Source organism: Lissotriton vulgaris, chromosome 12 (genome assembly GCF_964263255.1).
Source record: "Lissotriton vulgaris chromosome 12, aLisVul1.2, whole genome shotgun sequence".
Classification (NCBI taxonomy): domain Eukaryota; kingdom Metazoa; phylum Chordata; class Amphibia; order Caudata; family Salamandridae; genus Lissotriton; species Lissotriton vulgaris.
In genome coordinates, this window is record NC_141700.1 from 177,257,820 (window position 1) to 177,401,998 (window position 144,179).

Sequence of the window (144,179 nt, forward strand, 5' to 3'; positions counted from 1 at the left end):
ACTGTGACGGCCAGAGTCCATGAGCCAGCTGGTTCTAATGATTTTATGGTATAGGCCTGAGGCAATTGAGATTTGTGTTAGGGCCTCTCACACCCTGTTAAAGTCTGGGAACAGGTCCCAGGTGGGACAGAGAGAGCAGCATGGAGTTTAGCGATTCTGTTTTTAAAAACTCTCTTGGTGGAAAGGTTTTCTGTTGTATGTTTGCTTTGATTGGCAATGGTGTTTACAACCATCTGTTTTGCCTATAAAAGGTATCCCATTCTAATTGTTTTTCCTAAAGGATGCTTTAAACTGTTTACACCTGTGCTGGGCACATCCACTACAACATGTCCATTTAACTTGAAAATGTAGAAATTGAATGCAGATGTGGCTGTCCAGCCAACCTGTGCGCTTTCATCCCATATGCCTTTGTTCCATGCTGCACCCCAATCTTGGGGAAGAAAAGGTGGTATGATTGGAAATATTTAGATAGAAGAAAACATTGTACTAACACAATGGATCCAGGAGAGCATCAACAGTCGCTTTTCAGCAAAAATCTAGAATGCTCACTCGGCCACATGCATGAGCATATTATGTCAAGAAGAGGGCCAGCAGTCATCAGTCTAGATTTTGGAAGGGCCTCCTGAAATTATAACCTCCGAACTTCAGTTGAAAGTGATGAAGGTTTTCTGAGGGTCAATAAGTGCCAATGCCACAGTGTGGCATAGCTATAAAAAGAAAAACGTTTACCCGTGAAATGTATTTTTTGGGTGTCTATTGATTTAGAAAAAAATAGTACCTTCTGAACTTGAAGTGCCAGCGACCATTCAGTTATACGCAAAGTGTAGGTGATATGATATGCGCAATACATCTTTCCACCATGCTTAAGCGTAAGAAGATAGCTATTCAGAATTGTGACATATTTGCACATTTTCACAAGGCAGGGCAATGATTTCTGCTCCTCTACGTAGTTACTTTTTGCTGCTTCCTCCATAGTTGGCCCTGTATGGGCAGTGGTGCACACCCTGTGTTCTGATCAGGCACTGGTCTAGCATGGACTTATTCTGCCTTGTTCTAGAGTTGGCCCGCCTGTCGCCACCCTGCATTTTGAAATCTGTTTCCCCATGTCTCGTAATAAAGAAGGTAGATGAATGAAAGTAATGGCCAAAAAACAGATAGTCAGGCCGGAGGCGGTATTACTTTAAAAGTGAAAGACAATGTACTGAGCAGTAATATAAATAATTAATATCAATCAGCACACTGATTCCGGTGTTGTCCAGCTTGCGATGCCGCCCTCTATTAACAAGGAGTGTGCAGGGCTCGACTCCAAGCAATGTAAATATGGTTTAGCATCATGGCAAAAGTGCTTTAATAAAAATGACCACTGCTCACTTACTTTGTACTTTACTTAATGTGGGAGGCGTCGTGGCCCTGTGGGCTGGGAAGATGGCGGTTCGGCGGGAGCTCAGCTGCGGGCGGGTTGCTGCTGCCTCGGCTTCTTTCTCATTGTTCCCCCATCAGCTCTCACCTCGGTAGTACAATTACAGCTAGCGGCTAGTGACACATGCACAGCGGGCAGATGGGGGCAGAATGGCGCCCTTGTGAATGCCATTTCAGCGGCAGCGTGAGGGCTGGCTAAACATTCCCAGGGCCGTCATTGGTAGCGCTTTTGCACACTACCAGATTGACGGCCCTGGGAGGGGACCCACAGCCACAAAAGCGGTACGTCGTGAACCACTAAGCTAGATGGTGGTGCGCGCACACTGCAGGCAGCCTTCACAAGTAGGTGCGCTTGCGCGTCACATGGGAGCCACGCGGCACAGTGGCGGCCCGTTGTGAAGGCAGTTATAATTTAATTGGGGCACATGACACTACAGTAATGACTTACAGTAGTGAGCGTCCCCAATTAAATTATAAATACCTCCGCGGGCCACCCCCAAAATAGTGCCGCCTGGGGCGGACCGCCCCCCCTAGCTACGCCATTGACTTACCTGCTGCTGACAGCTGCCGCCTCTGGGTTCTTCTGCTCCGGCCCTGACTTCAACTCCCAATGGGCTGGTACAAACTGCGCAGGCTCCTAGATGCCAATCAAGAAGCTGCTCTCATACTGGTAATACAGCATGAGAGCAGTGCCATGATTGGCCAGAGCAAACTGGTTTTAGGCTCACTCTGACCCTAGGAGCCTGTGTCTCTTCTCCAACCGACTGTGCAGCACAGCTCGGGTGAAGTGTGATCTATGTGCACATGATGGTTTGACTGGCCTTAGAGAGCCGACCAAACCATCATGCGAACTTACAGTGGTCACTACTCCTCCCCTATCATTGTGGACCTGCCCCACCCAGACTTGGTTGGCTGTAGCGAGCACAGAAAAATAAAATGGTTTTATTATCATTTTAATTTTCCTGTTTCACTCTGCTGGCTCTCAGCGGGGGAAACACTCCTCTGCCAAGAGCAGAGGGGCACCGCTATGTTAGTTCCTACAGGAGATCAATATTTGTCACTATGCTGAAACCTTTCCCCTTACATCATCTTACTGTATGTGATACTCCTGCATCATTCCTATGCCAAAAACACATACATGAATGATCTTAGGAGGAGTCTTTTTTCAGGGTTGGAGACACCCACACACTTGCACGATTGTGGATGTGCATTCCATTTTGAAGGATTGCCCCTGTTGATTAATCTTATCCCTGCCACAAACCATAAAGTTGCGAATTCACTATTGTACCTCAGTGGAATAAATGCTGCTTTCCTAAGTTCCATTTACAGATGAAAAATTGCATCATTCTTGGTTATGCGAAATCATAATTTATCAATGAAATATTGCAGTAAATAAATTTCAGTTTTTGCACACCTTCATTTATCGTAGGTGGACAAAAATTGTGAACCATGTTAATTAAGCTCTTTGGAACTCAGGGGAATGTTTACCAGAATAATTGTGCAGGGCAGCACAGCAACTTACCTTGCTCTGGTGCCCTGCATCACAAGGACAGTGCAGGAACACACCCTATTTATCGGATGATGACATTACAACGCATGCTTTTACAACGCATGCCTTTACAACACGGTTTTTACAACGCATGCCTTTACAACGCATAGTGCTTTGGGGCGCTGGATAGTGAATAGTTTAATTCACTATTCCAACTCCAGTCCCCGTGGATAGTAGGGAAGGTGTTGGATAGTACATTAAACCTATTCCCTATCCTAGAGCGCCCCCCAGCTCAATGCGTTGTAATGGTTTGTGTTGTAAAAGTTGCGTCGTACTGGTAGTACGTTGTAAAAGTTTTGTCGTAAAGGCTGTTTACCGTATTTATCTAATGCGGTGCATCCTTGTCCTTTCCCCCTGTTCTGGCGCCGCTTCAACAGCCCAGTGCCAATGCATGCACTCTTGCACCATGATGTAAGGGTGCTTGTTTCACAGGCTGGCTTGTTTTTCGTGCAGGAAGGGGCAACTTCCTCCACAAAAACAATCCAAAGTTGAGAAATTAGGATATTTCTCCTTGTTATGCCTTAATTGGGGAGGTGGACGATTGTGACACATTCCCTGGTTTACAAGTCATTGTAAACCTTGGAATGACTCAAACATCATGGGAGTTGCACCCACCTCAATGCACATGGAATGCCCCCCTTGCGCAGAGTAAGGCATTACTTACTTGCAGAGTTGCATTACTCCATATTTGTGAAGCCATTCAAAGCCCCGCAACATGGGTTTGTGTGGCTTCATAAATATGATGTTTGTGTTGTGCATGTACCACGTTGCGTAGTGCAATGATGATGCAAAGCCCTCACAAATATGCCCCTCAGTGTAAGTGTGGATGTGTCTTCTTAGCTCTAGGACATGGTTCTGTGGCAACCAGAATTGGTGCAGAAATGTTATATATCTGTTAAACTTTGTAATTCTATTGGCACGTTGTTTGTCAATTGTTTGTCTGTGTGCAGTTATGCTAAATGGCTTACCAAATGCTCTGATGCTGCAGGCTACAAATTCCACAAAAGTTATAGCTTTTCAACTTGCTTCAGCCACAAGAAGTGCATCTTATAGCCAGCATAGGAAATGCAGCCACTGCTTGCCCCGTTAGCTTCCTCACAGTAATGGCAATCTTCAGCTACGAGGGCTGGCATTTCCTAATGTTTTTATAGGACCAATTGATGGATACCCACTTCCTCTAGTTGGTTGACCAATGTGTCATCAGAGAGTCCAGACCATACCTAAAATGACCTGGGGCCACTAGTTTAGCAAACATAAGTGAAGGATATGCTGGTAACTAAATAAGAGTTTCAGCAAAAGATATCACCCTGAGAATAGGCTGTCTAAATATCATAAGGGAAAATCATTTAGTTAAATCTCCTCCACTCAGCCCACACATAGGTAGATCAATGCAGCATAACTCTAGGGCGTTCATATTGATACTAAGGCGGGTTCTACATTGCCTAGGGTGTGGTGTGCGTGACATGCACCAGTCCCCTGCCCATTGCGGGATCAGCTCACTCTCACTGCTGAGCCAACATTATTGACACTTGCGGTGCAAATTGGCAGCTTCACCCTGTCACTAGCTTCTTGATCACATCATCCTCAAAAACTACTAACTTTGCAATTATAAATGATCATTTTCATGATAATGAACACCAATTCTCAGTTGGGATACATTTTTACTAGCTCTTTGTTGCAGGTAATGTTTGTGATACCATAGGACAACACAGATTTAAGGAATCAAAGAAAATTACTGAAAACCTGGAGCTTAAATAGTAAAGTTTTGTTTTATCCATTTATAAAAATAAAATCAATCCTAATGAAAATGCTAAATTCCTGGGTATGTGAATGCAAGGCTCGGTAAATTTTTCACGTTTAACAGTGAACGAGTGTTATGGTGGTTCATGTTAGCATTGTTTACATGTTTTTTAAGTGATACATTACGGCTTATTGGAAAACATACAGAATACTTTGCTGTCTCATTAAATAACAGCATTACAGCCAATGAAAGCAAACACATATATTCACATCCTGTCGCTTCCCAAACTGTAAGTGATGGGGAAAAAAGCCAGCATCCTCCACCGCTCCCCCTCACTGACTGGAGAGAGCATAAACATTAGAAAACAAATCCACTTTTAAGCAAAATGAAGCAAACTCTCCACACGGCCAGGAGGAAATGCTAATTGAAAATACCTTGCTAATGTCGGGCAGTCACAGGAAGGAAACATTAAGTTATTATTTTTCATAATGTTTACAAGTATATCCAGCCATTTCCAGGCGGTGAAAAATGCTCCTCTTGGTGGAAAGTGTCAGTGCTACTTTTCACTGGGGCGACTGCTCGTCTTCCCTCTGAGAGCCATCATTAGTTTGATTTTTTTTAACCAAGTCTTCAAATGAAGACGGATGAGCAGGGGCATTTGAAATGTAAGCTGCTTATGTCCTGAAAAATGGCTGCTCCATTACAGATCGAGGGCCTGATCTAAGTCCGGTTACTGCTTACAAATAATAATAATAAAAGTAATAAGCAAAAATATTAAAAAAAAAAACCTCACACTGCAAATGAAAGGCAAGGGGCTCGTAAACACACTGAGCCAAATAGGACATATGCATAATACCAGAATTAAGTGAGTCACTGTCTAATTGCTGCAGTCTCTTCTAGATACAATTATTGTTAATTGCGCTTGATAATTTCAGCATTACTTTTAAACATTTATTTCTCATTAACAATCCGCTTAATGTTAGAGATCAAAATGCCTATTAGGCGTCACATCTCTGGCAACATTGTGCGGCAGCTTTAAAAATATTTTCCCCTTGCTTTGAATGCAATGTGAGCTGTATTTCTAGTCAAATGTCAATTAGCATGATTTAATTGTAAGCACTTCCAACATCTCTTCCTGATTTTTTTCTTGTATTTTGCAACTTTACTTTGTCAGTATTAGATGAAGGAGGCCTTTGCCTCCCTGGAGCTATGCAAATGCTCTCAGATCGTCTCATTTTGTAGCTAATTGTTGGTAATTAGTTGAAAATGAAAAACCGCAAGGTATATTATAAATCTATTCAGGAAAAGGAGTTAAAAGGGGATAGTTGCTAATGGTCTTAGGACACAGCAGAATTGCTGTGCAATGCTATAGACGTTGCCTTTTTCTACTTATATATTTAAGGAAGTCAAAATACATTTTCACCTTCAGGAAAGATCCTTTAAAAGTAGAAGCTGCTTCTCAAGTGGCACCTACCTTTTCTTTAAGGAGCATTTCTGATGTCCAAGAAAAATGAGCACATCACCCCAATCATGATGGAATTCCATTGGCTCTTCAAAGCCAGCAGCATCATTTACAACCCCATCACCACCAGGCCTCCCTCTTTTGTTACTGACAAGCTCACTGGTGATTCTCAGCACACCAGCAGTCAAAACACCATCATTCCAGAGACTGTGGGGACATATTTACCACTTTTTCATGCAATGTAGCGCAGCAAGCAAAGTTTCTGCACTGCGTTGCATAAAATGGAGCGAGTAGAAATGCTCCATATCCACTACGATATGGTGCATTTTCGCTCCCTTCTAGTGCTAGTGCACAGTGTGCTGCCTACCACGAATGCAGGCACCTTTGCACCGTGCTGCAAGGGTGCCTGCCATAGAGGCAGGATTGTTTTTATTGGAGGAAGGGACACCTTCCTGCATAGAAACAATCCAAAGAGGCATTTTTCTCTTTCTATTTGTGATGCACAAATTGTTGTTACGCAGTCCTCTGGCAGGCGTACCGATTCGACACAGACTCAAGTTTACAAGCATTTGTAAATCTGGATTTGCGGTAAGTGCATGAGTGGATGCATGGGAACCCCCATGGTCCACTCATGGAATGTCTACCAGCTCGAAATGTGATGTAATGCTGCACAAGTCGCGTCTTGTGCTACATTTCTTTACAAAGATATGCACAGCGGCACAAACCGCCCCTTGATTGGCTTTGTAAATCTTATTGAAGCCTTTGCATTGCCCTTGCACCACCTTACGCAATGCAAGGACAGCGCAAAGGTTTAACACCTTGCCTGCGGCACCGATTCTCCCCCGGTGCTGAACATTCCATTCGCGGGTGTGGTCATGACGGAACGGTTCCGTCATGAGCATCGAAGGGGTTAATAGATCTGGAGATAAGAAGTGTAAAAAATGTAAAATAAGGCAGCAAAACTTTTCCATCTATGCACGCAGGATCTGGAACAACATCCCTGTACGCATGAGGACTGCTCCAACTTTGCTCCAATTTAGGAAAGAGTGGAAGGTGCATCTCTTTAAAGAACACTACATCACAATGCATTAACGATCCACAAACCAGACTCCTCTCCTGTAACTCATTAACTTTCTTCTTGTCTTTTATCGTGTACAGCCTTCCACTGCATTTTGACTAGGCTTTTTTTTATGTGGCTAGTTTTGCTGCTATTCGTGCAAAGAAGTTAAGATGTATAAATAATGTTGTGGGTATGGATATTCTGTGCTCATGATCTCTTCAACTGCATTTTCACCTACTTCATGTTTTTAAAGTATGCCTTTTGCTAAATTTTTAAATATACTGTTAATGACGGTTTTTAAAAACTTTTTATGATGTTTTTACAGAGTATAATGAATGGAATTTTTGTATGTTTGTGTGTACTTTGTATGATTTTAAATAATCAAATAAAGTGGTATTGACTTGACTTGACTAGGCTTTCTCCTTAGAAATACCATATACATACAAACATACATACATATAGATCCGCTGTATTACTTTGATTTACTAACCTGTACACACAAGAGAGCTGAATGATAAATTGCAGTGCTGGGTTGTGCAAAGGATAGAAAATGCACAGTTCTTGAATTACAGTGAGTTCCTGCAGATAATGTCATTAGAGGTGCTGCCACTATAAAATGCTGTTTTGAGCCTCTAGAGACTTGTGCCACAGAACAAAGATGACCAAGTGGTGGCTGGCGTAAGATACATACTTGAGGCACACACCCTGGTACAAATTCTCACACTAAAACATCAACGGAAATGTAAGCCATGTAAATATGTGCTTATACATACAGCGCATGCCACACATACATACATATAGGTTTCATATTTGAAATACTGCTTTAAACCTAGCTTGCACTTTATTCCACTTGATGGTAAGTTTTGACACAAAGCTAGTGAGCCCTTTACAGGTGATCGGCTCTGCATTAAAACCTAGGTCTTCTTCAGATATGCCCCCTTTGTCTCTATTAAGAGGGAATCAGTCCTTCATGCAACAAAGCAGTCTTGGCAGGGAGCAAGTGTCAGGCTTTGGTGCTGAGACAACTTTAGTATTTGAAAGTTGATGGACGATCTGGGCCTTTAGGTCTATTCTATTTTCTTTTGCCTTGTACCCTCTCATCATAATGACATGTAGCTCCTTAGAGAGAATATCTAGGTGAGGATCAACTACCAGTCAAGACCTCCAACTGTATTGAAGTCATGGCAGGCGCAGTGAGCCTTCGAAATACTTCAGTCATGGGAAGCAGCCAGTGCTTAATTTGTGAATGAAAGAGTACAGATGCCAAAAGCTCTCTTTAGAAGCCGACGGCTGCTGCAATTAAATGTTGGCATGCCGAATACCAAGGCTGGTAGTTTTTAATCCACTCCCAGTCACACCCTGGCTCTTTTTTCACCCCTGCAGATTCCTGTGTTCTCCTTTTGTAGCAGTTTTGCCATTTTTCTCTACCTCCATCTCTCCGACCTGCATGTTTTTTTCCTTTTGCACTCGATAAACATCTGCTGTGGGAATTAAGAGCCGGTCCCGAAAAAAAAATGTCAGTGGCCCCCACTAGCAACCACTGGCTCAAATTAAGCACTAGAAGCAGCCTGTCACCATCTCATCCAGAGCTAGCCAGAACCACAAACAGTGCCATATGTATCTTAGGTACCTTTGTCTTTAGATTCTCATTAAGATCACTATGTTGTTTGTCCTGGAGTAAAACCAGAAAATACTTGACTAGCCAGCCCAGTACCTTTTATTTTTAAAGAGCACTGGTCCTCAGCACACATTGCCACAAAATAATGCTCTGTAATCAAGCCCCCTCTCAAAACACAGACCAGAGGCTTATATAGTCAATTATAATGTATTATACTCAAGATCATCAAAACCGATATTTGTAATTTTGTAATTTGTAGTGGTATTTGTAAAGCGCAACGTTCGCTCCGAAAGGAGCATCTTGGCGCTGTATGAGGGTAAGCTTTCAGTTACAAAAAAAACAGGTTAGATGGCAGCCATGGTATATTCGTCTGGGAGATTAAAAATCCAGGTTTTTAGTAATTTTCGAAACTTAGATTCCAGGGCTTGGGACCTAAGACTTTTGGGCATAAAGTTCCAGGCTTTGGAAGACAGATAGGCCAAGGTTTTGCCACCTTTGGTTTTGAGATTGAACTTAGCTAGCTGTATTAAGTTGTCATTGGAGGACCGTAGATTTCTAGTAGGGTTGTAGTGGGGGTAGCGCCTGATGAGATATTTAGGGCCTGTGTTATTGAATGCCCGGAATGCGACAATTAGAATCTTGAAGAGTATTCTTTTGTGCAAAGGGAGCCAATGCGGAGTTTTTAGGGCAGCTGATATTGAAGATTTTCTGGGTAGTTTTAGAACTAATCTGGCTGCCGAATGTAATACACTTTGTAGTTTTTTAAGTGTGGATTTTTTTACACCGGCCATGAGCCCATTGCAGTAGTCTAGGCGGGCGAGGATTATAGCCACTGTTACAGCCTTTCTTGAATCGGTGGGTAGGAAGTTGAAAATTTTTTTGAGAGCTTTTATGATGCCAAAGCAGCGGCCAGCCACATTCCTGACGTGTTGGTCGAAGGATAAGTCTGTGTCGAACAAGACTCCGAGATTCCTTGCTGTAGGTACGGTCTGGGGGGGGAGCTGTGGAATCCTCTGGCCACCATAGGCTGGGACAGAAGTTAGCAGTTTTTCCCATGGGGAGGATTTCTGTTTTGCTAGTGTTGCATTTTAGGTGGTTTATGTTCATCCAATGGAAGACGGCCTTCAGACAGTTTTTAAGATTTTGTTTGGCCTTGGTGGAGTGTTCGTCTAATGGCACAATGAGTTGAGTGTCATCGGCATACGAGGTAACAAGAATGCCGAATGATTCAATCAGGGAGATGAGCGGGATCAAGTATACATTAAAAAGTAGAGGACTTAAGATGGAACCTTGAGGAACTCCAGACCGAACCTTCTTCACTTCAGAGAGGAAAGGGCCCAAAGCGATGGTTTGGGATCTGTCAGTTAAGAAGGAAGTTATCAATGTAAGGACCACATCTGAGATGCCGATATCTTTCAGTCTGCTCAACAATATGGAATGAGAAATGGTATCGAATGCTGCTGTGAGGTCCAGTAGAATCAGCACAGCGTTCTTTCTCTGATCTTGCAGCAGCTTTATAGAATCTGTCAGTTCAATTAATGCAGTTTCTGTAGAGTGATGGGGACGGAAGCCCGACTGTTGGGGGTGGAGTACGTTATGAACTTCTAAATGATTTTTTAGTTCTCTATAGACCATTTGTTCAGTTATTTTCCCTAAGACTGGAAGAAGTGATATAGGACATAGATTTGTGAGGTCTGAGGGGGATTTATTAAGTTTTTTCATCAGGGGTTTAACTATACCCGGTTTCCATTCATGAGGGACAATCCCTGTACTGAGTGAAGAGTTGACAATTTTGTTAATGATAGGATTGACCACGTCAATTAATTGATGAAGAATTCTAGGGGGGCAAGGGTCTGAGGGTGCTCCTGATTTACATGTTAGAATTAGTTTTGAGACTTCCGACAATGTTTGCTCCCTGATCAGGGAGAGGGGTGGTCGGGGCGATTTGGGTCGTAGGAAAGTTTTTTTGGATTGCGTCAATCTTCTCCTCAAAAAAGTCGGCAATTTGGTTGCAGAACTCTTGTTATGGGGGTATTTCCGGTTGTAGTACTCTGGGATGGGTGAAGGTTTTGACTATACTAAAAAGTGTTTTTTGTTTCTGTTTGGCATCATTGATGGCATTAGTATAAAAATCTTTCTTGGCATTTTTATACTGGCGTGATATATTTTTCTCAGTTGGATATAGGAGTGCCTGTCAGGCGTGTCGTAGGTTCTACGCCACTTGGGTTCGGCTTTCCTACATAGTAGATGGGCTTCGGCTAATTCTGTCGTAAACCAAGGAGCATTAGTCTTGGTTTTTTTTCTGTTTTTCGGGAATGTTTGGGAGGTTCACGTGCTGTAATTTCCTTCTGTATCCAGCTCTGGAAGTGTCTTGAGTCATGTTCTGCGTCGCCGGTAAGATTAGGGATTTGAGTTTGGGTGATAGGTTTCATCTTAAAATTTTCTTCTACCCTTTTCCAGTTGACATAGTTCTCAGGATGTGGATTGGATTTGATTGCGTTCAGGGGGCGCGAGGTTTTAATGCAGAACGGAATCAGACTATGATCAGTCCATATTTGTGGAACTGAAGATTGAGTGGTTAGGAAGGGAAAGTTCGTACATACCCCATCTAGTATGTGTCCAGCATGGTGTGTGGGCTGTTTAACCCTTTGATGGAGGTTAAAGATTTCTAAGGTTTGGTGAAAGTTAAGAGCCTGTAGGTCGGTTCTGGATTCGAGGTGCAGGTTAAAATCACCTAAGAGAGTGAAGTGAGGGTATCTAATGAGGAGGTGAGCCAATGAGTCACTGAGAGTATCTAGGAATCTGGTTGCGTTACCAGGAGGGCGGTAAATAAGTCCACCAGAGAAGGAGGAGGTTTCATTAAGTTTGATAGAAAAGCCAAGACCTTCTATCCCTTTGAGGGGAACTAAGTGTGACATTTAAAATGTTTTTTTACACCATGGCTACTCCTCCGCCTCTCCCCTTCGGCCTGTCTTGCCTAAGAATGGAATAGCCGTGAGGGAGGGGGGTGGCTAGGTCAGAGTTACTATTGTCAGTTAGCCAGGTTTCTGTAATGAGGAGGCAGTCTAGGTCTAACTCCCGGTAAGATCATGAATATCTTGGCTGTGGCTGCACATGGAGCGGGCGTTGATCATCCCTCCCTTAAAGTGAGCCATATTATCTGCTAGGTCAGCTAAAGGAGTTAATGTGGCAGTGTATATGGATTATATGACTCATATAACCACTCAGCGACACAACCTACCTATTACCTTACAATAATTCACCAGACTCATCAGTGTTGGTATAAGATAATGCAGAGATAAAAGCAAGAATAGAATATATGTAACTTCTCACTTCTTCTACTGACACATAATTGCCTATAAAATACCATGAGGATTAAATGCCACCCTCCTGTTTGTTGCAGTGTATTCTCATTGCAATGCCAAGCTACAATCTATTTCATACACTGGGATGTAAAGAAGCATATACGTATATCTTCTGTAACCACAGATATGAGGAAAATAAAGCAGGGCCATTCATTACCTCATTAAGGCTCAGAATCAAAGTAAAGGTTTTTCTATGAGCTAAATCCGCCATCACATACTAGGCGTCATCCCATGGTTTATATTTGGTGCTGGCACATGGTTTCTTGATTAATTGGAGATGTGCACTTGATCTTGTCAACTCATTCCATTTTTCGTATGTATGTATGTATGTTTGCATGTATATATGTTTGCATGTATGTATGTATCCTGTATGTATGTATGTGGTGTGATGTATTTCTCTCCGGTCAGGATGGCTTTGTGCATGATTCAGATGGTTTTGGAAAGTGTGCTGGCTAGCAAGGGGAGAAAATGGAGCTCCATCGAGGTGGGGGTGATTTAGTCATACGTCTTCAGTCCCCCCGTGTGGCATGTTGAGGCATGTAGGGTGCCCCTTGGGGGTACAGTATGGAATTTGAGTTTGTGAGACCAGGGACCATGGCATTACCACCATCAACATTTAAGGGTAGGAGGGCTTGGGCAGAACTTCATTGAATACTTCTGCAAGGGATGGATTCACTTTCTTCAGTCTTCAGTAAAAAGAATTGCTACAAGGTTATCTTGGAGGTGGGTTCCTTGTGGGTGTGGTTGGTGTCCAGGCGTAATCAATGTGACTTGAAACATGGATAATGACTAGGGTTGTAATTTTCTACTTTCATGTCTTTGATGAAGGTTTAATGGCTTTTGCTTGCTCTGCTTGGTAAATAATAGGATTCTGTCTTGGTAGGGTAGCTCTTCAAGCACATGCTGGATATCCAGGACAAGATGATGTGCAAGTAGCTTTAGACATGTAGTTTATCTGAAGTGGAGGACACCGTCCAGTAGAATTGTGTGTCATTGGTGTATTGGTGAATTTTGAAGCTGTTATTAATGAGAAGATTCCCAAGGGGCTCATTTGAGAGACTGAAAATGATAGGGGCATGACTAGAATTCTTGGGAACTCTGCAATAGAACGAAACGTTCAGCCCATGTAAATTCAAAGTAGTTGGTTGGATAGGTAGAAGGAAAACCAGTAAAATACTTTGTTAGTTTCTCCCTTTTGAGACTTAGGATAGGATAGGATAGGGAGGAGTGTCAACATTCAGCTAAGAAGCAAATAGCCAGGTTTTCAAAAGTTTCCTAAAGACTGGAAGAGAGTCCAACTTGGAGATGGAAGTGGGAAAGGGGTTCCAGAGTTTGGTGGCTGCCACAGAAAAGGAGTGCCCGACCCATCTAGACTTGTGAAATCTAGGAGAAACTAGCATTTTGTGTGAGGAAGATCTCAAGGTCCTCCCCGGTGTGTACCACTGAAACATGGTTTTTAAATGTGATGAGCCTTTGCTATGCATAGCCTTCTATACCATATTCAGGACCTTGAAGGAAAGGTGCTTACTGATGAGCCAGTGCAAGGCTCTAATCCCTTCCCTGGCTGACTCATACTTCAGAATGTTAAGAATCAGCCTTGCCACTGTGTTGTGTACCACCTGAAGCTTGTTCAGGGATATTGCCTTGATGTTAAGGTACAGAGCGCTGAAGTAGTCCAGCCGGCAGATGACCAGTGCAATGATATTGGACCGATGCAGTTCAGATGGAATATGCAGCAGCACCTTTCTTAGGGTTTTTAAAATGTAGAAACAGGTGCTGACGACTTTACAGCTAACCTGGGCATCTAAGGTCAGACCCTCGTCAAAAGTGACCCTTTTCTGTTCTGACCGGGACAGGAAGGGGACCACAGTTTGCAGGCCACCAGGCATTTGACCAGATAGAATTCTGAGGGCCAGAAATTAGCACCTAGTTTTTGTCTGCATTGATCTTTAATGAATTGTCCTTTATCCAGCATATAATGCTGGACAGTCACTAAATAAACGTATGTGCGACAGATTGCAAATCATTTGTTATGGAAACAATGATTTGTGTGTCTTCTGCGAGAGCACCTGGAATCCGACATTTCTCACCAACTCGGCCAGAGGGGTCGTATAGAGGTAAAAAAGAGTGGGGCTAAGCGAGATAGGATAAGGCTGGAATAATCAATGTAGATGGAACTTCTGCCAATGACATTGCACTTGTCTGAGGAGTGTTGAATGGGAGGGTCAGCGAGTGAGGTTATCCAGTAATTAATAAGGATTTTTTTCTATTGGCAGTGATCCAGCGCTCCTACTAAAAGTCTGCATAAATGATGTCACCATCTACCACCAAACTTACCAATCAATACCAGGCCCATAAAATAACATAGCAGCTGAATCATGAGGCAAATGGATCTGATATGTTGTTTAAACTATCTACAATAAACAAGACCAGCTTGTCATTTTAAAAGTTTATTCAAACATATTCAGGAAAACATAGGTTTTGGAACTTTATTAAGCAAGCATTTTTAAAAAAGTCATAAGAAAGGTTTTATTCAGCATTTATAAAGAGAGCTTAATTCAAGAAAATATTATTAATTAGCAGAAATAAGTGAAAAAGAGCATTTCCAAACCCTAACTTACTCTCTGTCTCTACCCTCATCGACTGAAAACAAAGTCTTTTAAAGTCACCTTTCCTTACGTGTATTCATCGGACAGCAGAACACGTCCCTCTGGAATCAAGAAGCGTAAGCCAGAAATCTGCTCCTAGAGCCTATTCTTATACCCTAAAACTATGGCTAAACTAACTAATTTCACATACCATCAGCTGAATTCTGTCTCCCCATTGGCTGAACCTCCTCACACCACAGTAAATTGTGACATCTTCCACCTCAAGTCCAGGCTTTTACACAAAGCCATTGTTCATGCATAGAGTCCTGGCAGCACTTCCTTAGGCTGCTACATTTTGTAGCAAAGATTGTTCATGTAGTGCACAAAAATGCAGCGACTCACATTCCTGGCCTTGAGCCTGTCCGTTTTGAGCTTCTCGTGGCACATTAGCTAACCTCTCCACAGAGTCGCCTTTTGCAGTTCTTTTCAAAAACTCTTCACAATAAAAGTTTATAGGCTTCTCATCCTTTTCAAAATAAGTTTTTCTCATGTGGCTTTTCATCAGCAGGCCTCTTTTCAGAAAGCATCAATTTTCTGCGCCACTTTTGCTTGCGTCACTGCGCCACTTTTAGCTTGCGTCACTTTTTCAGAAAACTATTATTTAAACAAACACAAAACAATAATTAATTCAAGAAATGAAAGTCATTCTGTTTCTAACCTACATAGCTAATGTTAACCCATTAGTATAAGTCACCTAGCAGAAGCACACAGAAAAGCAGCACATGTAAAATCTACCATTCTTCATAGTGTCCAGCAGGATTCTTCATATATCTGAAAAAGATAAACAGACACAACATAGACAAAGGCACATATGAAATGAGCACATGCCATTATTTAGTCAGCTGCATTAATGTTGACAAAGACAATAGGACAGACAAAACAACATTAGTTATGAATTATTAAACAAACTTGCAAATGCCACATAAAGCAAATTAGTCCTGTATAATGATGTGGAATTTTACTCTAAGTTGGTTTAATACAACAAACCATGCAATAACTCATTAATATGTTAATTCAAGTTATGAGAGTTTTATATCACGAGCCAGAATAAAATCATTTCTGAAGCTCGCTCCATCAACTCCCTCATCTGGTGTTTTCAAAATCACCAAACAAAATCCAAAAATTTTACTTAAAAATGTTATCTATTGAACATGTTTCAGGCTTTCTCAGGATTAGTTTTTAAACTCTAATTTCATCTATATTTTTGCAACTCTCATAATGAGTATTGAGTATTACATCCTACTAATTCGATATCCTTTACCCTTTCTTTATTCAGCTAAGTTGGATCCTTTCCACCTTTGAATCCCCAACCCCCAATGAATTCATAGGTAACTAAGTTTTAAATTGCATAACTACATTTTGATATGCACCAACAAAACAAATATCAATCTGAGTATTATGAAACAAAACAAAAACAAAAACGTAAATTTTTGAAAATTTTTGGAAAAATTAGTACATAGTATATAGTACATACCCCCTCTTTTTTTTCAAATTATAAAACATGTTTTCTTCGACCTTGCGTCTTACATAAAAGTGTTTTCAGATAACACAATTTCTTCGACCTTGTGTCACCCTAACATAATTTCTTCAGCCTTATGCCAAAAATAAACCTCAATTTAAAGAAAACTAAACCTAGTCATTGTCACTATTTTCTTCCAAGTCCACCTGACTGCTACTGCGCTCCTCAACTACTGGAGCGATATTTATGTAGGCCCATTCTGGAGACTTGTATTTTTCATTTGCTCTCAATGGTCTTTTGCTTTTCCTGGTAATCATTTCAATTTTTTCTTCAGCTTGCTCTTTTTTGTCTGATCCACTTTTCTGACTAGATATCTCATTCATCTGCTCTTTTGATCTTTTCACCGACGTGAACTTCAAGTCTTCTTTTAGCCAGACATCACCTTTTCTCAGGAGCTTCTTCTTAGGCTTGATTTCAATATATTTAGCTTTCCAAGCCCTTCCTCTGAATTTTCTTATTTCAGACTCTTCATCACTCCCATCTGTATCTTTTTCTGAGACTTTAAATCTGTACCTAGGAACTTCTTTACTAGGCAGCTTCACTCTGTTAGGAACATCATCCTTACTGCTGGTACTTGGTAATTCTTCCTCTTCTTCAGGGATCACCTTCAGCTTCCCAGTTTCAGGTTTCTTGCTCCTGCACACAGAGCTACTTCTTTGCCTTTCAATACTCTCCTGGATCAAATTTCTGTCATGCTCAGAGTCTTCTGCTTCTGAATCTTCTTTTTCTTTTTGAGATTCTTTTTCTAACAGGTCTTCATCAACATCTTGATTTCCAGTCTCGAATTCCAGATCTTCTTCATTCAAGTTCTGATTCGCATCTAGATTCTCCAGATGTTGATTTTCTCCCTGATCATCAGATTCTGGATCTTCAGGATCCCCTTCTAAATCAGAATCAATTGTTGTCTCTCTTTCTTCATCAGGGTTATCAGGTGCAGGTACACAAAGGGCATGATTTGTATGCACCCACCTTTTCAGACCCCTGCACTTTACAGAATTTGTTGTGACTGGTATCACCTGTTTTGCTTTTTGCCTCCTGGGTACTAAACAGTTTCTCCTCCGATGAACCTTGGTTCTGACCCAGTCTCTTGGCAATAGATCATGAGCCTGCTCCTTTTCTTTTGCAAACACATCTGTTCCCAACTGATGGAATACAGAAATTGTATCATTTTTTCTTATTGGAAAAGCTTCTACCCATTTGAAAATAAACAAATGATGACTAGGACATATCTCAATTTGTTATGTTGGGGCATTTCAAAGAAGTCTATTTGAATACTTGTAAATGAACCACCCTCCCAGCCTATGGTTCCCAAACTCTCAATTGGACCATGATACATCCGTGCCATGTCAGCAATCATGCAATCGGGCATAACAGGTCTGTCATCTTTGTAAAACCAAATTTCATCTTCCTCTTGCTGTCTGAAACTTTCTTTGAGCCATGTGTTTTTCTCCTCATCATGTGCCTCATCTTGTAATTGTTTTAATTCTTGCCATGACTGAATTGCAAAGATTAGTATGAGGAAACTTGAAACATGTTCATTACATTTTTCCCAATTGATTGCAACCCTCTCCAGAGCACAGAACTTAGCAATGGTACCTGGGTACTCATTGCCTTTTGAGACATGATCATTTTTCTCTCCATTTGCAACATATTTTATCACTGCTATTTGGTCAGGAAGCTTAATTTCTTTGTTAAAGTCTGGCATGCCCAGCACAGGAGCTTAACACAAACTCTTTTTAAATTGCTCAAAGGCTTCAAGTTTAATTTCTGTCAGGACAATTGGGTCTTTTCCATCTGCTTTTGACAATCTTTGCAATGGCTTCGCAAATACTGAGAAACCACTAATCCATTAGCAATAGTATCCAACCATGCCTAGGAGCATTCTTACCTGTCTTTGTATCTTTGGGAGTTCCATTGCCTGAATCATTTTAATTCTTTCAATAGTTACCTGTCTGGTTTCTTTTGCAATTCTATGTCCAAAGTTTTTAACCCCCTTTTTACAAAACTGCAATTTTGCAGGTGACATTTTGTAACCCTCTTCTGCCAACTGATTCAAAAGAGTTATGGTATCTGTTACACCGATCTTTTTCAGCAATTCATTGAAAATAGAAGGACTCTCAGTGAACTCTTGAGGAAAGCAACACCATGCAAAAATTCTCTCTTGGAACCTGAAAGCAAAAATTGTTTAACTCTCTGGGTGCATTGGGACCCAATACCACTCATCTTCATGTGGTATCTGACAAAGGTTCTCTGCTGGTTTGGGCACAATAGGACAACAAGGAATAACTATCTCGTTAATCATTTTTAGGTCCTGTACTATTCTGCACATTTCATCTGGTGAGTTATAAAGACTGTTTTCAATCTCTTTTAGGACACCCTGCTTAATGAATGTTTCAATAACAGGAATTGTTTCTGGCTTCATCTTGTACTGTGGAACATTAGGAAATGAGTTTCCCTGCTTGTTTGCAATTTTAACTGGATTTGGTCTGTTTTCCTGGTCTCCACTGAATCCTATATCTGTATTGTATTTCTCCTCATTAACATAATTTGGAAATGGCGGCGGAGGTATCTCATCATTCTGCTGAATCACCACCTGTCGCTGAATTTGTAGTTGTTCATTCAGTAGCTGTTGCTGCTGATTTATCTCATTCTGCATCTGTGGATTTTTACACTCTCTTTCGAAAGCTAAATTTGCTTTTTCCTTCTCCTTTTTCTTCGTAGGTTTTGTTTTCCATTTATTCAGTCTACCCCATTTTCTCAAAGTCCAAATTAAATTTTTTATATGGGAAATTTTTCCTGTATTGGTCAAGCTTTCAATGTCCTCATCATCCTGATATGTTTTTAATCTGTCCGTACTGATTGTACCATTTATTAATTCTTCTAAATCAATTTTAAATTTTGCAACATCCAGTAATTTGTACTCATCAGGCTATGTCAGATCAATCAAGTCAACATTAGAGTCCTCACAAGCTGAAGCTAGAGTCATCACTCTCTCTTGCTGAGTTTGAATCATTACTAGCTGACTTTCAGGTTCATTAGAATAAAGTTTTTCAGCAAACTTTTGAATTTCAGAATTCAATGTGACCGTTAAAGCTGTGGGACTAGTTTCATCTTTTCTAAGCACTGGGAGATCAGGTCCAATTGCCACCGGAACTGTCATTGCTTCCATGTCTGAAGTTAACTGCTCAATTAAATCATTTGTAGAATTTACATAATCAGGAATATTAATTCCAGAAGTACTAGGCATTTCATCATACCTTTCTGTTGTGACACCTTGAGAAGGGGTCTGGGCTGGGACTCTATTAATCTGAACTGGGACTCTTGGGGTTACATTAATTTGTTCTGGCGTTCCGCTTGAACTTGAACTTCTGTCTTGGTCTGTAGACACATTACCATTTCTACAGTAAACTAGTATTTCAGGTCTGGTGAGTCTACAATCTGGGTTTACTAATTCAGGAACAAGCATTTCATCAAAAACTATGTCTTTTAAAGGAGCATTTGAAACACTGTTTGAACATGGGTCACTAGAAGGACAATAAGGCGGTGGTCTTACTGTTGGCATTTCGTTTTTATTAATTAATTTACTCTCACATGTATCAACAACCTTTTCTTTATGTCTAAATACTTTTTTTATTTTCTGGTATCAAGTACGATAATCCATGCCTTTAAACAATTACCTCCGTTATCAAATTGAAAAAAAAAATTGTTTACTCTATTGACTCTGCAGCATCAATTATCCAGTGCGCAAAAGTCACCAATCAGTTAACAAAGCCAGCATAAACAGAATTTGACAAGGCGCCTATAACATTTAATCAAGGTGTCAGAGCGCTTTACTTAAGCATCTGCTGAGAAACATAAGGATTTAGGATTATAAGCGCGAGGACAAGCAATGCGATGGCTTTAATTCCTTATCGCTCGCACTTGATGGAAAGTATACTGTGACTAATAGCTTGGCAAAACTCACAATCACAGCTCGGCTGCCGCAACACGAATCACGTCGCTTCAGCCAATCACTGCGCAGCTTCTGTGACGCATATCGGCCAATCACAGCACAGCGGCTGAAACGCTCGGCCAATCACAGCGCGGCGGCGCATCGGCCAATCACAGCACAGCGGCTGAAATGCTCGGCCAATCACAGCGCGGCTGTTGATGTGACGTATGCTGCCGCTGATGAGTCTCTCTCCCCTCGCGCTCAGCCCCTCCTTTACAAAATGCACGCAACGCTCAATTGCTCGCCTCACCATCAGTCTTAATACGCTTCAAATCAAAGCAGGACTTATTTCTATATTCGAGTGTGTGTGTTCTGAATCACTTCATGCAGACAGTCACTTCATGCAAATCTCGGCAGTCCATGGCGACACGCATCGGCCAATCACGCGCAACCACTTCCTAACACTGAAATGACTTTCAGCGAATCACAGCGCTGCTTTACACAACGCCTCAGCCAATCAGAGCGCGGAGGCTCTGACGTATACAGCCGCTGCAGCTTCAGGCTCTCCCCACATGCTCTCGCTCTCGGAAACAGCCCCTCCCTTACAATTTTTCGATCGAACACCTCAGAATGTTTATAAAATAGCGCTGAATACTTTTAAATATATTTAAATAGCGCAGACTTTACCCGAAGGCTCCAAAGTGCAATAAAATTACTTTTGGGACATTTTAGTAACTACACAAAACAAACCATTTGCCTGCTTCCCTAAAAAGGATAGTAACTTTTCAAACACACAGATTTTCACGCATTCACTTGAAATAGACGACGCTACTTCTTCTGAATACTTTCACCACATTTACACATACATTCATACAAAGGAAAACCCTATTCATGCATACTTGTTTCTTCCTCAGGACTTTAACCTCAGAAATAAACCTCTTTCGCCAGTAAGAAAACAACGCTCATCTCTTCCTTAGGACTCTAACCTTAGGAAAGAAACAACGCTTACCTTTCTTGTTTAGGACTCTAACCTTAAAAGAAAATTAACGCTTACCCTTCACACAAGCTTGGATAAATCCTATTACTCTTTTCACAGAGAGTTTTAAAACAGGCTCACCAGGTCCCTATACTCAATGCTACGATTTCATAGACAATCCTCACTATCATACATACAATTTACTCAACACACCTAGAACCCTAAACTTGTGTTGTACGTCCACAACACGTGATATACGGCGATATCACCTTTTGAAGCAGAACAAATGCACTCTGTAACTTTTCTAGTCACACTACTCTTGCCATGGCAAACCAGGAATTTTTCACACTGCTGGAAAAACCCTTACAACTACATATAACAATCTGACAAAATCAAAAACTCAACATATGTTAAACATTAATCCTATGTATATACCAACATATATGTATCATGTATGTAGCATGTATGTCAAAAACAACATATAACCATCCTCTGCTACCAAAAACTGATCCAGTGCTCCTACTAAAATTCTGCATAAATGATGTCACCATCTACCACCAAACTTACCAATCAATACCAGGCCCATAAAATAACAGAGCAGCTGAATCATGAGGCAAATGGATCTGATATGTTGTTTAAACTATCTACAATAAACAAGACCAGCTTGTCATTTTAAAAGTTTATTCAAACATATTCAGGAAAACATAGGTTTTGGAACTTTATTAAGCAAGCATTTTTAAAAAGGTCATAAGAAAGGTTTTATTCAGCATTTATAAAGAGAGCTTAATTCAAGAAAATATTATTCATTAGCAGAAATAAGTGAAAAGGAGCATTTCCAAACCCTAACTAACTCTCTGTCTCTACCCTCATCGCCTGAAAACAAAGTCTTTTAAAGTCACCTTTCCTTACGTGTATTCATCGGACAGCAGAACACGTCGCTCTGGAATCAAGAAGCGTAAGCCACAAATCTGCTCCTAGAGCCTATTCTTATACCCTAAAACTATGGCTAAACTAACTAATTTCACATACCATCAGCTGAATTCTGGCTCCCCATTGGCTGAACCACCTCACGCCACAGTAAATTGTGACATCTTCCACCTCAAGTCCAGGCTTTTACACAAAGCCATTGTTCATGCATAGAGTCCTGGCAGCACTTCCTTAGGCTGCTACATTTTGTAGCAAAGATTGTTCATGTAGTGCACAAAAATGCCGCGACTCACATTCCTGGCCTTGAGTCTGTCCGTTCTGAGTTTCTCGTGGCACATTAGCAAACCTCTCCACAGAGTCGCCTTTTGCAGTTCTTTTCAAAAACTTTTCACAATAAAAGTTTATAGGCTTCTCATCCTTTTCAAAATAAGTTTTCCCATGTGGCTTTTCATCAGCAGGCCTCTTTTCAGAAAGCATCAATTTTCTGCGCCACTTTTGCTTGCGTCACTGCGCCACTTTTACCTTGCGTCACTTTTTCAGAAAACTATTATTTAAACAAACACAAAACAATAATTAATTCAGGAAATGAAAGTCATTCTGTTTCCAACCTACATAGCTAATGTTAACCCATTAGTATAAGTCACCTAGCAGAAGCACACAGAAAAGCAGCACATTTAAAATCTACCATTCTTCATAGTGTCCAGCAGGATTCTTCATGTATCTGAAAAAGATAAACAGACACAACATAGACAAAAGCACATATGAAATGAGCACATGCCATTATTTAGTCAGCTGCATTAATGTTGACAAAGACAATAGGACAGACAAAACAACATTAGTTATGAATTATTAAACAAACTTGCAAATGCAACATAAAGCACATTAGTCCTGTATAATGATGTGGAATTTTACTCTAAATTGGTTTAATACAACAAACCATGCAATAACTCATTCATATGTTAATTCAAGTTATGAGAGTTTTATATCACGAGCCAGAATAAAATTATTTCTGAAGCTCGCTCCATCAGCAGCTTCACTGATGGAGTTGGTAGAGTACTTGGCTTTGGGTAATGTGGTGAGTTGTGGTTAGTTGTATGCATTATGCATGGACTGACTTCAGTAGTGTAAGGTCATCACAGGTACTGCTTTTCATTCATTTTCTTTCTGTCTGAGGTAGAAGCATTTGTTGTTGGAGAAGTTTTTGGAGTGGTCCCATGGGCCACTGCCTGATCTATAATGTTTCTAAACATTTTAGTTTTCAGAAATGGGTTGCATTAAAAAAAATATATATATTCCGTTATTTAAACGAAATCACAGACATGGTGGTCTGCTGATCCCAGCAGGCTTTCAGGTCTGTGACTGTAGCCAACCACAAAGGGACACCATTTACTATGTAACTCATTAATATTTATGAGGTAGGTTGAATTGTGAACCCTTGTGATTCTGTATTGTGCGAACCAACCATACATAGGTCAAATTTCAAAATTACTTGATGCATTCTTCTTACATGAGGCCCTAAATGCTTAATTAATATTTATTGCTATTAACAAAGTTAAGAGTACACAAATTACTAACTTCAGGATCAGTAAGGGATGAGTTGGCCTTGCTAACATATAAACCCATTACTGCAAGACACAGTACATATGACAGGTAAGCCTTTAACTCACTGAGCTGTCTTGCATAAGACACGATAGCATGCTCAAGTTTCACGGACACAACATCGATGTAAAAATATTGATGTTAAAAATATCGACTAAAAAATATAGACAACAAAAATATTGACTCCTATACTTAAATAGGTAAGCACAAAAATATTGACTCAAAAATATAGAGCTAGAAAATAGAGATGCATAAAATATCAATGTGTATATAAATATAAAATAAAATAATACACATTAAATAAATTAAACATTACATATAATATTAACAAAATAAAATAAATGTAATATGCATTTTAATAAAAGATAACAAATACACTCAATAAAAAAATAAACACACAAACATAATAATTTATACATATATATTTACTTGAAACAATTAATAAAATATTATGTTTAATTTATGTTAAACGTTTAAAATAATATAAAAAATAAAAGTATATATTAATGATTTAAAATATAAAAAAAAGAAAATCTATAACGAATTAAAACATTAAACTATTAGAAAAATATCTAAATTTACATTTCACAATACAATCAGTGCAAAAGTAGGGTAAGTGTTGGATACCGGAGGAATTAAACTCACTATCTCAGTGAGTGCAACAGTATGGAAAGTGTTGGATAGCGGAAGGGTAAAAATTACTCCTTCCCACTCCAGTAAGAGTAACAGTTGGGAGAGTATTGAATATCAAAGGGAAAATAATTACTATTCACACTCCATTGAGTGCAACAGTAGGAAAAGTGTTGGATAGAGGAGAGGTAAAAATTACTATTCCCACTCCAGTGAGTGCAACAGTAGGGAAAGCGCTGGATAGCAGAGGGGTAAAAATTACTATTCCAACTCCAGTGAGTGCAACAGTAGGGAAAGTATTGGATAGTGGATGGGTATAATTTAATATTCCCACTCCAGTTAGAGCAACAGCAGGGAAATTGTTGGATAGAGGAGGGGCACAAATTACTATTCCCACTCCAAAGAGTGCAACATTAGGGAAAGTTTAGGATAGCGGAGTGGTAAAAATTGCTATTCCCACTCCCCTGAATGCAACAGTAGGATAAGAATTGGATAGCAGAGGAGTAAAAACGTTGGTCAAACTCCAGTGAGTGCAACAGTAGGGAAAGTTCTGGATAGGGGAGGGGTAAAATTACTATTCCCACACCAGTGAATGACACAGTAGGGAAAGTGCTGGATAGCGGTGAGGTAAAACTTACTATTGCCAATCCAGTGAGTTCAACATTAGGGAAAGTATGGGATAGCGGCGAAACAAAATTTACTATTCACACTCAGACAGTTAAAATTATAAATAAAAAATGTAAAAATAAAAAATAAAAAATAATAAACATATAAAAAGAACACATAATATAATATTAATTACATATAACTAAAACCTACAAATATTATATAAAATAAAATAATAAATACATTAACAAATAATTAATTAATTAAAACCCCATAACACCACACCAATAACAAAACAATTAAACCTTTTTAATTACATGTGTTTCCATAATTAGCATATTAATCAATTCAAGCAAATTATTAATAAACAAAACTAATGAACATTAATTGACTACACACACTTTAACACTTTAATATCCACAACACACACCTAAATAAAACTATAAAATAATAAAACACAATTAAAACTTATTTTTAAATTAAAATCTAATACTAACAACTAATAATTAAATAAGTTAAATGTATTTAATACCCACCCTTTACCCCATTAAATGTAAAAACAACACACACAAAAATAAACAAATACCCGAAATAAATATCAAATAATTAACATTAATTAACCTCTTGGGTGCCCATGACGTTCTCAGCTTATCATTCAGCACAGAGGCGCTGTGCTGTGACGAGCTGAGCTCGTCATGACCATTACGGAACGCCCGCGCGGGGATAATTCCCCCGCTGTGCTGGGCGTTCCATTGGAACGGGCGTGGTCATGATGAGCTCAGCTCGTCATCAGCACAGTGGCACCGTCTTGAATGACGAGCCGAGCCTTCACCCCCGCACCCAAGGAAATTAGCCCTGCGGCGAAAGGGTTAACAACTATGTATTAATTAATTAAACACAAATTGCTTTCCACCCTTTACTCCCTTAAACACCACACACACACCGAAAAGTAACTACAAAATTATCATAATTAATTACCAATGAATTAATTAAAATTAACATCCAATTAATAATTAATCAATTAATGATAAAATACTCTCCACCCTTTACACCTATAAACACCACAACACACACCTAAAATTAGTTACCAAAATGAATTACCTATTAATTATTTAAAATTAATTAACAACCAATTTTTAATTCATCAATTAAAAGTAAATTACTTTTCACCCGCCTCACCCTTTACCCCATTAAAAGTAAAAACAACAAACAAAAAAATAAACAATTACCTAAAATATATAGTAAATATTTAACATTAATTAACAATATATTAATTAATTAAACCCAAATTACTTCCCATGCTTTACTCCTATAAAAACCATGATACACACCTAAAAGTAATCAAATAATGACTATAGTTAACTATCAATTAATTAATTAAAATGAACAATCAATTATTAATTCATCAATTGAAAATAAATTACTTCCCACCCTTCACACCTATAAATGCCCCATCAGACACCTACAAGTAATTACACAACTACCATAATAATTTACCAATTAATTAATTGAAAATAAATAACCAATTATTAATTCATCAATGACAAATAAATTACTTTTCACCCTTTACTCCTATAAGCACTACAACACAAACATAAAATTAGTTACCAAAATGAATTACCTATTAATTAAATAAAATTAATTAACAACCAATTTTAAATTTATCAATTAAAAGTAAATTACTTTTCACCCGCCTCACCCTTTACCCATTTAAAAGTAAAAACAACAAACAAAAAATAAACAATTACCTAAAATATATAGTAATTATTTAACATTAATTAACAATATACTAATTAAACCCAAATTACTTCCCACGCTTTAACCCTATAAGAAACCATGATACACACCTAAAAGTAATCAAATAATTACCATAGTTAACTACCAATTAATTAACAAAAATGAACAATCAATTATTAATTCATCAATTGATAATAAATTACTTCCCACCCTTCACACCTATGCACACCCCAACACACACCTACAAGTAATTACACAACTACCATAATTATTTACCAATTAATTAATTGAAAATAAATAACCAATTATTAATTCATCAATGACAAATTACTTTCCACCCTTTAGTCCTATAAGCACTACAACACACACCTAAAATTAATTACACAACTACCATAATTAATTACCAATTAATTAATTAAAATGAATTAACAACCAATTATTAATTCATAAATTAACAATAAATTACTTCCCACCCTTTACACCTATAAACACCACAACACACACGTAAAATTAATTACACAACTGCTATAATTATTTACAAATAATGAATCAAAATGAATTAACAACCAAATATTGATTAATTAATAATAAATTATTTTACACATTTAACATTATAACATCTCAATTGAACAAATAATAATAAATGAAAAATTATCAATACATTTAATATAATTAAATTACTTTCCACCCTAGTCCCACATAATTCCACAACCCGCTACAGAACCAAAAATGCAAAATTCAAATAACAAAAAATAATAACTACTAAAAACTAACACATATATTAAAAATACAAATAATTACACAATAAAACGTATATCACATTCTTATAAAATATATATTAAAATACATACAATTAATAAAAAAACGATATTTTTAACAACTATATTTTTGCAAATGATATTAAACACTTCGATGTTTTTAAAATCGATATTACTTAAGTCGATATTCTTGACCACGATATTCTTTCTGTCGATATTTCTGACTCACGATATTAATGACTCGATATTTGTGCAACTCAATATTTTTTATTCGATAATCTATCTCTGCACCCTTGCTCGCTCTTTAAATCTGGTTTCATATCCTTTTCTTCTCATTTGCCTAATCATCAACATTGCTCCCCTTCTGATCCATGTTGTTGCACTCGCGAAATTAGCAATATATTGATGTTTTGATTAGAAAGTTTAGCCTATATCATTGATCATTATTTTAATTCTTTAATTAATCTTTTTTGCCCAATTTTGTCATATGTTATGACCAACCAACATTCATAATGTACATGGGAGGTGATGGCTGAGGTGTGCCAAAGGCGAAAAGAAGGAGCAAGATGAATATAATATAGAGACTGTGGAATATCTGTAACTTCTAACTTCTTATCCTGACATACAATTGCCTAGACAATACCATGCTGACTAAATGGCAGCCTACTGTTTGTTGCACATGTTGAGAAACAAAAGAGCAACAGTAAAGAAACATGATGTCAGTGTATTTGGAGAAAATATAGAGTTGTAAATACTATGAGTATCGAAAAAGAAATATTATGAAACAAAAATATTGTGATGAAGAAATATTGCTGTAAACATTTTTTTTTCAGGTAAGTAATATCGGTGTTAGGAATATTGTTGTTCCTAATATTGTTTTCAATAATCTAGTAGTAAAACATAATTTTATGTCCATGCTTTTTTTAAAGTAAAATTGTCTTCTACTAATACATGTTGAGACATTGTTGCATGCTATACATATTATCTACCGAGGTCTCAACTGGGTTTACCGGTACCCTCCTGTGGTTTGTTTCTAAATATAACACAAATGGCAGGGTCCCACCACGCAGTACAATGTAAAGGCCGTATTACAGTTCATGGATTTTGTAAACTTCTTGGGTGCCTTGAGGCCTGGAATATCATGCGTCAACACTTTATTGCTGTAAGAACAGGCCTTACATCCAATGTTAGCATGGTCTATTGATGTATGTTTAGTAGATCGCCCATAAAGGGCATAATATCTATTTTAATTTTGAATTTTGATTATTTTGTAACATATATTACTGATCTGTATTGATTTTACCATGCTCTAAAGATGTGCATTGTTACACTGTAATTAGCCAATATAGGGAGCTAATAATATAAGTGAATTAAATAATAGGCCTACTGAGAGCATGGGTACTATGATAACATCAATATGAATAATATTACCAAAGTACATGGACTGCTATGTATCAGGTTAAATTATCGAGATGATTGAGATTGACAAACTGAGTCATGTTATAATATGGAGGTGCTACAAAGGCACATTGTAGGGCATACCTGTTAGTCCTTCTTTGATGTTAATGAATGTGAGGCAACCAATCATTTAATAATGCATCACACTGTGGCCTGCCAACATTGGGAAAGGCATTTGCCGAAATGCGTCTGTGTGACCCTTTTCTCCAATGAGCCTGGATAATCCTCTCCCGTGAGTGCTGGTCATCTGTACAGCGGACAGTTGGTGTGCTTCTTCTGCCCCCCACATGCCCATTGGTAGTTGGTGCGCAAATGCCGGCAAAGTCCACCAGATGTATTAATTAAAAATCGGCCAAGTAAGCGCTCAGTCAGGGGATCAGTTACCGAGCTTTAGATTTTATTACCAGTAACGAGTTTCGACTGACTCGCAGTCTTGTTCACACACCGGATTGTTTCCAAACCACACATTTATATGCAGGTAATTCAACATAAAAGAAGGACATTCTTTGTTACATTATTGTCAAATGATACAGCTTTGGCATCCATTTTGTAATATACAATTCCTAATGTAAAGCAGTGAGCAAATACATTTGGCCAGCTTCTAAATAAATAAAAAAAACTTTCATTATACAAGATGTAATCGTAAGTTGTCCTAAGATGTGCTAGTGTTTTTAAGACAATCAGTATAGCAAACCCACCATATGGCATAGAGAACAAGGGTTGCTTAGTTACAAACTCTTGTCAGTTTTCTGAATTAAAACGGTGGCCATCTTGGAGGGGGAACTTTCTCTTTACCTGAAATGTCCCTGTGTTTCCCTATATGGCTCAAACCTCAATCTATTCCCGCATAGTACAGGGGTTTGCACCTGGTTTCCTCTTCTCTGGTAGTATGTGTTGGAGTATACCAGGGGATTCCTCTCTCGGACTTGAGTCATAGGGTCGCTATACTTCTATACTTCTTCTGTATTCTAGGGTCTGATTGTGGTAGTATGATCTATTTGCGACTGACTCTAGTCCACCCTGTACGGTGCAGTGGCCAATGTCCAAGTGCTTGGACCATCCAGAGTACTAGATGGTACACAACCAGTGGGTATTGATGCTAACAGCACTCTTGCCGCCAAGTGTATTTCTGTCAGTAATGCCAACAGAATACGTAGCAGTCCATAATATGAATGTTGTCCCAGCCCATGTGGTTTGCAATCAGTGGCCTCTATACCTATAGTTTTTAAGTAAATTGAACAAAGTCGAATAGGAAGCAGAAGTTTAATGACTCAAGTCTGAGAGCTCAACAATCTCGGAGGAATCCCCTTGTATGATTTCCACTTCTTGCATTCACAAGAATAAGAGTAAAGTGCACAGCAAAACTGAAAGACTTGCTTAAAATATCAGAATTTAGGGGCATATTATCAAGGAAGGGCGTTGAAATTATCGCCGCTTTAGCGGGGGGAAACTGCCGCTAAAGCGGCGATAATGGGCTTGATAATATGCCCTTGAGAATCCCAATAGAAGCCCATGTGCTGGTGTTAACATGGGCTTCTATTGGAATTCTCTACGGCATAATATCAAGTCCATTATCATCGTTTTAGCTGCAGTTTTCTGCCGCTAAAACGGTAATAATTTCAGCGCCCTTCCTTCATAATATGCCCCTTGGGGGCATATTAGCAAGGGTGATATCACCGCTTTAGCAGGACTTTTTCCTGCTAAAGCGGCAATATTTTTATTATCCTATTAGCAAGCTGTCACTAACAACAGTTAGCAACAGCTTATAGGCGATAGCTACAGGTTTGGGGCCCGCTTTGCATGTCTGCGATATTTATCACTAATGACATGCAAAGTGGGCGTACCTAACCTGTTAGCGACTGAAAGCATCCGCTGACACAGCTATCGTCTATTAGCAAGGCAGGCGAAGCGATAAAAAAATTTGCACTAAGCGTGAATTTCGCCAGAACCTAACGCCTGCTCATACCAGGACTTAACCTGTATATCCAATGGGAGGTGGATATTCAGGTTAAGTTCCCATTAGCATTAATGCCTGAATATCGCTGGATTTCCAGCGATATTCACGCATTGAGCCGCTATCGCCAAATATTTTTTCGCTTTAGAGATAAACGTTGCTAATAGCACGTTATCTCTGCGATAATATCCGGCGATAGGCGGCGATAAGCTCATTTAGCGATAATTATCGCTATTTGTTGCTAATATGCCCCTAAGTTTTTTAGTTTTACTTTTTTGATTGCACACATATGGTGAGCATCTCTTGGTTGCGGTCTGTTATCTCGTTCTTTCTTTTTGTAGCATGTGCTTGAAATAAAACTTGTGAAAAATAACTTTGCAACAGATCAATCGGCATTGCAGATGCTTGTTTGTACTTGAATATGACCACCTAGAATTGGAAATGTAGTGGACAAGCTGTATTTCATTATGGCTGAAATAAGTAGACACCTGACTGTCGTCTCTTTTCTCCATTGGCATCAATAAAAACTAACATCTTATACAAATGTACTCTAGACAAGGCATACGTTAGTCATTCTACTAAAGGAAAGGCAGTTTATTTCAATATTTAATTAGGTTTCACTGTAATGGCATTTTGCTTCATCAGGGCAGTCTTAGTTGTACTTTTTTAACATAAAATGTTGCACAGCAAACATAGAGTGGCACTGAGTTCAAAATGGTAGACTTCAAGGTAATCATGACACCATTCCACCTCATTTGAGTGCAATAAATGTTTGAAATTAATAGTCCTTGAAAACATTAAAAAAAAGAAGAGCATAAAGCAATCCTACTTTTCCAGCACTCACTGCACCTGACCTTTCTAGCCCACCATTGGTGACTTTATTCTCAATGTGCCAAATGACTTATGCACTGTGATACATACTCAGTGTTATATTTGTTTCAGATGTAGATGATATTTTAACCTTTATGTCGGACCCTTGACAGAGATTATGGAAAAACACAATGTCACCATCATGTCCGATGCGGATGACGTGCAACTTATTGTTACCCTTTCCCAAAACTCGGAGGAAGCAGCCACTTAGTTTTCCTCCTGCCTGAGTGACCTCGCCTCCTGGATGTGGGGTAACTGCCTTAAATTGAACGGCAGCAAAACCAAGGTCCTAATCGTAGGGAGTCCCCCTCCATTTGGTCCTTAGCTTGGTCACCCCAGATTCTGGACCACACGCCTATCCCAAAGAAGGAACAAGAAACCTAGGTGTCTGGCTGGACCCCAAACTCTCTTTTGAGACTCATATTAGAAAGGTCACAGGGAAATTTATCGTAATTCTCAAAATGTTGAGAAAAACCCTGGACATTCTCCTTGTATCGGCCAGTAAAACCCTGGTTCAATCCCTTGTATCTTCCCAGCTTGATTATGGAAACATTCTTTACCTTGGAGCAGCAAACAAATGTCTCTACAAGCTGCAACACATCCAGAATGCGGCGGAACGTCTGGGCCTCAACCTTCCTAGAAGAGCTTCTGCCTCAAAAGCCCTAGACTCTCTGCACTGGCTACCTATTGAAAAAAGAATTCTCTTTAAAACCCTATGTTACTGTCATCGGAGCCTGCAGGGCAAAGGCCCCAGTTATCTCCACCATCTCCTTTATTCCCCATTACCAAGCCTGTCATCTTAGATCAACCGGAGTCCACTTGGTAAGAGTACCCAAAGTCCAAAGAGCCAGAATGGGCACATGCTCGTTCGGCTACTTGGCAGCTAAAAACTGGAATGCAAGAACTCTCTCTCTGGGCTGAAGGCTCGAAAAATATTTTCTCGAAAAAACTTAAAAGCTTGTTTTTTCCAGTTGTGAGATCTGTATATTCTCTAGTCTGCTTAGCATTTCTGGCTCTCTGGCGAGTGGTTTCTCCAGCGCGGGACACACCGGTTGGTGTAACCAGGCACTATATAAGTGGATTAGTATTATTATATGACTTTACTAAGAACTGAATTCAGGGTTTGTTTTATAAATTGTACCTTAAGAATGTTGATGTACTCAGTGCTGCTTTTATCAATACTTATTTTGAGGCGATGTTTGCCGGTGCTGTACCCCAGCACTTAATTGTCAACATTGGCACTTATGACAGTCAAGCCCATGGTGACACTTTTTGTATATTTCAGAGGTGATCTTATAAACAGAGCATTTAACAATTTAATATGAAGTAAAAATTAATAATATCAGCCAGCAGGGCCATTCTTGTAACTTAGGGGTGGCCTAGAATAGTCTGCATTGAAGCACTTGTATGGGTGTGATTGTTGGTAGTTGTGCTGGTACTGGTATTGGCTGAGCTGGCTGTGGAAATGAGTGGTGCAAATTGCAGTAGCTCTTGAAAAAAACCCTAGCACTTTTTACAAGTAATCTCAGATTGTTTTAAAGGTAAATACATAAATTGATATCCTTCCTGTGAAGGGTGGTCCAGGAAAAAAGACAATCATGAAGATATTTAAACCACAGCAAACTTGATTGAAGCATTTAGTTCCACATTAGATGGTTTATGAACCACTTACCTCCAACAGCAATGATTTCTTGAAGACCGCATGATCTGAGCAGGAGCGGCTTCTCCGCTATGGCCGCCCCTGCTCAGATCCAGCAGGTTAAGAAAAAAAGTAAAAGAAAACAATAATAGACTCTAGTTTATTATCATTTTATTTTGTTTCCTGGGGTGGGATCAGGGGGACAACAGGCACCCATGGGAAGTGGTCTGCAGTGTTATTAGTGCGCATGATGGTTTGGCCGACCTTCTCAGGCCAGCTAAAGCATCATGTGCACTAAAGCTCTCTCCAACCCAGCTGCGTTTCTGGATTGGAGACAGCAAGTCAAGTCAAGTCAAGTCAGCACTTATATAGCGCACTACATACCCAGAGGGTCTCAAGGCGTTTGAGGAAGGAATTTTACTTATCGAATATCCAAGTGGAATATCCAAGGGGAATTTTACTTATCGAATATCCAAGTTTTTAGTTGTTTTCTGAAGGATAGGTGGTTTTGTGTAAGGCGGAGGTGGATGGAGAGGGAATTCCAGGTTTTGGCCGCTAAGTAGGAGAAGGATCTTCCCCTCATGGTGGCTTTGTGGATGCGTGGAACAGCGGCAAGAGCTTGATTGGATGATCGCAGCTGGCGGGTGGGGGTGTAAAAGGATAGGCGCGTGTTGAGGCATTCGGGTCCAAGTTCGTAGAGGGCTTTGTGTGCGTGGGTGAGGAGACGGAACGTTATCCTCTTGTTGACGGGGAGCCAGTGAAGGTCTTTCAGGTGACCGGAAATGTGATCTTTGCGGGGAATGTCTAATATGAGTCTGGCTGAGGCGTTTTGGATGCGTTGGAGTTTTTTCTGAAGTTTGGCGGTGGTTCCGGCGTACAGGGTATTTCCATAGTCCAGCCGGCTTGTGACCAGTGCGTGGGTGACCGTTTTTCTTGTTTCGGTGGGGATCCAACGGAATGATTTTTTGAGCATGCGTAGGATGTTGAAGCATGATGATGATACGGCGTTCACTTGTCTGGTCATCGAGAGTGAGGAGTCCAGGATGAAGCCTAGGTTACGTGCGTGGTGCGTGGTCTGTCGGTATGGGTGCGTTTCCTAGGGCCGGTGGCCACCAAGAGTCGTCCCAGGGATGTACCTAGGATGAGGACTTCCGTTTTGTCCGACTTCAATTTTAGACGGCTGTTCTTCATCCATTCGGCTACTTCTTTCATTCCTTCGTGTAGGTTGGTTTTGGCGGTGTTTGGGTCTTTGGTGAGGGAGAGGATCAGCTGTGTGTCATCTGCGTAGGAGATGATGTTGAGGTTGTGTTGTCGCGCGATGGATGCGAGGGGGCTCATGTATATGTTGAAGAGGGTAGGGCTGAGTGAAGATCCTTGTGGTACGCCGCAGATGACTTCGGTGGCCTCTGATCTAAAAGGGGGAAGGCGGACTCTCTGCGTTCTTCCGGCGAGGAACGAGATGATCCAGTCCAATGCTTTTCCTTGAATTCCGATGTTGCTGAGTCGTTGTATAAGGGTGCTATGACAGACTGCGGAGAGGTCAAGTAAAAAAAGCACAGGCTCCCAGTCTCCCTGGAAGTGCAAATCATCGGCGCTCAGTCCAATCCTGAAGCTGCTCTCAAGTATGAGAGCAGCTTCAGGATTGGCTGAAGGGGAGTCTGGGGGCCTTTACCTGCCATGGGGCCACAAGAGGAACAGGAAACAGCGAGGCGGTGGGCTGCAGGCAGCAGGTACGTTCTTTTATTCTCCTTTTTTTGTTTTTCGTCTTCTTCACACCCTGTCCCGCCCCTCTTCTCTGACACCGGCCGTGACTGAATTTGAGTAAAGTGTGGCCTTTGCTCCTACTAACTGTTAGCACTATAAAAATCTTAAAGTCTTCCTTTCAAATTAACTGTATTTTTGACTTGAGTTCAAAAAGAGTATATCACATATCTAGGAGATAAGTAACAGAACATGAATGAAAGTGGTTAAGTGCCGGCAAGGATCTAGCCGTACACTAATGGGGACATTGATTACAATTTCAAAATATTATCTACTATTCCCTGGCACCTTCAGAGTTCAATGCAGTGCAATAGGACCTATGCTTAACAAGTACGTTTTTAACATACATTTTCATATCTACTTTAAACACATGACATAATCACAGTTTATTGAGACTATAACATTATTAGTGACAAAATATAGCGGGGGGGAAGAGCCGTGTGAGCTATACGAATCACTAGTCCAATTCACCACAGTTGCATAAATATTGCAAAAGGAAATAATCCTATTTTAATGCATTAACACACATTTCTTTTAGTAAATTGTTTTGAAATTACCAGCATATGCTTATCTAGCAACTTCCCCAGTGCCATCAATGAAAATAATAGTACAGTGCAGTAAGGACGGTAAAATTGACTCTTCTATGTGGGAAGCTCCCTCTAAACATAGCAGAATGTATATGGATGCTTGCAGGGCCATGATATGTGTTCCAACCTATGACAGTAAGCCCCTCCCCATTGCACATGCCGTAGGTTCTCCACTGGACAACAATCCACAGCTGACAGAGATATTGACAACCCACCAATGACAGCTCTGTCAGACTGTGCCGCTACCACTTAACTCATCATTGAAGATGACAGCACACATCAGCCCTGACAAGTCTTCTTTTCCAACCGGAAGGAGGGTAAGCACTGAGGAAGAAGTGAGATCCTGCTGGGTTGCACCTGGCAGAGGATGTTTCTCGGAGATCTCTCGCAGCAGGAGGGTGTGGACTGATGTGCTGTCATGCAGCAAACAGAGAAGATTGTGGCTGCTGTAGCAGTGAGTCTACAGTGATAAACACATATGTAGCAGTCTGAAGCTAGTTCTGCTACGAGTTAATGTGCATTTCTTCGGAAAGACACCTCCCCAAGGGAGATCAGGCACATCTTACAAGCACCTTTGCCTTTTCTCCATGAAGGCACAAAGTCCTGCGGTTCTTCCAGTGTAAATGTGTTCAGATCAATCACACAGTTGATTTAAGTCACTGAGCTGTGGGTGCTTGTCTGTGTGAGTGGGTGTGCCTGCATGTGTATGTGTGTATACATCTTTGAAAGAGTTTGTAGGTGTTTTTGCTAGCCCCTGTGTGTGTCAACATTCGAGTCTGCATGCATTCATTAGGGGTGCAGGGACCTTGGTCCTCGGAAACAACTTGATTTGAAATTTAAATTCCACACGTTTAATTACAAAGGACTGTTTAGATCGTGTTTTGATACTTCCAAACCTTATTCCAAGGTTTAGTTGTTTTAAGGCAATTTATTGTGGTAGGGACACATTTCCTCATTCATTTCCACCTCCGCCTCATGCATCTTGCCAACTGACCTAAAAATGTCCTTGTACATGCAAACATGCTCAGATTTAGTATACCATACAAAATGATCCAGACCACCTTCACTGTTCCATCACTTCGTCTTACAAATGGCACAAAAGATCAACTAAAATGGCCTCTGCTTTAATGCTAATTATAGTAAACTCATAACCACCCAACTCGTGGTTTTCCGTTACTGTAAACTAGTACTTTTCGAGTTTCAGTGTCTAGTGTATGCAAACCAAGAATCACATTTGATAAGATCTCTCTTGATCAAAATCCTGAAAACGCCCTCTCTAAACTCAACTCAGCGATGCTGTTTCCAGAGATGATATCTTGACTTGCTTACTGCGAAACAGAAAATGGATATTAAGCTTTCCTGGATTGTAGCTGCATGTTTTGTGAGCGGTCTGCCAAGCTGGGCCTGGCCATTGGCTACTTGAGAGGTTTTCTGAACTTTCTGAACTGAACACTCGACACATAAGGAAGTGAATTGCTGGTACACCAAATCTAACAACAATGGAAAGGATCATATTATGTGAGCGGGGAAATATGCTTCTTACAAAAACCCACAACATTTCTCCTCTTTAATAGTGTGAGAAAGCCTACAGGAATTGCGTTCAGAAGGGTGGAGTAACAATGGAAAGCCTGCTCCAGGTTAAAAGCAAAAGATGGGGGGGTTGGGGCGGACCAGGCAGGTACATTCAATACATTTTGTCGGGGAAAGAGAAAACATGGGAGACGTCTTTAAGAATATAGCAAGCAGAAATTCGATTGTCTAGCAATTTAGAATGTTTTTAATTTGCAACAACTAGCTCAAATGTAAAACAGTGTCAACGTTCATATGACCGAGCTAGGAATCAAGACATTTTTTTTTTAAAGAATTTTCATTAAAATAGATGCATAAATAATGCATAGTAGTCTACAATAGGAAATCAAGCAAAATTGAATTTGCCGTTTTTCGAGAGAGGGGCATATTTCACTGGCTGGTCTCATGCTACCGAGATTACAATTAAAAGGACATGTAGGGGTGAGTTGTTCCATAAGAATAGTCAGTGACTAATGGCTTTCTACAGTTCACTGTACTCGTTGAATTGCTGGATGGATTTGCAGGAAGTTCTCCGGGGCATATTTACGATAACTAGCACATCCCTGCAAATCAGCAGGAATGCGCCAGTTATTGTGCGCCACAACTCCGCCATCATGGATGCGCCGCATTTACAATGTGGTACAAAAGGGGGTGGTGATGGACGGAGCATCTGAATCAATCAAACACTTACACCCAGTCAAAAGATCTGGGTTTGATCCATCACCGTTCTTTAGCCCACTCTGCCACCCCAGTTCAGACATGGCTATATGCAAATCAGTCTGACCCTGTCCCTCATGGGAACAGTCCAGCCCGAACTGCCAAGGCATGTCTTCCCTGGAACGGAAACAAGCTTCCGAGGACCGGTTTCTGGCATTCTAGCCGTCTTCAGCCCGGCTTGCTTGAATCCAGTGGCAAAGTGAGCAAGGGACTCACGTCTGAGCATACCCTGCCACACTTATGGCGGCCAAAAGCGGTACAAAAGGGGGTGGTGATGGAGGGAGCATCTGAATCAATCAAACACTCACACCCAGTCAAAAGATCTGGGTTTGATCCATCACCGTTCTTTAGCCCACTCTCCCACCCCAGTTCAGACATGGCTATATGAAAATCAGTCTGACTCTGTGCCTCATGGGAACAGTCCAGCCCGAACTGCGAAGCCATGTCTTCCCTGGACCGGAAACAAGCTTCTGAGGGCCAGTTTCTGGCATTCCAGCCGTCTTCAGCCCGGCTTGCTTGAATCCAGTGGCAAAGTGAGCAAGGGACTCACGTCTGAGCATACCCTGCCACACTTATGGCGGCCAAAAGCGGTACAAAAGGGGGTGGTGATGGACGGAGCATCTGAATCAATCAAACACTCACACCCAGTCAAAAGATCTGGATTTGATCCATCACCGTTCTTTAGCCCACTCTGCCACCCCAGTTCAGACATGGCTATATGCAAATCAGCCTGACCCTGTGACTCATGGGAACAGTCCAGCCCGAACTGCCTAGCCATGTCTTCCCTGGACCGGAAACAAGCTTCCGAGGACCGGTTTCTGGCATTCCACCCGTCTTCAGCCCGGCTTGCTTGAATCCGGGCTGGACTGTTCCCATGAGGCACAGGGTCAAGGCTGATTTGCATATAGCCATTGTCTGACCTAGGGTGGTGTGGAGTGCATAAAAACGATGGATTTAGGCCCAGATCTTTGTACTGGGGTGAAAGTAAGACATTGTTCTGCATTCTGTCCATCAACTGTGTTTTTTGCAATTTTCACCCCGAGTGGGCTGGGTATGCTCAGACGTGAGTCCCAGGCTCTCCACATCACTGGAGTCAAGCTATCCAGGCTGAAGAAGGCTGATAGCCAGAAACTGGTCCTTGGATGCTTGATTCCGGTCTAGGAAAGACATGGCTTGGTAGTTCGGGCTGGACTGTTCCCATGAGGCACAGGGTCAAGGCTGATTTGCATATAGCCATTGTCTGACCTAGGGTGGTGTGGAGTGCAAAAAAACGATGGATTTAGGCCCAGATCTTTGTACTGGGGTGAATGTAAGACATTGTTCTGCATTCTGTCCTTCAACTGTGTTTTTTGCAATTTTCACCCCGAGTGGGCTGGGTATGCTCAGACGTGAGTCCCAGGCTCTCCACATCACTGGAGTCAAGCTATCCAGGCTGAAGAAGGCTGATAGCCAGAAACCGGTCCTTGGATGCTTGATTCCGGTGTAGGAAAGACATGGCTTGGTAGTTCGGGCTAGAATGTTCCCATGAGGCACAGGGTCAAGGCTGATTTGCATATAGCCATTGTCTGACCTAGGGTGGTGTGGAGTGCAAAAATCTATGGATTTAGGCCCAGATCTTTGTACTGGGGTGAATGTAAGACATTGTTCTGCATTCTGTCCATCAACTGTGTTTTTTGCATTTACAATGCCGCGTACCATGGTGCAAAAACAGCACAGATGCGTGACACATCTGTGCCGTAAAAGTGACGCATTGCTGGAGTTGCGTCATAAGCACGACGCAGCTCCAGCAATGCTCTGGGGGCCCTATCTAGTTAATGCTGCGTCAATCCTTATGCCTGCTTCAGGCAGGCACAGGGTTTGACGCAGCATGGGCCTAAAAGTGACTGAGTGAAATCTTGTAGATTTCACTCAGCCACTTTTAGGAGGCGTTCCCGCACCGGAACGCCCCCCCTGCACAAAAACGCCTACATGTGGCGCAGGGCATTACAACGTGACGCATCTCCCAGATGCATCACGTTGTAAGTACCCCCGCACCATGGAGCAGGATTTGCGCCGCCGCTGCGTCACAAGAGTGACGGAACGGCGGCGTAAATGAGGCGCAAGGGGCTTGTAAATCTGCCCCTCCATTTTTAGTCAGGCTTTTGTTTCACCACAAATTCCTTGGGCCCAGATTTACTAACATTTGGTGCAACGCAGCAAGACAACTTGTTGCGCTGCCCTGCATCAAATTGAAAGAGCAGGAATGCACCAAATTTACTAAGATATGGCACATTCCTTCTCTCTTTCTCTCTCAGCTGGTGCACCGAGTGCTGCCTATAGCCAATGCAGGCACCATTTCCCCATAGTGCAAGGGTGCCCACTTTACATGCAGGATTGGACTCCTTCCTGCAAAAAACAATCCTCTGGGGCATTTTCTAATTTCTGTGCGGCTGCAGAATGCAGCACAGATAGGAAGAGGATACAACACATAGAACTAACATACTTTTCTTTGTTACGCCTCTGTTGGGATGGGGTTCCATTTTGACACATTCTTAGGTTTGCTAGTCTTAGTAAATCTAGCAATGATGTGTGGGAAAGTCCACACTCCACCTCTGAAACGCCTACTCAATGCAGAATAATGTAAGGCAGTGACTTGCACTGCCTTATGTTATGCTAGATTTACTAAGCCTCGCACAGCCATGCAAGGAGACTTTGCATGGCTTAGTTAACCTGAATTAAGGGCTTGCATTTCCTTGTGTTACCTTGCGCGATGCAAGGGCAATGGAATCTGTTAATATATCAGGCCCAAGTGTCTGGGTTAAAGCTAATTGGATTATCCTCCAGGGTATATTGCAGAATGTTCATGATGAGGATGGTTGGGTGTTCTCCAAAAAAGACCCATAAATTATTCTCTGTCCTAAATTTGAATGTTTCTTTGCAGCATTCTCATAAAAAACAGCTACTTTAGGTGCGGCCAGCCCCTCCATTAAGCTATGCAAATGTCACATGATGGAAGTCTACATCAAAAATGCATAGTCTAGGCTTCCAATGGAGAAAATATGGCTCAGCCGGATCCGGAAACCACAACATAATCTTCCACAGAGGCCAACTGACCCATCACAATGTCTCTGCTTAGTAAGCAGTATCATTGTGACTGGTCTGCAGTGCCTCTCAACTTCACTGATAGTGAAGGCTGTAACAGGCACCCAGACGTGTTGCTGACTGTAAGACTTTCTGAGTTTCATAGTAACTTAGTGATTGGATGAGTGGCAGTGCAGAGGATGTGGCATTACGGCCAAATATGCCGACTGTGTAAGTGGGGAATTAGGTTTGACTCTTTGTGTCAGCTCAACATCCTATGATTCTGGCCAAATCACACAATCTCCCAGTGCCTATAGAAATGATTGTGGCCTTGTGTAATGTAACTGGTATTCATGTAAATCACTGCAGTACCTTCTGGTGAAGTTTGTGCTCCATAAAACTGTAAAAAATTAATAAATGAATAAATATATCTGGAGTTAAGCATTGCAAACATACACATACGTTGCTGTGCTGATATTTTGGTAGTTGATATTTTTGCTACAGTATTTTTGTAGAAAATAATTTGTTTGACAGTATCCTGTCACAACCTTCAAATCTGCCATAAACGCACACCACCTTCTCCTCAAAACCACAAAGAAAATGGCCTTCAAAGGCAGAATAAGCGTCAATGCACACAAGAACTAAGAACTCTTCGCCATCGTCAAGGAGTTCCCCAGGCCCAACAGCGAGATGGCATGACATCCCACTCTCCCAAGAACTCTGCAACAAACTCTGCACCTTCTTCCACCAGAAGATCAGGCAGAATTACGACAGCTTTGAAACTCAACACCCCACCAGTACGCCCACCACCACCGAATGTAACCAAGCAGCACCCCAACAGAACATGCTCAACTGAATTCCGCTCACTACAGATGACACTCTCAAGACTATGATGAGCATCAACTGATGAGCCCACTTGGATCCTTGCCCTTACTACATCTTCAACAGAGCAGCCACCTACATCTCCCCCAGCTTTCCTGCACCATCATCTGTTCCATCGAAATCTCCATCTTCCCTGATGACTGGAAACATGCCGAGATCAACCCCATGCTGAATAAACCATCCACATACCTGACAGACCTCAAAAACTTTCTCCTCCCCTTCTCAGCCAAGGCACTTGAGAAGGCCATCTATACACAATTCTCTGAGTTCATAGAAGAAAACCCCATCTTGGACACCTCCCAATCTGGGTTCTAAAGCGACCACAGCACGGAGACTGCACTCCTTGCCGCCACCGATGACATCTGCTCCCTCCTCTACCTGGACAAAATCACAGCGCTCATCCTACTAGACCTCTTGGCTACCTTTGACACCGTCTCCCACCTTATCCTAATCACAAGATTCCCCAATGCTGGCGTCCGCGACATGGCACTGGACTGGTTCCACTCCTTTCTGACTACCCCTATTCGTCTCAGAACCTACAGAGATCAGCTGTGGGGTTCCCCAGGGCTCCTTCCTGAACCCCACCCTCTTCAACATCTACATGGCTCCCTCGCAGACATCGTCAGAAGCCACAGACTCAACATTGTCTCCTACACCGACGACACCCAACTGATCATCTCCCTCACCAACGAACCCACAGCTGCCAGAATCAAATTTCACAATGGAATGAAGGCAGTTGCTACCTGGATGCAAGACAGCTGCCTCAAGCTCAACTCAGACAAAACCAAAGTACTCATCCTGAGACCGAACCCTCAGCCTGGGATGACTCTTGGTGGCCTGTCGCACTAGGAGCACCTCCCAACCCTACAGACCATGCATGCAACATTGGCATCATCCTGGACTCCTCGCTCTCAATGAACCATCATGTCAACGCAGTATCCTCATCCGGCTTCCACATGCTCCGCTTGCTTCAAAAGACTTTCAGATGTCTCCCCACAGAGTCCAGAAAGACGGTCACCCATGCACTCATCACCAGCAGACTGGACTATGGAAAGGCACTTTATGCTGGCGTCACTCAGAAACAGAAGCTCCTCACACATGCCTACAAATTCCTCCACGACCCAGGACCTGAATACCTGAACCACTGCCTCGCTTTCCACACACCTGCCAGACATCTCTGTTCCGCCCAACTCACCCTGGCTTCCGTCCCACGGATCCACAAGACCAGAACCAGAAGAAGATCCTTCTCCTACCTCGCTACCAAGACCTGGAACACCCTGCCCCTGCACCTCAAGCAATCCTTGTTGTTGACCCAGTTCAGAAAGGACCTCAAGACCTGGCTCTTCGACTGAACCTCCACACCCAACTGGATCAGCAGCCCCTCCCCACCAGCACCTTGAGACCCTCACGGGTGAGTAGCTGCTCTTTACAACCCCCTGATTGATTGATTGATCCTGGTACTACACTCACATGCCTGTGCATATATTAGTATCGGCTGGCGTGAGAGAAAATCTTTTAGGCTTAGTCGCATTGATTGATAATTGTTTCATACAAGTTAACATTGGCTAGCATATACTTCTAAAGATGCAAAAACCTCTTTTGAAGTATATGTTAGCCAATGTGTGATTAGCTCTCTGTCTAGCACCACTTGCTCAGGCCAAACTATTGTGCATTCACAGAATTTGTTTGATGAACTGTTGAGGAAAAATCCTCACGATCTGTAAGAATCTGGTAGTACTACCTAACAGCGCTCCTTGTACTTCCATAGCGACAGACCCTGATGTAGTGCTGAGTTCCTTTTTAGACACTGAGATGCCAAGGCTCTATACATTTAATCAACTGACTTCATTAGGAGTTTCTGGACCTAGCCAACTCTATCACATTGTGTTCTCCTTTAGATCCCCCTCCTCCAAAGTCCACACAATAGCAGTGCCTTGTTTTGCTACACTCCTTTGGACATATCTAATAAATCTGTCACTCAAGGACTAGTGCTGGATGAGAGGAGAAAAGCCTTGTTTCTTCCTCTGCTGAAAAATACCAATACAGACCCTGGCATTTTGAGCAACTTTCACCTGATATCTCATCTGCCATTTCCAATAAAAACCTTGGAGACATTTGTCAATATGCAGTTGTCTAAGTTTGTAGGGCAGAATAATATATTATATCTGGCACAATCAGGTTTCTTACCTCTTACCTGTTCATGGGACAAACACCACTTTGGTTTCCATCTTGGATGACCTATGATTGTCAGCAGACAAATGTTATCCAGCAGTATTGGGGATGTTAGCTCTATTGGCTGCTTTTGATATGATGCCCCATGATAAGTTGCTCTTATGACTTGCCGGGGTGGGTATTTGAGGTTCTGCCCTTCAGTGAATTAGATCCTCATTGGAAAATAGATTGCAGGCAGTACACTTGCCTTCATGCTGTTCAGGATTTAAGTTGTCACAACTGTCAATTTGTCTGCACTAACTCTTGAGCACCTTGATTTCCTCTGTTCCCACTCCTCTCTGCCAAGAAAACATGTTTTATTAAACTATTTTACAATTTTTAATTTCACACAAGTACGACCCACCATGTTAGATCTGATGATGTTGAGGAATCAGCACCTCTGTGTGTGTTGCTAATTTTTTAAGTTGTGTAATCAAGTTTCGGTAGGCTTGGGGCTAATAGGGTAGTCCTGCCCTTTTGGGGCAATCACATTTGCAATTGCTCTTGACGTTCGGCTAATAATAATGACTGTTTACTTAATACATTGGGTACTTGTACAATTGCAATGTGATCATCAAAAACTTTTTAGTTTATGCCCTTGATACACTCATGATTTTTTCCATTTTCAATGGTTCAGATGGGCAGTTATGATTATTGTATGTTTTATTGTATGCATGGAACTCCTGGACCTGGTCCCGGATACCGAACTAACAGCTGTGTCTCCTCCTCCTCACGATCCACCAAAAGACCCTTCACCTGCCGACACTGCCACTTCTCCTGCGACACAGCCTTCAAAAGATCCAGCACCACTCCTGCATACAAGACCAAGAACTATTGTATCCTGCTTAAAGCACGCTCACACTGCAAACACACCACAGAATTCTGGGACACCATCACCACCCTCTCCACCATCTCCACTAACGTTGCTTTCATCGCGAGACATGGCTGAGCCCCTCCATCAACCCCGACATCACCACGTCACTCCTGAATGCTACAAGATGATACACCAAGACCACACCAACAAATAAGGAGAAGGGATCACCATCATCTTCAACGAAACCAGCAGATGCACCATCATCAACGACGACCCCACGCCTCTTATGGAACACCTCAACTTTCTACTACAAACTGACATGAATACCATGATAAGAGGCATACTTGCCTACAGACCCACGGGACTCCAGCAACATTCTGCAATGCCATCCGCAACCTCATTGTCACCCTAGCAGTTGGTTCTCACCATTATGTCCTACTCAGCGACCCTAACTTCCACATCAATGCCCCCAACAACGCCAACTCCACCACTCTCCTGGAGAACCTGAACAACATCTGCCTAATCCAACTGGTCACCGAGCCCATGCACAAAGCCAGACTCACACTCAACACCATTTTTCACCTCCAGCGACAGAATCAAATTCATCCACACCACAGAACTCACCTGGACTGACCACACCATCGTAAACTTCACCATCACTGATGCCCACCACACCATCACTAGGTGTCAGATTTCCTCCCAACGCAGCTGAAGCAAGGTCACCAAAACTCAGTGTTCACAGGCAATCACTACCTCCCAACCCAAGGCCTCAACAGACCTCGACTTAGGCCTTCCAGAACTTTGCCGCCATGTCTTCCATTCACTCCAGTGCACCCATTGACCCCTGCCCCCACCGCCTCTACAACCTCACAATGAACCCAATCAGCAAGCAATTCACCAGCATCCTCAACTCCCTCCATCTCCACAGCAACCTTCCTGGACAGATAGAAACAAGCAGATGTCAGACACCTTCTAAAAGATTCCAGCGATATGAAAAATTATCGTCCAATCTCCCTGATCCCCTCCCCGGGAGAGTACTCAAGAAAGCCATCAAGCAGCAGCTCACCAAACTCCTGGAACAAAACCACCTACTGGAAGCCTCCCAATCAGGACTCCGTGCCAACCACAGCACCGTGACCGCACTGATTGCTGCCACAGACGACATCAGAACACTCCTCAACCATGGAGAAACCGTGGCCCTGATCCTCCTCGACCTCTCGACGGCATTTAACACCATCTCCCACAACACCCTCATCAACACACTCTACAATATAGGCATACAGCAAGGCCCCCTCAAGTGGATCGCCTACTTCCTTACAGGATGCAGAGCATCCACTGCCTCCCTTCACCTCCTTACCCAAAGACAACATATGCGGCGTACCACAAGGATCATCCCTCAGCCCCAACCTGTTCAAATTCTAAATGACCCCCTCGCAGATGACCTCAGATCCCACAAACTCAGCATAATCTCCTACGCAGACAACACTCAACAGATCTTCTTGCTCACAGAGGACCCTTCCAAAACCAACTTCTGTGATGCCATGACCAACGTAACCAAATAGATGAGAGACAATTGTCTCTAACTCAATTCTGACAAAATTGAAGTGCTGATCTTTGGGAAGAACACCTTTGCATGGGACCACAAATGGTGGCCTACAGAACTCAGACCTACACCCATACCAACTGACCATGCACGCAACCTCTGCATCATCCTTGACTGCCAACTAACTGTGGAACAACAGATCAATGCAGTCTCCTCCTGCTTCTTCCACACAGTTCACATGCTTCACAGAATCTTTAGATAGATCCCAAACAACACCAGATTGATGATCACTCAGGCCCTCGTCACCAGCCCCCTCGACAATGACAATGCCCTCTATGTTGGCATCTCCACCAAGCTCCTCAGATGACTCCAGATCATACAGAACACTGCTGCCAGACACATCCTCGACCTCTCAAGATTACCCCACATCACCCCCACTTAAGAGACCTCCACTGGCTCCCCATCCAGAACAGATGCCAGTTCAAGATCCTCATGCACATCTACAAAGCCCTCCACAACCTAGGACCTGCCTTCATCAACCATCAACGGAACTTCTACCAACCCTCTAGACACCTGCGCTCCTCTTCCCTTGCCCTCGCACAAACCCCTGCATCCATCGCAGCTGCATCAGTGGCCGCTCCCTTTACTGCTTCACTTTCAAGACCTGGAACAACCTTCCCCTCCAGCTCTGTGTTCAGCCCCCTCGCTGGCAGACTTCAGAAAGAGACTAAAGACCTAGCTCTTTGATGGAGACACAGTGCCCAGATACCCTTAGGGGTAACGGTGTTGTGCTTTATAAATACTATTTGATTGATTGTTTGATTGATGATTTTTGTCATATACAATGATTCAGATGGGCAGTTATGATAATTGGACGTTTTATTGGCTGTCTTATATGCTATTTTATAGTAAACGTGTTTTTATGATAAATTTTTAATGTTTATTATGGACTCTGTGTATATTTTTATGTTATGTTTTAACCAAATAAAGAATTATACTACCAAGTTGTCATAGTAGGCCATTTCACATTCCTACTTTTTTCAATCTATGTACCTGCCCTTCACTTAGTTGATATGGTCTCATGGATTGAATTTCATTAACTATAGGGACAATACCCAGCTGTTGATCTCGATTTGTCAAGATAGCGCCTAATCTTTATGCAGGCATCCAAGACTATATGCTAGCTGTTGTTTCTTGGCTAACACTCAGTTCTTTGAAATGTAATGCCAACCAGACAGAGCATGTGATTTATTATAGCAGTTCCCCCTCTACAATCACCCCAAAGGACTTTGGGCAAGCATCACTTGGCTCTCTATCCTCTCCAGCCAATACTGTGTATAGTTTGGGTGTCTATTGTGACTTCCTGGAGCCCAATTACAGATAGGGAGCACTTTTCCTGCTTGTTCCATGGCGCACCTCTAAATAGGTGCGCCGGGCACAAACACGGAAAATGCACCCTATTATGAAGAATGCGCTGTCCTCAGGGCAGCCGCTTACTCATGTTGCGCTTGGTGCAACGCATTTAAGTGAAATCCGGCGCAGCTGCTTCAAAGCCGCTCCATGTTTCACTGTGCAGGTGGTAACCCGCCTGCATTTTTAAGAGGGATTAGAGGTCCCCTTGCAGGTGGGTGTAGTGAGTGACTGCATCCACCTGCATGGGGATGTCTGGGATCTACATAGGACCTTACGCCCCTCTAAAAGTTTGGCATCAGGGGGCACACTGGCAAGGCACCACCTTTTTGTGGGGGACTTTCAGTGCGCCTCCTCACAGATTCTTTGCCTTTGAGCATGTGTCAAAATGCAGCGTGGGCACTGAGGCAAGGAGTTTCCCTCTTGTGCATGAGGCCATGCCCCCATGCAAATGAGGTAACACACTCTTTTGATAGTGCTCATGCTACATGTGCGCCAGAGCTATCGGTATTACAGGAGGGCCCACACAAGTGTCTGTGGCCCCTTTTGTGATACCACAGTGCCCCATGGGTGCACAAATCGGCACACATGCCCGTTGCACACCTCCCCCCCCCACTTTCTGTAATGCAGCCCCAGTTGTCCTTGATCAATCAGGTAAACCATCTTTCACCTACCTGTTTTTTTGTCAATACCTGGAAACACAACACTGACTGGTATATGATGAGGCATTCCTTCTTGGAAATAACTCTTATAAGGGGATACCATAGCACATGAGGTATTTGAATGCCTTTTAATGTAGTGATACCTTAACCGATAACCTTCACTAGTTTTTTCTGGGCAATACCTTGTCACCTATGACATTCCCTGTCATTTATTCATTCACTAAATATGGACTATGTATATTTGGAGACACAATCAATGTTGTTTCATGAAATAAATGTGAGAAGTTAGCCTGGTATATGATGTCCACTAGTTCTAGTGGGCATCTTGCACCAGTCTAATCGACCCTTATTGATGGTGATTGTAAAGTCAACCTTATAGAAAGCTATCCTAGTGGTAGCATGGATCATCAGTCATCAGGCTAAGACTTCAGAGAGCGTATTAAGCAAGTTGTTTTACCAATTATAATCCCTTGAGTACCATTCGAAAGGACACCACACAAGGTATATATCAAGTATATATGTATTTATTCTAAACACAACCCCTCTGCACTCTTTATGAGGTCAGAGGTAAAAGTACAATACAAGTTACTCAATTAGCATCCGATAAGTTGCACAGTATACGTTATGCCCTAGGGGCCTCACAAACCATATACTAAAATAGTGGTATGAGAACCAAGTGAGAATTAGAAAGCAGGCATGGGGCCTGTGGAATAGCTGGGGCTACTCTAAACAACCAAAGTTTAGGAAGTAGGAGGCCCACGGGAGACGCACGCATTGACTAAACACAGCCGTGGGTTACCATTGACTTTCTATGGGAAGCGAACAAGTTACAATTTTACAAATTAAGGATACTTCCGAATGGAATACGATGGAACCCTTTTAGACTTAGACACTAGGAGGGCCAATACCCTCGAGACTACCAGAGTACTCGTGTTACCTCACCCACGGAAGCCGGGTGCATAGGTGTCTTTTGGTGTTGAGTTTCGTCGTCGATTTCAATGGAGATCTGCAAAGAAGTGCTGCAGGCGTCAAAGGAAAAGTGTACGGGTGAATCCAAGGATGGATCGAAGATCTGAAGAACCTGAAAGCAGAAGGGACAGAATCTGGGTCACTTGCCAGTGACGAGGATGGCGATGGAAAGCTGCCAGCCAATGTTGGGTGATTTCAGGTGAAAAGGTGTAGCTGGTCTCTTCAACCACGAAGACCAGGAGGTGTTGACAACAACCAGGAGCTGGATTCAAGCTGTCTACAAAGGATCTAGTTGACTGCGGTGTCAGTATCCGGATTGGACCCAACAAGCCTTGGCAAACGCAACCCACGCGGGATGTCAAGATTGGCTTTGGGGCAGACCAGCAAGGATTGAGGGACTTTTACTTTGCAGGGAAATTGGAGCAAGCCTGGAGCAACCAGAAAAGCAAGTTAGATTCAAAGGAACGTTTTTGTGGGGCACAACAGCCAACAGACTAGGAACCTCAAAGATACATCAAGCTGAAATGCAAAAGCGGGGCCCATGGGTCACTCGAAGAGTGGGGGCCTCTGAGCTTCAGTGCAAATGGTGCTCGGGTCTAGGGCTTCAATCACCCCAATGCACAACTTCGAGTTATCTCGTGGAGTGAGTGCAGCTTGCAAAATGCAGGATATCCAGGAGTTCCAGTCCCACGTCTCTCGTGTCCGCCAAGGGTCTCAACTTTGATGTGAGCTAAGGTCTAGGTCAGCGATTCCTGGAAGTCTATGTACTGTGTCACAGATTCTTCAGGATCTGGTGGGAGCCTCGAAAATACAGACTGGCAAAGTTGCTGTTGGTGCCTTTTTGAACAGGGTGGTCACTCCTTGACCACAAAGGAGATGTCTGCCATCTTCCAGTCGAAATGGAACGTGGAAGGTCCAGCATATATGTTTCAGAGTTTTGTCCAGCATAACCTAACGTCCTAGGGACTGGGTTCCTATACATATACTAAGTTTAGGGGCTGGACTACCTTTAAGGTCCCTCCTATGGGTGGACCTGGGAAGGGGGTGGTTGCACCCCTTTCCCTTTGTCAAGTTTCATGCCAGAGCTGGGGCAGAGTGCCCCAACAACCAGTTTGAACTGTGTAATGCATGGAGTACCTTGTGTGCCCCAGGCAGTGTCCGGAAAGCATTCACTGAATGCAGCCCTCCCTGCCCCAGTACACAAAAGCCTGTCTGGGGAGGTGCCAGCACCTCCTTGGACAGGGAACCTATTGTCCAGGCCTCCCCTGCTGGAGTTTTGTCCAGCAACAGGAGGTCAGACTTGTGTCTGTGGCAGCAGCATCCATTTTGTGATGCTGAGGCTCAATTTAACTTTTAACGGGTAAACCAGTAACTACATGTCTTCTCCCTCTAGAACGGTGGAATGCTACCCCCGCCATCAGAACTTGCGGGGGGGGGGGTAGTATTCCAAAGTGTTTGACACTTTACACGACATGTTTTGATAAAGCCAAACCAAAGTTAGCATTAACTGGGAGGATTATAATGCACTTAAGAGTATATGGTATGGCTATATCATAGAACAGCTATAAGTAGATGGTTCCGAAAGCTGCAGAGGGGCTCAGCTCATGCTAGGGCACCCTATCACATAAAACCAAGCACTCTGCCTACAGGATTGTCAAGGCCCGCCATAGGAGTGACCTATAGGTGTATTGTATATGTGTCTATATGAATATATAGATATAGGTATACTATATCTGAGTAAGGGGTGATTACATCACCTTACCCAGGCTGTGTGAACAGACCTGTGGTGTCAGTTTGGAAGGCAAACCAGGGGTGGCAGAATACATGCTGCAGCACCTGGTAGGCCTAGGGTGCACCTATTCCCTGGGTACCTATGGTACACTATACAGGGGCTCACAAGGGTGACCCAGTAACCAATCTGGTATGTACCTAAAGTACATGGTATAAATTTAAAGAGAGAACAGCTGGACTGTGGGCCTGATTAGCAGGTCCACAGCCACACTAAAGTCGAAAAGGGAGAGAATCACAGCAAAAAGTTGGGGAAACCATAGGAGGCAGACACTACTGTCCAACACAACCCCCTCCCCAACGCAGGGACATTAAACTAACCTTGACCAGTTGAGTCTTCATGTTCTAAGTGGAAATATCTGGAGAGTCCATCTGCATTGGCATGGTTACTCCCAGGTCTATGTTCCACTGTAAAGCCCATCCCCTGCATGGAAATGGACCACCTGAGCAGTTTGGGGTTTTCACTCATTATCTGTTTTAGCCACCAGAGGGGCTTATGGTCTGTCTGAACTTTGAAGTGAGTACCAAACAACTATGGCCTCAGCTTCTTCAGTGCCCAAACCACAGCAAAAGCCTCCCTCTCAATAGCTGACCAACGTTTCTCTCTAGGGGTCAGCCTTCTGCTAATAAAAGCTACTGGCTGGTCTTGGTCTTTTTTCAATTGTGATAGCACAGCCCCTACCCCCAACTCAGAAGCATCTGTTTGAACAATGAATTCTTTGGAGTAGTCTGGACTTTGCAGAATTGGTGCAGTGCACATGGCGGGCTTCAGGTCATCAAATGCCTTTTGACAGCTGACTGTCAACTGAACTTTCTTAGGCATTTGTTTGGAAGTTAAGTCATTAAGGGGGGCCACTATGGAACCATACCCCTTGACAAATTTACTGTAATACCCAGTCAGGCCCTAGAAAGCTCTGACCTGAGTCTGTGTGGTTGGAACAGTCCAGTCCATTATGGTCTGCATTTTGCTCTGCAATGGTTGAACCTGACCTCCACATACAAGGTGGCCAAGTATACAACCTGACTCTGCCCTATCTGGAACTGGGTAGCCTTGATAGTTAGGCCTGCCTTTTGCAGGGCCTCCAAAACATTTTTCAGGTGGATCTGGTGATCTTCCCAGGTGGAGCTAAAGACAGCAGCAATATCATCTAGATAAGCTGCACAGTAGTCATCCAGGCCTGAGAGGACTTGGTTCAACAACCTTTGAAACGTGGCAGGTGCATTTTCCAGACCAAAGGGCATTACCACAAATTGATAATGTCCACCAGGAGTTGAAAATGCTGTCTTTGGCTTTGCATCATCAGCTAGTCTGATCTGCCAGTAGCCAGCTGTCAAGTCAAATGTGCTCAAAAACTTGGCAGATGCCAATCTGCCTATGAGCTCATCTGCCCTGGGTATTGGATATGGCCATGTCTGAACTGGGGTGGCTGAGTGAGCTAATGAATGGTGATGGATTAAACCCAGATCAGTTGACTGGGGGTGAGTGTTTGATTTGCGCAAATGCTCCGTCCATCATCCCCTTTTGTATCGGTGGGTATTGGATGGGCATCTGTCCTAGTGAGAGCATTGAAACCTCTGTAGTCCACACAAAACCTCATCTCTCTCTTACCATCTTGGGTGTGAGGTTTAGGCACAAGGGCTACTGGACTGGCCCAAGGGCTCTCTGAGGGTTCAAGGACTCCCAATTCCAACATCTTCTGGACTTCTGTCCTGATACAGTCACGGACATCAGGTTGCCTGTAAATCTTACTTTTTACAGGCAGACTGTCCCCAGTGTCCACTTCATTAGTGTACCAGGTAGTCTGACTTGGAGTCAGTGAAAACACATGTCTGTAGGCCTGCATAACTTGTCTGCAGTTCTGCTGCTGTTGGTCAGTGAGGCTGCCCGTCAAGGCTACACCATCAACTGAACCATCATCAGGGTTCTGAGAGAACAGGTCTGGGAGAGGGTCACTCTCTTCCTCCTGTCCTTCATCGGTAGCCTTGAGCAAGCCCATGTCTGCCCTGTCAACATATGGTTTCAGTCTGTTGACATGTAGCACCCTGTGGGGGCTCCTGGGAGTTCCAAGGTCAACCAAATAGGTGACTTCTCCCTTTTGCTCAACAATAGTATGGGGTCCACTCCACTGGTCCTGGAGAGCTGCTGGGGCCACAGGCTCCAACACCCAGACTTTCTGTCCTGGCTGGTAAACAGTCAGCAGAGCCTTTTGGTCATGCCAGGCCATTTATAATTCCTGACTTGCCTCAAGGTTTTTGGATGCCTTTTTCATATACTCTGCCATCCGGACGGGGAGGCCAAGTACATAGTCCACAATGTCTTGTTTGGGAAGTTTGAGAGGTAACTCCCATCCTTCCTTTACCAGACAAAGGGGTCCTCCTAGAGGATGCCCAAACAAAAGTTCAAAAGGGATGTAGCCACCCCCTTTTGTGGGACCTCTCTGTAGGCAAATAAAAGGCAGGGCAGCAGGATGTCCCATCTCCACCTGAGCTTTTCAGGGAGACCCTTAATCATGCCCTTTACGGTTTTGTTGAATCTTTCAACTAGACCATTGCATTGTGGGTGATAGGGTGTGGTGAACGTATGGTTCACTCCACACTCCTTCCACAATGCAGTCAGGTAACTAGACATGAAGTTTGCAACTCTGTCCGTTACAACCTCCTTAGGGAAACCCGCTCTTGAGAAAACTCCCAAAAGGGCTCTTGCCTCCACAGGTGCTGTAGTGGTCCTAAGGGGAATAGCTTCTGGGTACCTGGTGGCATGATCCACTACCACCAGAATAAACCTGTGCCCAGAGGCTGTTTGGGGATCCATTGGTCCAACAATGTCAATCCCTACATGTTCAAAGGGAACCCCACCACAGGTAGTGGTATAAGGGGGGCCGTTGCAGTGTGTCAGGACTCCTCCACAGTCTAAACACACAATTTCAGCCATCCTAAGCAAAAAGACTTTGTGCAGTAAAGGAAAATGCCCAAGGAGTAATAAATGGACTCATTTGATAGGTAGACGGAATTCCAAGATGGCAGCCACTATGATTGAGGTGGTCGCGTTCTAGTCTTCCAACAAGCTGCAGGTGCTGGAAATTATGTGAAGTGTGCGAGCGCAATCAACCGCGCACTTCACTGAACAAGATTTCTGAGCCAGTTGAGTTCTTGCGTGTTCATGTTTGCCAAAGAGATTCTGAGGAGAATTCAGTGAAGAAACTTCACCGCGTCCTAGAATAAAGATGCGAGTGAAGTACCGAGATCCAGGCGGTTTAAGAATTGAGCAGCGGTTTCAGTGAACACTTACCCTTCATCGGCAGAGACGCTTCTCGACTTCAAATATTGCCGAGCCCCCTGCAAAGAATGAAGCAGAGAGATAAGTGAACCAGAGACTACAATAAATGACTGAATGTTTTCTTGTAAATAATGAAAAGCAGCACAACGAATTCTATGCGATATACTTACCAGTGGAAGACGAATCCACAGAAGTTGAAGCAGTTGTTTGGGTTTAACACGCTAAAAAAGAAAAGAGAGAAATAAGCGTTAAGTATCAAGTTAGTGTTTCAGGACATAATACTAGTTAAGAGCTCTTTAGGTAGAGTAGTTAGGGATATTTAGGAGTAGGAATAGAAATAGACAAGAGACAATGCAAGAGGAATATTTACAGCGTTTGAAGAAACTAAATAGGTAAGATAACAAAAGGCTAAAATTGATAAGATAAAGAAGGTAATATCTCAGTATTAAAAATAGTTCTGTTTCTAGGGTGTTCTTCAAGTAAAGAAGTAAGACACATTACACTAAATAGAAGAGGAGCAAGTTTACTGGAATGATAGGTAAGAATAATAGATGAAGAGATATTAGAGCGAATAGAGTACACAGGTGATGTGATAATTCTTGTCTTCCTTTTGGAAATTATTAGGTTTCCTTGAAATTGGGTCTGCAGGCAGATTTAACAAGAGGAGCAGTAGAACAGATCCAGTGCAGTCTCTTCTGTGTACCTTTTTTATTTTATCTACTCCCCTTTCCCCCTGCGGGGTTACCTAGAGTCAAGTTTCCTAACGGGCTCTGGAGAATCTTGTGGAGGGAGTTGGGAACTATCATCTTCTGTTCCTGTGCAAGTCTGAAGATAAAAGGTACGTTCTGTAAGAGTGTCACCTGATTTGCCACTGGCTTAGCAGGTGACACAGGAGCGACAAAACTCCTTGATGTCTTCTGACATGTGAGGCCAGTGAAAGTGAGGGACAAGCCTGTCCCAAGTCTTGTCCTGGCCAAGATGTCCTGCAAGGGGAATATCATGTTCTAGAGTTAAAAGGAAGCCCCTGAATGCCAAAGGTATGACCAACCTCCTGGAAGCTCCAGGCTTGGGGTTCTAGCCTCTGAATACAGAAGCTCTTCATCCCAGTAAACCTTATGGGTTCCACTAGCATTCCCAGCAGCCTCAGCAGCAGCTTGTTGTCTGAGGGGTTCGAGAGAAGGGCAGTCCAACTGTGCCTGCCTCAGATCTGCCCTGGAAGGCCCCCCTGTCCCAAGAAACTCAACCTGACCAGGCTCAAGCTCTTCTAGGACAGTTCCTTCTTGAGTCTCACATTCAGCTTCCTCATAAGGCTGATCCTCATCCTGAGGCAAGGGGGAAGGCACTGCCTTAACCCTGCTGCTTCTCCTCCTGGCAGGCAACTGGTCCATTATTCCAGAATCCAGTGCCTGTTCAGGGTTTGGCATTTTTGAGCTGTGACCGAGTCACAGCAAGCACATGTGCTAAGATGCCTAGCATTTTTGTATGTGTCCTATACTCCACTTCAGACCAGGCTGAAGTCTTTAGGTCATTGCCAAGCAAACATTCTACAGGGAGGTCTGAGCTAACAACAACCTTCTTGAGGCCAGTTACCCTTCACCAGGAGAAATTAACAACTGCCATACTGTGTGTGGTAGTGACATTGCTAGCATTGGTCACTAGGTAATTTTCACCCAGTATGATCTGTTCAGGGTTCACAAAGCTGGGTGTCACCATTGTGACACTAACACATGTGTCCCTGTAGGCCTGAGCCACTTTATCATTAATCAAAGGAGTTTGTCTGTACTTGCCCAAGTTATGGGGACTCACAGTAGAGGACATGGCTATGTCCCCATCACAGATCATAACAGCTTGAGTTGGTATTCTGACTAGGCCAGAATCCATCTCAGTTCCCAGGGTTAATCCTACTACACACTTCTGTTGAGAACCACCACTTGGAGCTGGACTAGGGAGAACAGTTGCCTTAGGGGCAATGGTGGCTGGAGCTTTCTCCTTCTTGTTACAATCACTGGTCCAATCAGTATTACTCTTACATACTTTGCACTGGGGTTTCTTTTGGCCTTCTTTCTTTTTGGATTGTTGGGAACCCCCACTGTTAGAAGCTTTTTGGGGACCTTGAGAAGACGTCTGATCTTTTGCTTTCTCCCCACCCTTTTGGTCTGGCTTCTTCTGGTCACCACCTTGGTTCTGACCCATTTGTCGGCCCTCTTACCCAATTCTTGTGGAGAGGTCAAATCAGAGTCAACCATGTGTTGATGCAATAGCTGGTTCTGACAGTTATTAAGAATCTGTTCTCTCATTATAAGGTTATACAATCCTGTATAGTCACTTACTTTACTGCCCAGTAATCAACCTTCCAGAGCCTTAGCAGCACAATCTACAAAATCTATCTAGCCCTGAGTCTGTGTCTTTTGGGCCTCTCTGAATAGCAACCTGTACTGTTCAGTGGTTAGGCCAAACCCATATATCAGGGCACTCTTCAGGATAGTGTAGTTGTCAGCGTCCTCTTCTCTAACAGTGAGGAGATTGTCTCTTCCTTTGTCTGCAAAGGAGAACCACAAGATTGCTGCCTCTGACATTGGGGTACCTGCTGTACTTTGCAGGCCCTCTCCAAAGCAGTTATCCACTTGTAGATGTCATCCCCAATCTGATAGGGAGGGACAATCTTGCTCAGGTTTCTATGGTCATGAGACCTTTCCCTACCACTAGGGATATTGCTGCCACCAGTGGGCTCTATCCCACACAATTTGTTCTCTTTCTCAAGAGCTAGTGTCTCTTTGGCCAGGGCAACTTCTTGCCTTCTGATCCTAAGATTGACTTCTGTCATTCTGTCATTCTTGCTTCATGCTCTCTTCTCTGAGGGGATGTTCCCCCTCCCCTCCTATGAGATGAGGCAGTTGACCCTATTGATGAACCAGAATGGTGAGATTCACCGGAGTTAGATCTCTGTCTTCTGGGTCCACCAGTAGGCCTACCTGGGGGAATGAAGGAGTGACCCTCATGACCATCTCCATCTCCAGTTAGTCCTGTCTCTCCCAGGGCAGGTTCATCAACCTGTTCCTGGTCTACATCCTCATCATCCTCAGAGTCCTGGTGGGGTGCCCCACTTGGATCCTCCTCTGATGATGATAGATGGCCCCCCTCCCCACTACCTAGGGCACCTGGATCTAATGCTTTTGCTAAGTCATCTGCCACCAGTATATCTATGAGGTGCTGGGTGGTTGGACTCTGCCCTTGCCTTAATTTTCTAGTGACCCATAATCCTCTCAAATCTTGGAATGAGAAGGTATCATACTTAGATGTCTGTACTTGGCTGACATCTGTCAGAGCCACTAGCTCCTGCTCTTAAGGACATGACTAGTGAGGTGTGGTGTGTGCACTACCTACACTACTTGTTTTCCTACTAGAATCCCTCTAGAAGTTGTAGTCAGGGTGTGCTAAGCCCTTATCACCTACAACTGCTACGTGCTACGTTCAGTAGAACGTATGTATTATTAGACGATTCATAGGTACCTACAGGTGCCTTGATGTGATTTTTCAAATGATATTCTTAAGATTATTTGGTAAAACAATGCAAGCTCCTATCCTTCCGCTGCTTCCAATGTGAGAAGTTATCCTGGCATATGATGTCCACTAGTTCTAGTGGGCACCTTGCACCAGTCTAATCGACCCTTATTGATGGTGGTTGTAAAGTCAAGCTTATAGAAAGCTATCCTAGTGGTAGCAGGGACCAGCAGACACAAGGTTAAGACTTCAGAGAGCGTATTAAGCAAATTGTTTTACCAATTATAATCCCTTGAGTACCAAATGAAAGGACACCACACAAGGTATATATCAAATGCATATGTATTTATTCTAAACGCAACACCTCTGCTCTTTTTATGAGGTCAGAAGTAAAAGTACAATACAAGTTACTCAATTAGCATATGATAAGTTGCACAGTATACGTTATGCCCTAGGGACCTCAAAAACCATATACTAAAATAGTGGTATAAGAACCACGTAAGAATTAGAAAGCAGGCCTGGGGCCTGTGGAATCACTGGGGCTACTCTAAACAACCAAAGGTTAGGAAGTAGGAGGCCCACGGGAGACGCGTGAAGTGACTAAACACAGCTGCGGGTTGCCTTTGACTTTCTATGGGAAACAAAGAAGTTAAAATTTTACAATTTAAGGATACTTCCGAATGGACTACGATGGAACCCTTTTAGACTTAGACACTAGGAAGGCCAATACCCTCAAGACTACCAGAGTACTCGTGTTACCTCACCCACTATAGCTGGGTGCATAGGTGTCTTTTGGTGTCGAGTTTCGTCGTCGATTTCAATGGAGGTCTGCAAAGAAGTGCTGCAGGCGACCAGAGGAAAAGTGTCCGGGTGGATCCAAGGGTGGATCAAAGATCTGAAGAACCTGAAAGCAGAAGAGACAGAGTCAGGGTCACTTGCCAGTGACCAGGATGGCGATGGAAAGCTGCCAGCCAATGTTGGGTGATTTCAGGTGAAAAGGTGAAGCTTGTCTCTTCAGCCAAGAAGACCAGGAGATGTCAATGACAACCAGGAGCTGTATTCGAGCTGTCCCACAAACGATCTAGTTGACTGCAGTGTTTGTATCCGGATTAGACCCAACAAGCCTTGGCAAACGCAACCCATGCAGGATGTCCAGATTGGCTTTTGGCTTCAGGGCAGACCAGCAAGGTCTGAGGAACTTCTCCTTTATAGAGAAGTTGGAGCAAGTCTGGAGCAACCAGGAAAGCAAGTTAGATTTAAAGGAAAGTCTTCGGGGGGCTCATTAGCCAATGCACTAGGAACTGCAAAGACACGTCAAGCTGAAATGCAAAAGCGGGGCCCACGGGTCACTCATGGAGTGGGGGACTCTGAGCTTCAATGCAAATAGTACTCAGTTCTTGAGCTTCAATCACCCCAATGCATGACTTCGAGTTACCTCGTGAAGTGAGTACAGCTTGCAAAATGCAGGATGTCCAGGAGTTCCAGTCTCATGTCTCTCCTGTCCGCCACGGGTCTCAGCTTTGCTGTGAGCAAAGGTCGGGGCAGAGATGTCTGGAAGTCCATGTCCTGTGTCGCAGATTCTTTGGGATCCGGCGGGCGCCTCAAAAATGCACACCGGCAAAGTAGTTTCATCCAGGGTAATCTAAAGTCCTAGGGACTGGGTTCCTATACTGATACTAAGTTTAGGGGCTGGACTTCCTTTAAGGTCCCTGGGAAGGGGGTGGTTACACCCCTTTCCCTTTGTCCAGTTTCACGCCAGAGCTGGGGCAGAGTGCCCCTGCAACTGGTTTGAACTGGGAAATGCATGGAGCACCTTGTGTGCCTCAGTCAGTGTCTGGAAAGCATTCACTGAATGCTGCCCTCCCTGCCCCAATACACAAAAACCTGTCTGGGGAGGTGCCATCACCTCCTGGACAGGAAACCTATTGTCCAGGCCTCCCCTGCCGGAGTTTCATCCAGCAACAGGGGGTCAGACTCGTGTCTGTGGTAGCAGCATCCATTTTGTGATGCTGAGGCTCTGTTTAACTTTAACCGGGTAAACCAGTAACTACATGTCTTCATCCTCTAGAAGGGCGGAATGCTACCCCGCCGCCAGGGCATGTATGTCTGTCACATGGGACAGGTGTAAATGCAAAGATTTGCATTTACACAGGTATTCGTTATTTACCCCCAACTAATTGTTGGTGGTAAATAACGAATCCTTAAAGCACAAAGCACTCCTTAAAGTGCTTCCTACATCTCATTTACCGATTGGGTAAATACCGAATCGGTAAATGATGATTTTGTAAATACCGGATCGGTATATACCGATTCGTTATGTACCGAATCGGTAAACATACCACCTACATCTGAAAAGGCTATTACCGGTCGGTAACGGCCGATTTCGGCCGTTACCGACCGGTAATAGCCTTCCTACATCTGGCCCAATATTCCTAAGAAACTAGTTAAAAACAATGATTTAACGTGCACTTGAAGGTCTGCAGTGTGAGTGAGATACTTCCCGATAGTGTTTGGAGATGTTCATGCCACAAGAGCATCCTGAAAAACAAATCTATCCGGAGGGTACATGTAAAGCACAGTTTTCCTAGCTATAATTGTCGTTCACGAAATGCCTCCAAAGCCCAAGAAATATCCACTTTGAAAGAAAATAAGTGCCACCTGTCTCCAAGAATATTATCTCATAACTTCAGCAAGAAATGCTCTCCAATCAGCATGGACTGTTTGCTAAATACCAGCCTGGAGTACTTTAAAAGAAGACTCATTACATTATTGAACGTATGACCTGCATCGTACCTCATCATCCACCCATTCTGTATGTACTATCATGCCATCTCTCCAATTTCAATTGACCTTGCATCAGGGTTTAGATCTTTTTGCACTTTTGCTCTTAATGTCCATTGTTAGTGATTCTTTCAATGGCCTCAGGAATAGCTATTTGGGCCTTACCTTTCTTACCTTAAGTACTTTTGAGACAGTTCTAGCCGCGGAAATGTATGTGAACGTGCTGATTCTGTAGACATTTCGCACGTTGCTTGCTTAAACATGGGTACTTTGTTTTTGATAATCAAAATATTTCATTCGAGTTTGCTTGGATCCAGAGATGTTTTAACCACATTGCTGCTTGAGAGATTCCTCTGCTGTGCTGGACAAAAATAAAAATGGGTGTGGTCATGACGAGCTCAGCTCGTCATGAGCACAGAAGCACTGTACTGCATGACGAGCTGAGCTCGTCATGAGCATGGAAGGGGTTAAGGCATGGGCAAAGTGGACAATTGCCCAGTACTCCCACCTTTCAAGGAGTCCCCAGGGGAAAGTGAACTTTCTATCTCACTTCTCTGTACTTTTCCATCTTAATCTTTAAAGTTGAATTCAATATTGTTAAGCAATATAGGGCTTTAATTAGGAAAAATGGGTAACAGCGGTGACCCGTCTGTTAGGGCAGAGGGGCCACCCCCCACCTTATTCCTGACATAAATAGTGTCTGTCAGGCTGAGGAAAGGTCATGTCAGGGTTATGTTCAAGTCAGGCAGCCAGGTGCTATACATGCAGTAAATGCACTGGCACCTTTCTGTCTAAGCTGAACTTTGCTGGGCTGAAATTGTCACAGCTCCTGTGGGCGAGACCTCATCAGCTTAGCAAAGCACTTTAAGGCCCTCCCCTAATGATGAGGGGAAGCACCATTGATAGCCTCAGACCTGGGAGCTTAAGTTTTAAGCCCTGAACAGCCCAGGGTCAAGAGTGTCTATCACTGACACCTAGTCACAGAGTGGGGTGGGATCAGCAACTCTCACTGACCCCATTACGCTATGTGACAAAGTAGGAACTGCTGCTTCCTCCCATTGGCTGTCCTAAAGTCAGCCTATGAGAGACGGTGGAAGTCTCAACGCTCCTGAAGCTCCAAGGCTTTCTTCTAGAAACACTTCAGAAGGTGTTATGTTTTTATTTAATGTTGGGTGTGTTCATGTATATATGAAGGGATGTATATATGTGAGTGTCTGGTGTGAATTGATGTGTGTTTATGTTTGCTTCTGAATGCATGTGTGTCAGCGAGTGTGGACGTGTGCATGTGTGGCTAATCCCCCCCCACCCACCCCCATGCTCTAATTACCAGCCACCACTGATGGGTAATAACATTGAAAGTTGTTCCAAAATATTTCTTCCGTGGGTCCCTCGAAATCCTTAAGATGACACTGCTTGGGCTGGCATTTTGACTGATACCATGGCAGACTGCACTATTTCATCTTATGAAGGCTAGAGTGCACCTCTTATTCTTGTAAGCCGCCCGCGTGTATGGTGTGGTGTCTTAGCGAGTTTAGGCTCTCAGTGGCCATCTACAATAGGTCCCCAATGTGAGTCCTGGCAAGCGAGGCTTTGCCTTCCATCCTTCAAAGAACGGTAAATGAAAACTACATTTAAACAGTGTAATTAATAACACCTATAATTTTTAGACTTGTAATGGTCTGAAGGACTTTATAAATAAGCTATTATTATGACTTACTTTTATTGAGAACCCACACCGGAATGTTGTCCTCAAACAACGGAGAAGGGATGCCATTTCAGACTTCCTCAATATTACACAAATATTCATCTTTAGCTTTTCTTCTGGATTCAGATTCAAAATTGAGTCTCTCGGCACATTTTTCCACAGTAAGCAAAATCAGAGACACAATTAAGTTCATAAATTAAGCACCAACTCTTGTGCCCTGGGAGATGCTGCTAAAACGGGGGTTTTAAGCTCTATTTAAGAACATGAAAGCCGTAGGTAACAAATGGCCTTCGCTAACAATTGATGTTTATGTTTTCTAAGCTTCCTGTTCTACCTGTATTAATACACCCTGACACAGTTGTGTCATCCATGGCTGGTTAGATTAATGCCTGGTACATATATGCCAATACCGCAGCCCTCATATTTATCTCAGGCGGTAGGTCCTGGCTAAAGGCAGACGTATCAGGTACGGAATACCTCAAACGCTTATGGGGGGTACTCAAAAAGGTCGCTTCTGGCCTGCTCGAGGTTCATGCGGCCCACTCCATAAGACCTCTGACCTTTGAAAGATCTTAATTTCTGCCGCCTGCCTCTAAATATCGGAGCCACGTTGAACATTCCTCTTAATATTTTCTAAAACAAATGATGCCATCAGCACACTGCCGCGCTAATGAGACACAGCATATTCCGGAAGGACGCATGATGTATGGCGGGAAGTGTTGACGCATTTCACTATTGAGCTTCAGTAAGCAGTAAGGGATGAAGCTGCACGTGCGCCCCCATTTCATATCCGCTTCCGAAATACTTGCTGTAAATTTGTTTGTCTAGTAGTAGATTTGTTATGCTTTCTGTCTGACGCCGATTACGAATCGGGGTGCCCGCCATCATGTATTTATATAAAAATCTGAGCCTGTATATACAGCGTGTCATTTAATGACCGCGTGCGTATTTAGTATTGAAATAAAATGGAAGACATGTGACACCGGGACGAGTGACAGGATTATATGACACGATTATAATGAGGCGCCCTTCAAAGGAGCGGGACTGCCTGCACTTGCCTCCCCCAACATGTCGGTGAATGTGGTGGCCAATCTGACATATTCTAAAGCGCGAGCGCCATTGTGGCACGTTTCCTGTTGCGTTCTGGGTTACACCCAGGACTTCACATTCCTTAAAGGCTTTTCCAAGGAATACAACAATTGATCATTATCAATTCTAACATAAACGGGACCTCATTGCCGTGATAACTCTTCGAGTAGAGTAAATCATACACCAGACATTCAAAGTTGGAGCATGCCATAAACATAACGTGAGGAAAAGCCTTAAGCATTGTGGCGGCGTGCAGCTGTGCATAAAATGGAATTATTGTAAGTTTACTGCCTGTAGTATTCAAGTCCACACACAATAGATGATGTAAAGATGTTTATTAGCAGTTAAGTAGATAAGATGGTACAGCCCCACCAGGAGCATCCAGCATGACGCTCAGCCCAAAGCCCACAGATTCCCAACATTCTATTGCGCATCATGGCTGCAGCATTCTACAGGCTGTGCTAGTGATGGAGAAAACATGTATATTAAATAAACATGACAAGGATACTACACTGTCCTAACTCCACTCACAGTACTGGGCCCTTTACGATTAGACAGTCTAGGGCGCTTCCATTTACCACAGAGGCAATGATCCTTTTGTGAATCTTTCTCCGCCGAAAGGAGGGGCGCAAATTAGGATGGCCAACTCCACATTAGTAGTGCAATGAGGACCATCAATTGACAGTCAATTTAAAGGTTTGAAACCAGATTTAGATAGACCAATCTCTAGACCATGTTGTAAAATAAAGAATAGCGACTGGAAGACCCAATCTGCTAAAGAATTTAAGTTGAGTGAGAATTATGCAAACTAAGAGAACAGCAATTGCAACACAAAATAGGGCTTGCTGATTCTCTCTACAACACATTTTTAAACACTAATCACAGTCAAAATGAAAAAAATCAACAGGACTCAATAATAAACTCAGATACATTTAGATTAATTTTGCTATTTTATTAAGGAATCAGAATAAATAGTTTCTTAAGGACTTCGGTCAAGGCTATCACAGCTTGCAATAAAGCACCTAGCATTCAGGAAAATCTTTAGAAGATGGTTATTAAATTCAGAGTACAAAATCCCACTCCTCACTATTGTGATGACCCCATTCTTTTTGTTTTGTGCGGGTGACCCTATGACTTCGCTTATCCAGCTGGCCCTGAGGCGGCTTATGTCTTCTAGTCTAGTTTCCTGTGGTACATATATGTCACTTTTGAGTTTCGCCAGGTGGTCTAGGATTTCCTTCTTTTAACTGGATGGTTCAGACCCTTGACGTTCATAGACACCACTTTGATATCAGTGGTGATGTGTTTGTGTTGGTTGGGTGTCATTCTATATGGTATTTATCTGGCCGTTTTCCTGGCTGCCTCATCCTGTCCCTGCATGTCGGTATTTGCCTACTCTTTCTCCTATGCTTCGAGTTCCACCGGGTAGATAGGGATAAGAGATAGAAGGGTAGAAATAGAGAAAGAAACAGAAACAAAACCAGCCCATGTATGTGCACCCGGCACCCCCCTCCCTCTCCCCAGCCCCCCTCCCTGCCCGCCCCCCCTAACCCCTTTACTTGCTGAGTGGGTGTGCGACGAGAAAGTTCCCTTTGCTCCGCAATCGTCCCTGAGGCATTATGCTCAGTCGTTCGCTTGTTCAAAACAGCCTTGAGCCGTCCGTTGCTCATTAGCTTAGAGGGATATTGTTCTGCATAGATCAGTCTTCGCGATTGTCTCTCCCTTGCCTCCCTCCGCGTTTCTTTTCCATGAGTTAGTTGCTGTCATCGAGGTAGATCTCTGTGATTAGCCATAGATCATTGTTCTTTGGTTGAGGGCCTCCCGACCCTTATTTGAGGTAGATTCTAGTGAGGTAGTTGCGGTGTGTTCTTCTTTTTCTTTTTTTTTTTTTTCCTTTTTGGCACTTTTCATTCGGATTTTTCTGCATCGTCCGGTGATGCGCTCCTTTTTGGTGCTCCTGGGCTTTTGGTTTCCATTTCTTCCGCTGGTGGTCCCTGTAGGTATCTTCTTAGAACTTCTGGGTCTTCAAAGACCATTGTCCTCCAGTTGTCTGTGATTTTGAAGCATGCTGGGCCGGAGAAGCTGAAGTTGAGCTTCCTTCTGCGCAGGGTGTCTCTCAGTGCTAGGAACCCTTTTCTTGTTTCCACTGTTGGTTTGGAGTAGTCCTGTGTGAGCACTATCTTGCTGCTTGCCCATGTCAGGTTTTGATTTTTACGGGCAAAGGCAAAAATGGCGTCTTATGGGCAGCCGATTATCGGCCTGGGGGGCTTCCCCTGTGCCGGTTTCCCTGCTGGCACTCTGTATGCTCTATCAACCTCAAATTGCCTATCAAATTTCAGGCCTGTTAGCTTTGGTAGCATATCTTCCAGCATGGCCGCACAGGTGCCCGCTGGGTCCTCCGCACCTTCTGGGACGCCCAGGATCCTTATGTTGCCCCTTCGTGCTTTGTCTTCTTGTTCCGCAAGCTGCTTTTGCATGGCTTTTGTAATCTTGGAGCACTGTGCTAGGGCTCTGGTGTTTGTGATGGTAACGTCCTCGATGTTGCTTATGCGCTTTTCCGCGGCTTCTATTTTTGTATTGGTGCTGTGAAAGTCTGCTCTTATCGCTGCTATTTCCAGCTGCATATTGTCTATTGAGAGCTTTGTTTCTTTTGCCACTGCATTCCCTTCATTGACCCTTTTGAGGATTGTCTCTAGCGTAGTTGCCTCGCTTTTGGGCTTCATCGGCGACTCCGAAATATCTTTCCTGGGTTTTTTCTGGTCTCCGGCTGTTCTCCCCTCTTGTCCCTCCATTGCACTGAGGCCCGTCCTTGTTTGGAGGTTGCCTAGTCTCCCTCCCTTCTGGGTTGCAGTTATGGCTGTGGTTGAGTTTGTCCTTTGTGCCGGAATTATGTTGTGTGTACGGTACCTTGTGGGTTGTCTTATGTTCCTGGTTCTTGTTTTTGATTTTGCCCCTGCCATCGCGTGCTTTGTCTCGTTCGCCTCTGCGCGATCTGGGGTAGTGTTTTGTCAGTTGGCTTTCTATATTGGGTCTGTTGCGCTGTGTCCTTGTATCCTACACGTGGATTGTAGTGCTTGGCTGCCCTCACTTGTATTGCTGTGGCTGGTGTTGGCTGTGCCCTGTTTATGTTCTTATATTTACAACAAGGGGTGGTGAGGGACAGAGTCTCTGAATTAAGCAGAAAGCTCTCACCCAGTCAAGAGATCAGGGCTAGATCCAACACCGTTTTTTAGCTCACTGCACCATCCCAGTTTCAGAACCTGGCTGTATGCAAATTAGTCTGTTCCTGTCCCAGTGCATGATGGGAACAGGGCAAACCAAACTACAAAAGCCAATTCTTACACTGGGAAGGAAACAAGCTCCCGGGGACCGGTTTCTGGCATTACAGCCGTCTTCGGCCCGGTTTGCTTGAATCCTGATGGTGCAATGAGCAAGGGTCTCACATCTGAGAATACCCTTCCACGCTTAGGGTGGACAAAAATATTTACAACAAGGGGTGGTGAGGGACAGAGTCTCTGAATTAAGCAGAAAGCTCTCACCCAGTCAAGAGATCAGGGCTAGATCCAACACCGTTTTTTAGCTCACTGCACCATCCCAGTTTCAGAACCTGGCTGTATGCAAATTAGTCTGTTCCTGTCCCAGTGCATGATGGGAACAGGGCAAACCAAACTACAAAAGCCAATTCTTACACTGGGAAGGAAACAAGCTCCCGGGGACCGGTTTCTGGCATTACAGCCGTCTTCGGCCCGGTTTGCTTGAATCCTGATGGTGCAATGAGCAAGGGTCTCACATCTGAGAATACCCTTCCACGCTTAGGGTGGACACAAATATTTACAACAAGGGGTGGTGAGGGACAGAGTCTCTGAATTAAGCAGAAAGCTCTCACCCAGTCAAGAGATCAGGGCTAGATCCAACACCGTTTTTTAGCTCACTGCACCATCCCAGTTTCAGAACCTGGCTGTATGCAAATTAGTCTGTTCCTGTCCCAGTGCATGATGGGAACAGGGCAAACCAAACTACAAAAGCCAATTCTTACACTGGGAAGGAAACAAGCTCCCGGGGACCGGTTTCTGGCATTACAGCCGTCTTCGGCCCGGTTTGCTTGAATCCTGATGGTGCAATGAGCAAGGGTCTCACATCTGAGAATACCCTTCCACGCTTAGGGTGGACAAAAATATTTACAACAAGGGGTGGTGAGGGACAGAGTCTCTGAATTAAGCAGAAAGCTCTCACCCAGTCAAGAGATCAGGGCTAGATCCAACACCGTTTTTTAGCTCACTGCACCATCCCAGTTTCAGAACCTGGCTGTATGCAAATTAGTCTGTTCCTGTCCCAGTGCATGATGGGAACAGGGCAAACCAAACTACAAAAGCCAATTCTTACACTGGGAAGGAAACAAGCTCCCGGGGACCGGTTTCTGGCATTACAGCCGTCTTCGGCCCGGTTTGCTTGAATCCTGATGGTGCAATGAGCAAGGGTCTCACATCTGAGAATACCCTTCCACGCTTAGGGTGGACAAAAATATTTACAACAAGGGGTGGTGAGGGACAGAGTCTCTGAATTAAGCAGAAAGCTCTCACCCAGTCAAGAGATCAGGGCTAGATCCAACACCGTTTTTTAGCTCACTGCACCATCCCAGTTTCAGAACCTGGCTGTATGCAAATTAGTCTGTTCCTGTCCCAGTGCATGATGGGAACAGGGCAAACCAAACTACAAAAGCCAATTCTTACACTGGGAAGGAAACAAGCTCCCGGGGACCGGTTTCTGGCATTACAGCCGTCTTCGGCCCGGTTTGCTTGAATCCTGATGGTGCAATGAGCAAGGGTCTCACATCTGAGAATACCCTTCCACGCTTAGGGTGGACAAAAATATTTACAACAAGGGGTGGTGAGGGACAGAGTCTCTGAATTAAGCAGAAAGCTCTCACCCAGTCAAGAGATCAGGGCTAGATCCAACACCGTTTTTTAGCTCACTGCACCATCCCAGTTTCAGAACCTGGCTGTATGCAAATTAGTCTGTTCCTGTCCCAGTGCATGATGGGAACAGGGCAAACCAAACTACAAAAGCCAATTCTTACACTGGGAAGGAAACAAGCTCCCGGGGACCGGTTTCTGGCATTACAGCCGTCTTCGGCCCGGTTTGCTTGAATCCTGATGGTGCAATGAGCAAGGGTCTCACATCTGAGAATACCCTTCCACGCTTAGGGTGGACAAAAATATTTACAACAAGGGGTGGTGAGGGACAGAGTCTCTGAATTAAGCAGAAAGCTCTCACCCAGTCAAGAGATCAGGGCTAGATCCAACACCGTTTTTTAGCTCACTGCACCATCCCAGTTTCAGAACCTGGCTGTATGCAAATTAGTCTGTTCCTGTCCCAGTGCATGATGGGAACAGGGCAAACCAAACTACAAAAGCCAATTCTTACACTGGGAAGGAAACAAGCTCCCGGGGACCGGTTTCTGGCATTACAGCCGTCTTCGGCCCGGTTTGCTTGAATCCTGATGGTGCAATGAGCAAGGGTCTCACATCTGAGAATACCCTTCCACGCTTAGGGTGGACAAAAATATTTACAACAAGGGGTGGTGAGGGACAGAGTCTCTGAATTAAGCAGAAAGCTCTCACCCAGTCAAGAGATCAGGGCTAGATCCAACACCGTTTTTTAGCTCACTGCACCATCCCAGTTTCAGAACCTGGCTGTATGCAAATTAGTCTGTTCCTGTCCCAGTGCATGATGGGAACAGGGCAAACCAAACTACAAAAGCCAATTCTTACACTGGGAAGGAAACAAGCTCCCGGGGACCGGTTTCTGGCATTACAGCCGTCTTCGGCCCGGTTTGCTTGAATCCTGATGGTGCAATGAGCAAGGGTCTCACATCTGAGAATACCCTTCCACGCTTAGGGTGGACAAAAATATTTACAACAAGGGGTGGTGAGGGACAGAGTCTCTGAATTAAGCAGAAAGCTCTCACCCAGTCAAGAGATCAGGGCTAGATCCAACACCGTTTTTTAGCTCACTGCACCATCCCAGTTTCAGAACCTGGCTGTATGCAAATTAGTCTGTTCCTGTCCCAGTGCATGATGGGAACAGGGCAAACCAAACTACAAAAGCCAATTCTTACACTGGGAAGGAAACAAGCTCCCGGGGACCGGTTTCTGGCATTACAGCCGTCTTCGGCCCGGTTTGCTTGAATCCTGATGGTGCAATGAGCAAGGGTCTCACATCTGAGAATACCCTTCCACGCTTAGGGTGGACAAAAATATTTACAACAAGGGGTGGTGAGGGACAGAGTCTCTGAATTAAGCAGAAAGCTCTCACCCAGTCAAGAGATCAGGGCTAGATCCAACACCGTTTTTTAGCTCACTGCACCATCCCAGTTTCAGAACCTGGCTGTATGCAAATTAGTCTGTTCCTGTCCCAGTGCATGATGGGAACAGGGCAAACCAAACTACAAAAGCCAATTCTTACACTGGGAAGGAAACAAGCTCCCGGGGACCGGTTTCTGGCATTACAGCCGTCTTCGGCCCGGTTTGCTTGAATCCTGATGGTGCAATGAGCAAGGGTCTCACATCTGAGAATACCCTTCCACGCTTAGGGTGGACAAAAATATTTACAACAAGGGGTGGTGAGGGACAGAGTCTCTGAATTAAGCAGAAAGCTCTCACCCAGTCAAGAGATCAGGGCTAGATCCAACACCGTTTTTTAGCTCACTGCACCATCCCAGTTTCAGAACCTGGCTGTATGCAAATTAGTCTGTTCCTGTCCCAGTGCATGATGGGAACAGGGCAAACCAAACTACAAAAGCCAATTCTTACACTGGGAAGGAAACAAGCTCCCGGGGACCGGTTTCTGGCATTACAGCCGTCTTCGGCCCGGTTTGCTTGAATCCTGATGGTGCAATGAGCAAGGGTCTCACATCTGAGAATACCCTTCCACGCTTAGGGTGGACAAAAATATTTACAACAAGGGGTGGTGAGGGACAGAGTCTCTGAATTAAGCAGAAAGCTCTCACCCAGTCAAGAGATCAGGGCTAGATCCAACACCGTTTTTTAGCTCACTGCACCATCCCAGTTTCAGAACCTGGCTGTATGCAAATTAGTCTGTTCCTGTCCCAGTGCATGATGGGAACAGGGCAAACCAAACTACAAAAGCCAATTCTTACACTGGGAAGGAAACAAGCTCCCGGGGACCGGTTTCTGGCATTACAGCCGTCTTCGGCCCGGTTTGCTTGAATCCTGATGGTGCAATGAGCAAGGGTCTCACATCTGAGAATACCCTTCCACGCTTAGGGTGGACAAAAATATTTACAACAAGGGGTGGTGAGGGACAGAGTCTCTGAATTAAGCAGAAAGCTCTCACCCAGTCAAGAGATCAGGGCTAGATCCAACACCGTTTTTTAGCTCACTGCACCATCCCAGTTTCAGAACCTGGCTGTATGCAAATTAGTCTGTTCCTGTCCCAGTGCATGATGGGAACAGGGCAAACCAAACTACAAAAGCCAATTCTTACACTGGGAAGGAAACAAGCTCCCGGGGACCGGTTTCTGGCATTACAGCCGTCTTCGGCCCGGTTTGCTTGAATCCTGATGGTGCAATGAGCAAGGGTCTCACATCTGAGAATACCCTTCCACGCTTAGGGTGGACAAAAATATTTACAACAAGGGGTGGTGAGGGACAGAGTCTCTGAATTAAGCAGAACGCTCTCACCCAGTCAAGAGATCAGGGCTAGATCCAACACCGTTTTTTAGCTCACTGCACCATCCCAGTTTCAGAACCTGGCTGTATGCAAATTAGTCTGTTCCTGTCCCAGTGCATGATGGGAACAGGGCAAACCAAACTACAAAAGCCAATTCTTACACTGGGAAGGAAACAAGCTCCCGGGGACCGGTTTCTGGCATTACAGCCGTCTTCGGCCCGGTTTGCTTGAATCCTGATGGTGCAATGAGCAAGGGTCTCACATCTGAGAATACCCTTCCACGCTTAGGGTGGACAAAAATATTTACAACAAGGGGTGGTGAGGGACAGAGTCTCTGAATTAAGCAGAAAGCTCTCACCCAGTCAAGAGATCAGGGCTAGATCCAACACCGTTTTTTAGCTCACTGCACCATCCCAGTTTCAGAACCTGGCTGTATGCAAATTAGTCTGTTCCTGTCCCAGTGCATGATGGGAACAGGGCAAACCAAACTACAAAAGCCAATTCTTACACTGGGAAGGAAACAAGCTCCCGGGGACCGGTTTCTGGCATTACAGCCGTCTTCGGCCCGGTTTGCTTGAATCCTGATGGTGCAATGAGCAAGGGTCTCACATCTGAGAATACCCTTCCACGCTTAGGGTGGACAAAAATATTTACAACAAGGGGTGGTGAGTAGGGTAAGAGTGGTCTGCTCAATTCAGACACTCTGTTCATCACCACCCCCTTTTGTAAATCGATTTTGGCCACTATAGGTGTGGCAGGGTATACTCAGACATGAGTCCCTTTCTCACTGCTCCATCAGGATTCAAGCAAGCCGGGCCGAAGAGGCTGAAATGCCAGAAACCGGTCCCCGGTAGCTTGTCTCCTTTCTGGTAAAGAATTGGCTTGGTAGTTTAGTCTGCCCTGTTCCCATGATGCACTGGGCCAGGGACAGACTGATTTGCATATAGCCAGATTCTGAGCTGGGATGGGGCAGTGAGATAAATAACGGTGATGGATCAAGCCCTGATCTTTGGACTGGGTAAGAGTGGTCTGCTCAATTCAGACACTCTGTTCATCACCACCCCCTTTTGTAAATCGATTTTGGCCACTATAGGTGTGGCAGGGTATACTCAGACATGAGTCCCTTTCTCACTGCTCCATCAGGATTCAAGCAAGCCGGGCCGAAGAGGCTGAAATGCCAGAAACCGGTCCCCGGTAGCTTGTCTCCTTTCTGGTAAAGAATTGGCTTGGTAGTTTAGTCTGCCCTGTTCCCATGATGCACTGGGCCAGGGACAGACTGATTTGCATATAGCCAGATTCTGAGCTGGGATGGGGCAGTGAGATAAATAACGGTGATGGATCAAGCCCTGATCTTTGGACTGGGTAAGAGTGGTCTGCTCAATTCAGACACTCTGTTCATCACCACCCCCTTTTGTAAATCGATTTTGGCCACTATAGGTGTGGCAGGGTATACTCAGACATGAGTCCCTTTCTCACTGCTCCATCAGGATTCAAGCAAGCCGGGCCGAAGAGGCTGAAATGCCAGAAACCGGTCCCCGGTAGCTTGTCTCCTTTCTGGTAAAGAATTGGCTTGGTAGTTTAGTCTGCCCTGTTCCCATGATGCACTGGGCCAGGGACAGACTGATTTGCATATAGCCAGATTCTGAGCTGGGATGGGGCAGTGAGATAAATAACGGTGATGGATCAAGCCCTGATCTTTGGACTGGGTAAGAGTGGTCTGCTCAATTCAGACACTCTGTTCATCACCACCCCCTTTTGTAAATCGATTTTGGCCACTATAGGTGTGGCAGGGTATACTCAGACATGAGTCCCTTTCTCACTGCTCCATCAGGATTCAAGCAAGCCGGGCCGAAGAGGCTGAAATGCCAGAAACCGGTCCCCGGTAGCTTGTCTCCTTTCTGGTAAAGAATTGGCTTGGTAGTTTAGTCTGCCCTGTTCCCATGATGCACTGGGCCAGGGACAGACTGATTTGCATATAGCCAGATTCTGAGCTGGGATGGGGCAGTGAGATAAATAACGGTGATGGATCAAGCCCTGATCTTTGGACTGGGTAAGAGTGGTCTGCTCAATTCAGACACTCTGTTCATCACCACCCCCTTTTGTAAATCGATTTTGGCCACTATAGGTGTGGCAGGGTATACTCAGACATGAGTCCCTTTCTCACTGCTCCATCAGGATTCAAGCAAGCCGGGCCGAAGAGGCTGAAATGCCAGAAACCGGTCCCCGGTAGCTTGTCTCCTTTCTGGTAAAGAATTGGCTTGGTAGTTTAGTCTGCCCTGTTCCCATGATGCACTGGGCCAGGGACAGACTGATTTGCATATAGCCAGATTCTGAGCTGGGATGGGGCAGTGAGATAAATAACGGTGATGGATCAAGCCCTGATCTTTGGACTGGGTAAGAGTGGTCTGCTCAATTCAGACACTCTGTTCATCACCACCCCCTTTTGTAAATCGATTTTGGCCACTATAGGTGTGGCAGGGTATACTCAGACATGAGTCCCTTTCTCACTGCTCCATCAGGATTCAAGCAAGCCGGGCCGAAGAGGCTGAAATGCCAGAAACCGGTCCCCGGTAGCTTGTCTCCTTTCTGGTAAAGAATTGGCTTGGTAGTTTAGTCTGCCCTGTTCCCATGATGCACTGGGCCAGGGACAGACTGATTTGCATATAGCCAGATTCTGAGCTGGGATGGGGCAGTGAGATAAATAACGGTGATGGATCAAGCCCTGATCTTTGGACTGGGTAAGAGTGGTCTGCTCAATTCAGACACTCTGTTCATCACCACCCCCTTTTGTAAATCGATTTTGGCCACTATAGGTGTGGCAGGGTATACTCAGACATGAGTCCCTTTCTCACTGCTCCATCAGGATTCAAGCAAGCCGGGCCGAAGAGGCTGAAATGCCAGAAACCGGTCCCCGGTAGCTTGTCTCCTTTCTGGTAAAGAATTGGCTTGGTAGTTTAGTCTGCCCTGTTCCCATGATGCACTGGGCCAGGGACAGACTGATTTGCATATAGCCAGATTCTGAGCTGGGATGGGGCAGTGAGATAAATAACGGTGATGGATCAAGCCCTGATCTTTGGACTGGGTAAGAGTGGTCTGCTCAATTCAGACACTCTGTTCATCACCACCCCCTTTTGTAAATCGATTTTGGCCACTATAGGTGTGGCAGGGTATACTCAGACATGAGTCCCTTTCTCACTGCTCCATCAGGATTCAAGCAAGCCGGGCCGAAGAGGCTGAAATGCCAGAAACCGGTCCCCGGTAGCTTGTCTCCTTTCTGGTAAAGAATTGGCTTGGTAGTTTAGTCTGCCCTGTTCCCATGATGCACTGGGCCAGGGACAGACTGATTTGCATATAGCCAGATTCTGAGCTGGGATGGGGCAGTGAGATAAATAACGGTGATGGATCAAGCCCTGATCTTTGGACTGGGTAAGAGTGGTCTGCTCAATTCAGACACTCTGTTCATCACCACCCCCTTTTGTAAATCGATTTTGGCCACTATAGGTGTGGCAGGGTATACTCAGACATGAGTCCCTTTCTCACTGCTCCATCAGGATTCAAGCAAGCCGGGCCGAAGAGGCTGAAATGCCAGAAACCGGTCCCCGGTAGCTTGTCTCCTTTCTGGTAAAGAATTGGCTTGGTAGTTTAGTCTGCCCTGTTCCCATGATGCACTGGGCCAGGGACAGACTGATTTGCATATAGCCAGATTCTGAGCTGGGATGGGGCAGTGAGATAAATAACGGTGATGGATCAAGCCCTGATCTTTGGACTGGGTAAGAGTGGTCTGCTCAATTCAGACACTCTGTTCATCACCACCCCCTTTTGTAAATCGATTTTGGCCACTATAGGTGTGGCAGGGTATACTCAGACATGAGTCCCTTTCTCACTGCTCCATCAGGATTCAAGCAAGCCGGGCCGAAGAGGCTGAAATGCCAGAAACCGGTCCCCGGTAGCTTGTCTCCTTTCTGGTAAAGAATTGGCTTGGTAGTTTAGTCTGCCCTGTTCCCATGATGCACTGGGCCAGGGACAGACTGATTTGCATATAGCCAGATTCTGAGCTGGGATGGGGCAGTGAGATAAATAACGGTGATGGATCAAGCCCTGATCTTTGGACTGGGTAAGAGTGGTCTGCTCAATTCAGACACTCTGTTCATCACCACCCCCTTTTGTAAATCGATTTTGGCCACTATAGGTGTGGCAGGGTATACTCAGACATGAGTCCCTTTCTCACTGCTCCATCAGGATTCAAGCAAGCCGGGCCGAAGAGGCTGAAATGCCAGAAACCGGTCCCCGGTAGCTTGTCTCCTTTCTGGTAAAGAATTGGCTTGGTAGTTTAGTCTGCCCTGTTCCCATGATGCACTGGGCCAGGGACAGACTGATTTGCATATAGCCAGATTCTGAGCTGGGATGGGGCAGTGAGATAAATAACGGTGATGGATCAAGCCCTGATCTTTGGACTGGGTAAGAGTGGTCTGCTCAATTCAGACACTCTGTTCATCACCACCCCCTTTTGTAAATCGATTTTGGCCACTATAGGTGTGGCAGGGTATACTCAGACATGAGTCCCTTTCTCACTGCTCCATCAGGATTCAAGCAAGCCGGGCCGAAGAGGCTGAAATGCCAGAAACCGGTCCCCGGTAGCTTGTCTCCTTTCTGGTAAAGAATTGGCTTGGTAGTTTAGTCTGCCCTGTTCCCATGATGCACTGGGCCAGGGACAGACTGATTTGCATATAGCCAGATTCTGAGCTGGGATGGGGCAGTGAGATAAATAACGGTGATGGATCAAGCCCTGATCTTTGGACTGGGTAAGAGTGGTCTGCTCAATTCAGACACTCTGTTCATCACCACCCCCTTTTGTAAATCGATTTTGGCCACTATAGGTGTGGCAGGGTATACTCAGACATGAGTCCCTTTCTCACTGCTCCATCAGGATTCAAGCAAGCCGGGCCGAAGAGGCTGAAATGCCAGAAACCGGTCCCCGGTAGCTTGTCTCCTTTCTGGTAAAGAATTGGCTTGGTAGTTTAGTCTGCCCTGTTCCCATGATGCACTGGGCCAGGGACAGACTGATTTGCATATAGCCAGATTCTGAGCTGGGATGGGGCAGTGAGATAAATAACGGTGATGGATCAAGCCCTGATCTTTGGACTGGGTAAGAGTGGTCTGCTCAATTCAGACACTCTGTTCATCACCACCCCCTTTTGTAAATCGATTTTGGCCACTATAGGTGTGGCAGGGTATACTCAGACATGAGTCCCTTTCTCACTGCTCCATCAGGATTCAAGCAAGCCGGGCCGAAGAGGCCGAAATGCCAGAAACCGGTCCCCGGTAGCTTGTCTCCTTTCTGGTAAAGAATTGGCTTGGTAGTTTAGTCTGCCCTGTTCCCATGATGCACTGGGCCAGGGACAGACTGATTTGCATATAGCCAGATTCTGAGCTGGGATGGGGCAGTGAGATAAATAACGGTGATGGATCAAGCCCTGATCTTTGGACTGGGTAAGAGTGGTCTGCTCAATTCAGACACTCTGTTCATCACCACCCCCTTTTGTAAATCGATTTTGGCCACTATAGGTGTGGCAGGGTATACTCAGACATGAGTCCCTTTCTCACTGCTCCATCAGGATTCAAGCAAGCCGGGCCGAAGAGGCTGAAATGCCAGAAACCGGTCCCCGGTAGCTTGTCTCCTTTCTGGTAAAGAATTGGCTTGGTAGTTTAGTCTGCCCTGTTCCCATGATGCACTGGGCCAGGGACAGACTGATTTGCATATAGCCAGATTCTGAGCTGGGATGGGGCAGTGAGATAAATAACGGTGATGGATCAAGCCCTGATCTTTGGACTGGGTAAGAGTGGTCTGCTCAATTCAGACACTCTGTTCATCACCACCCCCTTTTGTAAATCGATTTTGGCCACTATAGGTGTGGCAGGGTATACTCAGACATGAGTCCCTTTCTCACTGCTCCATCAGGATTCAAGCAAGCCGGGCCGAAGAGGCTGAAATGCCAGAAACCGGTCCCCGGTAGCTTGTCTCCTTTCTGGTAAAGAATTGGCTTGGTAGTTTAGTCTGCCCTGTTCCCATGATGCACTGGGCCAGGGACAGACTGATTTGCATATAGCCAGATTCTGAGCTGGGATGGGGCAGTGAGATAAATAACGGTGATGGATCAAGCCCTGATCTTTGGACTGGGTAAGAGTGGTCTGCTCAATTCAGACACTCTGTTCATCACCACCCCCTTTTGTAAATCGATTTTGGCCACTATAGGTGTGGCAGGGTATACTCAGACATGAGTCCCTTTCTCACTGCTCCATCAGGATTCAAGCAAGCCGGGCCGAAGAGGCTGAAATGCCAGAAACCGGTCCCCGGTAGCTTGTCTCCTTTCTGGTAAAGAATTGGCTTGGTAGTTTAGTCTGCCCTGTTCCCATGATGCACTGGGCCAGGGACAGACTGATTTGCATATAGCCAGATTCTGAGCTGGGATGGGGCAGTGAGATAAATAACGGTGATGGATCAAGCCCTGATCTTTGGACTGGGTAAGAGTGGTCTGCTCAATCCAGACACTCTGTTCATCACCACCCCCTTTTGTAAATCTGTTTATGTTCTTTGGCACTTGTTGACTGCGGACCTGGCCTTTCTTTTTTTGTGCTACGCTTTGCCCTTCCTCTTGCGTGTGACCAGGAGTCGCTCGTTCCTGTTATGCCTTTATGCCCTCGATTCGCTGGTTTCCTGGGCCCGCTGTGCTTAGGTAGGCGTAGCCTCTAAGGCGTCTTTGTCGGGTTTACGTTCGCCACCGCCACCATCTCTGGGCGCTCGTCTGCCTTGCCCCTAACCGGTGTGTAGTGTCGTCACCGCCTGTAAGGCTGCCCTTTTAAATAAAATGAGCACTGACTTTACTTCAAATGTAATGAAATTAAATCAATTCAAATGAAGAACACAATATTATTACATATAAATAACTAACGTTCCATACTACCACAGAATTTTACGATATTCATCTCAATGCACATTTAATGTTCATTTTACTGAAGTAATTTTTCATAAACGACTTAGGGCCATATGAATGACCATTTTTAGCACTCGCAAACGGAGAATCTGTCAGTTTGCCACCGCTAAAACAGTTTTTAGCATGCACCAATTCTATTTTGCAAGTCGGTAACCTATTACTGACTCTCAAAATAGGATTTGCAAGTCGGTATTAGGAAGGGGCGTGCCAAGGACATCCCTCCCTAATAGCGAGTCGCAGGGGCATGTATGAATGCTTTGCGACTGGAATGCGGTCGCAAAACATCATATTTTACTCACTCCGTGAAGGAGGTTGTAACCCATTTGCAAACCAGAAGGGGTCCCCAAGGGGCCCCTTCCCCTTTGTGAGTGTGGGAGCCAGCATTTCTTAAGAGCAGGCAATGGTCCCACAGACCACTGCCTACTCTTAAAAATTAAAAGGAAGCTTTTCATTTTTATTTTTGAAATGCATCATGTTTTCCTTATAGTACAGCGGTTTCCATTAAAAAAATGCCTTATTTAAAAAGCAATGACAGATATGATGGTCTTCTGACCCCAGCAGGTCACCATCCCTCTGATTACAGGCCAATCCAAATGGGTTGCAAATTGCGACCTACCTCATCAATATTGATGAGGTTGGTCACTTGTGACCCCAATGGGAATTGTTAAATGTGCCAGAGACACATTAGTACATTGCATTTTGTGAGTTCCTAATTGCGAGTTGCAAAAAATCTAATTAGAAACTCACAAAATTAAATGGCCATATATCTGGCCCCTAGTCTCTAGTATCAATTCGCAAAATCTCAAGCCTGTAGTTCAATCATTGCTACACATTTTTGCACCGACTTTTCTAACTGGTGCATACTCAACAAAAGCATAAAAATCACTAACCCACTTCACATAGCATCAACATTTTTATCAATATACGTCTATAAGCAAAATATACATTAGAATGTATTATCCCATCTCATTTAAGTGTATTCATGTTATCTTCTGAATATGTTTTCTTCAGCTCACATTTTAAAGCATGCTTTTACAGTGCCTGTTACCACGCTTGTCTCGGTCTCATGTGTCACTATGTCTATCATTTTCAATGTGTACTTTCAGCCTTTCATGTCTACTGTGTATAAATGTGTTGTGCATTATGATTTTTAAAAATCCTGCTGGATCAGTATCTTGAAATTTAATATATGTAGGTGATTCACAAATTGAAAGGCACAGAAACTAAAAACTGTTTTTGCTCAATCATAATAGTGAAGAAGGAGGTGTCGCTCTTTCCCTCTGCTGAGGATATTTAGGTCACCCTCGCTATATTGCATTTCAAGCTGTTGGTATTACTCCTCTACTGCGAAAAACTAACTCATTTTAGACAAATGTTAGCTGGTTTTTGGCAAGAAGTGTTTGGTCACATAGTTACTGAATCATCCACTCTGTATCTGTTGGGATACGATAACACTCTAGGGCACACTAAGGAGGAAGAAACATGCCTCTTCTTGGGCACTGCAGTATATAGAATATTGCAGCTCGATGGAAGGAGGCAGATCCCCCTAATTTTCAAATTTGGGTATAACGGTTTTTGGTGATTTTCAGTCAAGAAAAGGCAATATATGCATGTAGGGGGATAAAGGCTCGAATGCAAGGCTATAAAATCTGGGAGACGATTGATGCTTGGAAAAATGAGATTAGATCTGAATAATGTGTTATAATCACCTTGCTTAGCTCTTTTTTTTTTTTTTTTTTTTAAAAACCTTTATTGCACATTTTATAGTACACAGCGGAAAGCCTACAACCCAGTGGGCCGGCCGCTAACACGGTTCGTGATTCAAAATGCAGCATTTCAAAATAGTCATTAAGTCAGCAGTCTCTGTATATATTCAAATAAGGTCGCCGCAAAATAAAAGTGCATCTCAGATCTCTGTGTCGACGCTGGATGAGGTTTTTGATTTTACTTTTTTGAAAAAACAACAAACTTCAACTTAGAACGTTAGGAATAATATTACGATCTTGCATGAATCAACACAGTTTGAGTTACAAGTGCCTCTTGGAAGAGGCCTACCCTAATCTCATACCCAGGTACTCGATCGCTCCCTACCAATTTTACCCTTACGTCCACCCCCTGCTTCCCACGTATCAATTCTAATAGGAGATCCCTACAGTATCATTGGCTTCCCTTCTCTTCCCACATCCCACCTAGCTTCACCCCTCTTCCTCTTCCTCGTCGGAGACATCTCGATCATCTTCCAGCAAGGGATCACAAATTTCCCCCCTATGCACATTCCATTTGGTCCAAACCTTATTCCATTTCCCTGGGCAGGCCCGGTTAGAATAAACTGCCCTTTCAGTTACCATCACCCTGTCCATATTCAGACACCATTGTGACTTGGTCGGCATTTCTGCCGCACCCCAGCGCTATGCGATGTCTCATTTTGCCACCATTAATCCCACCGTGACCCAGAGCTGTTCATATCTGGAAAGGTCGGTAGGCTCCCATATGTTTAGTAAGCACCTCCGTGGGTCAGGCAACAGCGATAGATCTAATGTTTGCGAGATTGTGCGGAGTATCTGTTTCCAGTATTCCCGAATCTTGGGGCATTCCCATATGGTGTGGAAAAAAGTTCCTTCCTCCCCACACCCACGAAGGCAGTAAGGATGTGGTGTCCTATGGATGCGGTGTAACATGGTCCTAGTGTAGTAAACTCTGTGTAGTATCTTGAGTTGTACTAGCCGCATTCGCGCCGAGATGCCCACTTCCCTAGGGGACCCAAGTGCCTCATTCCACTCATGTTCGTCCATTTCGCTAGTGTCCCCCTCCCATTTCCCCTTTAACAGGAGTGTTGGATCCGGGAAATTATTGAGCAGTTTGCGGTAAGTGAGTGATGTTGCCCTTTCCATCATACAATCAGTAAGGAGGCGGTCTTCCAATGGCGAGGACTCGGGCAGAGGTGTGTCGGGGGGCAGGGCTGCGAGCAATGCATGTTGTATTTGGATGTACCTGTAAAGTTCCCTGTCACCAAGGTCATATAATTCTTTTAGCCGGGCAAAAGGTATCACCCCATTCCTTTCCCAAAGATCACCCACCGTGAAAATCCCTATAGTATCCCAGTGTGTAAAACCCTTGCTGTTCCTCATGTTGCCCAGCACCTGAGAGTCCCACAGCGGGGTCATCTTGGTGATCTTCCCTTTCCAACCCAGCGCTGCTGTTGCTGTATGCCACAACTGAACTGTTAGTCTAGTGGGCCCCAGTAAGGCACGAACTTTACGGTGATCATACAACAGACCCAACAAGCTGTTCGTGCCCAATTGTGCCCTGTCGGACTGGAACGCTGGCTGGGTTTGAGGTGCGTGAATCCATTGGTTGATCGGCTTAAGGTGTGCTGCCCAGTAGTACAGTCTTAAGTTAGGTAGTGCAATACCCCGTCGTACCAGCCTCTGTGCAGCTTGGATTGTGCAAAGCGTGTAGGGAGGTTCCTCCATAAAAGGTTGGAAACCAGCGCTGCCACTTTCTGGAAAAACCTAGGGGCTACAGGACAGGGTGTATTTTCGAGGACATATAAAAAGCGTGGCAACGCAATCATTTTATAGAGTGCAGCTCTACCCAGGAGTGTCAGCGGAAGACCCGACCAGAACGTAACATCTCGTTTAAGTCTATCCAAATGAGGCTATCGATATATCATGAAGGGTCCGTAGGGGACAAGGAGGGAATGAGGTAATATGAATTTTTATGGTCAATTGTGTCCCCTAACGTAGACCCCAACGGCTCCATGTACGTGCTTCAAGTACATGTATGTTCCCTCCACAACCAGCTATGAAGACGCAAATATATTTGCGTCCAACGTTAACATGTCCTCTTTCAGATCCACCATGAATGGGTCGAAAATTCAGTTCCTAAGTATGCCGTGCCACCGTCTTTACATGGTGCACTTTCACGTTTTCCTGGCTCTGGCGAGCTAGGCCCTGATTTCTGCCATCGAGCCCTTTCTGCCTTCTGCCTCTGAAAGCTGCAGCCTGGATCTGCATCCATGACCCTTACCCTACTCCCTGTGCGGCGAGCGGTGCCCGGCTTGGCCTGCTTGCCTGCCAAGACTGTATTTTGCCTTCAAGTTATCTGCTCCGCTCCTCGAAAATACATTCCTGTCTAGTGATTTAGGAAAACATCTCCCCAGCTGCAGAGCAAAGGGCCCGGCCTTTCTGTCTCCGTGCAAGTAATTCATTGCTCCCGTTACCATGGTAGGCCCATGGCCCCCTCGCATCACACGTAGACACGTACAGAGGTGACAAAGGACACCCCTGCTGTGTGCCCCTCCCCAGCGGGAACGTGCGCGAGATATGGCCATTAGCTACCACGTGTGCCATCTGGTCAGTGTACAATAGTTTGACCCACGCAATAAAGCGGGCCCGAAACCCAAGCGCTTCAGTGCCTCAAAAAGATATGCCAATTCCACCAGATCAAATGCCATTTTAGCATCAAGCGCCAAAATTACTGCTGGTGTGTTGATGGAATCTGCTCTAGCCAGCACGCCGTGCAGCCTTCGCAGATTCAACGCTGTGTTTCTGTGTGGCATAAATCCGGATTGATCCGGGTGTATAATCGACGACAGATGGGGCAGGATTCTTGTCGCTAGGAGTTTAGCCAGAATCTTAACTTCGGCATTTAGCAAGGATATGGGGCGATAAGAGGAACACTCATCAGGTGGTTTGCCCGGTTTAGGAATAGTTATGATGGTCGCCGCACGCTGATCCGGCGGAAGGGAACCCTTCTCCAGACATTCTGTAAACATTCCCAATAGATGTTCACTAGGGGTCCCAGGCACTGCTTGGTACCATTCAATGGGTATACCATTGGGTCCCATCGCTTAGCCCGGGTTTAGGGCCCGAATCGCCAGTTGGATTTCATCGGCAGTGATGGCCGCTTCCAACTCATTTGACGCTTCCGGTGACAATGTTTGGACCTCGATCGGAGCTAGGAGGTCTTTGGCCATCTCGGGTGTGATCACACGTTCCGAGGTGTACACCCGTTCAAAGTGGGCAGCAAGTAGCTCCGTGATACGTCTTGGGTCTGTGTGTACCGCTCCATGTTCGTCTTTCAGACGTTGGATCCCCCTGGAATTACCCTCCCGTTTATCGAGCCACGCCAGCATTTTCCCAGCTTTTTCACCCACCTCGTAGATTCTATTTTGAGTGTCGGTTATGTGTCCTTTTACTTGGATGCGAAAGTGGTCGTTATATAGTTGTTGTTGGAGGGTGAGTGCGTGAAGGGTTGATGGAGAGGGGTGCTGTTCATGGGCCGTGGTCCGTTCCTGTAAAGCCACCTCCAGATGGACCAATTCCTTAGACAGCTGTCTTTTATGACCTGTAATGGAGGCAATGGCTTGTCCCCGCAGGACCGTTTTATAGGCTTCCCAAAGTGTCTCGGGGGAGCGCACTGAGTGTATGTTTTCTTGGAAATATTGCTTTGTCGTTCTTTTAAAGGCCTTACGAACCTGTGGAACTTTAAAGTAGGCAGCGTGAATGGGGTATATGCGTTTGCGCGATCATGCCTGTGAAGAAAGTGTTAGCGTGAGTGGCGAGTGGTCTGAAATCCCTCGAGGGTGAATTACCATTGCATCTATATGTTGGAGGCCCTCTCCCAGCATCAGGAAGTGGTCAATGCGAGAGAGGCTGCCATGCACAGCGGAGTGGAAAGTGTATTGTTTCGTGCCAGGGTGTAAATGTCTCCAGATGTCAGTCAGTCCCATGGCCGCTACAAACCGCTGGAGGTAGGAGACCCCCCTAGCCTGAACCGGCGTGGGGGTGTTTATCAAGCTGTGTGTCCATAACTGCATTAAAATCCCCCCCCAGGATGATCTCACCCTCGGGGAGAGTCAGAAGGAAGTCACCTAGTTTTGGGAGGTGAACCGAGTGCAGTGCCGGTGGAATATACACTGAGACCACATTAAAAAGTTTCCCCTCCCACTGCCCCTGCAAGGCCGCGAAGCAGCCCTGGTCATCAGTCTTAGTCAGTAAGGGGATGAATCGTGCGTTTTTCTGTATTTTGATACCGGTCCCCCTGGAACCGGACGTGAACTCAGAGTGGACCAACATTTTATATCCTCGTCTGTCCAAGGCCTTTGTAGCCCCCCTACCAGATTAGTTTCCTGCAGTAGGGCTATGGTGGGCTGCTGTCTTTTAATTGCGGTCAGTACCAACCCTCGCTTGACCTTGTCCCCTAGACCTCGCATATTCCAAGACAGCAAACGTAGGGGAGGGCACTGTGGCTCAGGGTCCACTACCCCCTCCCCTGCCGGGACAGAGTTATCAGCCATTAGGTACACCGGGATTCATGATGTATTGGGCAAGAAGTGGATCTGGTATGGTGGCTATGCCAGTGCACAGCGAAGAGCTAAGGGACATCACGGGGGCTTACGATCATTGTCCATCCCAACCATCATGTACTGACTCATACAGGAATTAAAACATTGTCCTCGACCGTATACATACATTCCTAACTGTAACAATACAACCCCCCCCATCCCTCGTCCTGCTACCCTTCCTAACGGACTTGCAACTGCCCGCCCCCCCAACTGAGCAGAGTGCTTAACCCATCCCGCAACCAGAGTACTTGCGTGTAGGGGGGAGAGCGTCACCCCGAGCAGGCGGCATCCCTGTGTGCCGTAGGGGTGTTCGTGCCAGTGCCCAACTGCAGCTTATACAACAGTGTGTAAATGGTCGGCGATTGCCCTGTTCAAGAGAATTGGAGTATGGGGTTAATTCTTCACCACCAGCCCCCGCAAAACCACGGGACGGAGAACTCTCCCCTCCTCCACGTCCAGACGTCTGTGAGCCAGTTCTGCTGTCGATTCTACGATCCTGGTTGGACTTGTGTCGCCTCTGCTGCCGGTCCACAGTATGCCATCCCTCAAGCCAGTCCCGGGCCGTTTCCGGAGTATCGAAAAACCGTACTTTTTTGTTCGCTACCACTCTCAGCCGGGCCGGAAAGAGCATCGAGTACGGCAGCTCCTTTCCCTCAAAGTTTTCTTTACCTCCAGGAACGTTCTGCGCTTTCTGGAGAACTCTGCCGTATAGTCTGGGAAGAAGGCAATTCTTGAGTTCTGTATTTGGATCGGCGGCGCCACCCTCGCGGCCTGCAAGATGGCGTCACAGTCCCTGAAATTGAAGAGTCTCGCCAGTATTGGTCTAGGCGAACCACCTGTCTTTGGTTTGCCCCCCGGCACTCTATGGGCCCGCTCCACCAAAAAAAAGTTCGAGAGGCCTTTGGGCTGGAGTCTGGTTTTGATTAACTCTTCCACATAGAGGTCCATGGCGCCCTTGTCTTCAGATTCCGGCACTCCTAAAATTCGAACGTTATTGCGCCGGGAGCGCCCTTCTTGGTCATCCAACTTATCTCTGAGTAGTTTGTTGTCCGTTTGCAGACGTTCCACCGCCGTTTGTAACTCAGACACATCTTCGACCAATGATTTAGTGACCACCTCGACCTGCTTTACCCTTTCATTCATTTTCTGGAGGTGCGCTCGTATCAGGGTGACTTCCGTGGCTGTCGCTCCTATCGTTGCTTGCACCTGAGCCAGCGCCGCCAGAACGTCCTCTAGTGTGGCCTTCTTCGCCCCCTCAGACTCCGATGTTTTCCCCACATTTTTGCGCTGTTCTTGGGGAGGAGTCTGTCTCTCGTAAGCGAATTTGTCCAGTTTTGCCTGAGTAGTGGTATTCCTGGGGCCTCTGTTGGACATGGCTGTGGTCTGACGATCCTTTTGGACCAACGCCGCATTCCTCAAAACCAACAAATCCCTCGACTATTCACAGTCCGGCTTCCGAGCTAAGCACAGCACCGAAACCGCCCTCATCACAGCAACAGACGACATTCGAACTCTACTGGACAATGGAGACACAGTCGCCCTCATCCTCCTCGACCTCTCCGCAGCATTCGACACAGTCTGCCATAGCACCCTTCTACAGCGCCTCAAAGACATCGGAATCCAAGGAAAAGCTCTGGAATGGATCACCTCGTTCCTCTCCGGAAGAACCCAGAGAGTCCGCCTTCCACCATTCAAATCAGAGGCTACTGAAGTCATCTGCGGAGTACCTCAAGGATCCTCACTCAGTCCCACCCTATTCAACGTTTACATGAGCCCCCTTGCGGCCATCGCACGCCAACATAACCTCAACATCATCTCCTACGCCGATGACACTCAACTGATCCTATCACTCACCAGAGACCCTAACACGGCCAAAACCAACCTTCACGAAGGGATGAAAGAAGTAGCCGAATGGATGAAGCACAGCCGACTGAAACTGAACTCAGACAAAACAGAAGTCCTCATCCTAGGTACCTCCCCTTCCACCTGGGACGACTCTTGGTGGCCAGAAGCCCTTGGAAAAGCACCCATCCCGACGACCACGCACGGAACCTGGGCGTCATCCTGGATTCCTCACTCTCGATGAACAGACAAGTCAACGCCGTTTCTTCATCTTGCTTCAACATTCTTCGCATGCTCAAAAAAACTTTCCGCTGGATCCCCACCGAAACCAGAAAAACAGTCACCCACGCTCTGGTCACGAGCCGACTGGACTACGGAAACACCCTCTACGCCGGCACTACCGCAAAACTCCAGAAGAAACTACAACGTATCCAGAACGCCTCAGCCAGGCTCATATTAGACATCCCGCGTCAAGAGCACATCTCTGATCACCTGAAAAACCTCCACTGGCTCCCCGTCAATAAGAGGATCACCTTCCGGCTCCTAACCCACCCACACAAAGCACTCTACGAAATCGGTCCCGAATGCCTCAACTCACGACTATCTTTCTACACCCCTTCACGCCAACTACGATCCTCCAACCAAGCCCTTGCCACTGTACCTCGCATCAACAAAACCACCATGGGAGGTAGATCCTTCTCCTACCTAGCAGCGAAAACTTGGAACTCACTTCCCACTCACCTTCGTCTCACTCAGAACCACCTAGCATTCAGAAAGCAACTCAAAACATGGATTTTCGACAAATAACTCCCCACCCTTCTTCAAGCGCCTTGAGACCCTCTGGGTATGTAGCGAGCTATACACATTTTTTTTACTTGACTTGACTTGACGTGATCAAATCAAGGAGGGCCGGTGTTTCGTTTTCTTGCCGTCGTCCGTGGGGGGTCACGTTAGTCGACCGTTGCAGTAGTAGGCACCTGGGAGGTCTCCAAGACTTGGCGGGCGGTTCCGCGAGGGGTGGCTGCTGGGAGAGCCCGGGGCACAACGTGCAGCCAACGCCCAAAATGGCGTGTCCGGGCGTGGACAGCGAATATCTACCGCCACAGGCCGTCTCGGGGCCCCACGTGCATCACCGGGCCGCCGGAGGATGATTACGGATTGTTCTGGCAGTGCGTCCCGGACACCGGTACTTCCGGCCAACCACCGCCACTAAAAGATTATTTCCGGCCGGGTCCCAAGTTTACACAACTCCGCTGCCTCCAGGAGAGCGCTAGGCCCCACCTCTCGCCGCCTTCTGCCAAGCGATGGTCGCTCTGTTTCAGGGACTTTGCCGTCCCAAGATTGGATCACCGGGTGCTGCACGGCCTCTGGGTCCGATCCACCCCTCTAAGCACCTCGAAAATCAGGATAAATATGACGGATTTGAGTGGGAAGCCGCCTCGTCACGGGAGCCTCTCTAAGCTGCGGCCGCCATCGTTGGCTGCTAGCCACGCCCCCTGCTTAGCTCTTTTTGATGCCCGTATCTTATAATGTCTCTGAAAAATTTTAAATTTATCAACACTGTCAAAAACCTTTTCTGATGTACTTTCTATGTTTTTATTTATTTATTTTTTCTTTTTCGATACTATGAGTTTTTATCTATTTGAAACGTAAATCATCGTATGAAATGTTTATGCGATACATGCGTTTTTGTACCATTTTAATGTGTTGCTAAATAAAAAAATAAAAAATAAAAAAGTATTACTCCTCTAGTCCTTTTCTTTAGTTTTCTGGCCCACCAGTGTCAATGAGCAGGCCTACAACAGCGATGCCAGTGGATGTCTTGGCTGCCATGGCAACATGATGCACCTGACCAGGAGGGGGCAGTCTGGGGGATCATTGATGTTAAGATCGCCAACACCACCGAGGTTAGTGAGGAGAAAGGAGAGTCTGGAGCTCTCCCGGCAGAATGAAAGAGGGACTGGGTTAAGATGCAACCCAGGCAGAGGAAAAGCAAGACCTAGGAGAAGTCTGTCAACAGCAGGCCCCAGTGGGTTTCCCTAACTTCCCAGGGAGCAGCAGGAGCACCACTCCCCTAGGGCAGGGTGATGCCAAGGTAATGAACTCATGAGGTGGGGATGGGTAGCAGATAGAAGAGAAAGGTCCCTTGGACAGTGTGAAGGGGATGCCCAGTTGAGGATTGGGTCCTTCCACAGCATACCGAATAGGCAATATAGGCCAGAAGAGAGGAACAAGAGACAGGCGGCCTGGAACAGTGAATTAAGGCAGCAAATGAGTGAGCAGAAAAGGCCAGGGAAGGCGATCACATAACTGGGAGAGTTGGAACATCCAGAGAGCGAGTATGACGACGAATGGTAGGAAGGTAAAAAGCTAGCAGAGGCAGTGAAAAGTCTCAAAGTGAGAGACGGATGAAAAGGGCGGTCGGTGGCGGGGAGTGGCTGGAGTTTCAGAGAGCGTTCTTTGAGTCATGGGAAAAGTATATTAAGGGCAAGGAATATGCTGATGATGATGGAGCAAACAGGATTGAGAGACAGAATCTGGCAGAGGCAGTGAAAAGTCTCAAAGTGGGAGACAGATGCAAGGGGTGGTCGGTGGCAGGGAGTGGCTGGGATTTCAGAGAGCACTCTTTGAGTCATGGGTAAAGTATATTAAGGGCAAGGAATATGCTGATGATGGTGGAGCAAACAGGATTGGGAGACAGAAGCTCGACAGAGGCTGCGGAAAAGCAAGGGAGAGAAGGCCAAGATACAGGACTCGTTAAGGGAGAATCACAGACTCCCAGCAGACCTGAAGGCCAGACAGGGGGTGACAAGGATAACAGGGGAGGAGGGGAAGAACGGTCTCATATATGGTGCTGCAAGACACATTGTACTGCCATTCACTGGTATGTACAAAGGAGAAGATAGGTAGGTGAGTATGTTCTGATATTCATACTCCTGCACGGAGAAACAAGGACAAAGGCAGAAGAGAGGAAATTGGCAGAACAACTGTGAGTGCCCACCGATATTGACACTTGAACAGCGGCACTTAGCATTTATATGACTATAAGATACAAAGAAAACAGAAAAGGTGTAGGGTTGTGGAAATATTTGGATGTGATTCGGTTGGCCAGCATTAGATTCGACGACCTGGTTTGGTTAAGATATGGTGAAGAGTTTCAATTTAGAAAAGGTTTACAGCTGCCAAAAGCTTGGGGTTATTTGCTGTCTGTGTGAAAGAAAGGCAGCAGGTCAGTATCATATTTACAACAATTTGGCGTTACTGCTGTCATCCACTGAGCTGATGCTCATTAGGCTACCTTTCATCATGCACACACCCTTGCACAGTAAAACCTTTCTGCCTCAAGGAAGTGACCATTTTTGGCTCAAATACTTGTCTATGTTATTTTGAAGTAGATAGGGCTTACTGTTGAAGTCAAGTGTGGTTGCTTGGTAACACCCATTTGTCACCAATGGCCCTTGAACCATAGATGTGCAATGTAGCACATATCATTACTTTGCATTACTTGTGGGCTACTTTCCAACAGAGATCAAGAATTGTACTGAAAAGTAAATATCAATTCTAGAGTTTATGCCGGTCTGCATCACTTTTTGTGACACAGCAAAAGTGCAAAGCCTTGCTAAATCTGGCCCAGAGTGTGAAAGAGCGTCATAAAATGTGAGTGGGGCAGGGATCAGAGTGCATGGATCCTGGGTTATTCAGGAACACTATAGATTAACTATATTGAGCATTCTGATGCTTAAGACTAGTTATTGTCATCTGGGCTCCCCTCAAGGTTTTTACACCTATACTATAACTGCAAGTCTACATTTGTGCCAAGTGAGTCATGAGGCACACGAGCAACCTTGCCAATATGGATATACAGTTTCACATCTTTCCAGTGACACGGGGGTTTTTTAGAAAATAGGACTAAAAGGGCGCGCTGCCTGGGTTGATACGTTACAAAGTGTGTGAGAAGCAAAACAGTAGTTATTGTAGTGCATGAAGAGCAGACGGCAAAACACCCTTAACCGTCCAAACAAGTCAAAAGACAAAACATTTGTACATAGCCAGGCTCTCGCAACTACATTTATGTATGTTCCAACAAGGTACAATGACCAAAGTCAAAAGGAAGCGCAGAAGCAGGTTCTTTGATGTAAGTCTTCTTGTCACAGCAAGATGTTTATTTTCTCCAGACTTGAAATAATACAAACGCCGACACGTGTTTCGTCGTGTGCGGTTGAGTCACACGACTCATCAGGGCTGGTAATACAAAATAATGTATGCAATTGTTAACTAAACATGTTCTGCTGTATACTGCATATGGTGACATTTGTGCACCCGACATGCAGTTTGTGGTGTTGAAATGTGGTAAGGAAAACTTGCATGGTGGAGCAAGTGATTGGACTATGGTGCTAATGTGCACGTAGCGAGTGAGATGAAGTTAAAAGACCCAAGTGTGGTCATGTGTCACTCGTACACAGTGGTCCTATAATTAAGAGGGTGTTCATAGTGATGGTGAGTGAAACGTGAAATGTCCGAAACATTTAATTTTTTTTTAAAAAATATATATTATACGTGAGGAGGTATGTGTGCGACATGGCCTATACGTGTTCAAGATCCAGAGAGCACAAAACATGCAAATCCTATTATTCAAAGGATAATAGATATTACCTTCCACTCCGATTCCAATATGTGGATGGAGTAAGTCTGGACCTCAGAAAGCTCTGTATCGAGCTGAAATGCAGTGAAGGAAAAAATGCGGAAGAAAGAAAAAAGGGGACTCATAAGGAGGCTTGCAACGAAGGAAATGTTTACAGAACTATTTCGAGTTTGGGCAATGAAGAAAAAACAAAAACAAAAAGCCAAACAATCTCTTACCAATGGGTTTACTAGGAGATTATGCAACAGTAGATGCTGTGTGGCATAATGTTCGGTTGCAGTATAAGGGTAATAGTTGTCTTATCCCACTGGTAATTTTCTTATGTAGAAATAGCACTATGTATACAACAAAAGGGGGATGAGTGAAATTATGAGTCAACATTGCAAAGTGCTAATAGAAAGCTGGAGCAAGTTAGCTAGTTCATAAGGATACAAAAACGCGTTTACCCAAACGTCTATTCTATAATAAATGTAGTTAGCAAAATTGTGAAAAATTACCTGCTAGTTGCTTTGTAGTAAAGCGGAAAGCCGGGAGGGGATTCTTTATGGCGCCAAAAAAGGAAGGAAACGGGTACGTGTCCTCCGCAGTGGTGTGCTATAAGTAAATACGAAATATCCAATAAGAAAGCGTTTCTAGAGACGAGCGTGTAGAGCATTGCATACCCGACGCTTGGGTTACAAGACGCGGGTATGCGGAGAGTTAAAACAGCGGTGGGGAGACATGACGCTTACCCACTGCAGGCAATCCCTCCTCTGTAGTTTCCCGGCGGTCGTCTCTCGTGTACGGACACGTGACCCCGGGAGAGGAGGGATTAAGTAGAGAAAAAATCAAGATAGAAGAAGTACTATCGCAAAAGGGATAATATGGGCGCCATTGTTGAATGGGGAAGCTTGTGGCGAAAGGAGGACGTTTTGGTCTAATCCCTATTAAAAATCCATCCTTGTCTATACTTGGTCGCCACATTTAAAGATAACAGAAAAGGAGTAAAAGTAAACTACTAACCTGATGTGAAAATTAAAGGGGAAGCGATTCCTAATTTGCTATTCACATTACCTCAATGGTTATTACTACCCATATGGGGAAAGAGTTACAGCGCTGTTGGGCACCAAAGAGATCAAAGACCCCCATGTCCATTGAGGCGAAAAGTTCAAATTAAAGGGTGAAGTTAAGATAAGCTGGGCAAGGCCTGGGTGTGGCCAGATTTTTTGGATGTATAGTATAAAGGAGTGAAACATGCAGAAATTAAAAGTGAAACAAAGGTGAGCGAAAATAGTGAGGAACCTCATGTCTATATACATTTAGAGTAATTAAAATCTTTCAATGCAAGATTGCGAAACCAAAACTTAGGATATGTAAATAGACAGTAAGGATTACGAAATGGCAAACAATGTTTGTATTGTCACTCTTAATAATCAAAAATACATGAACAATAATCTAAAAACATAAAACCTTGTTGAATGGTCCTATATACAAGGTTTGTATTACAAACACATACATGGAAGTAGAATACATTTCTTCCCTAAAAAGAGGCAAACCAATGTGTTGTTATTTGTTTTCCTCATTTTAGGGCTCCTAGTGTTTGCGCAGTTAGTTAATCTGTGTGCACCAAGGATCCCCCCAGTACATTATTAATTTCCAAGAAAATATTGGAGCTCAGAATCATAGTTAAGCGCGTGTTCTACGCTACGTAAGCGCATGATCCACGTAGCCTCCCTACGCCTGAGCATCAGTTCGCGATTGCCCCCCCTGATGTTGAGGGGAATTTGATCGATCCCAAAAACACGTACTTTGATGTCATCCTCATTGGGTTGACATTCTGCTACATGAAGTGCTACTGGGTATCTGGGGTCCCTCTTTTGTATAGCTCTCATATGTTCAGCTACCCTCTCTTTAAGAGCTCTAATGGTGCTCCCCACATATTTTTTGCCGCAATGGCATTCGATGATATACACCACAAACTTGCTAAGGCAAGTGATGTTATGTTTAATCTGATAAACCATACCATCATTTCCTGCAAAGTTTTTTGTACCGTGTTTCCCCCACATGCACATAGAACAAAATCCGCATCTGTAGAAACCAATTCCACGTGTTGAAAGCCAGTTCTGAGCTGTGGTATTGGTGGGAACGGTAGGACTTAGTTTATTTCTCAAGGTGAAACCTTTTTTGTAGGTGATGGACGGTCTCTCTGGGATAAATTCTTTCAGTATGGGGTCCTCTAGTAAGAGTTTCCAATGTCTGTTCAGACTCTTTCTAGTGAGCTGATTTAGGGCATTAAATTCTGTGATGAACCTGACGTGTTTGTCAGTGGTTTTCATCTCAGTACGTGTTTTTAGACAATCAGGTCTAGTGATGGCTCTCGTTCTGGACTCTGCTTTTTTGAGGGAGGTTCTAGTATAACCCCTATTCTGAAATCTTCTCTTCATGGTTGTGATGCAGTTGTCAAGTTCACAGGCTTCACTACAGTTACGCTTAGCCCTAAGAAATTCACCATAGGGAATCGATCGTATCTGATGTTCAGGATGAAAACTTGAAGCATGCAAAATGGAATTGCATGCGGTGGGTTTTCTGTAAAGTCTCGAATGTAACTGCTCGTTTCTTACATAGAATTCCAGGTCTAAAAATTCAATGTGAGTCTGACTGTGTTGCATAGTGAAACTGATTTCCCAATTGTTGGTGTTGAGGTATTCGAAGAAGGAGTTTAGGAGTTCTTCAGTGCCGGACCAAAGGAGAAAACAGTCATCTATGTATCGACCCCAAAACACTATGGAGTCAGTGTATTGTGTACCTTTATTGCCCCAGATGAGATCAGCCTCCAATGCTCCCATAAAGAGATTTGCAAAGGAGGGTGAAAACTTGGAGCCCATCGCTACTCCTTTCTTCTGTCTGTACCATTTACGATCAAACATGAAGAAGTTGTTTTCCAAGATGATCTTCATCATTTGAATTAACATGTTTGTGTGTGCCCATAGTGAAGCCGGTCTGTTAGAGAGAACCTTTGTAATGGCTTCAATCCCTAGGTCTAGGTTGATGCTGGTATAAAGGGACACTACGTCCATCGTGACCAGTATGGTGTCTTTCTGCCAATCTATGTCAGCCATGATATTGAGTATATGTTTTGAATCTTGTATGTATGAGGGAAGGTTTCTCACTAATGGTCCCAAAAAGAGGTCCACGTATTCCGCGAGCCTCTCGGTGGGACCACCAATCCCTGACACTATAGGTCTGCCAGGTGGGAACGGTTTGTCCTTGTGGATTTTGGGTAGAGTATAGAGCCAAGGGTGTGTTGGTTTGTGAATCTTGAGATATAGAAATTCGTTATCATCTAATAGACCTGATTGTTTCCAAAGTAACAGTTGTTCATTCACTAACTTGGTAAGTGGACCAGTAGGGTTGTAGTTGAGGGACTCGTAGCAAGAGCAGTCGCTCAATTGGCCATGGATCTCGTTGTTGTAATCAACCAAATCCATGACCACTACATTACCCCCTTTGTCAGCCTCCCTAATGATGATGTTGGAGTTCTTGCTGAGAGTAGAAAGAGCTGATCGTTCTCCTCTAGTTAGATTGTCTTTGTATTTGAATTTGTTGTCTAGGTGTTTGGTGTTGGTTCGATCTAGATCCTCTAGAACACGTTTGTGAAAGTTGTCAATAGAATTGCAACCTGATAGTGTTGGTATCCATTTGGATTTGCATTTCAGACCACTCGTTATACTGTAATCTGTTTCTATATCTAGTTCTTCTAGTAACTGCTCCATTTCTAATGGACTATCTTCCCTGTCCGTCAAAGAAAGAAGCAGATGTGTTGCTTGTATATCTTTAATCGTTACAGGTACATCATCAAATACAGTTGGAACAAGAGTAGGTTGTCTTTGTGACTGTTGTGATCCCACAAAATGTTTTTTAAGTTTCAGGTTACGTGTAAACTTGAACAGGTCAATTTTTGTTTGGCACAAGTCCCCTATAGCATAGGGGTTAAAGTTAAGACCTTTGCTGAGTAGGGAAATCATGTCAGGTGTCAATGCAAATGTTGAAAGATTGATAACTTGGACAATATCAAGTGGGGTTGTTAGTGTCTCTGTGTCCCTGACCTCAGCTTTCTGCGATACTCCTCGCTTGTTCCCGCGTTTGCCCCTGTGGGGTTTTGGTCTGCAGCGGCCTGTAGGGGCTGGGTTCTGTTGCCCTTCCGCACCCGCTCCACTTCTAAAAAAAAGGTGGAATTATTAGGTTGTGCGTTGGCAAGGATTTCGTTTTCGATATCACTGAGTCCAGTAGAACTCAGGGAGGTAGTACTAGAGTGGGTGGAGTTGGAAGTGGTTGGTTTTCCAGGCTGCGAGCTGCTCCTAGGTTTGGGGATCAGTGAATCGTATTTACGGTCGAAAGTGTAGACTCTCCCATTCTTATAATCAGCCTCGTCCCTCTTGATTTGGCGTGCCTTTCTATTCTTTATTTCTGTCTGATGTTTGAGCAGAATTTCATCAAGTAAAGTGTAATTTTTTACGGTGGCCTCGGGTTTATTGAGATCTTTGATCTCTTGTTCAATAATTGAAATTTCCGTTTGTAATTTTCCAGTCTTACGATCAGCACTCTCAATAAGAATGTCCATGAGTGTGATAGAATTCTGATTTAGTGAATCCTCCCATTTCACCATGAGATCCCGGTCGAGATCATCATAGGTGGGGAAGATGTGGGACCGTAAACCTCTAGGGACTATTTTGAGTTTCAAATAGTGTTTAAGAGTGGCCCCATCCCACCATCTGGAATTTTCTTGTTTTTTGAGCTTCTCAAGTTTTAGGAATTTGTCTCTAAGACCCTCTATTCGTGCAGGACCCGCTGCGGCCGATGCCTGGTGTGTGGGCATGCCTTTGGCAAGGTTCTCAAAGAGATCCGCTGCTGCTTTGTCTCTGTCCATTCTAAACTGGACAAAAGCCCGCTGTGTGGTAATTACAGTGGTGAAATTGGTAACGTGGAGGCACCCGGTCCTAAGCCAAATCAGAATTCCAGTGACACGGGGGTTTTTTAGAAAATAGGACTAAAAGGGCGCGCTGCCTGGGTTGATACGTTACAAAGTGTGTGAGAAGCAAAACAGTAGTTATTGTAGTGCGTGAAGAGCAGACGGCAAAACACCCTTAACCGTCCAAACAAGTCAAAAGACAAAACATTTGTACATAGCCAGGCTCTCGCAACTACATTTATGTATGTTCCAACAAGGTACAATGACCAAAGTCAAAAGGAAGCGCAGAAGCAGGTTCTTTGATGTAAGTCTTCTTGTCACAGCAAGATGTTTATTTTCTCCAGACTTGAAATAATACAAACGCCGACACGTGTTTCGTCGTGTGCGGTTGAGTCACACGACTCATCAGGGCTGGTAATACAAAATAATGTATGCAATTGTTAACTAAACATGTTCTGCTGTATACTGCATATGGTGACATTTGTGCACCCGACATGCAGTTTGTGGTGTTGAAATGTGGTAAGGAAAACTTGCATGGTGGAGCAAGTGATTGGACTATGGTGCTAATGTGCACGTAGCGAGTGAGATGAAGTTAAAAGACCCAAGTGTGGTCATGTGTCACTCGTACACAGTGGTCCTATAATTAAGAGGGTGTTCATAGTGATGGTGAGTGAAACGTGAAATGTCCGAAACATTTAATTTTTTTTAAAAAATATATATTATACGTGAGGAGGTATGTGTGCGACATGGCCTATACGTGTTCAAGATCCAGAGAGCACAAAACATGCAAATCCTATTATTCAAAGGATAATAGATATTACCTTCCACTCCGATTCCAATATGTGGATGGAGTAAGTCTGGACCTCAGAAAGCTCTGTATCGAGCTGAAATGCAGTGAAGGAAAAAATGCGGAAGAAAGAAAAAAGGGGACTCATAAGGAGGCTTGCAACGAAGGAAATGTTTACAGAACTATTTCGAGTTTGGGCAATGAAGAAAAAACAAAAACAAAAAGCCAAACAATCTCTTACCAATGGGTTTACTAGGAGATTATGCAACAGTAGATGCTGTGTGGCATAATGTTCGGTTGCAGTATAAGGGTAATAGTTGTCTTATCCCACTGGTAATTTTCTTATGTAGAAATAGCACTATGTATACAACAAAAGGGGGATGAGTGAAATTATGAGTCAACATTGCAAAGTGCTAATAGAAAGCTGGAGCAAGTTAGCTAGTTCATAAGGATACAAAAACGCGTTTACCCAAACGTCTATTCTATAATAAATGTAGTTAGCAAAATTGTGAAAAATTACCTGCTAGTTGCTTTGTAGTAAAGCGGAAAGCCGGGAGGGGATTCTTTATGGCGCCAAAAAAGGAAGGAAACGGGTACGTGCCCTCCGCAGTGGTGTGCTATAAGTAAATACGAAATATCCAATAAGAAAGCGTTTCTAGAGACGAGCGTGTAGAGCATTGCATACCCGACGCTTGGGTTACAAGACGCGGGTATGCGGAGAGTTAAAACAGCGGTGGGGAGACATGACGCTTACCCAGAGTGTGAAAGAGCGTCATAAAATGTGAGTGGGGCAGGGATCAGAGTGCATGGATCCTGGGTTATTCAGGAACACTATAGATTAACTATATTGAGCATTCTGATGCTTAAGACTAGTTATTGTCATCTAGGCTCCCCTCAAGGTTTTTACACCTATACTATAACTGCAAGTCTACATTTGTGCCAAGTGAGTCATGAGGCACACGAGCAACCTTGCCAATATGGATATACAGTTTCACATCATTGACTTTTGTGACTGTCTTGAGCATTCTTGTTCCTGACACAAATATGTGTTTTGCTTGTGTACTGTATTTCCACGGGTCTGAAGTGGTATTTATTCAGTATACAGGCCTACACAAAAACCTATAAATATATGAAATAGTTGTTTATATAATTTTAGATCGGTAATATTGAGTGAATTGAAATAGACTAGACTGCCACTTGAGTTGTGAATGATATCACTCAGAAGACAAAAGTAGAAAAAATCAGTGTAATTCACATTTCCTCTGTATCCATTTACAATTGTATGTTATGTATAACCCCCTGAGATATCCCCTGAGCTTGCACTCACCTACCTATACTTCCCAACAATGCGTGGACTGTACCTAAAAACAAATTCACACATATGTCCTGCCTACCCTCTCCACTTCTTGACCAACTTTCCCTGCTCCCAACAAATCAAAAAAGAGATGTAGAATCATGGCACCTTCCCACGCCGCCCTCAACATGTTGTTTCCATTTCCTTCCCAAATATTCAAAAATGTAATACCTGGTAACCTACCACGACTCTCATCGCCCTCTGCATTAAACCTCCACACCTAAAGAAAGTACCTGGTGTCCTGCTGTTCCCCACCTCACCACACTCTCTTCATTATCTCACCCTTCCACCCAAGTATACAGTAGTACAATCTGGTGTCCTGCCACACTATCTGACCACTTTGCCAAAACCACACTGACAGCAGAGCTCTCAAAATCCTGGCAGCACAGACCAGCGTCTGACTGGGCACGCGCAGCTATGAGCGACAGAGCGCCATACAACTTTCTTCACCTTCTTCGAGTTTGCAGGGGTCTGAGTAAGGCAGGAGAAAAAGGGCGACGGAAGGTAATTTCCCACCTCTTTGATTGGGTCTCTGGAGAGTTAGAAAAAGTTGAGCAACACTGGGGATGCATCTTCCTTCTTGGTGATGTAACAAGAGCTGAAAACACACATTTTTTCAATGCAGCATCAGTGAATAACCAGACTGAGAATCCAAAATCAACATTGTTTCCAAATCATAGAGAAACTAATATATATATAAGTAGGGCCTGATTTCAACTGAAGTGAAAATCCTCTTTTGAACACAAACTTCGATTGGCCCCAAAACAGAGTTACACGTCCGATGGAAATTGCAAAAAATTAGGACATATCTCACCTTAGGTTTTCAGCAGATAATACCTTCTGAAAATCACAGAGGCAACTAGTACAAAAAGCAAGATTGTGCACCGCAGATAGTATCAATTAATGCATTGCTGTCAATTCCCCACTCAGAGGTGTCAGGCTCAGATTTGAGTCAAATTATGCGCCCACTGAGGGCCATATATATGAAAGGGGTTTCATTGCTTTTGCACCACGAAACGTGGTTCATGCACAACACAATCTCCAAATGCAATTTATCAAGCCACACAAGGACACAAGGATACTTTGTGTGGCCCTGCGTGGCTAAGATAAATCAGGAGTAACACACTGCAGTGCATATTTTACAGTTGCGGTACTCTGCTCTGGGAAGGGTTTCCATGGGTGTAGCGTGGGTGTTCCCACGCAACTCCCATGGATTTTGACGCATTACCCTATTTTCCATTGCTGGTAGACCTGGGAATGCGTAAAAAAGCTACACCTTTCCAGGTGCGGCGTATCGAGGAGAAATATCTAAATTTCTCCTGGTTACATCCTCTTTCTATGTGTGCTGCATTCTGCTTTCATGTAGGAAGATGCCCCTTCCTGCACAAAAACAATCCTGCATGCAAAGTGGCACCCCTGCGCCAAGGTGCAAGGGTGCCTGGGTTGGTGCTATGCAGCACAGTGTGCACCAGTGCTGACGAAAAGGCATGAATGTGCCGTATTTTATTAAAAACAGCGCATTCCTGCCCTTTCCTTGCAACGCAGCACAGCAAGGTGACCCATAAATATGGTCCTACTTACTTCACATCCTGCAAATGGTATTGTATTGTATTGTAATTGCATTTACATAGCACTTACTACGCCTGACGAGGCGTCAAAGCGCTTTTTCAACGAGTAGTACACTACTCCAGGATCCATAGAGGATTAGTGTTGAATTAGTATAGTGAAACATGCAAGTACATTTTAAGTGGTGGATAGGTTAGTCCAGGGGTCTCCAAACCGGTCCTGGAGGGCCGGATCCATTCCAGATTTTTTTGGCTATCCCCATTGAGATACATGTAGTAATTTTAAAAATCTGGCATGGATCCGGCCCTCCAGGACCGGTTTGGAGACCCCTGGGTTAGTCAGTTATTTGTATTTGGAATGATAGCAGGAGGATAGAGGGGGGAAAAGGTTTGTATTTATATAGCGCTGTAGTTGCACCCTTGCTTGCAGCCCCGTTTTAATATGGATCTTAGATTGCATGAAACGTCCACCTGCAACAAGGCCCAGAGTCTTCCCACAAATTCAGCACTGCAACATAGTACATTTTGCCAAACACAACTGCATCTAGCTGATGTCAGGTGGGGGGAAAACAGAAATAAAAAAAAGCGAATTTATAGATGTATCACACAGGAAGGGAACCGTGCCAGCAATCAGACAGCTTTAAAAAAAAAATAATTAGCCTTGCGCTGCTGCTGTTTTAATTGCTACTGCATTTTTCATGCTCTTTTCCTGTTGTAAGCAGAGCAGTTTCTTCTGCTGCAGCTCCCCCCCCCCCCCCTCCCCTCTGAACTTTTCCCCCCTCGTGGGCTCCTGTTTTATATTGACATTCCAGCCCTTGAAGCGAGGCCTTCCCTCATCGCAAAGATTGTGTTTTTGGGAAGCGCGAGCACCTGTCCGCTGATCGCCTGCCAGTCTGCATCTGTGCCCGGCTGACAGCCCTGTCTTCTTTGAGTAATGATGTGATTGATGGGCAAAATAAGGGAGAACACACAAAAAAACATTTCTGTCTGGTCTGGTGTGTCAGCAAGCCTTCATCAAGTGGATGCTGAAGGTATATTTTGCTGCATGCCTCATTACCCAGTAATGGCGTTACCAGGCAAAGCTGATTCTGTTCATGACACAAGACAGCAGCCGCTTTATGGACTCTGGGCCCGCCGAGCCTGCAGGAGAGAGGCGCTCTTGGAGTGGTCATTTCCAAAAGTGCCTCAAGTTGCTTTTTTTTTTGTCGTGAATTTAATATGAATCAAAGCGCGGCGCGAGCCGAGCATGAGAAATTTCAGTGACTAGTCATTTTTTAAGACTGCTGTCTAAACAGCCATCTAGAAAACAACTAGGCCCCTTTCAGACCTGTTGCAAGAATAAGTCATCTGTCATTTTTATTACATTATGGGAAGCGTGCAGAGGCATATAGCCTAAACAAATGTCTGATTCATTCCTAAACATCTGTAATGTGCCACATATTTGAAGCCGAAAGTAAATTCCGGCAAATTACCAGAGTCTGAAGCACGGGGCTCATGCCTTGTTTGCAATATGAAGTGTTTGCTCCACTGCAGAGCCGGTACAGCATTTGTCAAGGCTGGGACAGATGTCTTTTGTTTATGATTCGGCAAAGGCTTCCAAGCCCCCAGTATTCGTGGTTGGGTGTTTGCAGCACTCTTGCAGCTGGTTGCTAACTTGCTAAGGGACAAGGGGGCATATTATCAAGGGAGTTTATCTCCGCTTTTTTGGCTTTAAAAGCCAAGAAAGCGGAGATAAAATGATCTCCCTATTACCTAGCTGTCGCTAACACCAGTTAGCGACAGCTAGTAGGAGATAGCGACCATCTTGGGCCCCACTTTGCATGTCAGTGATATTTATCACTAACGACATGCAAAGTGGGCGTGCCAAGATGTTAGCGACTAGAAACCGTCGCTGACATCGCTATCTCCTATTACTAACTTTTGGAGATATTCGCACTAAGCGCAAATATCTCCAAAAGCTAACACCTGCCCTGAGCAGTTCTTAGCCATGTTATCCAATGGGAGGTGGATAACATGGCTAAGAGCATTAGCTCGGTAATGCATGAATATCGCTGACTTTTCAGCGATATTCATGCATTGCGGGCGATTTTTATCTCATTTGCGATAAACCTTGGTAATACCAAAGTTTATTTGCGATAAAAATCGCCGCAGCTCAGCTGTAAATTTTTGTCTCTAACCAAGCAATAGCGATAATTATCGCTATTGCTTGGTAATATGCCCCCTTGTATCCCATATATCTTACGAATTTGCTATTGCTTGCGCCTAGCTCCAGGAAGAGAGTGGCTCTCTGGAGAAAACTTTTTTAATTGTCAGGAGTGTCAATGACTTGTGGTGTATGGGGTTTAGCGGATTTAAGATGCCAGCCACCAAGATGTCACGAGGAGGTAGATGGATTGAACGCCTTTTGTACGAAACTACAGGGCAAAGTCTATAGGTTTTCCCTACATATTATATAAGGAATTTAGTGGTTGCCATAGAATGACAAGATATTTTGGTTGGTTGTGGAAGCTGAGATTCAAATTCAGGTATTTCATTCTAAAGGTAATTTATCTTTTCCACAAGACCACATCCCCCCAGGGGCTCAACAATATTAAGGTAGTCGCATTGGCCCAAATCAGTGTATTGAGCAAAATTCTGATCTCTGAGCACCCCCTGTTTGAACAGTGGCGGCCAGTAGGGAGCGGTGGTGGTGGTGGTGGTGGTGGGGAGCCGGGGAAAGTGGGCCGAAAATAAAAAAAAACATTAAAAAAAGAAAACTTACCTTTTCCAGTTGCTGCCTCTCCTCCTTTGCAGCAGGAAGCACCCGGGCCCCCCACCAATCACAACTCTGCAATGTAGCATTGTGATTGGTTCCCCTAAGCCAATCACAATGCTGAAATGCAGCGTTGTGATTGGTCTGAGCGTGATGGGGACAGAGAGCCTGGACATGTTCCCCACCAGGCTGTGTAATGAAGTCTGATGGGGACGATGTAAAGTGTGCAGGACTGTTTGGCCGGGCCAAGACGGCTGGCCAATCAGCCATGCCCACTTAAAGTGTGCTCACCACTCAGCCCCCTGGCGCCTGCTCTGGCCAGCCTTGCCCTGCCCGCACCTAGAAACTGGAAAAATACAATTATGAAGTCCTGCTATTATCATTTTATTTATCCTCTGCACTGCTCTGAAAGCAGTGGAGCGACGCTCCTCCACTTTATCGGAGGAGCCGCCCCTGTGTTTGAGTCCTTCAGATCGAAATGAGGAGTCAGGATCAGTGAATCACCAGCAATGTTTGCCAAACCCGGAAAAGAAAATATTAAGCCTAAGGCCGTGAACAGTAAATTGGACACACTTGGGGGATAGGTGTAGTGTCTTGTCAAAAGCCAAATCCTGCAGGCAACTCCTATTGTGCATAGCTGGAGTCCATATGCGGCAGGAATGATTGCCCCCAGCGGATTAGGTGAAGGGCCAGGCCTATGGCAAGTTCCTGCAGCCAACCCCTGCTACGCAAGGCTGAAGGATATGTGTAGCAGGGGTTGGCTGCCTGTGGAGTATTGGGTGCGGGGCCTGACCACGGCCTGTCCCTGTTGTAAATCCCTGCTATGCATGGTGAAAGGCTCTGCAGAGTGTGGGTTGGCTTCCCATGGAGTGATGGTTAGTATATTATCATAACCCCCTCCCCCCCGAGCAATGGGTTATTATGAAGTTGTGGTTGCCTACTAATTCACAAACCCCTTGAGATTTCTCCATTATAGATAGGTCAGAATTCTACAACTCACCCCTCTACCATGCAAACTATAACTTGCAAACCAAATGCATTGCTAATCTACTCACCCAAAAAGTGATAAATGGCTTAACAAATAAAATAACTGGTAATACGGTGAGTATAAGATATCACGTTATCTTTAACAATATCAGTGATGTTACAATGGACATACCATGAATTCTTTATTTGGAAATGTGTTTGAATATTGTGCAGTTATCGCCTGATATTTACATACACACACACACACACTGTAGGATGGTGTAGTATTATGCAGTGATTCTGTTTAGGCTTCACTATGCAATACTCTCACAATATCCCAAAGATGGTCCTTGAATTCACAATAATACATCCATAGCTCAGTCCTGGTAGAGTGGAAGTCAGGCCTTACTAGAGGAACATTTGCTAAACATTTTAGGGTAAAAACATAGAAGATAAGTAATTGACATGACTCAAAAGAAATCAGACACCAATTTATTCAAATAAAGCAGATAGATTTGTATATAAATTTAGACACCAAAACAAAGTCAATCTGATAAGTATAACTCAAGTTATGTAGTTAAGTAGCAAAATTAAATCAGTGTAAAATAATACTGCATAACTTTAGCATTGCGGTCAGTGGGAAAAACCCTTAGTCGCAATGGGCCACTTTCAGGTCGAGTAGCATGGTGCCCAATGGATGTTAAGGTGATGCGGGTCCCAGGACCAAGCCACGACAGTCAGTTGGATTTTACCTAGCTTGAGGAGCCCGGGTACAGCGTTGTCCTGGCTGTCCTTGGTGCTGAAGGGGGTGCCGCTGGAGAACTGTTTTTTACCGCTTACACGGTGCTGGTGAGAAATCAGGTCCTAAAAGTCGACAATGAGAGCACTGCTGATGTACAAAGAAGGGGTTGCGGGGTCCCTTGAGTTGCAACATCAAGTAAAGGTGGGGGTTTCCGGACTCGCCATCAACAAGCCTCAGTATAAGGATATTTTGATGTGTGGAGGATCAGGGGAAAATGGTAGCCACCTGAAACTTTCTGGAGGTCAGGAGTTTGTGTCCCACAATGCACTGGACCATCTACTTTTGGGCACTCCTTCAGAGGGCCCAAATCACTAGCGATTTATTTGTTCTGGTATGTTGTTTTACCTGCAGATTGGAAGGGACTAATGCCAGTGGCGTCACTAGGGGGGTGCGGGGGGTGCGGACCGCACCGGGTGACACCATCCTCATGGGGTGACACCGTGAGAATATTACACCACATATAAACTCATGCTGGGCATTTACACAAAGACGCGTATGGGGGAAAGTGCACCTCGTGGTGAGATGACTGAAAGCTGCTAGGCAGCTCCAAAGTATGAAAATCATGTCCCTGATTGTCTCTCCGCTCTCGCACGGTAGTGCGCAAAGGCTACTAACATCACAGGCAGGGGAGCCCCAATGACATGAAGCCATACCTGGCGCCGCCGGGTGACGTCACGTCCTGCTGCGCCTGCGGAAGGCGGGGAGTTTACTTTGGAACTACTGTCCAGCTCCTGACTCCTGCAGCGCGTGCGGGCGCCTTACAGTCTCTCTCTATGGACTGCACTAAGTTATGCAATGGGTATGGCAGCTCGCGCTCGCAAAATAGACTGCCACACACATTGTGTGATCCTGACGCGATAGACTAGACCCCACCGGCCTCCTTGTGAAGTTACAGTGTTTCAGGTACAGTTATGGCCAACATTATTTATAATAATGGCAGAGCTCGCATGCAGGCGGCGGCCGCAACTTATCAAATGTCCGCACGCACATAATTGCAGCCAGTAGTGGGCTCGCTAATTGCCTCCGCCAGTCCTGTAGCCACAGCCCGCCCCAACAGCCCCCAGCACCACCATTCCCGTGTGTGGAGGACAGGGACTCGGTCGGTTAGGCCTCATCTGCCCTCCTGCCTCCAGTCACGTGTGGGCTATGTTACTGTACATCCCTTGTGAGTGGCGGCACACTGACTTGGGGCCAGTCTGCCTGTTCAGCCGACAAATCATCTCAAGCGCGCACCGGCCACTGCAGTTACCGTGAGTTCACTAGGGCCTTGTAGCACCGCTAGAAAACAGCCTGCAGTGTAGCATGACACTCAAGGGCTGCACACACACTATTCCTCTCGGTGCGCTGCAGAACCTGATTATCTACTGACTCAGCCTTCCCTGTCAGTAATTTCTGGTATTGCACAGGTGAGTCAAGCAGCAATGGGGGCAGTGTCAGTGCGTGGTCCATAGGCGTGGTTAAAAGACAATATTCTGTATGTATTTTTGTTAGTGTTTCACCTTTACACATCTAAAGCACGCACCATATTTGAAAGATGAATGCAAGTTCAAGTAATCAGTCACAAATACACTCTTACATTGTGAAACCTCAACTGGTTAATTCAGTCTTCCTGCAAATGCCTGTCTGTTTTTAAGGAGAGAAAAATAAGGTAATCCTGCTTGGCGCAGCAGCCAGCAGGGCATAGTGACTTCTCTATTTATAATGCTATGACATCCCCTGCTTCTGCGACTGAGAAAGCACTTTAATTATGCAAGGCATTGATTGTAATGCGCACAGTATATAATGGTCACTCAAAGTGTCAATGCTTTGGCCGTAGAATGTCACTCCCAAGTAATCTGAAATCATGGAAATACCACACAATCAAACTGAAAACATGGCAGTTATAGAGAGTCATGATAGGGCGGACAGAGTTCCCCAGAACCCACGGAGGGCTGTAGGTCGTCGAGGGAAGTGTGATGCCAGGCACTTGGAAGCAGAGCACCTCCCACACTCACACCTAAGTGCCCTTCCATTTCTGGCACTTTGCACCAGTTTTAAGTTCTTCTTACAGTTTCTTGTTGCTCAAATGGGTGTAATTTCTGTTATTTATAAGTTTCCGTAGTATTCATTGCTTGATTTTACTTGCAAGATCATGTCACTCATAGTTGTTGAAATGTCACTCATAATTACACTCAAACTTTGAAAATGTCACACATAGCAATCTGAAACCTTGGCAGCTATGGACAGAACAACCATGAAGGTTTAAATGAAACAAGCCTCTTTAGAGAATAGAGACCACTCACAGAAACGCAGCCACCCACCAAACGCTCCTAAGGGTCATAAACGTGAGGATGCGTGTTAAGAAAAGTGCACTCAGAAACAACGGATGAAACAACCATAAAAATCATTGTAGTGCAGAATGACGCTTTAGACTCTTCAGAGTACCTGTTTGCTGTTCAGAAAGTGCCGGCACTCTCCCATTCTATGTATTGCAGCAGTGCTGAGAAGTGCAGGTGCTCTTTCAAATAAGGAGCACTGCGTACCGGACAGTACCTCCCATTTAAAGCACGCGCGTTACTCCGACGTTACATTTCCATAGTAGTCATAGTATTGGAAATCTAGGACAGTTGTGTGTCAAGGATGGAAACACACCGGGCCGAATTTACAAAGCATTTATACGAATAAGCCATTCCAGAGCGCAAAGCCACTTATACAACTCAGGAAGATTGGGCCCGCAGGTACAGCTGTATTTATTTACTCACACAGAGAATCCCTAAATGTGGGTATTCACAAACATTTTCTGATCCTCTTCGGGACTAGGCAAATTATAGGTATTTACGCCTGTTAGGGGTTTAAGTAAATCCATGTTCACAGTTGTAAAGTGAAAGGAACATCTCCCCAAGTCGCTGTGGTGAGCACGAGGCGTGCCTCATCAGTAAAAATAGATTTACACCCATGGAGAAAAAAAAAAGTTTGTTTACAGGGGCTTGTTTTTTTTTCTTGCAGACCAGAATATACATGTATATAATATTAGTGTGACTGGGTTTCAAGGTGTCACGCCTCATGATATATAAGAACATAGAGTTCACAGCTCTGCCTTTTGCCATAAAATCCGCTGCCAGGGTGTTCGCAGAGTACTCCTCACTATCCCGAGCTCATCTAAAGGGACGACATACACGTGTCAAGTACCCAAACCCGGATGATTGATGCAGAAGATGTCTTCAGAAGTGCAGGCACTTTACAGCCAAGATAGTGCAAGCACTGCCTAGCTGGGATTCTAAGTGACTACATGAAGTAACACCTGACGCATTGTCAGACAAAGACTCAGTGGAACCAGTCATAGACGCTCAGGGAGTGCTGGGATTTCCCCTCTATCCCAGGCTCTAAGAGTGAGACAGGTGTAGGCCTTGTAATGGGCGATGTCGAAGTGCAAGCATTCCCCTCCTATTATGGTCACGATCACTCCTCCAGATCAGAAAGGGTTGAGGTGATTCCAGGGCCAGCTTTAGTGCTGATGGTGCCACAATCTTGTTTGGTGCCCCCAATGACGGACTTCCTTCGCAGATTCTCTCACCACTACCCTCCAACAGTGCCCCTCATCATCTCTCCCTAGTCGTGAGGGGGTGACACCATGAGTCTCCGCACTGGGTGACACCAACCCTAGTGACGCCACTGACTAATGCTACTAGTCCAAGGAAGTCTGGAGTTGCCTTTGGCTTTCAAATGGGTCACTCTCTCTGAGGGCAACAGTCTTTGCTCTGGGTGAGTTGCAGTCATGCAGTACCAGGAAGGTTGCCACAGGTGCAGAGTATCATTCCATTTTTGTGTGCAGCTCAAGTCATCGCAGAATTGGGTCTCTTCTGTGTCCTTTGTTGCAAGTCACATCAGAAGTGAGGTTCCGGTGTCAGGGGTAGCCCATAGTTCCAAGATGTAGAGGCGTTAGGAATATGGATGCAAGTGACCATTGGGCTACTAGCCTCGGCAGTTAATCCTCCACTGATGTGACCACATACACCATGGTGCTTGGGTGGCTGTGTGGCATGCATAATTGTTTTTGTGCCGGAAGGGGCACCAACCTGCACATAAATAATCCTGAGATACAAGTTCCTCTTTCTGCAGAATGCAACACAGAGAAAGAGGAAGTCACATGGAGAAATACAGATATTTCTCCTCAATATGCCTCCCCTGGGAAGCTGTATCTTTTTGGAGCCTTCCCAAGTCTACCACTTTTGGTAAACCAGGGAATGCATCAAAACCCATGAGAGTTGCTTGGGAACACCCATGCAACGCCCCTTTAATTCTTTCCCAGGGCAGAGTAATGCTATGCAGCGGTTTGTGCTCAGTTACACTGCTTCAGATTTATAAAGCCAATAAGGACACGCAAGGTGGCTTCATCAATTCTATTTTAGACTTGCGTTGTGCTTGCAACACATTGCGTAATGCAAAAGAGAGGCGTAACTCCACTTATAAATATGGCCCCTGGTGACTAACACCAACCATTTTGTCTGGGGAAATCAGTCCAGCTGCCACCATAGTGACACTGGCACCTGTATCCCTCAGAGCCTCTACCTCAGTCCCATTGAACATTGTCCTTTGTCTATACTTCTCCAGGCTTGCAGACAAGAAGGCGAGGCCTTCAATATCCACCCCGCCCAGGGAAACTAAAGTAGCTTCAGTGCAATCTCTGGCCTCTCAAGAGCACACTTTCACCCGCACTCTTATGCTAGCCAATCCCTTGGATTGTCCACCATTGGTGAACAATTTGGAGCATTCTGCATCTTCTTTCTATGTCCTGCCTGATGACAGTCATGACATAACCCAGAAGCCTTTGTTGGGTCTCAGTTCTTACTTTGCCTTCTTTGCCTTTGGTCTGGGAGAAGTCTCGCCCCCACTCCTGAGAACTTTGAAGGCTTTATGAGAACTACTTCTTTTTATCTTTGTTGTTGTGCACCTCTTCCCCTGCTTGGAATTCTGAGCACACTTTTTCTGTTCACTCCCACCATGGGTCTTTCCAGACACCCTGGTTCTGACCCATTCGTTAGTTATCCCACTCAGCTCTCTGGGAGAGGACAACTTTGAACCCACCAAATGGTGATGCAATTTTGCTGTGGTACAATTAGTTAAAATGTGCTCTTTCATAATTAAATTATATAGCCCATTATAAGTGTCCACCTCTTTGCCTTTTATCCAGTCTTCTAGAGCTTTGACTAAAGAGTCCACCCATGTTCTGATTTTGACCTTTATGAGTCTCCCTAAACTTAAATCTGTATTCCTCTGTGGTGGTTCTAAATCTTTTTATCAAGGTCTCCTTCATATCCTGAGAGGACTCAGCCACATCTCTATTAAGGGTCATAAGTCTATCTACACCCTTCACTGAGAATAACTTCCACATAGAGAGTCCAAGTGCTGGTGACCTATCTTCCTTATTTTACAGACCCTCTCAAAAGCTGCAAACCACTATCATCACCAGCAGTAAACTTGGAAACAATCCCTTTGTGGATCTAAGGGTCAAAGGTTTCCTCTTTTCCCCTATTGCAGTTACTACTGTAATTTCTTGAGCTTCATGTCTATCTTGACCCTTCTTTTTTCAAGGGCTAGCCTCCTTTCCTTGAGTTCAAAATATTTTGACTTTCGGGTCCATGCCGTGCAGGAATCTTGTGAGGCGTTCCAATTGAGATGCCTTTTTCAAAGGCACCGCCACATTTGGAAGGGCGCCCCAGGGGGAACCGTCACACCTCCCGCCCACCAGACCACTGAAAAGCAGTAATGTGGCGGGTGGGCGGCAGCGATCTTCGGCGAAGCGGTGATGCACCAGTTTGCGCCGCCACACCACTGCTCTACCAAAAGTCGTACTAGGGCCTTTAGTGTCACAAGTTGTAGAAGCACCAGAGGATTGTGGTGAGTTTATTGATCTCATTGTAAAATGAAGCCTCTGTTTGTTAGAAAGGAAAGGAGAAAAGGGAAAACATTCCTTATATACTAGAATGATCATGGTTATGACTCGGGCTGATACAGCATGAAAAACCAATGACGCAGGTGAACTAATCCAAATTGGTGGAGTTAGAGGACCCTTGACTAAAGAGGAAAAGGAGAAACACCGGAAGTTTAATCAATGTTTATATTGCAGCAAAACTGGTCACTTCATAAAGGAGAGCCCCACTTGTCCCTCTAAACCAAGTTTCTCTAAAACTAGTGGAACCTTATTTTTAGTAAAACCTAAAGAGGTGACAGGAAGCAAAGGAACTCTGTAGCTAGTGAGGTTGACCTACTGAGTGGATCTCTGCATTCAACTTCCAAGACATCTTCTGACATAGTAATACATCATCCTAGTTTGCCTCTAACCCTAACCTTCTTGTCAGGGACCACCCAGCAAGTAGAAGCCTTAGTAGATTCCTGTGCCACAGACATTTTAATTGGCATTTATTATACAAAATCACAGGCCATTCAATCACTTCACAAGGACAACCCTGAGGCAGAATTTGCTGAAACACCACATATTATACCCTTATGGGAATGAATGAAGTGTGGCTCTCACTGAGGGTTTCCTGGGGCAATATTCTGATCTTTCTGACCTCTGCATAAAGGGCCAACACTCTACCGCCACATGGCAGTTTTGAATGCCAAATCAACCTGTTCCCTGGAGAAAAATTGCAGTGTAGTCATATTTATCCTCTCACAGAAAAGGTGAACGAACATTTTAGACAGTACTTAGATGAATGCTTAGAGATTGGCTTTATTAGACTCTTAAAATCACCGGCTGCCTCAGCCCGTGCAGGTAAGATCGGTGGGAACGGGTGGGGGGGGGATTTCGACAGACGACGATGAGGAAAAATTAATTATTTCTTTAATTTCCCCTCATGGTCGTCTGTTGAATACACCCCAAACCGGCCCTCCGCCCCACCGCTCCTACCTTCACTGGCCTCTCCTGATCCCCAGTCTCCTCTGCTTTGTTTTTCATCCCAAAACGGGTGGGTGCTTAGGATGTGTATCGACTACTGCTCCCTCAATGATGTCGTTGTCAAAACAGATATCCTTTACTCAATATTCCAGTGTTATGGGATCAAGTAAAAAGGGCAGTTATTTAAAAAAAATTAGGTCTTAGGGAAGCATAACATTTAGTGAGAGTACGAACTGGCAATGAGTGGACGACACATTTAAAACTAAAGTAGGGGTTTACAAATATCAAGTAATGCCTTTTGGCTTATGTAACGCCACAACCGCCTTCAAATTCTTCTCAAATGAAGATTTAAGGAAATTCATTAACATCTGATATGTAGTATATAGATGACATCCTGATATATTCAAACTCAGAGGAAGACTAAACCCAGCAGGTACATGACATTCTTCAAAAGCTCAGAGTGAATGACTTATATAATAAACTTGAAAACGATGTCTTCCATACAACAGAAGTAGAATATTTGGGATATGTTATCACCTCCAAAGGCTTTGGCATGGATCAAAAGAAATTGCCACCATACCTGATTGGCCTTAACCTACTACGGTGCAGGGAATTCAACTTTTCCTACAATTTGTGAGTTTTTTTCGCTGATTCATAAACAATTCTCCAAGACCATTAAACTATCACACACTTGTTACACAAAAAGATGCCCTTGTGTGAGACGAACATCCCAAGAAAGCATTTAGAATTCTCAAAAAGAAAGTCACCACAGCCCCTATGTTAACCCACCCAAATCCAGATGATCCATACAATGTGGTACTGGATGCTTTCCAGACTGCCTTCGGAGGCATCCCATCTCAAAGAAATAGAAAAACTGGATGCTTGCATCCCATTGCCTTTTATCCACATAAATTGTTGCCTGGAGAATGTAAATATTATATGCCAGACAGAGAGTTATTCGCCATAAAAGCAGTTTTGAGGAATTGAGACAATACTTGTTGGGAGCCAAACACCCCATAACAATTTACACTGATCACAGCAGTTTGCATTTTCTTCATTCTTTATTGCCCTTACCCCAAGACCGTTACTATGGACACTTTTGTTTAATGATTATAATTTTGTAATAACGTACTGACCAGGTACAGATAATGCCAAGGTGGATGCCCTTTCCCGAATTGAAGAGTCAGAATCACATAAACCTAAATATACTCCCTCACCTATTTTGCCCCCCAATTGCTTTCAAGAGGTCATTATGACAACTGTCTTTCTAACCATCTTGAGATCACATATTCAAGACAGGCCACAGATTAACTGGCTTCAGAAAGTGGAAAACGTAGTAGTCAAAAAGGGCCTGTGGATGCATGACCAGTGTTTATTTGTACTTGATGCTGATTTACAAGAGCAAAAAGAACAATTGATGGACAGAATGCAGAATAATGTCATGTATTCACCCCAGTACAGAGAGCTGGGCCTAAATACATCATTGTTTTGCTCACCATGCCATTCCAGTTTGGACCCAGCCATATGCAAATCAGTCATGACCCTGTGCCCAATGGGAACCGTCAACCCGGAACTGCAAGGCCAGGTCCTCCCTGGCCTGGAAACATGCATCCTAGGACCGGTTTCGGGCTTTCAGCCCTCATCAGCCAGGAAATCTTGGCTCCAGTGGGATGGAATGCACGGGACCCATGTCTGGGCATAGCCGTCCCACTCGGGGTGACAAATGTAAAAAGAACAATTGATGGACAGAATCAGAACAATGTCATACATTCACCCCATTATAGAGATCTGGGCCAAAATCCATCGTTTTTTTGCTCACCATGCCATTCCAGTTTGGACCCAGCCATATGCAAATCAATCTTGGTCCTGTGCCCAATGGGAACAGTCCAGCCTGAACTGCCAGGCCAGGTCGTCTCTGGACTGGAAACAAGCATCCTAGGACCGGTTTCAGGCTTTCAGCCCTCATCAGCCAGGATAGCTTGACTCCAGTGGCATGGAGAGCACTGGACCCACGGCTGGGCATACCCATCCCACTCGTGATGACAAATGCAAAAAGAATAATTGATGGACAGAATGCAGTACTTGGGTGAATGTATGACATTGTTCTGCATTCTGTCCATCAGTTGTTCTTTTTGTACCTTACCAATATAGCCATTCACGCAGCCGCTCATTCACCCATTCAGCTTCTCCCACTCCCATGTATTCTTTTTTTGTTGTTTTTATTATATATAAAAAAAGCTGTGGAATTGCAGCATTGATTACATATACATATATTCCAAACGTAAAGCCATCATTTTCATTTGATCAACAGAAAACAACCAAGTGATACATTATGCACAATAACCAGTAAATCATAAGTTAGAAAGCAACCTAATATAGCTCATCATTTTTAGGATGGACTTAAAGAAGAGTTTTCAGTTTGTAAAAAGAATGCAAATCAGGAGGAACGAGGGCCCCAGATCCTATTCCCTTTGATTCAGCCTTTTCTGCCTCTCCTTTCTAAAAGTGCTTTTTCTAGATTAAATATATGTAAAAATTGTCCCTTCCACTGCTGGAAGTTTGGGGGTTGTGAATCAAGCCAGGCTGAGGCAACACATAACCTAAGAACTGCCATTGCTATGAAGGTAAGTTCTTCCCCTTCATTGCCAACTGTATCATTTACCCCTAATAACATCAGCTAAGGTGTCAAAGGAACATCTACGTTAAGAATCTGTTGTAAAAAGCTTGGGAGTTCATGACCTATATATTCTATACCGGGACAGGTGGCAAAGATATGCACCAAATCAACACCAAAAGTTGAACATCTGAAACAAGAAGTCCCCTCAGTACCACCCCATTTAACAATTTTCTCAGGTGTAATATATAAATCAAATAAAGTCACGATACAACAAAAACCTTCTCAAATTAAGAAATTACGAGCCATCAATATCTTAAAGAAATGACCACTTCTGGAGAGGATATATACTGAGGGCATCTATAATTCCTAACGATTGGTAGCCTTGAAGAATAAAGAAGTCCGCACGCAAAGGGGGCAAGAAGGATAGAGCCTCCACGTCGTCGTGGACAGAACCAGTCTGGTTCTGCCCATGACGACGACGACGGTTTTTGTTGTATCGTGAATTCCCTACCAGCCCTGCCGTTTCCTTCTGTTTTTTGACCGGCTGGATTTTTCTGAAAATCTAGCTTCATAACGTTTTGGGGAGCCTATTATTTGATATTACCTAGGAGACTCATTGGAGTTACTCTAAAATTATTTCTACTGTTGGTTTTTATAATACAATTAACCAGTGCATCTAGTTTGTCAAAGACATCACTCTCAGCCCAGCCGTGCACACTGTGTGATGTGATTATTCTTCTGATGACCAAATTCCGGGTCACAAATTAGGATTTAAAAATATATGATTGTGCGCCCTGATGAAGGAAGTTTTATTGTGTGTTGTTTAGTTTTCCGAAGCGCCCGTCAGCACTTTTCTTTCTTGTCCTTTTGTTTATGTTAGGTATACTTTATTGTATATGATGTTCCTGTGTTATGTCTTTATGAATTTTTTGTGATTTACTGTTTTTTCTGATTAATTGTTGATACTTTTTTGTATGTTTTTTTTAGGGTTGTTACTGATGCAGTGTGTATTTTTACATGGGATCCCTTTGATATTGTTTCTTTTTGGGGATGGGCTTGTGTATATTATGTGTTGCGTTATATTGTCTACGTAGTTGTAATTTTTGGTACTGTTCTCTTTGTCAAAAAATGATAAAATATCTAATAATGAAAAATAAATGAATTATTAATTAAGCTGTTCTGTGGGTGGATGTTCTTAATATTTTGGAGCTATTGCCCTATTTGTTAAATATAGTTGGGGACTCCCTTTGTTGTTCTTCAGAAGAGCTCTATTCGTGCCTCTTGGAGTATAGATGGCGAGGTTAAGAAGTAGTCCAATCTAGCAAACTTGCCATGTGGGGCTGAATAAAAAGTGTAGCCGTGCTCAGGAGCTCTAAGATTAGGTCAAGCATCTACCAAACCGATATCAATTACAAGATTTTGAAGCACCCTCATCAAATGTGGCTTCCGCTCTTTACTGTTCCCAGAGTGTCTCTGGACCCATTAATATTCAGGTCCCCACATACTACGAAAGGAGCTGGCCAAGATGGTAAATGGTTGGCAAAGAAAAATAGTAGCCCTGGGTCATCTAGAACAGGGAGATAGACCGTACATAGTGTGAAGGAACCGGTTATGAGCCTACATTCTAATAATACCCATCTACCATTCCTATCAACAGCTTTCCTACCAGGGTTGTTAACACTGCCTTTTATAAGAACTGCATCTCCATTAGTCTTCACATCTTATGTAGAGTAGGCTGCTACCTTCAGCCCCAGGGAATTAAGTAGGTTGCTATTGTTCCTGGCAATTTGGGTCTCCTGCAGACAATAGATATCTGCCTTTAATACCTTGAGATCTTCCTGGATCCTTCTCCTCTTAGCCACGTCCTTGAGCCCACATATATTAATGGACGTGATACGAACTTTAGCCATAATTCCCCAAAAAGATTATTTCCAGCTGTATTACCATATCTGAATTAACACAAATACTGTACTGTTCCTGCAGGCTGTCTTGAACAGTTTTCCTTCCATACTGCTCTCTAACCATTAGTAACCACATAAAATAATACCCATCATAAGCTTTCTTGCTTCTGCTGCAATTTACACTTCTCATTATCGCCGACCCCCCGACCCATTCCCCGCCACCTCTTCTCCAACCCCCCTCCCTCCCCTACCCTTAGAAGTAGCCAGACCAAGGAAGGTCTGAGTGATGGAGACAGGAAAGAACATCACAGCGCCCCTCCCCCCTAGGCTCCCTCCGTGCTTTATCAAGCCAAAAGCGTCATATAAAAAAAGAAAGAAAACAAAAAGGGGGAAAAAAGGGAGAAAGACCCCTCTGTATGCATATATGACAATTTACTTATGTAAAAAAAAATCTTATTTAAGTTAACCCCACAATTACTTTGATACCTCAGACATTTGTTTTATCTGACCGGATTTGATCTAGATACTCTTTAGCCTGGATTTCTGAGGTGAAAAACGTGACCGCTCCTCGTACAATCGTCTTCAGCCTAGCAGAGGAGAGAAAAAAGGCCTTGAGCCCAGCATTCTGAAAGGGCTTAATCAGTTGCCGAAGTCGCCATCTATGCTCTACGGTAACATGACAAAAATCTGGGCGTACAAAAAAAGAGGACTCTTTATATTTCCGTCTGGCCTCGGTCGGGCTTTTTCACAAATAGCTTGCCTGAGCATATAATTACCAAAAAAGACTAAAATGGCCCATGGTTGATTTGAGTCTCTACCAGAGTTTATATATCTAGTGAAGGGGAACCTCTGGACCTTCTGGAATTCCCTTTCGCATTCCTACCCTATGAGCTCAGGGAAGGATTCTTTAAGGAGATTTATGATGAAGGAGTGAATGTCCTCCCCTTCCAAGCCTTCTTTTATCTTTAAGAAGTGGAGGTTGTTCCTCTTCATAAGGTTCTCCATGTCCTCCAACTTCCACATAGCATCGGTGAGCTGAGCATCATGGGTTTTAGTATCTTCTTTTACATCCAACAGCTCCTCTTTGACTACCGTTGTTCTCTCTTCCAGAGAGTTCATCCGATCCCCGATTTCTGCACAGGTTTTTCCAACTTTTCGTATTGCCCCCTCAAGTTTTTTAGAAGCCTGCCTTGCCTTTTTTCCGTTTGCCCGAGTCTCAGCACGATATTCTTTTATAGTATCCAATATCATACTCTATGCGGAGTTCATATCTGTTATTCCTTTTACCTGAGATGCGCCAGGGGGAGATACCGTCTGTTCCGTCGTCGATACCGTTGGGCCAGTTATCCTTGTATGTGAATAGTCCCACTTCAATGCCTTCCTTTACTTTGCTGGATCTCGATGTGACCTTTGCCCCCCTTAGGATTCATCCGAGATTTTTGTCATTTCGGTGCTGTCTCCAGTGCTTCAAGAGTGCTGGGGCCTGATGAAGACAAGCTGTTGTCGAGCTCAATATGGTCTGAGTTGATTACACCTGATAGTGACTCCTCAGTGAGGGAGTAAAATGTGTCTTTTCCATGAAAGATAATATCTCCTACTGCTAGAAGCAGATCTTCGGGACCTACGACAGCTCCCAGCTCCCCGGAAGCCCCATCAATTATTGGCCCACAGGTTTAATGGTTAGTCATAATTCAATTATCATCCTCCCTGTTATCACCAAGATCTGTTTCTTTTTCCATTTCTTTTACTGTTGCTTTTTCTTTCCGAACATCTTTACTATTCCTGGCAATATCATCCTGAGCTTCTGTGTTTACAAGATTTTCAACCCCCTACTTCTTCCGAAACTTTTATATTCATCCTCTTCCACCCGGCGGTGCGCTCAGTCTGAATCCTCCTTCTCCCTACCCCTCCACTTTCTACTTGTTTTTTAACGTTGCGAAGCTCATTGGGTTTACCTGTCAAAGCACCGGTACTCATGGGGAAGTCCAGACTGTTGCCTTGAAGCAGATGTGTTTGTGGTGAATTTCTGATCACCACTTCTTTATCTTGCTTTGCCGATTTGGGTGGCATCCTGCCAAACACCTGATTGTAGCTTGTTGTGATGCAGAAATTCTGTAAAGACAGCCTATATCCCACTTTAGCTGCAATTCTCGCCAACGCCCACCAGGTGGAGCACAATTATCTCGCTGCTCTCACCAGCACGTCTACCAGCTTCCCACTGCCGCCCTTACCGCTTCTCTGCACGGAGAAGTCGGATATCTCAGCCGGCGTTATAGTCTCAGATCGCCTGCTCAGTCCCAGTCACAACCAGGGCATCCGTGTAAACTCTGGGCGCCGACAAGGCAGATCCAAACGAAACCTTGAACGTAATCCGCAAGTCCAAGAACCCCAGTGAGTGCACTCCATTATGCTCGACAGAGCGCAGAGCACGGAGCGCGGAGGGGAGGGGAGCTGCTGCAGTAATCACGCTGCCGCCATCTTGCCCTAAGTCAAATGTACTCACATATCGAGCCACCCACTCACACACCCATACAGCCACTCACAGACAGATTCAGACAGTCTCACAGTCACTCAGATAACATATATTAGAAATAGTATCACCCTTACTCTTACTAATTCATGACATCAGTGAAGTTATTAGGGATGTCATCAGTGATGTTACTGACAATGTCATGAGTGATGTAATATGTGAGATCATAGTACAATGAGGGGGCATAAGTTAGCTGAGGTAACGATAACTGCTGAATTTCTATGGTTTTGTATAAGTGAAATGTGATCCTAACTATAAAGTCCTGTAACCTTTGTTTTTTTGGTCAGTGAATTTGCAATTTTTTTTAATTCTATTTCTTAATAATAAGGTCTCCATAACCTTTGTTTTTTCAGTATATATATATATAGTATATATATATATATTTATACTGGTGATGATGTCACATATTGCATCATTCATGACATGGTCAGTGACATCACTGATGGCATCTCAAATGACATCACTGATGACATCACTGACGACATCATACAGTGAAGGTGGTTTGGTTTGTTATTTAAATATGTATTATATATATAGCAATCTCCATTTAAGAATCAGTGGATATATACCTATCTTGATGGAGGATTTAGTAGCAGTGTTATTGACTGTTTACTTGACTAATTTATAGTGTCTCCCTAATTATATTGGATAGTGACTAAACTGTGTGAATGTCTGTATTACTTTGTCAGTTGTTGTGTAAATTGCTGCACCAGTTAGGTACTAGCTACATGAAAGTCTATTTAAGTTATTGATTAGTTAAATGACTATTTATATGAGCGAGTGAATGTGTGTGTGATTCGTTGGGGATCTGTGACTGCCCAAGGATATGTGAATAGTTAATTCAGTAGGTATATGACATTAGGACTACATGTTATAATAGTTGTTTGGGTGAATGAATATCTTCATGGGTGTGGGGATGAGCAAATATATTTCTCAATGGTACATGTCCAACAAAGTAGAAAATTAAAAGGCAGTGTATGTGACAGTTGTACATAAATAAGTATACATAAGACTCATTGATTGCATGAGTGACTGTATAGATAACTGTGTACTTCTAATAGTGATTTCATAACACACGAAGTATGAGTTGCTATCTATATGAATAAAAGTACTTCTATTTGTATAAGTGTGTAGCTGAGTAAATGTAAATATGATACATTGTTTGCAAAAGTTAGTAGGATGACTGCATAACTGAATAGGATGTGTGCTGGTGTGTAATGTCAAAATAGGTGTATAAGTATATTTGATAGTGTTCTATTGATCATTGACAACATGTATGAGTGAATCTATAGGTAATTGATTAGATGTATGTGTACATCTAGGAATCACTGAGTGGGTTTTTAGATACTTGTATTGCTGTGTCGAAGGATTCAAATATGGTGTATCAAATTATCACATGGATGATGTCACCAGTGATGTCATCAGTGATGTCACTGACCATGTCATGAATGATGTAAAATGTGACCTCATCACCAGTGAATTGCGGGAACAAGAATTACAGTTAGTACAACTAACTATAACGGAGGAATTTCAACGGTTTTGTATGAGTGAAATGTCCAGCTAACTATAACACCCCTGAAACCTATGTTTTTTTCAGTGAATTTCAAAGGTTTTTTAGATGATAATTCCTAATTATAATGTTAATTAAGCATATCTGTTTTTTCTACCTTTTTTAATTATCATCCCATTCTCAACGTAGTAAAAACTGCAAATATTACCACTCTTCAATTTATTCCTTCCTCCAAGAAAATCGCTACGAACCAGAACCACAACTAACGTTGATAATATACAAAGTTGGCGTACCTGTAGAAAAAAACAATAAAAACACCACTTCACATACTTTCAACAACAAACCAAATCTACAATGCTACCTAAAAAAACAGGCAATAGTTCCATTTACCACCAACAAATTAATATCAACATTTAAGTAGTGTAAGGACGTCGACTATGTACTGTGTGAATTACATCCAACTCACATCCATATCTAAAGACAAATATGTAACAGAGGTACTAATTATGCACTTCCAACACCCAACAAAATCACAACACCTAACAACACCTTCACAACCACCACCCCTCCTGACCCCTCCCCCTCTACTACCTCAGAGGCAACGCAAAAAAGGACAACGGACATTCCCAAAAAATGAATATATCCCCTCAACAGCACACTAGATCAATGTTCAGATATGTGGCAATGAACTATGTATAAGGGAAGGAACTCGCACATCAACAATAATAATGTACACAATCCTAACACTCCCGGTATATGCTATAATCTTATTGTCCTTTTTATTTAACAGGCTGTGTTTCACAAATTGGCGTCCCGCCCCGCAACACCTCCAAACCTCAATGTTTGAGGAATCTGCAATGATGTGTGGCCATCGTAACAACGCATAAGAAGGCTGTTATGACATGTGGTGGACCCTCTTTGAATCAAGCCAATGGCACAAGGTGAGCAAAGAAGCTTGTTTCCGAAGCAACGAGAAGTCATCTGTGGGCGGAGACAGTGGATAGTGTGCAGCAGCTTGACTGCGTAGGAATGTACAATTATTTCCGGGCAGTGAGAATGGAAAGGTTGGAACAGTCTGGGTGCGCACCAAAGAGCACTCACCTCCGGACACCAGGAGTCAATGGGGTGCAACAGACTGGGTACACAGTAATGAGAACTCACTGCCAAGCAGTGGGAGTGCATGGGGTATAGTACTCTGGGAGAAAAAGAGCACACAGACACCTCCTTGCAATGGAAGTTGATGTTATACAGTATCCTGAGTGTCCAAGGGCATAACACAGAAATATACTTGTGCAGTTGTATGTACTCTGCTATTACTAACTCTATACTATCTTACAGATCACTAAACTTGAGGGTGCACTATGAACCGGCACATGCTTGGACACACAACAGAGGCAAAAAGGTGAGCTACGAAGATTTTCCGCAGGATGCGCGGATCCACAGAGGCCATAGATATATGTGTACTTTTAATTTAACTGAACAGATTTACACCATAGAAGCAAAAGGCTCGAGTCTGAACTAAGGACTGCCACTTTGCCAAATTTGGTGTAATTCCGTTCAGCCGTTTGGGCTGTAGCCACGATGAACGGTTCCTATGTTGCGTGTTTATCTAGGTTCCTGATCGATACTGTGACCTTATGCCCCTATTCGGCTATAAATCCATTTATTCCCTATATTGGCATAACCGTTCAAGTGCGATTTTCTGAAAAGTCATCTCTGGCCTCACACGAACAGAGCCACATTCCAGCATGACTCTCTGCCACTTCCTTTGTGACCAATTAGTGCAATGACAGAGCAGCAGTCACTATCTGATATTCCTAGATAACACTCCGAGTTCTTCAACAAGATAAAAACTTAGCAAACCTGGAAATCCCCGCTTGCTATGTTTTGATTAGTAATGGAACTCCAATGAGCAACTGATAACTAACACTTCCTAGTGACATCTTTAATTGACGTCTTATGTCCAGCAAACTTGCGTCAAACCCGGCACCTGTCAGGTATAAATATTACCAACGTTGCCTTAAGCAATGTTCGTTGCCTGTTGCTGATGCCAGCTGCCTGCATGACCCTGTGTTGGTAAATCTAGCACTCTGTCGCTGCAGCCTGCTATCCTGTGGTGGTGAAGCTGCTGATTACCATTATCGCCGCTACAGCGCGAACTATGGTGCAGTACGCTTAAGGAGCTGAACAGCCGTCCTCTGCGAAGACATCCAGCAGATTCCAGCTGCCCGCGGACGCTGTCCCCCCTCCTTCCTCAACGCGCTGAAGAGACCCGCTGCCTTTCTCGTGCAGAGAAATCCAGTCCCGGCGCTTCCGGTTTACCCTCGCGGGTGACTGGGATATCGAGAGAGACCCCTGAAGGAGATACCAATCCTCCATCATTCTATTCAGAGGTATGGTGTTGACTAAACCCTTAGACGAGAATTCTTGAAACAAACCTTGGCAAAACCAACTTAACTTAAAGCTACTTACTTACTCCCCCTCCACGTGTTAGGCTTAGGTCAGGCACACTGGGGTAGGCTTAGTTAGAAGCACCAGTTGAGTATGTTAGCCTAATGTATATATGACTGTATATATGTTTTATTACTTTTAAACCATTGTATGGCTAAGAAACCATATCAATGCTTTTACAGTTCTATTTCGCAATACTTATCTTACTGTACGTACTTTTTATAATAACAATTATTGCAATTGTGGCAATACATTTCTCTTGTACGAGAAGAAAGACTGTTCAATAAATGTTAACCCTTTATTGACAAACGCCCGTCTCTCTATTCTCTACATCTTGTGAAAGTAAACTGCACTAGACTGACTGAGTGAAATCTATGTCTATTGTTTCACACGACCCTAGAGATTGACTCTTGATCTGAGGAGCAAAGTTGTCATGTTGCACGGTTGTTGGAAAACTGAATCCCTTCTTGTCTGTGCCAAGGAAGCTGATCACTTCCTATGCAGAGAAGAAAGTTTCCAGTGACCTCTGAGCTAGTTGGTAACACAACCCAATTAAGTTTAGCATAGTCAGTGGAGGCCTGGAACATCCGCAGTTCCACGTCGATACTACTGTTTATGTTATTCCAATGCGCAGGGCCTAGTGGGAAACTAGGAACTACACTACATGGCGCCCAACCGTTTGGTAAGGCGATAAACTAACGCAAGACAGTTAGAGTAACTCAGTCGTGCATATTTCACACAGACCCCTTTCTCCCGTAAATACTCCAATAGACGTCTGGAGTGGGTGAAAGGTTAAAATCCGGCCGACCTTAGTAGGAAGAGATTCCTATGTAAAGCTCTGGTTTATTCAACGTTGAAGGATACAGTGTTCCAAAATATTGTGCACCTAATCTTTGTCTCCTTGGAGACCTACTCTGCAACGACTGCATTTATACAATGTCAGTAGAAAATAACGGAACCACTGGGGGCGCAGCAGATGCGACTCAGCAAGGTCCCGAATACACAGACCCGGATGCAATAATCATCCCGGCACATTTAAGAAAATCTATAACTTCAAAACTTATAGTAAACGGACTGACACCTCATGGTGGTACAGTAATTTTCGTGATAGAGGCTCACGAATATCGGCAGACAGAGGTATTCTATTCATGGATAAACTTTCCAGCGGTAAACGCTACAACAAAAGAGTTTCACTATTACAAAATAGAGGAACCTCCGGGAGAGTACGCTCCTTTCGAGGAGATTGAAATCCCACTTAAATTTCAAGAGCACCTGCTCTGGTTTAATGGCGCCCTAAAACACACTGATCAAATAACTAGGCTCGGTCCACTAGGTAGACCAGGAGCCACGTGGCCGGTTCTAGCCAGCTACACACCACATCCTGACATTGCAAAAATGTCTAAGGAAGAGCTGTTAGCACAGCTAAAAACATTAATAAAAATACATAGGCAACTAGTCCAATATGTAATGCGGACTGCAACAGTCCAGCCAGCTGTTAATACACCACAGCTGACCCTTCATCAGGGGAACACAAATAAAATTACACCACAGAACATACAGTCATGTCTTGGTAAAACACCCGTAAAACGGGAACAAATTCCTTTCTGGTTAGCCCAGAAAATCACTCAAATAGAGGCAGTATTTCCTGATACTACCCCTACAGAGAAACACAGAATCTTGACCATCTGCCTTCCTATGGGAATCGCACCACACGTGGAGGACTGCGACACTTGGGGTACAGTCTTTGCTTCCATTTACACAAAAACACACGGTGTTCCGTCTATGGCGGTAATACCAGAAGTGCTAAAACAGATTCAAAATGAATTCGGTCCAGAGCCCGCTTTAAATCTAGGTATGAAATTACTGAAAGACTTCAAGCAGGTCACGGCTATATTATTAGCCAACATAAAGGGAGAAGCAGCATCTGTGGCGATTCGCCAGAAGTTGAGGGAAACAGATATAAAAGATCCTGTTGAGCTTGCAAAAATCATAGAAAAATGCTATGAAGAATTAGGTAGAGACAGCTTGGGTGGAAAACCAGTTAAGCCCCAACTGCTCGAAAATCCTGAAAAATTATTTATTAAAAATAATTCAAACACTCCTAAAAAGAGCTGGGATGGAAATAAACAATCCACTCCCAAGGAAAAAGTTTTCCAGTCCAGAGGAAGGTCTCCTCGACGGAGGGAAAGAACTCCGACTCGAGAACGCCAGTCTCCCCAGAGGGAGCCCTCTGAGAAAAGATATAACCTTAGAAATAGGGATAATCTGAAAAAACCTGATAGATATCAAAGTATTGATACACGTCCCTCTCAATCTCTTCCACAGAATTCGGAAAGAAGAGGACGGTCAGACCCAGGAGAGCACACCAAGTCCAAAGACAAGGAACCTGCTCAAAATAAGAAATCTCAATTTCAGAAAAAGAAGGTAGCCAGTATTAGAGTAATCAACCATGCCGAGAATACTGAGGACACAGTTGAAAAACGGGGAGTGGGCATTGACAATGTTGGACAGTGCAGCAGAAATCAGTATAGCGCGCAAGATCTTGATGAGTCATCTGGAGACAGTGGACACGAATGAATTCATTCAGGTTGAAACTGCCGACACCAGACTTAGCGAGCCCCATAAAATATACGAAATAACATTGCGTATAGAGGGTGATAAGACTAGGAAAATTAAGGGTCTATTTTGGGATAAGCTCTCAAAAGGCTATGATATTCTGTTAGCTGAAAAAGATTGGCCCCCAGAGTTTGTCAGGGAGTGCCCTCGTGGCGAAGAAGTGATTATGCCTGCCTTCTCGAATCACATACCGATTCACAAAAAATATACATATGCAAGGAAATGGGCAGTAGCCCAGGCACCTGCATTATATAAAAATCATGTAGGATGGGATGAGGATTCACCGCCTCACAAAATCCAATTAAAAAGTGAACCAACTGCCCAACGGCAGTATCCCATAAAGCAAGAAGCTAAAAAACAGGTCAGGGAGATCTTAGATCAACTTGAGTACCAGGGGGTGATTGAAACATGCACCTCTCAAATGAACAATCCTTTGTTTCCTGTCTCCAAGCCAGACAATTCATATCATCTAGTTTTGGACTACAGACACCTTAATACATGTTGCAAAACCTTTGCAGTACAAAACTCGCATAGTGCAGCCCTAATGAATAACATAGTTAGGAAAAAATATAAAACGACATTAGACATTTCTAATGGTTTCTTTTGTCAAAACATTGCACCAGAAAGCAGATATTTGACCGCTTTCTCTGCATTTGGGTCGCAGAAAAAATTCTGTCGACTCCCACAGGGGTTCAAGAACAGCCCAGGACTATTCTCAGCTAGGGTAACAGAGTTACTACAAATCTATGATGATGAAGCATTATCTTACGTAGATGATATTTATCTCACAGACGATGACTTGGATACTCACTTGAAAAGAGTGAACACCATTATACTTGGGTTCGCAGCAGAGGGTTACAAATTCAACTTTAAAAAGTCCCGAATTGCCCATCTGACAGTACTATTTTTAGGGTACGAATTATCAATTGAAGGCAAAAACCTAGCGGACAACTTCTTAGAGAAGTGCGCTGTACTCCAAGCTCCAAAAACGCTGAAGAATTTACAATCCATACTAGGTTTTCTGAATTTCGGAAAAACTTACATTCTAAATTACGCAGAGAGGGTTAAACCTCTCTACGAACTAATAAAACCTGATTTAAAACAAATCAATTGGACTCAAAAACACACAGAAATTTTGAGATCACTGCAAACAGACATGTTAGCAAAAACAAAATTAGATACACGTGACAACACGATCGATCTTGTAATCCGAGTCATCCCAGGAAGATGCGGATTCACGTACCTAACCTCTAATGAGGGAGAAAAGGTACCAATTTCAATTAAATCTCACTTGTACACACAAGCAGAAAAAGCATTCAGTCGCACAGAAAGAACTGTGAACGCAGTGCAAATCGCATTAGCAAATGAACGAGAACTAGCACACGGCAAACGGATTAATATCCTTACAGCGGAATCCGCCTTCGAGGCGCTATTCAGCCCAGTAAACCTGCCTACAGTGTCACTGGACCCGAAATGGATACAGTGCATAGATTCTCTAGGAGCGGAAGATGTGAAATACTATTTCGCCCCGCAATTTGAAGAACTGAATGATTTAGAATATGAAGAAGAATATCCTCTGCCAATCGAAATTCTGCCTCTCCCACAATATGCCTGTATAATCTACACAGATAGCTTTGTACAGCATTTCAACGTAGAGAGAAAATCCTACGATGCAGCATGTGCGATCATTAAAGGTCGTTGGCTGTGCGGTAAATTCAGACCGAAAGTAACAAAAACTGAATCTGTAAGAAACTGTTCGGTTCAGAGAACTGAAATCAGATCTTTAAAGATGGCGCTCGAAAATGCAGAACGTGAATTCCCGACACTTATAGTGTGCGATTCTCATTTTTGCGTCAACTCTTACAATAACAAACTGCAGAGTTGGATCGAAAACGACTACAAAGATGACACAGGTGCCACAATAAAGCATAAAATGCTTTGGGAACAGGTAGTGCTTTTACACAAAGAACTACAAAAGACTCACGTGATACACGCACAGAGTCTTCAACGTGATGGCGTTCACGTTGCAGGGAATTCATTGGCTAATACAGCCAAAGCGGAAGCAACTAAACCGGCTTCCGTAGCCACAAAAAAGCGTACAGATAAGTACATAGACGGGGAAACCATGCTGGCAGTAAAAACGACCGTAAAAGGCGACTGTGCAGCACTACCCGTAAACTATCCACTCAATTATGCATACATAATCGATGCAAACTCCGTTCCTTTTGCTCGAATCCCTGGAGTGGGGGACAGAGTAATTCCAAACATGAACAGGAGAATATTTTTAATAGCAGACGCACACATGGGTTTGGGTCTTAGGCACAGAGAGATCAAGGAATCACTGACTGAATTACAATCAGTATTCTGGTGGCCGGGAATGAGTGAACACCAAATATATGCAAACAACTGTGACAACTGTAATAGGGATCGCAGTAAGGAACCATGCTACCGGCTACCAGTCAGAAAGAGCGTAACGCTGCCTACACCCCATCCTGCGTCCTATTAACAGTTAAGATGAAAAGCACTTAAAAAATGAGGCCACCATCGCTCGGCTGACGCTAGAATGGTTATAAAAGATTTGCGAGTCCATATCGGCATATACGCAATTACCACGTTCCATTCTGACCAGGGTCCTGCTTTCAGCTCTCGAGCCTATAAGGAGGCCATGGCTAGCATGGGAATTGGGTTGCGGTATTCTTGTCCATCATACCCCGGAAGGGAAAAGTGTGGTAGAAAGAAAAAACCGGGGCATAGAGCAATCTATAACAGCGAAGGTATTAGGTTCAGGCGCTGGGTGGGTCAAACATTTAATAAGTGTCCAAACTAGTCTTAACAACATGCCAAGAAATTCTCTAAAAGGTTTCAGCCCATACGAACTATTGTTCGGAATTAGAATGCGCGTTCAGGACCTTGATAGTCAGATGTCAGTGGTACAAGAAAAAACAACAGACTTTGATGTAAAAGATCGTTTGGCTGTTTTACAGGAAGTGAATGAAACAAGAAAATCATTAAGCAACATAAAGTTAAAGCAACAGCCAAGTACCACTGACGAGGCACCACCCGCAACAGCCCCAGCAAGGCCTGTCTGGATTCCAAAGATTGGGGATCTAGTCAGAGAAAAGATCGCGGTGAAGAAGGAATTTGGGCCTTCTTACAGAAAAGCAGTACCTGTCTTAGCAGTCACCGGAACAAGATCAGTTGTGCTACCGCCCCTTGCTGGTAAAAAGGAGAACAGAGTCGTGTCTATCGATCTGGTAAAACCACAAGCATGTGGCCTATAATCAACAGTAGGCCCAGTGGACTCCCAAGAAACAACAGAATACCCAAACTTGCAACAATCCAAGAGGTTCAAACTGAAAGACTCATCACATTCGATCAGCCTGCAGTGCACAATGAAGGACTATGCAATAATGCCATGGAACTTGTGCCTCTTGAAACACAGATTGAAACAGTTCGTCAAGAAACAACACCAGTCTACAATGATGTGGCATCAGAAAGTGCTACCGAGAGACAGATTGAAAGAACAATCCCATCAATTGACAGAACTGCCTCTGGTTATTTCATCAACTTCGACAACTTCTCTGAAGATCAAAATGAGCCCGAAGTGATGCCAGAAACAAAAAAGACTTTTAAAGAAAAAGCAACGGAACTCTTTCATCAATTGAAGGAAATCTACTTAATTTCCCCTTGGCTAGAGTTCTGCTTCGGTCTAGGTGTATTTTTCCTCCTGCTTTGGCTCATCATGGTACTGTGTTTGGGAAAATTCATCGAGGGAAAATATATTACAATGGACACAGCAAGTCAGAACATCAACCTAGTCCTGAAACCACACAGATCATCCCACGTGAAGAAAAGAGAACTAACAACAGTAAATGTCACAGCAATTCCAATACCTGGTGGGGTAGTATGGGAGAAAACAGACTATGAGATATATGGTCCGGTCGAAATCCTGAAGTATCCTCATCAACTAAAGGTTTCCTTAAGTGACTTTGTGACACCTAGTACATTCTCTGATGATTGGGACTTTAACAGTATTAATGACATGATGTCTGATTTAGTAATGTCAGCTAGATTCACAGATCATGATTATTTACAAGGTTCATCTAGTTATGAGCAGTTATTCTGTTACACCCACTGTGGGGATCATTACTTGCATAAATCTGCACAGCCTAGAAATGTTTTTATGTATAATCAATGGGAACATTGTGCTACACCACCTAAAAGCAGTTCTAAAGCATTTTTTGAGAAATTCAAATACTTCTCAGGGTTTAACACCAGTGATGCAGAAACGTTTTATTATAAACTGTTAGATAAAACAGGAATGAAAACAATGCTGACAAATTCTAAATTAATATATTCAGAAGCATTTTATGACAAAATGATGACATTTGGTTTTGATTATTGAAAAAATAATATTGAAACGAAAACAATTTGGGGTACAAAAGATTGGCAGGTGCAAGGCATAGAAGCACTATTTAGAACCTGCATGATACCAGAACAAATGTTATTTTTAAATGACACAATACACCAAACATCTTGTCTTGGCCTAGCTAAGATCAAAGACCTTAAAACACCGTCTATACCAAAGCCAATACCTGAGAATACAACCACAGATATTTAGTTAGACGTGTCACAAATTTTACATTTCAACAGAACACATCCTGATTGGAAAAAGTGGTTAATCTGGCCTACAGACACAAATAGCTGTCAAGATAGGTTCCTGAATAAAACACAGGGGTTAAAAATGACCAGATTAGACCCTAGATACTCCCAGAGACAACATCCAGGGATTATAACAACATACAGTGTAGGGAAACTCTGCCTAGAATGGCTAACCTCGTCCACACTGGCTGAAATTAAGCAACACTTGTCTTTGCTAAAAGATGGTGCTGATTTGCGCGATTTCATTCTTGGACCACGCAAACAGCGTCAAAAGCGTTTCATAGCGACCAGTATCTATGCTGCTTACAACGAGGCTTGGAAAGTAAAGCAAATTGAAACTGCTGAAAAAATACGAGAAATTGATCGTATTAATTTGGAGAAATCACTTTCTGTGGTAGACAATGGGTTAATGACTCTGTCTTCCAGAATATATTCGTTGGACAATATTGTATCCTCTGCCTTTGATGTGATAGACAGAGATTTGCTAATGTTACAACATGGCCAGTCTCAATTACGCTCTATTATAGAATTAGGCTGGACGCTGCAAAATCTTCGTTCAGGCTATGTGCCTTGGCGTTTAATCAACACAACGTCATTATTTTCCAGTTTTAACCTTACTGATAAACAGATCAGTTTGGCACAGAAAGGAGCAGACTATACAATCCTGAGCATCGAAAAACTCGAGAGATTACCATTGACAATGTCAGAGAGTCCTGTCATTGAATGGATAATACACGGAATTATCACAATTCCGATTACAACTTTCCGATTTAAAAAGTGCCTTGAGTACATACCTGCTGGCCAGTATGAACAATTGGGTAAAGGATATGTAAAATCCGAATGGAAATTACCATACACTCATTCTTGCTATAGTGACAGTGACAAAAATGTATTTCTTAGTGGTGAGAACTGTAAACATTCACTAAGCGGTATACTTTTGTGTCAGGGTATTAATTTACATGGAGCATGTGATGGAAATTCAAACAACCTTTCATGCCACCAGCTAGTCACACCTGCAACTCAGATAGAGCCCTTCTTTATGCAACTCGCAAACGGGAGTTACATTCTTAGAACGGATCACAGATGTTGTGGCCTGACGCCAGGGAAAAGTTATCTAGTACAAGTTACGTCCATGGTCAAATGTTGTATGCAAGCATTGTTCCCGAGCGGGCCTCCAGACATAGTGACTCCCCTCTGGCCTCGTCTGAATCTCTATTCTATACGAATTGATACATTAAGCAAAATAAAATCTGTACTTTTACAGACAACCGTGCCTATAACGTCATCTAAAGAGACGTATGATCTTCTAGTCGCAAGGACGGCTACTGAGGTTCATGACCTTTTATCAACAAATTGCCCCGTGCATTTCGTAGAAATGTGCAGCCAACTCCTTAACATGTCTAGTGCTACAAGCATCCCAGGCATATTTAAGACAGTCTTTACGGGACTGCTAACACCCTTCCAGGCAATTTTGGGAATCTTTCCTAATTTTGTGCACTCCATTTTTGGCGGCATACCACTATTTTTGGGACTCATCGCAGGGATTCTATTTTTGACCCTCCTGCTACGTTATGGCAAGCCTCGGCTCAGACATAGCTCCCATGGGAATGGAAGAGACAATCCTAGCAATGCGCTACAGGGACAGGATAACTAACGTCCTCGGATTGGCCAGGCTGAGAGATCTAAACATGACCTGGTTCCTTTCATTCAGACCGATATGGCAAAATTGCATTTTACCTGTGCTACGGTGTATGCTTTGCGGCAATGAATGCGTGTTGGACATCTGTCTTTCACTTCCATCAGCAGTACCAATGGACGTCGATACTTTGCTCAGTCCAATAACGGCTCACGCATTGTGTTGTCCCCAGCGGCTACCAATCCTGATGACGGCATTCGTGGAGACTCCTGTACTACAGCCAAGTGGTAACAGTGGAGCGAGTGACAAAAGCAACATCATCCAGGTACTACGTTCTGTGAGCATTGCTGGTCCTGCCTTCGATGACAGCAATCATTCTCACACCTGCCAAGTTACAGCGCTATCTAATTTGGTTGAACTATCACCTGATTTTGTAGACCAATTCTTTGAGAGCCTGTCTGATACGATGTTCTCACCCATACAGAAACAATAACTTTTGAGAAACTTTCCGACACACAGCGTTCCCATGAACTCTGAATTCGGCCTTCAGTTTTGATCAACAAAAACTGCCAAGAGCTTTGGAAATCTATTTTCTTTGAATTGGACAATTTTTCTAATATTGACCTTTTTTGGCACGAACAATTCTTTGCTTAACGTAAAAACTATTCTTAGAGAACAGAAGCTTCACACTTCTATTTCTAAACACATCTAGAGACATAACAACATAACACCAGCCTCTAGCACACATGTTATTACAATGCATTTTTATGTGATGATTTATCTCGCTTTTCTTCTGTCAGAGATACTTCATGTGTAATTCCTTTTGCATAATCGTTCATTGATTTCAAATGCAAAAATTTTTTGAATGATTACTATGCTTTAAAAAACGTACAGTACCTAAATTCCATGTATTACAAGTACGCCTATTTCGAATGCATTTATGTATTTTGGGGTGGGCAATGTTACACATGCATCTAATTGCTTAGTTTTAGTAATTTTGATGGACATTAACCCGTGGAGTGGGTGTTGCGTGTTTATCTAGGTTCCTGATCGATACTGTGACCTTATGCCCCTATTCGGCTATAAATCCATTTATTCCCTATATTGGCATAACCGTTCAAGTGCGATTTTCTGAAAAGTCATCTCTGGCCTCACACGAACAGAGCCACATTCCAGCATGACTCTCTGCCACTTCCTTTGTGACCAATTAGTGCAATGACAGAGCAGCAGTCACTATCTGATATTCCTAGATAACACTCCGAGTTCTTCAACAAGATAAAAACTTAGCAAACCTGGAAATCCCCGCTTGCTATGTTTTGATTAGTAATGGAACTCTAATGAGCAACTGATAACTAACACTTCCTAGTGACATCTTTAATTGACGTCTTATGTCCAGCAAACTTGCGTCAAACCCGGCACCTGTCAGGTATAAATATTACCAACGTTGCCTTAAGCAATGTTCGTTGCCTGTTGCTGATGCCAGCTGCCTGCATGACCCTGTGTTGGTAAATCTAGCACTCTGTCGCTGCAGCCTGCTATCCTGTGGTGGTGAAGCTGCTGATTACCATTATCGCCGCTACAGCGCGAACTATGGTGCAGTACGCTTAAGGAGCTGAACAGCCGTCCTCTGCGAAGACATCCAGCAGATTCCAGCTGCTCGCGGACGCTGTCCCCCCTCCTTCCTCGACGCGCTGAAGAGACCCGCTGCCTTTCTCGTGCAGAGAAATCCAGTCCCGGCGCTTCCGGTTTACCCTCGCGGGTGACTGGGATATCGAGAGAGACCCCTGAAGGAGATACCAATCCTCCATCATTCTATTCAGAGGTATGGTGTTGACTAAACCCTTAGACGAGAATTCTTGAAACAAACCTTGGCAAAACCAACTTAACTTAAAGCTACTTACTTACTCCCCTTCCACGTGTTAGGCTTAGGTCAGGCACACTGGGGTAGGCTTAGTTAGAAGCACCAGTTGAGTATGTTAGCCTAATGTATATATGACTGTATATATGTTTTATTACTTTTAAACCATTGTATGGCTAAGAAACCATATCAATGCTTTTACAGTTCTATTTCGCAATACTTATCTTACTGTACGTACATTTTATAATAACAATTATTGCAATTGTGGCAATACATTTCTCTTGTAGGAGAAGAAAGACTGTTCAATAAATGTTAACCCTTTATTGACAAACGCCCGTCTCTCTATTCTCTACATCTCGTGAAAGTAAACTGCACTAGACTGACTGAGTGAAATCTATGTCTATTGTTTCACACGACCCTAGAGATTGACTCTTGATCTGAGGAGCAAAGTTGTCATGTTGCACGGTTGTTGGAAAACTGAATCCCTTCTTGTCTGTGCCAAGGAAGCTGATCACTTCCTATGCAGAGAAGAAAGTTTCCAGTGACCTCTGAGCTAGTTGGTAACACAACCCAATTAAGTTTAGCATAGTCAGTGGAGGCCTGGAATATCCGCAGTTCCACGTCGATACTACTGTTTATGTTATTCCAATGCGCAGGGCCTAGTGGGAAACTAGGAACTACACTACACCTATGGAAAATTGCATGGGGTAAACACGTTTTGGGACCCCGCTTTTGTCTCAGCCCCTGCTTCACGAATCACTCCAAGACTTTCAGGATAGGAGCAGACCGGTGCGGTCTACCAGTTTTGAAAATTTCGCGATTCGTCAACCGGCGCCAAATAGAATGTTGCGTATTTCCTATGGAAAATAGGTCCTAACTATAACTACTATAAATACTTGGATTTTCTCCAGTATTAACACTACCTCCCTGCTCCATCTATTCCTTTCTCTCTCTCACACGTTTAATGTTTTTTTTTCTCTCTTTCTCTCTCTCACATTGTCTCTCTTTCTCTTTTTCAAGTTATGGATGCTGCTGTCCACTCTGCAGGTAAATAAATCAAGGCGGAACTTAATACAGTCTGCAGTGTAGAATTCAAGTTGTGAGCTCTGTTGAACACAGTGTTTACACAAGGTTAGCAAAGCGGCCTAGATACACAATGCCTCCAAATAAACGCGTTGCTAATAAACTATATTGTCCTGCATAATGAGGTGATCTCTCACCTAATTCTGTCTCATCTCTGAATCATTTTAAAGACCTGCTGGACCATATTGTAGATCTGACCCAGTAGGCACTTCCCTACAAACACCTATTCAACGCGGGCCTATGAGAGGGGTGGGATGTATCAGGCACACTGCACACGTGTGAATAAGCAATATTGCCAAGTGTTATGTTAATTTGTGATATTTGACCTCATTCAGTCACATCGATCTAATTTTAAAGACTTATTTTCATTTTTGTTTTGCAGGTTACCTACCCGCCTACCATTGGAGTCCATCTAACATTTTGTTTATTATATTGTTATGTTAAAGTTACGTTTCTAGTTATTTATTTTTGTTCTAATAAAAGTTAATAAAAATAAAATAGTGTATAAGTCTTCTTTTTCTGACAACATTTCACTATTATTTAGTGTGATAATCATATGCTTAGAGAACATTTAGCAATAAAAAGTACAAATGAAGTTAATAACTAGAAGTATAATATTGAGGCTAATCTTTACCGGCTCTTTACCAGAGTCTGTAGCTGCGATTAACAGTTCGTATGGAAAATTGTAAAAAGTCCAGCACAATTACTGTTTGGATTAGCACCATTGTGTGGTTAACTTGTGACCTGTGTGCTCACTTAAGTGTTCCATGAACTGTTACTATGGTAACAGGCAGTAAGCAGTTTGGGATTAGGGTTGAAAGGTACTGGCTGTACAGAAGCCGTTATATTTACCCAGGATCCTCTACATACATGACAGAGGGGAAAGCAAAATGAGACAACAGAACACTGTGGGGTAGAGTTACAAGCCCCTTGCGCCATTTTTGCGTCCCTTTTCCCATGTTAAAAGTGACGCAATAGTGGCGCAAGGGACTTGTAAATCTGCCCCTATGTACATTACGAGCAAAAGAGGTATACAACTCTTCAAATTAACCTCAGGAGAGGGCTTGAGGAATAGCCACTGACGATACAAAACCCCATATACAATTTACCTACTCTGTACTCAACAAGGGCAATTCTTTATCAATCACAATTAGACAGTGTTGTGTCACGATTCACAGTGTGCGGTTCGCTAAATACTTTGTGCCTATTTAAATAGGAGACAGGATTATCGACATTACAAAACTTAGGGGCATATTTCCATGGATGGCGTTAAAATTAATGCCACTTTAACAGCAGCAAACTACAGCTAAAACGGTGAGAATGGACTTCAAAATCCTTTCTTGTCTTACCAGAAGATTTTTTCAACACTGCTGTTAGCTATGACAGGCCGAGGCCCGAGGCTCCCGTCCTGCCATAGCAAACTTGGTTTGCATTTTGAAAGAGAGAACACAAAAACCTACTCTACCTTTTAAAATGCAAAGCAGAATGCTTTTCCCCACAGGGAGCTGTATATTAGCAGGTCCACATGTGGAAAAGTAATGGTAGCTTCCAAAGGACGCAGGAAGCTGATTGGCACTGTAGTAAATTGGGACTCCACCAACAGTCCCCAACGTTGAAAATACACCAATGGGATGGGATCCCAAGGAAGAATAAAAATTAGTAGTAGGTGCTATTTTTTTTTACGATAAAATTCATGTTCGCAAGTTTGAAGCTTATTAATATAAGACTGTGGACTTAACATATCAATCCAACTCCCATATTAAACATGCTTAAGTCTACTTTAGAACAGATGTTACGATCCGACATAAACCGCAATTACCAATAGTTTTGCAATCGATCCTCAAATCCAGGGTGGCCTTGTAAATACAACCCTGTTGTCATACCTCCATCTTCCATGTTACATTGTCATAGGAACACCTAACTTGCCACTGGGAATGCCTACATTGCAACTCATTGGAGATACAAGGCGAGCCGTTAGCAAACCTGTTGCTAACATACATCTTAGCATCGCCTAGTAAATAGGACAATATAATTTTCACCACAGTTTTTGCTTTTTTTTTTAATTGCGGTAATATGGCACTTGTTAATATGCCCTCAAGTTTGCTATGACAGAGCAGGAACCTCAACTCCCCCCCTGCCATAGCAAACAGCAGTGTCCCGGGGGAAGACACCCCAAGACACAGCAGGAGCTTCTCCTGGGGGGTGGTGTTCCCCAAGGCTTTTGACTGCTCCAGAATGGAGACCATGCGGCCCCCCTCCCAAAATATTAAAAGCCCTGGAGGGTGGTAATCCCCGCGGCTTAGACAGATCTTTGAGCTCCCTCACCCAATTATTTTGTAGCACCAAGGAAAGGCGGTTCCCGGGCTACAGGGACAATCTGAATCCCCATCAAATATAATATTTTAGACCCTGGGATTTGGCCCTCCAGGTAGCTAATTTTTAAACAGGCACAGGAGCCTGCACTTCGTTTTTATTTTTTTCAGAGTGGGTCCATGCACCCAGCGCACATTTCTCCCTTTTTGGGCCCTAGGAGTCCTTGTGGGACCCCCTAAGCAGGTCCAGAGGGTCAAAATATTTCTTACCTACCCCCTTTATACGTTTTGAACACTTGTTCCACTAATTTCTAGATCCTCGCTTCTACTGAGGCACAAAACGGCTGCCAACTCTTCCTGGTTTCGAATGTTGACAACCACTTGACAGCCAATTACCATTCAGCGCATGATCGGGACGGTGCGCTTAGAGGGCGCGCAAGATGCACGGATCCACCGAGGCCATAGATACATATGTACTTTTAATTGTAACTTTCTCAGAAACTTCTGAACCAATTTACACAATTTAAGTAAAAGGCACAAGTCTGAACTGAGGACTACCTCTTTGCCAAATTTGGTGTCATTCCTTTCAGCTGTTCGGGCTCTAGCAGCAATGAACCTTCATATGGAAAATTGTATGGGGAAAACACGTTTTGGGACCCCCGTCTTCTCAGCCCCTGCTTCATGAATCACCCAAGACTTTCAGGGTAGGAGCAAACCGGAGCATCCAACCAGTTTTAAATATTTCACGTAGATTTGTCAACCAGCACCCAGAAAGAGGATGACACAACAAGAGGGGACAACCCCTACGTCAAGGGACACATCAGAATCAGAAGTGGAGAACTCTGAGAACGAACAATCTGTAGACACAGATGTAGTATCAGCAAGGAATGAACCATGTTATTTTCGGGAATCCAAACTGATCCACGAACCCAAACAGAGGCCGCCACCGAGAACACCCCCCCACCCCCGAGGAACCAAGGAAAAAACGCAAAACAAGTAGGGGACAAAAACGGAGGGGGCGAAGAAACTTACCAACGAGTAACATGGAGCCGGGGACGAAGAGGGAAGTGGTAGCTGACCAAAACACAATGACAATCATTAACCTCTCAAAAAGAACATTAAGTACAGATGAAATCAGAGTACTTCAATATGTTTTTTGTCCGACCATGGAACCTGACTACACTCAGATCAGAATTGATCTATTTAAATATATTCGGAAATTGAAGCTACAAAAAATCCACTTGCTTCATCCTAGTACCAACATCAGTAACTAAGGGGCGATGATTGATGACCCCAATTCCATTACAAGTAACAATCTCAACACTCTGGGGGTACTTTTGAGTCTGCAAGATGATGAGAGAACGGCAGGAATGAACACACAAGCCGCTGTGGAAGAACATGTAAGAGAGATGGAAATTACACAGAGTGGAGGTAAAAGCCATCTCAAACCCAAATCTAGGACTATACGTAAGACACCGCATGATGCTATAGATGTCTTCAATGAAGCCATTATTGCTGATCTCAAGAAACTCATGACAGACAAGACACCAATAAAAAGTCAGTATCATCTCAATAAAAAGGAGTGGGAATTGCTACATTAAGAATGACGAAAATTTTGGGAGTGTGGCTAGCAGCCGATCATGGCGGCAGCATAAGGGACAGGCTCCGCGGCTAAAGTGGCCTCTTCGACTATCCGGCTCATAATCCGCCACAATTTTCAAACCCTGCAGGAGGGAACCGGAGCCTAGGACCGGGCGGAGCAAGTAGCGGGAAGCGGCGTTCAAATCCAGCGCCTGGGGACTGAGCTCCGTCGAAGCTGCGGGTTGGCCTACTTTGACCACTTGAACCGGGACCTTCCCTGATCGAATAGCCCAGCAGGAAGTACAGCTGTTCCGGGGGACCTGGGCCGGAAGTGCCCGCACGCCGTGCAAGACGGCCGAGACCCGAAACTACGCCGACAGACTGGGCAACGCCTACGATCGAAGGAAGAGTGGCTGCACCATTGCACTGTGACTGCCACCCCCGGACCTGTTCGCTGAATGACCGGCGGCCACAGGTGGAGGGGAGCCTAGGATGGTGAAGGCCAGCCGCCATTTTCTAAGCGGAGGAAGACACTGCGCACTTATAGACCGCTAGCATACCTCGCCCTGCGGAACGCCCTACAGATACCCGGCTGGTGAGCCAGAACACACGCAGCAGAATACACCTGGTTCGGAAGCACGATACGATACCCCGGGGGGGGACAGCTCATTGGAGCCGGTGGACATCTGAGAGGCTCCCTGGCCGCGCTCACGTGCAGAAGAGAACACCAACACTCCGTGGCCGAGGTGAGTGAGCCGCTCCGAGCAAGCTGGAGCGGAGAGGCCCGAAAGCCACGAAACCCAAAGGCATGGCAGGGAAAGGACCTAAGAGCGGCACCACGCAGACCCGCATTGAACGATACACATCCGACAAGCCAGCTACCTCCCCCATGACGGGGAAAGACACGGGAGGCAAAACTGCAGATGCCCCGGGAGGAAAGAAGGCAACGTTAGAGGACGTGATGCAGGCATTGGCTCAGCTACAAACAACGGTGGGCTCGATCTCCACGGATGTCACTTTGCTTAGAGCCGACCTCCACAAAATGTCAGAGAAAGTTAAAGACATGGAAGTGGTCACAAAATTCCTCGTGGAGGACGTCTCAGAACTTCAGCAGGCAATGGGGAAGATGGCACAGGACAATAAACTGCTGCGTGAGAAACTTGATGAGCAGGAAGGGCGTTCTAGGCGGAACAACATCCGCATTATTGGGGTACCGGAGTCGGAAGGCACGAGAGCCATGGACTTGTATGTGGAGAGCCTAATTACAGACGAACTTAAGCCAAAGGGTTTGTCCACGTTCTTCTCCGTAGAGAGGGCCTACCGCGTACCAGGCGGTCAACCGAAGCCGGGGGCGTCTCCGCGGCCTATAGTTGCCCGCCTATTCAATTTCCGAGACCGGGACACCATCTTACAGGCGGCCAGGACGTCCCCTCCTATCAGACTTCAGAACTCCACCATAGCCTTCTTCCCCGACTACACGGCGGACGTCGCACGCAGGCGAAGGACCTTTCTTGAGGTTAAAAAAGAACTAAGGACAAGAGAAATCCCATACTCCATGCTCTTCCCCGCAAGGCTCAGGGTAGCAGCAGAAAATAAAAGTTGGTTCTTTGACACCCCTGAAGCGGTGCAGGACTGGCTGGAGGGATGGAGACCGGGCCACCACCCTCGGCGAACCAACCGGCCCCCAAAGGGCCGAAATGCAGGAAGACATCCGGACTCCCAGGCATCGGGAGGGGGCCCAGAGAGCAGCTCGCCCTTAAGAGAAGAAGGCGGTCAGGAGGAGAACGAAGAACTGTGATCTCCAGGTTTCCATACTTTACTTGACTTATTGTGCTGCGCACACGCTACCCGCCATTGGACACTGGGTGATGGACCTCTGGGGGTGTGAGTGAGAGACCGCTGGCTGCGAAGAGTCCCTCACCCCGACGCGCAAGTACACTGTTTTGGGGTTGGGGTATGCACTCTGCTCAGTTGGGGGGCGGGCAGTTTTGAGTCCGTGTAGCAGGGGGGCAGGGAGGGGGGTAGGTAGGGGTACAGGGATGGTTAAAGTTTGGGACCCCTTGGTCCTGCAAGTTCTGGTTTTGCACACACACATGTTAATTGGTATGACTCAGCATTTGGAAAGCACCGTAAATCACTGGGAAGGCCCGATGGCGGGAGGTACGGTAGAGTCGCACCTGCCTCGCGCATGTCTCCATACAACACCTCACTCATGGCGAGAAGGCCTTGCGGCCTATAGTGATCCCTCCGTAAGACTAGAGAGGGACTGCACCCTACGGGCTCCTTCGGGCCCTAACACCAGCAATTCTTATGGCCAGGATAAATAGCCACACTCCACCAGCCCCGCTGCAAATCATGTCGTGGAACGTTAGGGGCCTGGGCGACAAGATCAAAAGGGGCCTGGTACTGCAAGGTATTAAGAGACAGGGACCCGCCCTAGTTCTTTTACAGGAAACATACTTGGTGGGGGCGGCCACACGAGCTCTGGACAGTAGGGGATACCATATGATAGTGCACACTGAATTTACCTCAGGGTCACGTGGCACAGGCATATTGCTGCGAAAGTCTTCCCAATACATAGTGAAATCCACAAAAGTAGATGATCAAGGCAGCTTTGCAGCGGTACATGGCCAGTGGGAGGGTAGACTGCTAAACGTGGTCTCCGTTTATATCCCACCGGCGCTGCAAGCAGTAGCACTGCCGGATCTCGGCAAGTTCCTGCTGGAACTCCCTGAAGGCGATTTACTTATTGGTGGAGACTTTAACATGACGCTCACAAACACCCTTGATCGGTTCCCCACACGAACACACACAGATGGCCCTAGCAAGCTCCAGAATTTTCTAGAAGTGCAGGGTTTGGTGGATGTGTGGCGTACGCTACACCCAGAACAGCAACAATACACCTATTACTCAGCGACCCACAATAGCCTTTCAAGGATAGACTACTTTTTTACATTGGGAAACGGTCTCCTCAACATCAGCGAAGCAAAGATACAGCCGAGGGGCATTTCAGATCACTCGCCGGTCACTCTGACCGTGTCTAGTACAGGCACCAAACGTAAAAGGATATATCTGATTTTTCCAGGGTATCTCAAAGTCCCACAGATCAGTAAAGACCTGAAGAAAGCGACCCGGCTATATTTTGAGGAGAATCAGTCCTCGGTAGACTCCCCCTCAATACTGTGGGAAGCCTACAAAACAGTGTTCAGGGGACAGGCTATTGCGACGATAACGAGTCACAAGAGAGCACAAAGGAGGGAAGCGTTGGAACTGGAGTTGGGCCTCGAGAGGGCCAACACTGCCCATATGGCGGACCCATCAGAAGACGCACTTCATGACTTACAGATACACCAGCGCCGCCTCAAAGACCATCTGAGGCGTGTGACATTGGGGACAAAGCTAGTAAACTCCTAGCGTGGCTGGACAAGAAACAAGGGGGAGGTAGGAACATACTGCAAATTACGGACTCGTGTGGCACTGTACACACCCAGCCGGAGGAAATAGTAGAAGCACTGGCCAATCACTTCAGTGAAGTATACACTCCGACAATAGTGGTGGCGGAGGACGAAGCCCGAGCCACCCTCGACTGTGTGCCTCTGCCAACGCTGACGGAAGAGGCAGCGAAGGACATCGACGCCCCCTTAACAACTGACGAAATTCAGTCGGCCATTAACTCCCTTCACTCGGGTAAGGCTCTGGGCCCCAACGGGGTGCCCATTGAGTGGTTTAAAACCATGTATGAGTCCCTGAGAAAGACCCTTCTTCAACTGTATGAAGAGAGTAGGATAAAGGGTACATTGCCCCCAGATCAACGGATGGCAACTATAGTCGCCATCCCGAAACCGGGTAAATCGCCCAGCGACTGTAAATCCTATAGACCTATTTCCCTCCTGAACCCGGAGGCCAAAATAATAGCGAAAGTGCTGGCGAACAGGCTTATGCCATACTTAAGTCAGTTGATCCACCCGGACCAGTCCGGCTTTATGCCGCATAGAAGCACGGCCTTAAACCTTCGCAGAGTAAACAGAGTTGTGGCGCAAATCTCAATGTTGAGGGAACCAGCAGCTATATTATAACTGGAAGCCAAAATGGCGTTTGACTTGGTGGAGTGGAACTATCTCTTCGCGGTGCTCACTCGCATGGGCTTTGGACCGGTCTTTATTTCCTGGATAAGGGTGCTCTACAAGGATCCCATGGCCAGGATAGTAGCGAATGGACACACTTCACGAGCCATACGTCTGGGACGTGGTACGCGACAGGGGTGCCCACTCTCGCCCCTCCTATTTGCACTGGTCCTAGAACCGCTGGCGGTCACTATCCGAAGTACACAACTTCTGAAGGGGATTAGATGGGATCCACAGTGGGAAGACAGAGTGTCCCTGTACGCGGACGACATGTTGATATACCTCACAGACTTAGAAAATAGCCTTCCAAACCTCCTAGCAATCTGCAACTCACATGGGCGAGTGTCAGGCTATACTATCAATCGGTCGAAGTCGATACTCTTTGAGCTCAAGGGGCCACTCCCGCCCCTGCCAGACTCCTGTCAGCTAGAGATAGCTCCTTCTTCCTTTAAGTATCTGGGAATCCATATCACTTGAGATGAAACTGAGTTCTCACTGCTCAATCTGCAACCCCCTTTGATTCGGCTCCGTAACGATGTGCAACACTGGAAAGAACTCCCACTAACATTGCTGGGCAGAGCAGCATTATTTAAAATGATGGCACTGCCGCGCTTTCTATACGTCCTTGAAAACGCCCCACACTTGATACCCGCCAACTTCCTCCAGAGAGTAACAGCACAGATTTCGAGTCTGCTCTGGGGAAACCGGCCAGCCCGAATTTCCCACACAAAGCTTAATAGGAGCTGGTATGATGGAGGAATTGCACTGCCTAATATGCAATTATATTATTGGGCGTCCCAACTCAAGATCCTCAACCAGTGGGTGCATGCCCCACAGGACGACCCAGCATTCAAAGCAGACAGGGCACAATTAGGTACAAATAGCTTACTAGCACCTCTATACCACCGGGGCACGGCGGCGAAACTTATAGGCCCCACCAAACACACCGTACAACTATGGTACAAGGCGCAAGCGATGCTACACTGGGATGGGACCATCACAAAGCTCACACCACTGTGGGACACCAAGGCACTGGGACATCTACGGCGCACTAAGGGCTTCACCCAGTGGGATAACATTGGGATATCGACTGTGGGAGACATGTGGACTAGGGACGGAGTGATTCCGTTCGCGACCCTTCAGGAACAATACGAACTGGGGGATAGCGAGCTGTATAGATATATACAGATCAGACACGCCCTCCAGGCAGCGATCCCACCAGACACAACTCCACCAGAGTCCTCCCCGCTGGAGGACCGTCTGCTCACAGATTTCATGCAGGAAGGCGCAACCTCATTAACATATCGTAAGTTGATCAACAACTTACCTGACCCGCGGGGGAGGCTAAAAGACAAATGGGTGGCTGACGTCGGAGACCTCGATGAATCCGACTGGAACGCCGCCATGGATCTCCACGTGAGGCTGGTATATCGTCTAAATTCCGCCTGGTACAACTAAAAGTCTTGCACAGGATATACTACACAAGAACTACACTACACAAACTGCAGCAAGCAGAGCATCCATATTGTCTCAGGGGCTGCGGGGAAGAGGGCACGTTCATACACACGATCTGGGGCTGCACACGTATTGTCAGCTACTGGCAGCGGGTACTCCGCACTATCGCTCAAACACTTCACACCTCACTCACACCACGGGTATGCTTATTGAATGTATGGGGGCCTACAGATCTTACATTTTATGAGAGGGTGTGGACTACGATAGGACTTATGACAGCCAAACGAGACATTGCACAAAAATGGAGGACAGCGGATCTCCCCACATTGGCACAATGGAGCAGGAACATAGATATGCTCATGTTGACAGAAAGGGCAGTTTACAAACTGAGAGATAACCCACGCAAATGGAATGGGGTTTGGCAACCGTGGAACACATATAGAGGGGATATTTGTGAGCCGTTGTCGGAGGAGGATCTTGAAG